Source organism: Mytilus galloprovincialis, chromosome 1 (genome assembly GCF_965363235.1).
Source record: "Mytilus galloprovincialis chromosome 1, xbMytGall1.hap1.1, whole genome shotgun sequence".
Lineage (NCBI taxonomy): Eukaryota > Metazoa > Mollusca > Bivalvia > Mytilida > Mytilidae > Mytilus > Mytilus galloprovincialis.
In genome coordinates, this window is record NC_134838.1 from 53,370,694 (window position 1) to 53,478,181 (window position 107,488).

Here is a 107,488-nt window from a genome sequence, read left to right on the forward strand (position 1 = left end):
TTTTCGGTCATTTTAACACAATTCACGATCTTTTTGACCCAACCTTTTGCCTTTAACATCTACACATTTCCGGTCATAAAAGTGACATGATGATTAATTACTATCAAAACAACCCCTACTTCAATACTTTCTAATTTTAATCAAGGCTAATTAGTTGTTGGACAGGTGATATCTACCTGTTCAGTTGACAGGTAAACTATGTTCAGTACCGGCCATCGTATAAATTGATCGGTCTATTCACAATTATTTTCTTACATTTCAGCGGTTTGTAGCTCATTAATTTAGTCCAAAAGATTAAAATTATAGGAAATTAGTTTATCTACATGATTTCAATGATTTGATAAAAAATTTTAAAAGGTTTAAATGAAAAATCGTCAGAACTACGTCAAATGAACTAGAACACGTGTGCGCATGTGCAAAGGTGGGAAATTTAATTATGCAGCCTTTATTTCTTCAAAATGCTAAAATTATCATTGATACCTGTATCTTAACGTTCATTTCAAGCATTTTGTTGAAGAAATAACGTGGAAAGAGCTTCTTCATTCAATCATGCTTTGCAAACGTACACGGATTTTACGTATCCGTTTACGGTCCATGTTTTACCATTGTCAAGTCAACATCCGGTTTTGGAAAAACGTGATTTTCAAAACGAAAATGAAGTTTTTGACATGTCATTTTTGCACAAATAAAGAGTCTATGGCAGAGATGAGCACGCTGAAGTGCACACTTTGAATGATGCACTGCCAATTTAACAGTTTACATCCAAACATCCAAAACAAAGTAAAGTTTAAAATCGTTTTTTAATCTAATGTCATCATTGGAATGGCCATCTGATTACCATAATTGTGACTTAGTCTTAAGGGATTAAAATCGGGATCAGATATAAAATGTCCGGCTGGCTCAAATGTTTTTTGGAAGCCCTGGACTAGGGATGTAATGTTTCATTTTTTTTGGTAAGAAATGAGTGCAGACTAGTATTCTTTATTGTAATATGTTCCAAAGTAAGAAGTCTATGAATCATAGGTGTCATGACTCGTTTCAAGTTTGTTATGTCTTGGTTAAGGTGGCACGGTAGTATTTGCATTCCAGAATTTAGGTTGCTCTTTTGTGTACCCTACTTAGGTAAATGTATCTAAACAGTGTGATTGGACAAAAATACAGTATCAACTGAACATACTTTCCCAAACTGAGGGATGAATCAGGTGTAGAAAAATATGAAATAATTTTACATACAGATGAAAATGAATTTTTGAGAATTTTTTTAAATTTTGTATTCACTGCACCATAAAATACCTCTTCTTCTTCTTCCAGGTAAGGAACCGGATTCATTGCTGAATGTTAATGGTTCCGCGCGAAAACTTTACGCAGTGTCGGGCAACACAGAAAGATTTCTCTTAGCTATTTACAAATTACATTTAAAACGTTCGCAAAAAAATATACAATTAAAATTATTTACAACTGGTTTTCCTACTTCCTTTCAGAGCATGCCTTCAGGGCAGCTCTGAATCCCTCAACGGTGTTGGTCGCTGTAACTGTTGTTGGTAGGTTGTTCCAGTCCCTGATTGTCCTCGGGAAGAAAGATTGGCCATAGGTGTCTGTACTTGTTCTTTCTTGGAAGAAGCGGTTTTTACCTCTGGTCCGGTTATCATTCGGGGTCAAATATTGGTGACGGTCTATATCTATAAGTTCATGCTGGATCTTGAATAGCATGCACAATCTATTTGTTTTCCTCCGTTCTTCGAGGCTTTCCCACTTTAGATTTTTAACCATATTTGTGACACAGCCAGGTGTTCGGTCTGTGTAGTTGTTATTCACAAATCGTGCTGCTCTTTTCTGCACCTGTTCAATTGCCTTGATTTTATTTTGGGCGGTTGGGTCCCATACTGTGCTTGCATATTCCACTGCAGGTCTTACCATGGACACATATGCAGCTGCTTTTACAGGTTTTGTACAGCCTTTGAGGTTTCTACGTATAAACCCCAACGTTCTGTTTCCTTTGCCTACTGTATTGTCTATGTGTTTATCCCATGTTAGGTTGTTGCTGATGGTTACTCCAAGATATTTACTTGCTTCCTCTGTGTCTAGAGTATGACCGTGAAGATGGTACGATGTTTGTATCACTGGTCTATTTTTGGGGGATATTCTAATGACAAGGCATTTTTTGGCATTAAAACTCATCTGCCATTTGTTTTCCCAGTCTTCCAATGCTGTTAAGTCCTTTTGTAGAAGTTCACTGTCAGCTTGGTTGGTGATGGTACGAAAGAGAAGGCTGTCATCCGCGAACAATTTGGTCTCTGATGTAGATGCTGTTTCTGGCATGTCATTAATGTAGGCCAGGAACAGTAATGGACCAAGGACTGTGCCTTGGGGTACACCAGAGAGTACTGGTACTTGTGAAGAGACGGCACCCTCTAATATCACGCTCTGTTTTCTGTTATGTAGGAAGGAGCGAATCCATTTATTGGTTTTGGGGTTGACGCCGTAGTATTCCAACTTGTGTAGGAGGCGGTGATGTGGTACCTTGTCAAATGCTTTTGCAAAGTCAAGCAGGATGATGTCTACTTGGCCGCTAATTTTTAATTTCGATGCAATGTCGTTGATGGTTACGATTAGTTGGGATTCGCATGATCGTCTTTTGCGGAATCCGTGTTGTGCATCAGTTAGTATTTTATTTTTGTCAAAGTGGTCCATGATGTTGCTATGTACAATATGTTCTAAGACCTTACATGTGATGGAAGTTAGAGATACTGGTCTGTAGTTAGATGCTAGGTGCCTTTCGTCTTTTTTAAAAAGTGGAACTACATTGGCATCTCTCCAATCTTGCGGGACTTCACCAGTGTTCAATGATGTTTGATATAGGTCTGTGAGTATAGGAGCAAGTTGTTCTGCTGCTGCTTTCAGTATAAAGGCTGGTATTGAATCGGGACCAGTAGCTTTATGCGGTTTCAGGTTTTTTAATAATTTGTGGACTCCGTTGGTACTAATTTTTATGTCCTTCATGGTGGAGTATGGACTTTTACCTTTATCTGGAAAGTTATTTAGGTTTTCTTTGGTAAATACTGACTGGAATTGGTCGTTTAAAATGTCAGCTTTACTCTTGTTATCACTTTGCAGAAATCCCATTTTGTTTTTTAGCGGTGCCACTCCTGTCCATTCCTGACCTTTGCTCTTGATATAAGACCAGAATTTCTTTGCATTATCTCTATAGTCTGAACTGACCTCTTCCATATACTTCTTGTTGGCTTGACGGACCTCCCACTGCACTTCTTGTTGTAGTCTTTTATACCTATCCTTGTCTCTTTTCTTTTTAGTTTTTCTCGCCTTCTTGTGTGCTTTCTGCTTTTGGTTTATTTTGCGTCTAATGGTTGTATTGATCCATGGATGAGTGTTTCTTCCAAGGGTCATTTTCGTTGGTACTCTTTTCTCTATGGTGGTTTGTACAGCTGTTTTAAATGCCTGCCATAAAGACTCAACGCTTCTATCTTTGATGTTTTTGAAGGTAGTTATAAAGTTTTGTAGATCTTCCTTTATATTATGTATTTCAGCTTTTTTCCATAGAAATATCTTTCTTCTGACTGGTTTAGGTTTAAGTGGTTTACAAGCCATATCTAGGAGGACGATGTCATGGTCGCTGTTTCCTATTGATGGTAATGGTTTGCATCTTAATTTAAATGAAGGATGAGATGTAAGCAATAAATCTAGGGTATTCTCTTTTCTTGTTGGGAAGTCCACAATTTGTTCTAGCCCGTTGTCAGCTACAAGTTCCAAGAATGCCTGGTTGGTTCTGGTAGGATACTGTCTATGGTCTATAGTTTGTTCTGCCCAGTTGATATCGGGTAAGTTGAAATCGCCACCAATAAGGAATATGTCTTTTTGATGTTTTGATCTGATGTTATTTATTTCGTCTTTCATTTTATTCAGGTAGGTGTCATCTGTTTTATCAGGTGGTCGATAAAAAGCGCCTATGAGCATTTTCTTTTTTCCTTCTAAGTTAATAGTGCCAGTCAGTAGTTCTATTTCAGTGCTTTTTATGATGTTACCCAGCTGTAATGTTTGTTTAGCTGCTATCAATACCCCTCCATGGGGGTCCTTTGGGCGATCTCGGCGTTCCGTGTCATAATGGAAGTAGTCTGGTATAATCTCGCTTGATTTGATGTTTGGATCAAGCCAGGTTTCCGTGCCTATTATTACATCTGGCTCAGTTGACTCAATGATTGCTTCGAGTAGTTTTCCTTTTTTTCTGAGACTTTGAAAATTGATGTTTAATATTCTTAACTGTTTTTTAGTGGCTGGTTTGGTTTTAGTTGGTTTTGGTGATGATGTCATGATCGGTATATCAGTGCTGAAAGATGTTGTGTTGAATGATGGTGAATTAATGCTGGAACCTGATGTTGATGGTATTGATGCTTCTGATATACTGTCCATCATTAATGGATTGGTCGATATATTTTGTGTTGAGTGCTTGCTGTCATCTCCATTTGGTATAAAATATATTTTGGTTGAAGAATTGTTTGGTTTGCAGCAAGATGGGCAAGTCCATGTGTCTTCACTTTTGCCTAGGTTGCTGTATTCTGATGTTGACATACCAATGCAGTTTCTATGTGTCCACTTATCGCAGTCGTCACAAGCTATGGATTCTATTTTACATGCTTTTTGGCATATCGTGCAAGGGAATCTTGGTCGTCTTGGTCCTGGGTTTGTCTCTATGCCACTCAGTAAGAGTAAGATGAGTCTTTGTGTACTCCTCTCTCGGACAGTTTTAAATTTTTGTTGAGTCAAATGAATATGTTTTTTACAGCTTTTTATCCAGTAGTAAGTTTGTACAGATGATGTTACTGGGCTTAGATGGTGTTCAGATAGGTATATATTTACCCCTTCTAGAGCATGGTTTTTATAGATGCAGTCCTGATGTGTTGGTTTGTATTTATGTTGTGGGGTAAGTATTACTTGGTGAACAGTAAAAGCTTGTCTTGTCCAAAGAATAAGTGTAAGCATAAATACAGTATAATAAAACATTTCGGTTGATGATAATGTATCTTATACTAACGGTACTTACAATATTATGGGTGTTCCAATCTGAGTCTTTGTGTTATTTTCAATCTGAGTCTTTGTGTTCTTTTCAATCACTTCAAGAGTCCAGTTCTGGAAGAGAAAACATTGGTTGAGTGTTTTGTGTGGTGATCCTATACAAGAGGTAAGTAGCAAAACCTGATAAGATTAACTCACCTAGAATTTTACTACTCGTCTTGTCTGTTCACTTTTGGCACCTTTGTTTTCTTGGTAGCTTGAAGATGTTGTTTAGAATAAGGAGTTCAATTCCTCTTGTTCGACTCGGATTTGAATAAATTCAGATTCTTGGTCAATTGTGAAGCATTCGGTATACGTGTCCAGCAAGATGTTTTTAGTAATCGCTAGACTCAGTAGACGTCCAGGATGTATGCCGTCCTTGTTGTTGATTGACAGGTTGACTGATTTTCGTGTTTGTCCTTTCCTTCTCTTGCGCCCTCTGAAAAAGTATTTGCTTATTTTGACTGATGTTTTGTTGAGTCTTCTGTTGAGTTCATATATTTTACCATTTAGTTCCTGTATTTGTTTTGTCGCTAGGAAATCCTCAACTTTGTATGTTTCTGGTCTTTTATGTCCTTTACTCTTGTTCCAGTTTGATATTGAAATAAGTGGGCAATCGATAAATTTTATTTCAGCATGTTGATAACTGTCAATAATACTTATAGCTCTTTTGTATTGATCTTCTATAATTTTGATTGCTCTGTTGTTATGAAATTTCAATTTTATATATTTTCCTTCCTTTGTGGTGAGATCACAGGTCCCGGACCAGAGGTAAATAATGATGTGGTGGTGTCGCTTGATGGCTTTTGCAATTCTAGTTTTTATCAGGTTAACAAGTACTTCGGTTGTTGCCCCCGATTTACACCAAGTTTCTAGTGGAAATTCTTTTTGTAAGCAATTGTTCCGTAGGGTATAGCCTTTGCTGTCGGAGACTAAGATTGCAGTTTTGTGTTGGAAGCCAGGAGGAAATTGTGGCTGGTCTGCAATGTATTTTTCTAATTTTCTGCTCATGTGGTCATTTGGTGAATTGATTTATCCCGCTAGATTGTTTACATAGAGATAAACCGGAAGTTGGATTGTCAAACAAAGAGGTACGTTCCCGCCAGTTGTCAAAATTTTTAAATCAAATTTGTGAAATAAAGATCGAAATTTGTTTAAATGTGTGTAGTGATGTGTCTTACACCCTTTAAATATACAAATGTATATAAATATTGTCTACAATGGTTGTAGATCATGAAATCTTCAAATTTTTCAGGAGCCGTCAGAGAAAACAGCTGTCTTGCCCGAGCATAGTGGCCTTAGGTTTTTAAAAATAGCAAAAAAAGTAAACGGTCATGATACATATTCAAATTCATTTCTGAATAGTAAAATGAAAGTACTTCAGTTAACTGTGAATGTAGATTTTTTTGCAGTGTTAGAAAGTGGTGAAAATTCTAAAAAGGCTATCATTATCCCTTATGGGCCAGGAAATACTACCGTGCCACCATCAGTAGCCAGCACCCCAGGCTATACAAAATTTACAGAAATGACACTTCCGGTAAATGATGGATAAAACCTAATCGACGATCCCAGGTCAATGGACAAAGCCAATTCAATGTTATGCGACTCGGGTTCGCATACATATTTTTATTTATTTTGGTAATTGATCTATTTCCGGTATCATGTATATTTATCGTCATGAACATTGATGTAATTGTTTTTACTTGCTGAACATTGGTTTCTTTTACATAAATTAAACATCTTTATGCGATTTGAAATTAATTTTATGTTTTTGTTGGATTTGAACTTTGTCTTGTATTTTGTAAATGTCGGCTGGTATCATTTCTGTATAGGAATTTACACCAATAAAATTATTTGTTTGTTTGTTTGTATATTTCTTTACTTGTCCACGGGCAACCAAGACAAAAATAATTACTTGTCCGGTTGTTCAAATGTATGAGTCGGGCGAGTCGGGCATAGCATTTCCACACCCCTGTTTATGTATCTTCCAAAATTAAGGAATCTGCATAGTTAATTTTTTTTTATCAGTATTTCAATAGTGATAAATATGGATCTATTTATTGAGATATATACTGAACATGCAAACAACTCTATTACTTCTGGTAGTTACCACTAAAGGGTTTTAAGACAGATTTCTAATATAAGATTTCTATAGAGATTCAGAGGTTTTGTAAAATGTTTGCAACCCTTTTCTTCATTTTAGACAATTTAACTCGTGTACTTGTTTTCGCTTTTATACAGAATGCAATAAATTTTTGTAAGCTGTTTCACTTAAAGAATGAACATGTACATGTATGTCATAACTTGTAGTTGCTTTTTACATTAAACTCCATATCACATCGTTGAAAAAAAGCACCTGTTCACTTAATGAAGACAAAGGTCATACTAACATCTAAGACCACAATTAAAAGTATTTTGATTTGCCCAAACCCTACCCAAAGGTTGAGACAGTGGGTAGGTAGGTAGGCATTTTCTTTTCTTTTTTCAAAAAGAGAAATTACGGTAAAGTATCGGATGTTTATTAGTCTTCATGCCTGTCTGATTAAAAAAAAACTTCTTCAAATCAGGACAATAAAAGAATTTGAGTAGGCAGCTTTTTTCTGGGTAGGAAGCATTTGGGCAAACAAACCTATTCTTTTTTATGGCCTAGATTTTTTCTGGGATATGATATCTTAAAGTATTGTGGTAGACAGTTCTTCAGTATGTACTTGTTGATATGTGCATGTACATGTATATACAATAATTAATGACATAAACAAAAAATACAACACAGTTAACAGAGTAAATTGTACTATTAAAGTGGGTGTCTTGACAGTTTCTATTGTTCATGTGTTTCGTATCACAATGGTTGCCAGCACCTAGTAAACTCTCTCATTGTCATATATTGGATTAGTACTTCCTTTGCACTTTAAGATTTAAAAAGATCTTGTTGTTTCCTAATTGTATCAATGAAAAAGATCTTTCAGATATGGATATCTCCCTTCATAAATGTTGATAGGTTATGTTCATTTTAAAAGCTTACAGTGAAAGGGAGATAACTCAATTTCTTTTAAAGTTTTTATCTTGGTTGGAATTTTCACATTTTTTTAAAATAAAAGTTGAGTAATTCAGGTTTGAGTTGGAAAAAGATGATACTCACAGATATGTCATTATTCTTGTGTAATTAAGTTTGTGCAATTGTCTTTCCTCAGATAACAAATAAAATATTAAAAGTCAACATGGGCCATAATTGTAGTTGACACACATTACTTATTCATTCGTATCTACATATGTGGCATCCTCTGAAAACTTCGACAGCTTTACAACATCTGAATTACATAAGTTGTGGTTATTTTTAATGATATAAAACATAACTATTAAGTCAAATTGAAAGTAAACAGCTGCATTCCATCAATCAACAGACTTTAAGAATTAAGGATAATTTTCAGAACTTAATTGTAGTTTAAACTTTCTTTTTTATGGCCTAAAATATTCAGTTGTGGCTCATTTTAAAGTAAAAGCATCAATCTTTGACCTTTTTTTCAAACAGTGAGAAGGTACAATTATTAACCCATGTTTCTGAAAAGGTTTACTTTGAACTATCACAAGTAATAATATCTGAAGAAGCATGCTATTGACCTTGGTACTGTATTCAGTACAAATAATTACAAGTACATGTATTTTAAAAAAATATTTTGTCTCCTCAGATGCAGATGTAGAAAAACTATGTTCATGATAAATGATTAAACATTTTATTTGTACCACTGATTATGTTTAATATGTAAGAAAAACTATTGTTGTATAAAGACTTGACCCATCTCTCAGATTCTTTTGATGAGCAATGTTTCATTCTTACATGTACTTATTAACAGCTTGGACTTGTTAACAGATGGCTTTGAAGTAATGATTGGGCCTTCATAATATATTATAACAGTTCATAGGGTGATTCAAAACATGATGGATATATCCTTCTAGAGGACCAGACATCAACCCTAGTTTTGTAAACAGTCCATTACATTCTTAATCTATGTCTAAAGTCTTTGTCTCTGTCATTCTTTCTTAGTCTGTTGTGGTTTAACAAGTCTAACTTGTGGTTTTTTGTATTTATCTATCATAACACAATTGATTTGGTACACATCTTGAACCTGACATTTTACTTCATTTTCCTTTTTCATCATCATCATCACAATTGTCTCTGTCTTTCTTTCTTAGTCTGTTGACCTAACTTGTAGTTTCTTGTATTTATCTGTCATAACACAATTGATTTGGTACACATCTTGAACCTGACATCTTACTACATTTTCCCTTTTCATCATCATCATCACAACAACAATCTTTATCTAACAAAAAAAGAAAATTCTAGTTATTGTACACAAGCAAAGAATATTGATATCAGCAAATACATGTATAGTGCCTTTCAGATGTATTGTGAATGAAACATAAATATATATTGTAATATTGTAAGAAAATCTATGCATGAATATATTCTTCATTAAAAAGTCATTTATTCTCTATTGATCTTTTACATGTGTTCACTGTATTGTGCTGGAGGGGCGATAACTCTAATTGATTTTTCGATTGATTCGCTCTGGTTGAGTGTACTTGGATAACAATGACAGACGCTTTGACGAATTAGTCACCTTTTGATAAATGTAGTTTTAAAAGTGTAAACAAAGATGACAAATTATTAATATCGTTTAAATGGATAGGTAAAATTATACAGGTTGGTTACACAGATCTTAAAGACAGAGTGTGAATATTTACGAATAATAAGATGTTTTAAAAAAGTTGACACTGAAGGAGAAAAAATATTTACACCTGGAATTAATATTTGTTTCAACAACGTTGGACAGAGAACAAAGGAAGAAAGGAAAAGGAAAGTAGAAAGAGAAAGTGAAGTAAATCACGGAAAAAGGAATAAACATATGTTTCATAAATAATCTTTAAATGAGGATTGGAATATTTACTGTACTTATTGACCAAGCTTTTTGCGAAGTGGAATAGTTAGTCAATACCACTAAGAGAAAGATTTTTACAGACCTTGGACAAAGAAGGATCACAAATATTTATTTTAATACCAAACTGTTGAAAGATCTGGTAATATGCACTTAAACATTTGCCAAAATATTCTTATATTAAAATTTTAAATGGCTATTTAAATTCTCTACTTGAAATTTAACTTATATTAAAGTGAACAATTTCAAAACTTCTAGCAGTTAATGTGTATTGAATGTAAACAAATTTGTTTCCAATGTAATTATACCTGAAATACCTTGTATATTTCATAACAACAATAAGTGTCATAGTTTAATTTGAAATGTATCACTTGTCATTTTTTTTTTTTTTTAAATTAAGGAAATAGATAAAAAAAAATACATAATTGCAATTTACTTTTATTGGATTAGAAGATAATTAGTTATGTTGACCTGAGTGAACTTTTTATCCATTGGTCATGGAAATTGATTGACACTTTTTGTTTATAATTGTTTTTGATAACTTATCAGATTTTTTGAATAATAATAAATTTTGATAATAGTAAGACTCATTTTATAGTTTTAATGTACTGAAGATTGAAGGTATTTTTCATTTTGTTTATTATTTTGTTTTTCATAAATTCCGAAGTTTCTGAATGTCTTTAAATAATTTAAGAGGGTATTAACACATTTTCAATTTTAATCTTAAATTTACTTTTGTAGTTACCATCCAATGTCCTATTCAAGTATTTTATTACAGAGAAGAATTTAAATTTGTATATTGAAATTTCACAGATTAAAATTTTACAATCATGATAGATAGTAAAGTTATGTAATGTAGATATTTCAAGTTATTCATGATGAGTTACAGATATAATTATTTTTGTAAGTCATTTAAACGAATGAGTTTTTCTAAAGAGGAAGGGCTTCAAATAAACAAGTGTAACGGAGTGAAGAGCTATCAAAAGAATAAATATAAGTTACATTTTATTTATCAGTTGAAATTTGAATAACATACTTGTATGGAAAGATAATCTCACCGCTTGAATCACCTTGATAATCTAAAACAGGTTAGGAAGATTTTTTGGTGGGTTTTTCTAATCTAGGTTTAAATAGAATTTCAAAGTAAAAACATATGACTAAATAGGGTTAAACTAACTTTGAGTACAACTTAAAACAGTGGGAATTCGTTTGTCATAAATTTTGAAAACTTTGTGTGAAAAGCTGAAATTCATTGTTATTTGAACCATAGATAATTTATGGCTTAGAAATTCAAAAGATTGGATTTGATTGTGGTCATGTTAGGACAGTAAACCATTCTAGGTCTATTATTATCAAGTCAGAATAAATAATTAGTTGTTTAGGACCATATAGTGATTTTAAGGTTAAGGTAATTATAGGGTTTCGCTTGTTCCTGTGGAGCACTTAAAAACCTATTAGTATTTTAATTATTCTCTTGTTTTGGTTGAATAGAGGCTGACCACAGGAATTAATCACTGGAGAAAATTATAACCAAACAGTCACAGTGCATTTAGGCAGAAAGAGAACCTGTTTCACTCTCTAATGGACTTTTTCAATTTCACTGAGGATTAAAAATAGATTTATATCTGGACCAGAGATAGATAATCTGACAATTGTAAACAAGGATTGTTTATATAGACAAACATTTTTGAAGTTGAACATTCAGGATATCAGGATTAATAATAAAACATCTGGATATCATTATATATTTATCAACAAAATTTTGACAGTTTAGCAAGTACATGGACTTACAAAAGCCCTGAAGGTCATTTTCTCCTTGGAGTCCTGATATTTGAGATTTAGTGTGACTCCTGCTATAAATAACACATGTTCAGTGACATAATATTTCACTTGTAGTACATGTGATGAATATTTGAATGTCTACATTTTCTGCTACTAGGTGTCAGTGAAACGTGTTGAGTGAGGTGCATTGTTTTGTTTCATTAGCGTGGAAAGGAGAAAACTAAAACACTTTACAAGTGCTTTCAATTTACGTTTAGAAATTAGGATTACATTAAAGCCGCCATTAATTAGCGCTTTGGAAATTAAACAGGTTTGAATATCAATTTTTGGGATACTATCTACGTCAGTTGCAGCAGGAAATGAAGTAATATTTAAATCTTAAGTTATATTTAGAGATAGACTGCAAGTAGGTACACTGTGGAGTAATGATGAAAGATCAAAAGTACTATCTATTGCACTGATGAAGAGTTAGAAATAGACATCTGCTACTGTGATAAAACTGTCTTGGTTGTTCATTACAGCTAAGAAATCGACATCACACAAGTTGCATTTTTTGCAGGATTTACTTTGGAGAGAAACAGACGAAGTCAGGTATTCCTTGTCTATTTTGCTGATCCCTTTATGTTGATTTCAGCAAATTGGAATTAATTACAGTGCATATTGGAAATTGACATCTGGTATTGTCTGTTGACTGATGATGCTGTTTTCTATTAGTTGTTATGCAGCATGTTATGAAAACGTTGAGGAATGGAACCTAAGCCTACATATCTGAGAGAAAATAGTAAACAGATCAAGTCGCATAGAAGAAAATTAAGCCAAGATATAGATATTCGGCCAGTGTATTATCCAGATAAACAAAGTGCTGCCAAGAAATTTTTTCATAACGATAATTTTCTGAATATCAAATTCCACGATCTTGATTCATCACAAGACTTCAGGCATTTGAAATATGGATTCCTAGGGGAAGACGACTTTGAAGAATTCAAGGAAGAATTAATTAACTTTAAGAAATTGAAAAATGAATGCTCAGTGGAGTTTTTAGACAAATCACCTAAAACAAGAAGGAAGAAATTATCTTCTATAATATCAACCAAACTGGCAAGGAAAAGTTTAAGTGCTGAAAAATCGCCTAAATCTGCGAGGAAAAGTGTTAGATTTAATGACAACATAATGGAGTTTTTAAATACAGATGAACATTTTCAAGAATTTGATCGGGTATTTGAGACTTTCAAAAGCAAAGAGATTTCTGACAATATTGACCAATTACGATGGTCTTGGAAACAGTATAGTGATGAGAATGATGCAGACAGCGATGAAGATGACAATCGAACGATTCAAGAAAACGATGAAAGTTTAGATGAATTGGATGATGAGGATTTAATGGAATCCACATTTGAAGAATCATTTGCCGATTTCTTTGACAATGACGAAGATTTTAAGGAATTTGAGGTAGAGTTACAGAAATTAAATTCCAAAAGACGCTCAAGGGTTTTATTAAATAAAATAAATAGAACCTCAGGTTGTGATATTGTGACAGAATTAAAAGCTTTCTGTGATAATGACCCAATTGAAAAATATGAGGCCATGGCGGCAGAGCCGCACTTATGGAACTCGGGCGGTGAATGGGATTATATATTTAAGAAAATCAAACGTCGTAGTTGCCTATCGTGTTCAAGTCTAGCAGCAAGCTGTGATAGTATTCAAGAGGATGTTACTATTCCCGACTGTGATTGTGTCTTCCATAATGACGTAAAAACAAAAATTGACAAATGCTCATCTTGTGGCAATCTTCAAAATATAGACAATCAAAATGGTGGTAAGTTTATGTGTACGATATTCTTTAAAGGAATTGTTTTATAATGGTAGATAATTTGCTGATTTTGGGTTGGTGCAAAGTATGGACATGGATTTTACAAAGAAATGTCATAAAATTGACAACATTTTTCTTGTAGAAATGTATGATGTCATATTCTTTGTGTTGAGACCGTTGTTGGTTTTCTTTTTGGTTTGGTTTTACATCTTGTTATTGAATTGCTTTTTAGAGGTGTCTATACCATTTATGGGTTTAAGTCATTGTGGAAGACTGCATGGTGACAAAAGTTGCTTAAATCCACATCATTTGAACAATTAGGTGGATTGTTGTCGCATTGGCAATTGATTTATCTTTGAATTTTAGCAATCACTTTCCCTATTTCTGTTCTACACAATGTATATTAATTTGTGCCTTCATGAATTTGCTTCATGGTCAATTTTTCTTTTTCAATCTATATGGCTATGCAAATATTCTGCATCCCTCCTTAGAAGTTTTGTTTATAGTAAGTCCAGACTCCATATAATATTTAATGCACTGTGACAATGACGATCTTGAGGGGGAGGGTAGTAATATTGACTTTAGCAAGCATTTCTCTGGATAATGTATATTTAATTTACAGACTTATTTTTTATGGGCAGTTTTTTGCCAGAAATGTTCTGGTAAAAGATAGCAATTACCATCTGTTACTTGTAAGTTTATTTGCTAATTACCTACATGAATAATAATGGGTATACATAATTAGGTTTACTGGTTACTTACTAAAGGGTCACCATGGCTACTATACAACCATGCATTAGTTATGACCTTAAAGATCAACATACAAAATTTTGGTTTGACTTTCAGATTTTAAAATTTAATATTATTTTTGCTGCAGTTTTGTTGTCGAGCCTGCAACTTTTGTTGCAGAAAGCTCGACATAGGGATAGTGATCCGGCGGCGGTGTTAGCTCACTTCTTAAAAGCTATATATTTTAGAAGGTGGAAGACCTGGATGCTTCATATTTTGTATATAGATGCCTCATGTTACAAAGTTTCCGTCAGTCACATGTCCAATGTCCTTGACCTCATTTTCATGGTTCAGTGACCACTTGAAAAAAAAAGTTCAGAATTTTTGTAACGTTGAATTCTCTCTTATTATAAGTAATAGGATAACTATATTTGGTATGTGCGTACCTTGCAAGGTCCTCATGCCCGTCAGACAGTTTTCACTTGACCTCGACCTCATTTCATGGATCAGTGAACAAGGTTAAGTTTTGGTGGTCAAGTCCATATCTCAGATACTATAAGCAATAGGGCTAGTATATTTGGTGTATGGAAGGACTGGAAGGTGTACATGTCCAACTGGCAGGTGTCATCTGACCTTGACCTCATTTTCATGGTTCAGTGGTTATAGTTAAGTTTTTGTGTTTTGGTCTATTTTTCTCATACTTTAAGCAGTAGGGCTACTATATTTGTTGTATGGAATGATTGTAAGGTGTACATGTCTAGCGGGCAGATGTCATCTGACCTTGACCTCATTTTCATGGTTCAGTGGTCAAAGTTAAGTTTTTAAGTTTTGATCTTTTTATCTAATATTATATGCCAAAGGTCAACTATATTTGGTGTATGGAAATATATTATGATCTATATGTCAGTCCCGCAGGTTTGATTTGACCATGACCTCAATTGCACGGTTCATTGGACAGTGTGAAGTTTTTGTGTTTTGGTCTATTTTTCTTAAACTATAAGTAATAGGTCAACTATATTTGTTGTATGGAAGCATTGTTAGCTGTACATGTCTGCCTGGCATGGTTCATCTGACCTTGACCTCATTTTCATGGTTCATTGGTCTTTGTTTAACTATCTTGTTTAATGTTAAGTTTATGTGACAGTTGTAATAACGCTTTATACTTAGGACTATCAACATAATATCAATGATTAGTAAAGAAGGCGAGACATTTCAGTGTGTGCACTCTTGTTGTAAAGAAGATATATTTAACTTGAAATAGTTATCAAATAACTGATACAGTTTGACTAAAAACCATTTAATAAGCTAAATTGTGAATATTTTCCTTTGTTATATGGATACCGGACAGCATATTTTTTACTGAAAATTAACTCTACACCTTCATTTTACTTTTCGAAAAGTGAACATAAACATGGCAAACAAAACACAATGCGGATGTGCAGACTTTAGGACTAGCAATTTTTGCAATATGTGATGTTGAGTGATTTGATTTCACAAGCAAAAGTTACATGTCAATAGCAGTCTGAAATGCCAGTGAAATTGAATCACAAATGTCATGTTGAAGTTGATTTACTAGCTATCGACAACATGTATCAAACTGGCTTCCAAATAATTTATTCATGAACCACTCCACTAATGAATATTTCTTTATAAAAGTCTTCATTTTAGAAGGCATAGTAGGTTCTGTTAAAAGATACTATCTTGAAAATTGACTTTTGTAGATATAATATTAAGATAAAAGTTGACAGAAATGAATTTGACCTGTCACCAACTTTAATCACATAATCAATCTCGATCAGGTTACAAATTTGTCTACTTTTCTGATTACTAAATCAGATATGTAACAAATTCACAACAATAAGTGTTCTGTTAATGTTAATTTCCTTTGGGGACATTAGTGACAGTCGATGGAAAGGTCTCCAGGTCCGTATCAGCTGATTTTTTAATGATGTAAATCTCAATGGTCCATTTCATTACACAGATTGTTGGTTTCGTTACAGATTGTTCATTTCAAAAGATAATCTTGTCATTTGATTGGTGTCTGGCTTTTGTACAATGGTGACACTGTCCGGTCAAGTGGTCAGTTCATTTTTAGCTATTCCTTGTTTGATTTGAATATCTATCTATAAAAGGGTATATTTATGTGTAGTATATCTTTATATGTCAAGGATGAAATTTGATTGATACTCTTTTGAACCTTGAACAAATATCAACATTGCTATGAAGTGATAGTCCTTGTAACATTTCATGTTTACCTAGCTGCTTCTTGCAGTGTAGTGATGTTTGGAATACTGCGATATGTTTATTGACCAAAATATGTAATGCAGTTTGTGGTTCCCCTTATAGTTTATTTGACTGTACATTACACGGTAACACCATATCTTTTAAGATACTTGACAAGATCCTGAAGTGTGTCATATATATGTAGTGATTGAGGAAGCTTGTAAAAAAAATATGCTTGATGGTTTAAAGAACTCCCCAATTGTTTATTGTTTTTCACTAAAGATAATCCACCATTTGACATTTGCTAAATGATAAAAGTTTCAGAAGTCCATAGCACCAGAAATATGTGTATTCTCTTAGCGTTTGACAGGCTACTTCTTTTTTCTCACCCTTTGTGTGTCACAAGATACATGTGGTTTTCCTTTTTTCACATCCTTCATAAATATATTTTGTCAGAATCCCACATTTTTTTATTCCTCCTGATAGGTACTTTGATTTACAAATGCACTGGTGCATACACACAATGTTTTTTTTTCTTAGATTGACAAAAGGGGGGGGGGGTGTCATTAATTTTGAAGAATGGGGTCTCAAATTTACAATTTTGGGTCATCAATGCTCTTCAATGCTAAGATTATAGAATAATATGGAAATGTAAATTTTAGAGGATAAGGCATAAATTTATGCATTAGGGCACTGCAGACAGCCATCCATAAATTGTCTACAGATGTTTATTACCTTTGAAATAGATCTTGTTGAAATTTTAAATACAGACCCTCCGTGTAAATAGACAAGACTAACTTTTACATAGGGTGTAATTACTGTAATTGACCAAATGATTCCCTTGTGTTACATGTAAATGACATAAGAAATCAATTAGTTCCAGACATTACAATCAATCAGTTCACCTGAAGGGTTAGGGTATTACATAACATTAAACAAATTGATGGTTTATTTGTAGAATTGATGTTTGAGAGAGGTTATTGATGGAAATTGGATGTTGGATGTTAATTTCCAGGGAAAAGAAGGATTGAAATTGATTCTGATTACATAACAGAATATAAAAATTGTCATCATTTATAGTGTCTGGGTGTCTAAATTTACTCCAGACTGTGCAAATCAGCATTTTTATCCTTTGTCCCATAATATTTAATCAATGAAAGCCAATTTTATTAACAGAAATCTGATCATGCTAATACTTCTAACTTCTAATGATTTTTATACCTCTATTTGATTTCTAATTTTACAAAATAATCTGTGCACATGTTGATTTTCTTGCAAGATGTCAATTTCAGTTTATTTTCCAAAAATTTCTAAAGGCTGAAATTAGATTTGTTCAGGTAAAATTATGATATCTTAATCTTCATCAAGGTCAAATTATTCCTACAGCAAGCTGTTTGGCCTCAACAAAATTGATTTCAGTACCTAACAGTTGTTTAATAAATGAATAGATCCTGATAAAATAAAACTGCAAGAATATTGGTTCTATATTTTGGGTTTAAAATTTTCATAATTCACACAACTTGCAAGTAATCTTGTAAAATTGATTGCTTTCAGTTGAAACATCATTATTAATAAATAGTGGGAAAAAATAATGTGGATTTTAATTATTTTGTAAATAAAACAATAATTATTTTATTAGAGCAATCATATAAATGTACATAATAAATCATTTATGAAAAAAATAGTAAGCAAAAATTAATTGATGTTTCTTGTATTGTTAATTGATTTTGCAATCTTTCAATTAAGATCTGGCTATTATGGTCCACACCCATTGAAAATATGTAAACTTTTTTCCTGTGTTTTATAATGAATTTGTTTACGAATATATATCCGCCTCTTTTTTATTCAAATTTAATTATGTTTGTCTGGCTAATAAACCTTGAAGTATAAAATTGATGACTACTTTTATAAGAAACAGGTAAAAATCTTTCAATTTAATGGCTTAAATATTAAATTTAGCTAAGATTTAAACAGATCTGACATAACACAAGAGAAGTTTTTTTATGAGTGACGTCAAAAAAGTAACCTGCTTATTTACATATAGGTATACTTGCAGGAAAAAGAAAAAACATTTTTCTGTGTATAAAAAACATAAAAAAAAAAGTAACCTGCTTATTTACATATAGGTATACTTGCAGGAAAAAGAAAAAACATTTTTCTGTGTATAAAAAACATAAAAAAAACCCCGTAATTTTAGTGATAAGATCTTTAGGATGAGTCAGTGTTATCTGTTGAAACACCATTAAAACAGAAATTGCCTCACTTTCCATCTGTTTTCCTCGTTCAAGTGATTGATAAATAATCAAAGAAACATGAAGAATTGTTGCTTTTTATAAGTATTTATAAGTATTTAGAGGAAAGAATTCACAGTTGGGATGACATTTATATTAAACTTAGCACTCCGTTATCAAAAGCATCAAAATGAATTGTTGTTAGTTGTTAATTACTTGATCTTGATCAGCATATAAAGACTCAACTATTATTAAAAAACAAAACAAACAAGAAACTACATGTTACAGGCATTTCTTGAAACAGTAACTGTCATTTGCATGTTATAACTGACAGAATGCAAGTTTCCTAAAAAATAAAAATTTGAAGGTTCAAGATTTTCTTAATGTTAAGGCATTAATGTGCGTACACACTTTAATAAACTTTGTGATGAATTACTGACTTTGCTGTATATAATTTATTCATGTCAGATGACATGTACACCTACTGCATGTTCTGCATGCTATGGTGTCAGAATAAGTGTGCAATTGTGATACATGTTATGTACTGCCTATGTAGGCTTTTTCAACAGATTTTGCTATTCACTGGTACCAGAAGTAAAATTGTGAGCAGGACATTATGTTCATCTAAGTAATCTACAATCACATCTTTTATTAATGCACTGTTTACACCAGTGGTAAAAAGTTTGTTACATTTGACAAATTGAAAATTAATAGTTTATGCAATTTACTTTACTTCACATTAAAGCAATATACTGGATTCTTGCACTCTAATGTATGCATGTATGAGGATGGGCTGTGGTATAAATTATATTCATCTAGATTCCACTCGCGTCTACTTTTCAATATTATATTCATAACTGGAAAAATCTTGCTCAAATGGATCAGATGTAAAAGCAATAGTTTATGTATTCATTGAAAACTAGGTCAATGTGATCAAATTGTATGGTAAATGGAAATACTAATTAGTTACATGCATGAAAATTTTACATTATAAGGGAAAATTGACCATTCATAAATCTGTAATGATTGATTTAATCATCTCTTGGCATCTAGTTTCTCCTTCCCACCATTTTCTGATAGGAAATATAGATTTATCTACACTGAAATGTTAATCATTGATGGGGGATCTATTTTGGTAGTCAGTTTTCTGAAGTGATCTAGGATCATCCAAGATAAGATTGGTACATCATGCTGTACATTTTAGATATCAGATAAAATGTGTAATGATAAAGAGGATGGATCTGCTGGGTAGTTTTATCTTGATGTTAGTGGTATGCATTGCTGCATCTCCTGTGTACGTGTGGGCCTTTGTTTATTTGTAGGAAAGATACTTTTCTTTGTGTTGATTCAAACAAAGGAAAAGTTAATTTTCTGAGTAGGACATTGAATCAGTTTATTCCACTATTTATTGTTTTTAGATCAATGTTTACATCAGGGTTGGCAAAGTATTACCCGCCCGGGATAACCCAGGCGGGAATTCCCGGGTTTTCCCGGGCTGGGCAATACTCCTAGAAATGTGTAATACTGGGTAATACTGGGCAATAAGACTTTTTAAGCTTATTTTAACACAAAATAGTAAAGTCTTGTTGTAGTTTCAAAGTACAAATGTATTATAGCTAAATATATACATTTAATACAGATAACCATTGAGAGTCATGTTTCTAGAAGATTGAAAATTCAATTTCATTCTTTTCTCCACTACTTCTATGTAGGCAGAATACAAAATTTGAATATTTTAGGATTATTAATACCTTGTTAATTTCCATGTATTGTTTCAACTTTCCAAACTTTAAAAAAAAATGTGTTTATAGCAGTGTTTATGTGAATTATAAATTTAAATGTCTATGCAAACATATTGCTAAATAAACACCCTACAGGGTCAAGTCATTAACCTTAATAGAAATGAAAAGGCTGAATATTGTTATATAAACATATCTATGTCCTAATCTGAATAATTACTTATTAATTAGTGATGTACATATAAATTATACAAAAGTGATTTTTCTTACATTTTCTTGTTAATTCTTGCATTGAAGTAAGATATATACATTTGAAAAATGAATTCTTTGAATTTATGTTAACAGTTTGACCAATCTAGACGAGAGGGTGATTTAATAGACTTTCAGAAGAGAATTATTGATAAAGGCCTTTTACATTAATATTTGTGTAATGTGTGCCTACATGTTTACTTGTCTCATAGTTGCAAGAATAGTATTTTTTCAAATGTATATACATGTACACTTGTATTATCATTCACTCTCAAAAAAGTAAACTATAATTTATAAATCAAAATGTGTTTATAAATATCTTAAATGTATTGCAATTGAGTTTGATCACTGAATCCTCTTTAAAAATCAGGCCAGTATTTTATATTACCCAGTATTGCCCAGTATTACCCATTAAAACCCAGTAAAACCCGGGTTTTCCCAGTATTTCCCACTGGGCTGGGCAATACTCATAAAACCCGGGTTTTTGCCAACCCTGGTTTACATAAACAAATGATAAACATGATAAACATTTGGCTATACAAATTGAAGGGACAAGTCTTGGGCATTTAAGCTGTTATAACAGTGTTCTAGCTTTGGTGTCTTAAGTTGAAAAAAATAACATTTACAACATTCATAAATAAACTGTGAAATGTTTTTTTTCCTGTGCACCTGTAAAGTTTTAACACTCACTCACGGATTGCCTATTTTATGTGTTTATGTATAGGTTACTCTTTTGACATTTTAATGTATATGTTACACTAATATTGATACAGATCATATAAATAAAGTCTTTGATCTCTTCAAGCTTCCTATGTTTATGTAACAGTGAATGTCATGTTAGTTACAAGCTTCTGGAAGTTGAATTTTATGCAAAAGAAATGGCTTCATCTCACTTTTGGGGGTGAACATTTGCACTTGTTGCTATGCATGATTTTCTGTTCTTCTGACTTTTCATCATACGAAAATTTATTGCAAGATTCAAATGACTTGATATTATTGAATTCTCAATTGTATTGGTATGTTTGAAAAGGTGTCCTCTAACTAGATTCCACTAGGCTAAAACTTTAATGTCATTACATTAAATGTCCATTAGGAACCACATTAATCTTCACTGGATTACTTCAAGGTGGTTAATATCCTATACTTATCACAGTATTGCTTTTTAATTTGATCAGTGTTTTAGCAGTGTAAGGTCTTAACCCTGTCTGATATATACTCTCCAGCTTATACTATTGTGTCAACCTGACAGGAAAAATCACTAATTTAAGAGATCTACTACCTGTGTATTCTTTCAAAACTATTATTAAGCTGAATTTGAAGGTTTTTTTCTTCCGTTTGATCGAAAGGAGCTTTTACAATTCATATACTCCTGCAATAAAAATTTTGATAGATACAAAAATTTTCTTTTCCACAATAAATCTTAAAAAGTCAGCTAAAATTATTTCATTCTATTTCTTCAATGGACATTTTTTTTTTTTTAAATTTTAAGATGAATGTGAGTAACAAATTGTGCAGTTATAAATTCCTAATTGCAATACATGTATTAATACATGTTTTTAGCCTCTTAGTAATGAGGTTAATATATATATGTAAGTGTTAGGAACAGTAAGTTTAATGAGCTTTACTTATAAAACCACAAGTATTTTTCATTGAAGAAAGATTAAGATGTATAATACATGTATTAAATGACGCATGTGATATGTACTTAACCTCATTTACATATTTTTATTTGCATTTTAACATAAAACATATTGTTTTATTTTCAGACTGTCATTTTACCTGTCACCAAAATTGTGGTGCATTGGTACGGCTCGGTTGTAAATCTAAATCGTCACCTGACCTAGCGGGTCAAACGGAACCGCCCTTACTAGAGCCTACAGACACCTTACAGACAGTTTCTTCAGATGGCAGCTCAGAACCAACCAATGTAAGGCAAAAAGGCATTGTATAATAAATTTTTTATCTCAAACAAAAATAACATAGTCTCCAACTAAAAAAGAACAACAAAAATAGAATAGTCTCTAAAAAAAAAAAAAAAAAAAAAAATAGTCTCTAACTAAAAAAAAACAACCAACAACAACAAAAAATGTCAGACTTAGGCAATAAGTTGGTATATGTTAGAATGTGAATCAAACTATTCAAACTTCACAATGTTTCAAGAGAACAGATGGTAGGAAAATTTATTTCTGAGAGACAACTTTCTTTATCTGACAAAATTAGAATACTGTCTCAAGTTGCATTTCTAAAAGTAAAAACACAGTTTTTGCCATCATATACTCATTTGAGACATATGTTATTTCTTGATATGCATGTGCAATGAAAGTTTTGTTGTCAAGATATGATAAAAATACACTGAAAATCTCTGGTATAATAGAGCTGTATAGAAAAGAGGGTGAGGACAGGGGATACCCTTCTCCCTTCTCCCACCCCTCTTCTCCTTTCTCCTACCCCCGTTCTCCTTTCTCCCATTAGAATAAAACATCTCCTTTTGAGATAAATTAAAAAAAATTCTCCTTTCTCTCAGCCTTCCTCTCCTTTCTCCTACCCCCTTTCTCCCTGTCTCCCTTACCCCTGTCCTCCCCTCAGAAAACTAAAGAGTTTGTATTTTCTATAGCAGTGAAAACTCCCTAGAAATTTTTTTACACATTGCTTTCATCAAACAAAAATTTAACTTCCTTCATAATATCATTAAAGCTAACACTATTTCAATATGCACATGTATTTTGATCTTTCTTGGATGTATATATTTAGTTGTGTGGTCATGCATCCTATATAGGGTATATATGCACATGATGCAATTTGGATGCAGCAGCTTAAATTAATAGGTACTCACGCACATTTTGAATATACAATGTATATCAATACACTTGTTCATGTATCAGAAATTACTAAACTATGAAAATAAGAAGATGTGACAAGATTTCCAATGAGACTACCATCCACCAGAGACCAATGGCATTGAAGTTAACAACTATAGTTCACCATAGGGCCTGATTTATGTAAAAAAAAAAAACAATAAATGAAAAACAATATGATATACAGAAGCAAATGACAATCACTGATTTAAGGCTACTGACTTGGGACAAGCACATACAGAATGTGATGGAGTTGATTTTAACATCAACAAAAAAGTTTACATGAAAAGATCATGAAAGAAAAATTCTATAAAGTTTAATCCATTTGAAGCATGTTAAATGTATAAAATAGCTACTATTTTTATGATGATATGGGAGTAGGCAGTGTAAACTTTTAATTAATTTGTTGAGAATCATTTGAGAGTTTTCCTCACAGAATCTGTAAAAAAAAATCACTGATTGATCGCATGACAAATGAATTTTTCTTTGTGTACATTGGAGCAATTAAATGCAGCAACTAGAAGTCATTTGAAAATGTTCTCTATGCCTAGATGTGATGAGAAATTCTGGGGAGAACATATCCTTTACATGTGTCTGATTAATTAGGTGAACTGGTACAAGACAACAGACATTATCATAATTATTCTTTCTTGTACCGATAGAAGGTTTAGCCCTTAAAATTGAAATTGTGAAATTTTAAACAGTTCATTGAAATTATGACTTTTGTATATATATTGTAGGAGAAGGACGAGACTGATAGTGGGTACAGATCAGGGACGATACCTGAAGAAAAATTACCCAGAAAGCCAAGTCAGGCTACACTTAATAGAGAGGAACTCAAACTGAAAATAGAGGAATATAACCTGCTAGTCCCAGGAGCTGAGTTCTCTCTGGTAAGCTCACTATAGAAAGTGAAACATAAGTAGTGACCAACTTGATAGGCTTCTAAAAAAAACTGTTAAAAACAAGGTAGTAAATTGTTTGGAATAGATATATACATCTGACTGTGCAAGAACCTCATTGGTAGTTAAAGTTGTTAAAAAAACAACTCTTGTGCTTGGAATAGGATACATATCTAGTTCATTTGAGTGTCGTAAGAGGATACCTTAAAATACAATAATACCCATTGCCAAAAAGATTATAAGTATTGATAGATAATTTCGTAAACCGGATATTAATATAAGTGGTTTTTTCTGATCATTATCTTGCATATCAACAAGCATATATAAAACACATCAGCCATACCATGGTTATCATTTGAACATCAAATTACATTTACAAATGTTATGTTATGTTTTTATAATTTAACAAAAAGTTACGTCTGAATGAAATTTCAGAGAGGCAAATTGACAGTCGAATTCTGTACCTATTATGTAATTTAACATTATATTCGTGAAATGTTAAGTGGTTGGGAAATTTGTTACAACTTTCTTTTTTAAAACAAATCTAGAGGATTTCAAAGATAGTTCAAAGGACTCGTATATGTATGAAATATTAAGTGTACATGAATAGCACTGGCGGATACTGAAGCAAAATACCCAGAATTTTGTAGGTAACAGAAAAAAAGAATATAGATTGCCACTAAATAAGTCAAGATAGCATCCTTTGAAATTTTCTTAAAAAAGAAATATAAACATTATATAAGTTTTAATGTTAAATTCCTTAAACTTTCTGAATATCCCCCTTTACTAAAAAAATACTTTATCCTTCTATGAAATTAAAGGTCACTCGTATTCATGTGGTATACTATTTTGACACATAAATTAGATGAATATCAATTTTAATAAATGTTAACATATCTTAATTTGAAAAAAATAAAACATATGAACTACAGAAATTTAAGAGAGAATCTATTTTGCTTCCTGTTCGTTTCAATATTGCTTATTATTCATTCAAGATGTACAGAATCATCTGAAGAAGGATAAATTGCAATTGTCTTTCACGATTTGTCATCACTTGAAATTATGTTGCTTTCTGTTCCATTCATTATAAAACAGTCATTTGCACTAAGGAGGATGGACTCCACATCTGAAAATTGTATCGAAAATTGATTTTGTATTGTATAATGATATTTATTTTATAATTTAATACTTTTGTGATAAATGTTTTGTTATGTAGCAAACAACCATTAAGGGTCATGATAGATTTTTGACTGTAAGATTATTGAACTCTATCAATTTATACCGATACAAATTAGAACAAAGAACATTATTTCTATTAATCTGATTCATCATTAAATAAGTCTCTGTATGTATCAGTTCCGGTAACTATTTTTGTATGAGAAATAAAGATGAAAACAATTGAACAAAAAATGAAAGAATTTCATTTCCTGTTAAGAGTTACCAATTCTAATGTGAAAAAGGAAGTATATTTAATAGTATTTCAAAATTAGTTTTTAACAAATACATGAATATAGCAATTATTTTCCTGCTTCAGCTAGTTTCCCTGTACATGTTCACTTTTTGCTAGTTCAGAAATTTGAGGACAGAGTCTTTGTGAATTTAGGGAGATGTAACACGACGTGAGAAGATAGAGTAAAATAATTGATAATGAACTTAATGAACTTCCCTTATTAGGCAATAACAGTTTTACAAACTTTTAGACATGAGGAAAATATTTTTTTTATATTGGTCACCCTTCATGCCCTTGTTGCCATTGCTTAATGTGTTAACCATATTTCCAGTGACTTAATTGAGAAATTAGTAACTGGAAGGCAGTCTGTTTCTCGAGAGACATTTGCAAAAACAGAACATGCAACTTTGCTGGTTTATAATGTCATTGCATATAGCATAGCATGGGTCACATTTCTAGCATATGTTTCTACCAAATTTTTATAATTTTTCTGATTATATTGTTAGTTTTTTGGTAGAATTTATAAATGCAGATGTTGTTTGAATGATGTTTTAAGATAGAGAATGTGATATACCAGTTGGTTCTTGTTCATAAAACATCAGGTGAAATACCATGGAGGCCTAGGAAGGAGGAGTATGATCATTTGAGAAATGAGAAAATAATAAAAATAAAAAAACGTTTTTAAAACTGTAGAATTTAAGAGAAAAGTATTACAATGGCGGATCCAGCCATTTTAAAAAGGGGGGGTTCCAACTCTATGCTCCTATTCAAATGCATTGATCGGCCAAAAAAAGATGGGGGGGGGGGGGGTTCCAACCCCCGGAACCCCACCCCCCTGGATCCGCCACTGTATTAAGTGATGTATTATTCTGACTAAGCCAACCAGTCTTTGCTCTTACTTCCTAATGTGAAATGATACATGGAGAAGCAGCACATACACATTTTGCCATTGAAGGATGCATACAGCCATGAGTCCACAAAGGCAGTATATTATAATTAAGGCTTTATATATTTCATACATACGAAACTTAAAATAGGACTAAAAATTCTTCACAAATTTTTCTCCTGGTAACTTACTTCAGACATACTCTGTTGTATCATTTATCATCCTCTATATTGTCTTATAATGGCAGGAGATGTGACCATCTGATATATTGTCTATTTACATTTATTTTGATTTCAGAAGGAAGACAAGGGCCAAGCATTCCAAGGATTTTTAAGGGTGACGTTAAACTTGTCTCGTCCAATATGCATGTCTCTCGGTGTGCGACCTCCATCCATTTACGAAGCTCTCACCAAAGAACACATCATTGAGCAGAACACGATGACGATGTCCTTTTATATGCCCAGAGATACTATGAAATCCATACACGTTCCAAGGTAAATAAATATTTTGGGAAAAAGATTAGAATTGAGAATGGAATGGGGAATGTGTCAAAGAGACAACAACCTGACCAAAGAGCAAATAACAGCCGAAGGCCACCAATGGGTCTTCAATACAGCGAGAAATCCCACACCTAGAGGCGTACTTCAGTGGGCCCCTAAACAAAAATGTATACTAGTTCAGTAATAATTGAACACTTATAACATGTTATTTGCACACTGGCTTTAAAGCAATGTTGAATTTACCACACAGCAAACAGGGAAGTAAAAAAAGATTTAAAAAACCCAGTTTTGGAAAAGTCATTTAATAAAATCCAACTTATAGTTCTTAAGTCAGCAATTTCTTTTGTTCAGTGAGAAATAGTCCATTATCTATCTCTTTACTTTAAAGTTAAACCCATAAGTAGTGTAAACGATTACATGCAATTTTCCTACATGTAAATGTCAAATTTTACAATTAATTGGTACTTTATGGTAAACTCTTGTATTATATAACTTTAAGGGAAAGGTGAAGTTGATATTCCATATTAATTTGTTTTGAAAGATGGTAAACTAAAAATGTAATAACTTCAGATCTTAAGAATTGATAAATTGCTATTATATTTACATATCTGTAAAAGCATTATGTCATTCTGAAATTAGGATACATGATTTCTTAACATTTAAATGCATTAAAGACATCAAAAGAAATGACAAGTTCAACTTCTGGCACTGAGAATTGATAACCCTTTTAATTTGTCAGGTTTAGATCATTTCTTTTTGTGTTCATTTTGGTTTTGTTATTCATCATGAAAATATATTTCATTGACTAAATATAATTCACTATCTCGATAACAGATCACTTCACTTTGATTTAGATTTATTTTAAGAAAAAAAGACCGATCGTCAATTGATCAAAGATAGGACTTTCTTAAAGAAGATGTGTAATCAACCCATTATCTTATATTCTGTAAATATTTGAAATTGAAATAGAATAGACGATTTATGAGATAAAGGGCATGTTCCGTTGTTTGGTATGCAATTTTATGACATCTTTGTAATTCACAAATTGCAGTTTAAAAGATTTTGAAAGCCATTTTAAACATGGAAGTTAAAATGAGGTATTGAACTTTAAAATTTTGTTGTTCAAAGTCAGAAAAAAACGTTGATTTTATTTTTAATAATACATAAATTTCATTTTCAAATAACATCAACATGAGTAAAGCAAAAACAGTATAACAACAAAAACATAATAAAACATCAAAATTGGTAATTTATGTACACTTAAAATCCTAAAGTGGCACTAGTAAAACAGGTTATATATCAGGTATATTGTAATAACTGGAAAGGCTTGTACCTGTATTTGACATTGTGTCAACTTGAAGTGTATTGAATTCTATATTTGGAAATCTAAATTTAATGCATATGAAATTTAGGTTATCTAAATAATGCACCTGGAGTTTTAGTTTATTATTATATTCAAATCAGAGATAATATTTTATCAAGTTGATGATTAAAGATTACTATTTTACGTATCATCTTTCCAAGAAAACTTTTTTTTCAAGTAAGATATACCGGGTACATGTATTTCACCAAGTATTTTGGAATGTTTTAAAAGTAAAAGAACCATTATTTGATACTTGAAATTCTCCAAATAAAAAGTCGTCAATCTAAAAAAAAACCTTTAATTTTCATAGTTAAGACAAAAATGCCTGTTACAGATGAAACCATAAATTTATAGACAACTTAAAAAAGATTAACTCTTCACCCCAGAACCAAATTATGTAAAAGTTAACACTTATAGGTCACTGTACAACCTTCAACATTGAGCATAAAACTACCGGTTATACCACATAGTAAGCTATAAAAGGCCATGAACAACTGCCTTTTCTGATGTTTATTTATTGACCAACATTCAAAAATTGAATAAGATAGTTACATTTCATATATAACAGGCTATTATTTGAACTTGGAATTATTTTTAATTATGGAATTTGCTTAATTTCTTGTTATTGAAATTTTTAATAAATACCATATTTATTCTGTATTATAATGTTCTGTGCTGTGCACTACACTTTTTAGTACAAAGAAAATAGTATCTTTTCAATAGAATGTACTGTGCTGCGCACAACACTGTCTAACCAAAATACATTGTATGGAAAGTGTTATGAACCACTCAAAACATCATAATACCAAATAAACATAGAATTCATTAAGAATTTTAAACACAAGAAATTATGCAAATTCCATAGTTAAAAATAATTCCAAGTTCAAATAATAGCCTGTTATATATAGTTTTGTTCTGATTGAAGGTTATATATGTATTTACACATTTCTAACGTTTTTTTAGTGTATCATCCTCAAAAGAAGTAATAGCCTTACTTCTGAAGAAATTCCACATCTTGGATAATCCAAGAAAGTTTGCTCTGTATGAGCAGGAACTCAGCAGCAGGGGTAAGATAGGTAAGTCAAACATAATGTCTTCATTTACTCGTCCATTGTTGGGGCCTCAATGGTGGAGTGGTTTGAGTAGTTAAACTACTGTTAACACTAAAGTTGTAAGTTGGAGCCCTGATTGTGTGGTTGCACTTGACTCATCTTAATTGATTAGGATTGTCAGTTTTCTTACAGAAGATCAGTGATCAGAGACTCCTGTTTGCTCCTCAAATAAAATACTGACCACCATGAAATAGCACAAGAATGTTGAAAGTTTCAATTTGTCAATCGTCCCATGTTAAGTTTAAAAAAAAAAGAAAAAGAGGCATCTTTTTGTGCTAGAATTTAAAAAAAAAGACAATTTCTTAGGTATGTGCTGTGCCAAATTACTTCCTGGTGTCAGAAATTCTTGTATAGACACTTGTTTAAAACTGCATATATATCTCTATGTTTTAATGACTCTATGGTTGCTTTTTCATTACCCAATATTTCCTTTTAAACATATTGTAATAGCGGTATTAATGCTGCAGTGTTATGATTTAAAAAATGAAACAAGATTGATGTCCAAAGTACTCTTTGCTAAAAGTAACTCCCTGTGTTTGATTCAAGAACTTATAATGAAGATTTTTTTTTCGAATATGATATCAAGTTGATAACACACTGATTCTCTGTAAATGTATGCCAATTTTTATTCACAGTTTTCTTTGAAAAATTTCCTTTCTGAACATTATTTTGCCTTGATGTATAAAAAGATATTGTTTTAATGAATTTAATAAAACTATATCTTATGGTATCATAGGAATCCTTGTATGAATCATTTGAATACTTTGCATGCATACATTTATTTCGTGGTTAATTAAAGAATTATACAGTTATCTCGTACATTTCCTTTCCACTTACTATGCAGAAAATATTGTCTGCAAGACATGCTACACATAGTATATTGTATAACAATCAGCTTGAAGATATATACCATGTAATATACAAACCTGTGGAAAGCATATCTGATAGGTAATACCTGTCAAGGGAATACATATAATTAATGTTTTGTTGAAAAAGTGCATGTTGCTACTCAGCTGTGTGCATTAATTACAAACCATAGATAATGTATAAAGCTGCTTGACTGTATATTTAGCTGTAGGGGAACATGTTTTGTATGATTGGTTTATAGTATCATTATTAGACCTTTGAAACTGCTCCGAATTTATTAGCAGCAAAGGAAAGTCAAGGAAGGGGTCAATTTGATGATAATGGAAAAATAGGCTATATTTTATTGACAAATTTATTGAATCAGGGAAACTTTTTTAATGATGAATAAGTTTTTTAAAAAAATATTCTTCATACATTTAATATTAACAGTGCCATTTTGTTGTATTTGACAGCATGAAAAGCATATAGTATAAATGTGTACTTCAGTCATCATCTTTGATGCAGCTGGTCTTTTCGTTTGGCTTTTCAGTCGCTTTTTGTATGGTCATGAGATCATGGTGATGGGGCTTACCGGATAGTCTGAAATTGAATGAATGAAGCAGAAGTCTTTCTTATCAATTGTAATTCAACTGCAAACCACTGAAAATGTTTTAAGGTATAATGATATACATATATAGTTCAGTATTGACGCCTTGTGTTTTATTTTCTGTTAATAGTAAAGCTGCGAAGGGTTCCTGATGTAGAATGTCCTCTACTGACCTGACTAGAATGGGACCCAGACAAATTGTCTTATTATTATAGTTAGGTCTTGATGCCTTATGTTTTATTTTCTGTTTACAGTAAAGCTGCGGAGGGTTCCTGATGTAGAATGTCCTCTACTAACCTCACTTGAATGGGACCCAGACAAGTTGTCTTATATCAGATTGGTCCTTCAGGAAAATGAAACGGGAGATATTATGGTAGGTTTATTTCTAAAAAGATTGCATCAAATTTTCTAAACACATTAGGGAAAAAGTCCTAATAAATACAGGTGCAAAGAAAATGGGATTGATTTACATGCGAAAAACTTGTTTTAAACCATCATGGCTAGAGTAAGAGAGTATTCATGTATACTTGTAGAAACAAGAAGGTATTTAGAACAGATGTATGCAAGAAAAACATTTCTTCCCCTTGAAAGGATGTATAGAGCAAGTCTAGAGAGTTAATTGAACGCAGAAACATTTTTTAAAGAAGAAGTCGCTTTTATTTTTGATCCAATTTCATAATTTATCATTTGAAGCAATGTTGATGATTAGACAATTGATCATTTGTAAATTCATTGAAAACTTGACTCACGAACAAAGATTATCAGATACCCAGTATATTTTGTTATGTCCTACTGACTAAATAAAAATACATGTAAGCTTTCATACTTCCAGTAATTCTGTTCTTAGAAACCTTGATTCAGGTTGTTGCTTTAGTAAAATAGATCGAAATCAAGGAAAACAGATTTGATAGCAGACATTATAAATATTTATATTGAAAAATAGATCTGATAAAAATATTCTTGGAACCTGATCAAGTTTTTTAATCATAATATTCTAGAACAAGTTAATAATGAAAATTTATCAGATAATTTGTTTAGATTGGTGTCTAAATCTATGCCTAGAGACGACTTAGTTTTACTAGGTGAAGAATGTAGTTTGTTAGCTAGCTTTTTATCACTTTTTAGTAATTGATGAATTAAATGAGCAAAAATAGACTTGGCAGATGCTAAAAAAATGTGATTAAAACAAAAGAAACCAATAAAAATATTAATAATAATATTGTACATTCAGAAATAATGGCCTGCATTTTATTGTTATTGCTATTGTTCGACAATCAACAAAAATGTAAGATTTCAGGAAATGCTGCATAATGATCAATTAATGCTATCAAAATGCAAAATTATATTTTTAAACATCTATCTCATCTCAATAATTTCTGAATTTCAGTAAGAAATAAATATGTTTAAGTATCATAATCTATCAGTAAGTACAGATTTATAAGTGCACCAATATAATAATTTTTTAGGTTTTTTTTTTCAATGGTGGATAAAGCCAGAAAAAAAAAATCAGATAACCAATTTTAAACATAAATCTAATTGATTGCACTTTTTACTGATTACTGGTGATAGGATAAAATGTTTGTTCTGACAGATTTATAATTTGTCTTAAGTTTTTCTGTTCTGTGAATAATTTTGGAAGATTTTCTGTCAAGATTACTCTACCTTGGTTTCTAGAGATCATCTGATTTTGGCACAGTCCAATCGTCATAATTATCATTAGAAGAAAATGTGTTTATAATTGCCAAATAATTTGTGATTTACAAGGTGTACAGATAAGTAGGTGAACATTGTTTATTTATTCCTGTCAATCTTTGATCATAAAATTCATCTTTCTCCCAACCATTATTGTGCTAGGGCTTTTTACTTTGATGAGCAAGATTGTCGCTGTATCAAGTATCCCCTAAGATTTAGAAATCTGATGTTAAAGAAACATGATTTAAAAAAAGTTTTGGTATTTATTGGGAATTTTTATGTATCTGGAAAATTGAGAAATGAATCCACCCAATATTTCATGACGTAAAACATGATTTTAAGACTCTTTTAATCATATTTTATGTTGTCAGAATCACCAAACTTATCATTTATTTCCATATAACATTAATTTTTTTCTATGTAATCTTGCACATGTTGTTATCCTTCTAGCTCTCATTCAGTATATATATCTGAAAAAAATTCAAACAGCTTTTACAACCCTTTAATATGAGGCATTAGATGCCAGTTTTGTGTGGCATACACATTGTAATGTTCATTTAGTTGCAATTAATGAAAAAGTCAAATTGAGGAGAAAATTGTTAATGTGTTTAACAGTTCAATTTGGGTCTTTTTCTATAAAGTATCTGTGGAAGTTCCTACAAAAATCTCTTCCCTACAAATGTGAATAAATCCGTAAAAAAATCACATTCATCATTTTTTCCAACATCAAAATAGACACAAATTAGAACACACCTAATGTAAGGTCAAGCAAGGTCAAGGTAACAATATTACTGATGTTTGGCAGTACTTTCATGTAATAACTATTGTTTTGTGCTAATCATCTAGTGAGTTATGATTATGATGATATAAGAACTGGTAACAACATCTTTTGTGGTAATTAGTCGAATTCTTCATCAGTCACCAGTTGGCGTCTTTCAGAGAGGAGACCACATCAAAAAGAAATTATACATATTCTTTGCATATGTCCGTCTGCCATCTGTTGAAATAATGTACTTCAAAGTCAAACAACGACAACGATAAAATAATAATAAAATAACCACTCATCGAAAAATAAAACTAACTACAAACTTATGATGAAAAACATAAACATTTCAATTTATCTCCTTGCAAAGATTACAAATGAAAAAAAATATATATAATTATAATTGACACTATTCATTTACAAATGTCATTTGTGACAAATCTGTACTTCAGCATTCAAAGAATGTTGAACAACTTTCAATTATATGCCAGCGTGCTCGACATGAACTTAATGACATATTGGTTTATGTGACATGTTTCAGACAAATTTATGAGGAATTAAATATTGTTTGCAGTTCATACATGTACCATTGCTTATTCTGTATGATGTTTTCATAAATTAGAGTAACACACACTTTGCCAAGGATATAAAGTCAAACATGTGTATAAAGGTCACCCTCTGGACCATTGACAAATAGACTTATAAAAGAGGTGACTTTTAAATTACGGGTAAAAATGAATAGGTTTATTACAAAAGTAAAAGAAAGGGTGAACAACTGAAAAAGTTTTTGCTAAATAGAGTTGACCAATCCATAAAAGAAAACAAAAGCAAATGTGGTATCCATGACACATAACCAGTACATGCCCAATAAAACCAACACATAACCATAGTCGATTTTGAATTTTGATTCTGCTTATAATATAAAAAAGAAGATGTGGTATGATTGCCAGTGAGACAACTATTCACAAAAGACCAAAATGACACAGACATTATAAACTATAGGTCACCGTACGGCCTTCAACAATGAGCAAAGCCCATACCGCATAGTCAGCTATAAAAGGCCCCGATAAGACAATGTAAAACAATTCAAACGAGAAAACTAACGGCCTTATTTATGTAAAAAAATGAACAAAAAACAAATATATAACACATAAACAAACGACAACCACTGAATTACAGGCTCCTGACTTGGGACAGGCACATACCTGAATAATGTGGCGGGGTTAAACATGTTAGCAGGATCCCAACCCTTCCCCTAACCTGGGACAGTGGTATAACATTACAACATAAGAACGAACTATAAAAATCAGTTGAAAAAGGCTTAACTCATCAGATGGACAAAAATACAAATAAATCTTGTTAATGTTTCAGAAAATAAAAAAAAAATTACAATTATTTTTAACTTTTTATTGTATTCAACTGTATAATTTATTATATTCAACTTTTTAATCACATTCAACTTTATAATTTCAGTGGGATGCGTTTAGCCTACCAGAATTATCAAACTTTCTTATCGTTCTTGACAGAGAAGAAAAAGAATATTGTTCCCAGCTAGAATACAAATACAAAGTGATGAGAAAAATCATTCAATCAAGACTAAAGGAACTGCGAAAAGAAAAACTTGCTGAGAAAAGGAAATCCTTAGGTCTCGTGTCCTGATAAAGTCATTGTTAATCGTTTACTCATTCACAAAATAGTGCTTAATGTCACATGGCTAGGGAATAGTTTTCATCATCCAATCGGGAATCATTTCTGAAGTCATGTGATCATTGAAGCTACTACTGCACTAGGTGCTAGCTTCCAATCGCAGGTCCTCATTGATTTAACATGTTGAAACTGTTTCGCACTTGTCGGCATAGACATGACCCTGTACATACAAGGATGACGTTGAAAAATATAAAACATGACGATTTCAGCAATGAGGAATCCTATTTCGTTATTGGAACCAGAATTATTGATACAAATTGTGATATATTATTTATCAGTGCTAAATATTTGTTAAGTTTGACTAGAGGAGCATGATCCCTCCTCAGAACTGTTTTATTTGACGGATTGTTGATAGGAGATATTGGCGAGGAAGTAGAGAGATTCATTCCTGGGCATAGACTATACTTGTTGGAAAGATTAGCGACTTTCTATTTTTAGTCTTGAGTTGTACAATTCTTTGTACATTTATTGTAAAGCTAGTCCATATATTAATATAATTATAACCAAGTAGGATTTGAAATAATATTGGTTTGCATCGATTTTCTTGATTTTGTGGTCGTTTTTTTTGTTATGTATCGGAGATTAAGATATTACATTAATTTTAAAGATGTATATAATTATTTTTTATAGTCATTCATTTTTAGTCATAAACGGAAGATATGTCTCAAAGTAATTACATGCTAATATGGTGGTTTATAGAAAAGTGTTGTGTGTTTGTATCAAAACAACGTTTTTAGAGTTTGTAATGATTTTCATTAACTTGTAACCACATCAAGTCAGCTTAGCTTGACATTTAGGCTTAAAAGTCTGTCATCAGAAAATACCACATCAAATTCAAAATCATGTCCTGACTTTTGATTAATTTTGGTCCCCAATATGCATTTAGAAACATGAACACACAGCACGTTTTCAAAATACAAATTGATAACTAAAGAATCAAGCTTGTCAAATTGGGAAAGCCTTGATATCCTTTTGGAGCAGTAGCAAATATTTCAAATATGTATCAAATTGTTTGTTAGTTGATTTATTTGTTCAGATCATATGCTTCAAGGTTAATTTCGGTTAATGATATTTTTCTCCATTTTACTGACATAGGTTTGGCTCGATTTAACCTGTAATTGATGATAACAATGATGGATTGGTGTTCAAGTAATCTTGTAATTGTAAAAAAAACTGAAGAATGTTTTGGCTTATATTGACAAAATTGAAAATGTTATAATCAAACTTTTTTTCATCATTTTTGGACAAAAAATTTGTTACTGCTCAAGTTTCAAGAAATTAACAATTGACCTAATTTTAGAAGTGTGTTCACAAAAATTAAGCATAATATATTTGGTTTGAAGATAGTTGCGGATTAGAATGTTAGTTTTGTATTACAATGATATTATGTTGTGTTATAAAATTAATAATTTTTTCAGTATGTTAAATTTAAAATCCAGGGATCAAAATAGTGCCTTTCATTCGTTTGCAAATATTAAAATTCAGTGGTAGATTTTTTATTCAGTCGAAAACACAGAAACAAACTTGAGGTCCCTTTTGAGGATTTTCCGTCAGGATTTGATATGAATTTCGTTTCAAATGCACAGAAACAAGAACAAGAGACTTTGATGAAGAACAAAAATTTTAACTCTTTGATTCATTCATCTAACAAATTGCTGTAAATAAATAATTCGGTAAATACTGTTTGCCAAGTATGCCGTTATAAAATGATAATCTTTTGCTTTTTGGCCTTGATACTAAGTCAGCAGGTTTAATTACTAATGATGTATAAAGTACATTGTTAGTAAAACACTGTAGTTGCTGAGTCAGCGGTAATTAACATCTGATCTCACCTGGTACAGATGTAAAATAGCACTGTCAATTACAGATGTCGATTTCAGCAATCTAATTATACTAAGGTTTTTTGATGTCGTCATTCATCACTTAATCTCTATTCTCTGTAAACTATAGAAGATTCTTTGAATTTTATGAATAATTTGGTAATATTTAATTTCTAGTCTAAATTGTGTTAAAAATTAATGGGAAGTTTGTCTGTACATGTATATTTGAAAGGGAAGAAACAGTATTTTGAAATTAAAAATATTTTATAGGTAAACAATGATAAATTGCTAAAATGGTGCCACCCTTAAGTTTTTAACTGCTTTAAATGCTTAATCATATTTATTTTTATAATTTTTTATTTGACAACCGCTTTGCATGGCTTATTTTTTATTTTGACGTGAACATGGTTCTCGATGGTAAAATTGAATGTGCTGAACTGCACTTCACTCGTCACAAAAATATTGTGAATGTATATAATCTGCTTTTAATAGTTTGAGGTTCTAAAAGGGGGTAAACAGAAAGTTGAGAAACTTGGCAGAAAGCACTTCTGTTTTCCACCGAAAAGGTGAATATCAATCAGAGTGGGAGAGTGAAATCTGTCAAAAGCTATGTTCTATTTAAAGTGGTACCCAACACTTTCACTAAAATTAATTTGGCTCATTTAAATTTCTTAAAGTTTTGACAAAGTATATACTTTGTCCCTTTGACAAAAATATAAAAATTTCAAATAATTTGAATCAACCGTTTTTTTCAGAAAAATTACACTGGTTATATAGCAGTTTGAAAAATACTAATTTTGATCATTTAGAAGCTTAATATTCCCTTAACAACATAACGTAATTAAAACGTTTAGCTGATTTTACAGAGTTATCACCCTGTAGTGTTAGGAACCACCTTAAAGTAGCAGTATTAGACAAATTTCACTCTTGAGGTTGCAATGTTGTGTGCAGCCATTTATTTTTTAAAGCTTTTGCAATCAATTTCCCTCCCCAAGTTATGTCAAACCCTTCAAACCCCAACCCTGTGCTTAGCAGTATATATATTCATGCCAAAGATATTATTTTTTCATCAGGTCTTGATACTCACTTCCACAAAATGGCTGGCACCATTATAGGATAATTATGAATGTATTTTTTTTCTTCAGAATATAAAATCCACCACTGAATTATACAAAAGTTATGTATGAGTATATTGAAATATATTTATTAGGACAAAATGTATAAAAATACATGAATTATAAAAAAAAAAAGCATTGATTTCAGCATGTAATCAGATTAAATGTCCAAGACATGAACCTTTTGATCTCAGAATAATTTCATCTATTAATAAACAGAAATAATTAATCTCCCCATAACCTCTGTAAGACCCAAAGTATTGTAAATAAATCTAGGCTGGAGTTATCACCATTTTGTAGGTGATTTAATGTATACTAAATATAACTCAGCACTTATAATGATCAGTAAAGTGGGTGCCTTGTTTGTATGTATAGCAATGGTCTAAGGGAGATAACCCTAGAATGAATTTGATGAAAGGGCATTTTGACAATCATCAAAACATTTTACTAATACCTCATTTTAAACATCAATGTGTCATGATTTTATGTTGTTTTAATATTTTTTTTAGTTTGTACAAAATTTTCTATGACATGGAAATGAGAATGAGTATTGAAAAAACATGCTATTTTGTAAGGAAAAAATAGAAATAAATAAAAAAGTGGAAAAACCAGGCACCCACAAATGTAAAATGTTCAAAGTATAAAAATATAGCACCTCCATATTAGAATATTCATGTTATGTAAATAAACATATTTACAACTTTATTTTGAATATTCTTTACCTATATCGTGCTGTAAATATGGAGCGAGAAAAATGGAAAAGAAGGGGAAAAAATCTTGAAAAAAATATAGGGTTGGATAAGGGTGGTTGGTTGTAAGATATGTAGGGAGTGAAAAATGAAAAAAAAATCATAAAATTATGATGCACAACTGTAACAACTTATCTTCTTAATCCTTCGTGAGCTTTAATTGAACAGAGATTAAAATGTTAACAAAATAATGATATGAAAAAGTGTTCTTATGATCTTGAATTTAGGAAGGATGGAATTGTGGGTAAAATTATATTTTGCATACCAAATTTGATTGGTTACAATCACTTTGACAGTGATTGGTAACAAATAATATTATAATATTGTAAGATCAAATTTGGTATGTAAAATCTGAAAATTTGTACCAGAATTTTATCGTTTCTGAAAATTATATAAAATTGTATTTTTGTACAATGCCTATGCTCAATGATATTGATCAGCAACAGTGTAGGCAGACATTGATATCTTGTTGTTTATGACTATTTATCTGTTTTCTGATATGAAATATCTCAACATGTGAAATTGAAAAAAAAATAACAAAAAAAAATTAAAATAAATTAAAAATATATTCGTCTTGTTTTATATTATGCAATGTTCCGTAGAAAAATCTCAAATGATTTTTTTGATGAATTACGAGTCCATCATTACTTGTAGTTTTGTTTGATATACTGAAATAGAAAAAGGTATACAGTGAAGATATTTATAGCAGCCCAAAAAAGACCTGACAAAACTCAAATGTAAAGAACTGCTTGTAGGCTGTTCTTCATTTCATGGGTTCCTCCACCAATAAAAACTGACCGCAATGAAATAGCACAAGTGTTGAAAGTGGCTTTGTGATCATTCAATCTTCATCTCATGGTCTTAGAATGCCTTCCAACATAAAGCAAAAGCTCATACCTAATTGTAAGTTCAAGACAGTATCTGGAAACTGTTTAAGCTTTATTTTTTGCACAAAGAAAAAAAGATCTCATTGTATGTGACAAAAATAAAACCTACATCAGTTTAATGAACATTTACAATATGTTCAACTCAAAATGCTTGGATGCTACAACTATACTTGGACAACCACTGACTTGGCTGTAGGCATTGGACAAACATCTAAAAAAGTGCCTATTTGAACTATTTGTATTGCACTCAAATTTCTCTTCGTATTCTTGATCAGTGGAAGGACAGAACAAGGTACATAGAAACAAATCAAAACTCTACAATACTGGTAAAGCAGACTACAAACGACCAAAAAACAAAAATTGTCAATCACAGACCATGTCATGCTCACACTCTTCTTTTTTTTTCTATTTTGTTAAAAAAAACAAACCTTTATTTGGTTTGATTACATTAAGATGAACACATGTACTATGTTTCTTATTAATGTGACCATAACCATAAGTTTATGGCAAACTACATCAACCTGATGCAGGACAAAACTAAGTATAAAATTGAGAATGGAAATGGGGAATGTGCCAAAGAGACAACAACCCGACCATAGAGCAGACAACAGCAGAAGGTCACCAACAGGTCTTCAATGCAACGAGAAATTCTCGCACCCGGAGGCGTCCTTCAGCTGGCACATTCCAATAACAACATGCTTACTACTATTTTTGACAGAACAAAAAAATAATTAGTCTTCCAAGGTCGCCATTCATTGAATGTAGCCTCCAAATAATATTAGAAGATCTAGAAATGATGAAGTCCATGTTTTGGCATCAGAAATTCCCAAAATCATAAAGATAAAAAATGTGTTGCATATGTATATTTGAGAACAGCTACACCAATCATCTCAATTTATTTACATAGTTTATGACTTACTGCCAGCAAACATCCTCAGCCAGGTCAAACCGTAGACTTGAAAATTATTATTATTTATATACTATTTCATTCATGAACAAGGAGTATTTAGGAGAAAGAGCAGAGTTGGATCTGCCTGGAATTAGAATACTGTGTCCAGATTGATGACATGTCCAGCAGATATGTTGTCTTGTGATTTAGCATATTTAAAATATAGCTAATTTTGTAGGTCTATAGTACCAAGCAGGAGTCATTTTCACATTACATTGACATGTTCTAATCCTAAATATGCATTTAAATTGTAGTCCGGTCAAACTAAGTTCGAACCTCAAACTAATTGCAACAGAAAATGTTTTAGTTCTTATCTATAACTTTAAGCCCCAAATATACACAGAAATGGGACTTTTTTCTGTGTATATTTGGGGTATTATGTTAAAGATGAAAACTTCTGTTTCAATTACTTCAAGGTTGGGGTCAAATTTATGCTAGATTTACTGGACCAAGTGTTTGCCGCTGGACATTAAGCAATTATTCATCATCATCATCTGATCATCGTCATTATTTTCATCAGATGTACACTGACAAAGTTACATTCTTCTACAATTTTCCTGTTAGCATATACTGGAATAAACCAACCAACCAACTGACAGACAATATACAATGTCCCCTCTAATACTACACTAAGCAAAACATGCAACAAATCTTTGCAGACCCAGTATTAATTCATTTTCACAATTTTACTTATGTTTTTTGTAACTGAAAACAAGAAGGTGTCCATAGTACACAGATGCCCCACTCACACTATCATTTCCTATGTTCATTGGACCATGAAAATTGTAGTAAAAACGGTAATTTGGCATTAAAATTCAAAAGATCATATCATAGAAAACATCTGTACTAAGTTTCAAGTTGAATAACTACTTTGACCAAAATTGTTTAACCTGAAGCAGGACAGACGGACAAACGGACTCACAGACCAGGTTACATAATGCCCATAAATGGGGCATAAAAATAAACTTCAACAAGGAATCAAGCAAAATTGACTGAGCAAATTTCCTTTAAAACAAAAGAGAAGCAAAGTTACTAATTAAAAAATCAAAACATTTCAAGATTTGTAATTTTTTTTTTGAAAAATCTCGACTTATAATATTTAACTGGAAAATTGATTTCTAGAAATATTTCAAACTGAAAAACTGTTTTTGGCAAAAAGATTATAACATTTGTAAAACTGTCTGACACACCCAACCATTAGTTCAAATGACAAAACTATTTTAATTTTACCTATGAAGATATTTTCATTATGATGTGCTTCCATTGTTGTTCATTATGTAACAGATAAAGAAAAACAAACAATTACATAAATATTTTAGTCCAGAAAATGTTTTAGATCATACAATGAGTTCATACTAGTCCAATGAATTTCTGTGAAAAACTGGTTGATCCTTTTCAATTGCTGCAAAACACTATTGTTAACTCTGTCTATCATATATTTAGATACAGGAAGATGTGGTATGAGTGCCAATGAGACAGCTCTCCATCAAAGTCACAATTTTTAAAAAGTAAACCATTATAGGTCAAAGTACGATCTTCAACATGGAGCCTTGGCTCACAGCAATCAGCAAGCTATAAAGGGCCCCAAAAATGGATAGTGTAAACCCACCAAACAGGAAAGCAACAGTCTAAATGAGAAACGAGAAAAATTTGTGAACCACATTAACAAGTTACAAGCAACAACAATTGAACACCAGATTTAGGACTTGAAACAGGTGCCAACAAATGTTGTTGAATAAATGATTCATATGTACATTTTTGGTTTACCAATACTTGTATTGTTGGATTGTTCTCTCAATCCTGTTTATTTTCAGCACAAATTACAGCAGATTTCATTGAGTGTGTAGCCATAGGTGATATTTTTGGTTAGCTTGCTTGTTAGCTGAACTGTGAAGTCATTGTTAGGTTAAGTAAACTACCCTACTTTAAGAATAGACTAGTCTGACAGAAAACCAATCGATCTATCTGTTGGACTATGCTACTTCGAAAGGAGGGTAGTATACCTGACCTAATAATGTTCAGCTAACAAGCAAGCTAACCAAATATATTACCTTTCGCTACACACTCAATGGAATCTGCTGTAATATAGTAAGATCATTAATTTCCAAGGCTAATGACAAATGTGTTATCTTATTAAGTGAGTTAATCAGCAGATTCATTTATTATAAATTCGAAAACAATATTCATTCATCTTTTTATGTAAGATACTAAGAATAAAACCAGAAAGCATTATAAATATATATTTTAATCATTATTCAGGTTTTCTAATTTCAGTTTGCCTATAAAAGGTATTTTAAAGTTTCCAATATATAATACATTGTCATGTTCAAATCCTTCCCCAGCAGCTGGTATCACTTGAGCTGTGGGGTCATGTAAACTAGATACTAAGTTACCATTGTTGTCATATTCTAGTATCATGGAATGTTTGGGAATGAAAACATCAAACAAAGCCAATGGTGTCACCTGTAAAATAAATAAAACATAACACATAATAAATATCTCAGGGTTTTGTATGGCTGATTCGTTAATCATCATGAAATACATATCTCTCTAAATTTCAAGTTAAGGGGGAGACAAAAAATAGGAATCCTCGCAAATAATGTTTTAACTTAATTCCATAGGAGCAAATAATGAAATGAGTTTTAATTATTTTACATTTGACATTTTATGGTCTTCTATAGCTGACTATGCAGTATTGGTTTTGCTCATTGTTAAAGGTCATATGGTGACCTATAGCTGTTAATTTCTGTATCAATTGATCACTTGTCGAGAGTTGTCTCATTTAGCAATCATACCACATTTTCTTATTTTTTTACAATATTAGGAGTCCTCAAACTTTTCTCTGAAGCCACACTTTAATTGATAATAATCAAAATAAATAAATCGAGTGTATGTGTTGAAAAAAAAAATCTCATATCGTTGTTGTGAATTTCTGTACATAGATAGATCTACTTCTTGTTTGATAAATTTCAAAACATTCTATATATACTAGAAGATGCCCTGGAAATCGCAGTACAGTGTTGAAACAAATGTGTTTAAAATTTCGCAGGCTGTACATTGACTAAGCATGCATCAAATCATAAAAGACACAGATCAATAACAGTCTCACTGGGGTAAAGCTGATGACCGTAACTGCATTCACGGTCATCCCAAGATGTCGGATGAAAAATTAGGTCAGTTTCTGTATTGTCTGTTAAAGTGTTTCTATATCATTTTCTTTACAAATCATACATTGAAACGATGTAAATTTATAAAAGAATCACTCGGAAATCACTTATTACTTCTGAGAAATGTGCATGAAACGGGAAATTCGATTTGAAAAAATCGCCAAGATGACCGTAAATCACAAACGAAATGACCGTAACAGAATCAGAGATTCATAACAAGGCTGACCGTAACTGCTTTTAAGATGACCGTAATTTGTAAATGATGACAGTAACTTTTAAAGGATGACCCTCAATTCTAAGAAATATCCGTAATTATATAACTATCTTTTTGTATCAAATGATTGCCAAAAGACATGCAAATGAACAGGAAGGGAAAACATGCCACAAAAGCGCGATAAAATGACACCTTACAAGCATAATAAAAAAAAATGGGGTGCATAGCCTTCAACTGCTCGACAAAAGATTTTTGTTTGTTTCTGGGATTCCTTTTAATGACATATAATAAATACACATTTTTAAAAATGCCAAAAAATTGCATGTACACCCATTGATATTATATCGTCTTTCATCTTGTCGTGCAAATAAAATAACAGAAATATTTTGAAAATATCATTCGAATAAACTAGTGAAGGTGAGCTCCAGCAAAGTAGATCCTTAAAATAGTATTGTACGAAAAGCGTATCACAAGGCGGAACGTTGTCAATTTGTATATATACAGAAATGTTATTCATACAGTCAGGATTCTACTTCTTCAAAATTATCTCCCCATTACGCCAGTTCATGCTCACAATCGTAGAAATGGGAGCCATTGTAGGGATGACGTTCTGCCAATTTTGAAAACTGATAAATTTATCCACATAGCACCATTACGATCGATCGTTATATGCCAGTTATATTTTAAAAGACAAATGTATCTACTAGCTAATGAGCATTAGTTAATGATCTTGTCTGCATTGATTCAACTTAAAAATATTGTCTGTTCGGATGTCAGATGGAATTTTTGAAAATTCTTAAGCATTAAAAAAAATTTTAATTAAATATTTCATGGAAGGGCAGACTAAACATTTTCAGTGGTTGAAGATTATAAACCCTAGTTATCACACACAAGAAAATCATATTTTTTCGAAGATATCCATTTTCATCATCCAAATTAAAAGACTGTCGTCAAGTACTTTTAGAAAAAAAAATAGCTATTCGAACACACCTACTCTGTTTTTGTGATTCATTAGATAGGTATTTCACTTGACCCATATATTTCATCTTTTCGTACTGTCATTTTTTTACGTTATAAAGTCAACCTGTAGCTTAAATAATAATGATAGAATCTGAAGCGAGATGCTATATAAAATACTCTTGCTTTGTACGTTTTAAAGACAAAATATACACCCCAAACATGCCCTAACATAAAAAGGTGCACTCGATTTTTCTCTTGTCGATACAATCGTTACCTGTTTTGGGGCATTTTTTCTTGATCCACATAATGGAAGGGCAGACACGAAAATTTCTGAACTAAAAGATTGATATGTTCTCCGTCCGTGATAAAAAAAAATCGGAGGTTATGCATTTTCTACATCCAACTTTAGATACTATAATAAAAAAGAAGATGTGGTATTATTGCCAATGAGACAACTATCCAGAAAAGACCAAAATGACACAAACAACTTTGGTTTAATTGGTTAATGAGAAAATGCACGGACAAGAATGGAAACACCATTTTTCAATCTTTCAAGAACCATAACTCCTGAACGGTAAAAGTCAAAATCGCCATTATTGAACTTGACCTCCATTTTGTCATCAGTAACAACATATTAAAATTTGGGAAGCTTAGGTAGAACAGTACATGCGTAAATGCACGGACACGACTGGAAACTCCATTTTTCAATCTTTCAAGAACCATAACTCCTGAACGGTAAAAGTCAAAATCGCAATTATTGAACTTGACCTTCATTTAGTTGTTAGTTATCAACATATTAAAATTTTAAAAGCTTTGGTTGAACGGTTCATGAGGTAATGCACGGACAACATTTGATTGCCGCCCGCCCGCCCGCTGTACATCCCCAAATCAATAACCGACATTTTTGTCACAAAAATCCGGTTAAAAAGAAATTTATGAAACATATTTATATCCGCTAACTGAGCCCTTATTGAGATCGACAAACTCAACAACAAAGCTTTGAATACAATACGGATATTTCTAAGAATTGATGGTCATCCTATAAAAGTTACGGTCGTCCTATATAAATTACAGTCAGTCTTTACAAATTACGGTCATCCTTTACAAGTTACGGTCATCTTTTTACCAATCACGGTCATCCTTGTTTTATGTTACGGTCATCTTGAAAATATTTTGATTATGATTTACGGTCATCTTAACGATTTTTTCAAATCGAATTTCCCGTTTCATGCACATTTCTCGGAAGTAATTAGTGATTTCCGAGTGATTCTTTTATAAATTTACATCGTTTCAATGTATGATTTGTAAAGAAAATGATATAGAAACACTTTAACAGACAATACAGAAACTGTAAAAAAAATTGGCAGTTTCAATGGAAAAAATATTGTTTCAAGGAAGTTACTTACAAAATAAAAATTGAGAATGGAAATGGGGAATATGTCAAAGAGAGAACCAGACCAAAGAGGATCAAAGAGCAGAAAACAGATGAAGGCCACCTACATTTATATGTCATATCACAAATATTTGGGACTTTTTATGGTATCAGTGGAGTAACATCTTAATGAAATCAGTCTCTTCCTGTAATTGTAAAGATTCTTAAGAATTAAGCTAATATTAACAGAGGTTTACTTTTTATGACTTCTACTCCTTTGATCAGACTCCCTGCAAAAACTAACACAGATTCTTTTATATAACCACTTTTGAACGATAAACATAAGCAAGGCGATAGTTAGTATCCTATCTAATATTAATAGTTAATCTTCTCTTTTCATCTTTTATTATATAACAACCTAAAAGTTTGGTAAAAATACATTTAAATGCACCCTGTAACTAGTTCTGATTTTATATTCATACAGACTACAGTTACCATTATTATATCTTTTTTGAATAATGCATGTACTTCAATGATTACAAAAATGAGTAGGTATTGAATCAATACATTTGAATGTTAAAGACATGTAAATTGCTAAAGTGTCAAGAATTCATTTACAGATAGAAGTTGTCTCATAGGCACTCATACTACATCTTCTTATATCTATCATATAATATAAGACATAACTCACCTTTGCTATAAACTTTTTCAAATTTGGATATGGTCCGACTAAATCTAAGAATGGACCTAATCGACTGATGCCTTCATATCTCACTGCTCCTAGGCCAACATAAAAATTACCACGGCTATTCAGTTTAATATTGTCTGCATATCCAGGTAAATTCTCTGCAAAGATGTCAGACTGTCCAGCTTTTGGTCCTTTCAGATAATATCTAAAAAATAAATTCACAGGACAGGATTAAACTTATCGTGGTCCCGTTTTTCAGTTGAATTCCAAAATCACTTTATCCAAATGAATCTGCCAACTGAATGAAACAACGCAAAAATGATAATGTAGAGACATTGCTTAAATCTAGCTGGGTATAACTGTAAACCATCTCATTTTTGCCACTGATTTATTTATGCAACTCGTGTAGGTAGGAAATTAATGAAAATATAAATAGTATAAATCATATCAAATTTGAATTTTTGTTATAGAAATAAATCAACAAAGTTGTAAAACTGCAAAAAATAAATTGCTGTAAAGTAACTAGAAAGGGTTAAAAGCAAATAAAGTATTGGCATATTTAAGTTGTTTGATAGTATTTAAGTCATTAAGTTCATAAGACAAGTAAGTGTTTGTAAAGAATTTTGATTTTAACTACCAATTCATCTTGTAAAATTCAATGTATAAACTTATTAAACCCTTATAAAGGTTTAGACAGTAAATAGAATGTTTTTTTACTTGGAAAAGTAGGCTCATGACATTCATATAAAAAACAGTAAATAAATATATATGTAAAAATATTAAAATCTAAAGTATACTTTCAATTTACATTGGATTTTTTTCAGGGACATGGGTTAGCAAAATACAAAATAAAATTGAAACCCAAGATAACTCTGCAAAGCTTATTAGGAAAACGACTTCGTATTTATTTGATTGTTCGGGGGTTAGCGCGAACGCAGTCCCCCACACTAAAAAATTGCGTACCCGAGATGCCCACATTTGGGGCATTCGCAAGCTTCAGCCTATCCGAAGTGCAATGGAAAGGCCTCGACCTGGGGAGACCGCCTTTTTGATCACGGTGCTCCCTGTACCAGGTAAGTATGCTTTGGTGTAAAAATTTTAATCTTTTCAATAAGGAAATTATTACAATACACAAGGTGTCAGATACAAATTTAATGATTGCACCTATTTTTAATAGAACAATAATTACATGAAATTATAGACATTAGTTTAAAGGTTATATGTTAATACTATAAAAGATAAGTGGATTTTTATCAAAAGCACTTCTATTAAGCTGAATTATTGATTTTAGCCAGAATTGTACAAACAGCTAGATCTCAATAACGACAACTCTGTACAGGAAAATTGTGTATACTAATCTACTACATGTATAAGTGGTATTTAATTCTATTGAGTGTTGTTGTCTAAAAATAAACACAAGCAACTACTTGGTTCAAATTAATGTCAGTAGTCACAATATTTTGTTGAATGAACCTCAACAGTTCATCAAAATATAAAAACAGACAGATCTTAAAGTACATTTAAAAAATAAATGGCTTGAAAATGTACTAATAAAAGTAATATGAACGAAAAGAAATACCTCTTAAAACTGTAAATAATTCATTTAAATTAAAATGCTTATAATGTGTGATTGAATTGTTGTGTGAAAATACATATTCTACCAAATATAAAATTTATTTTGAAACAGAAGGAGGAGTTGATAATACAAATTTAACAAAAATTGACTATCTCAGACTATATATATTAAAGTTCGTATGACCAAACAATTTGGATAATAAAACTATTCTGATCTGAACACCTTCTGTATGTGAAAAGATTGTCTAATCAACAAATTTTGAGCTGGAGAACTAATATACCTGATTAGCAACTTTTTTACAAACATTTTAAATTTAATATACATATATTTTACATTGCTCATATAAAAATCTTTTCTATAACTTTCATTAAATTTTAACAAGAAATTTAGATAAGAGAGTACTTGCAATGTAAATTTTCAATAGGTTGGATACATTGCTGAATATAAATTTCATTAAAATTCCTACAGAAATACATTTGTAATAAGAGTGATAATGCTAAAAACTTTTCCAAGAGGCACAACTCTTTTAACTCAATTAATGGGAACTTATGTTTTTATTATACTAGACATTGCTGATATAAACCTTTGATCTAAATTTTCTCTAATTTTAGAAGAAAAATTGACCTCTTAAAAGACTGGCTTAACATAAAGATGCACAGGTATTTCTATGACCCCAGTCAGTGCAGAATCTGTTCACAATATTAATCCCTTGTTTCTTTCTAACAGTGACTTTTTACCACATTTACCTACGTAATAGACAGATGTTCATTTCTGATATCACAACAAAACTACCATCAGCTGAGATGGCCACACCATTAGGTAAATACATGTTATCAAGGAGAAGTCTTAATTCACCTGTGTCAGGATTGTATCGTAGAAACCTGCCAGTGTTTCTCAACTCCATTACCTAAAAATAATATAAAAGTTTTATTACCAAAAGCTCAAACTTTTTTCTTAAATTATTCATCAATTTTTAGCTCATCCACATTGTTGGCCTTAAAACAATCTATCAATTACAAGAAACACAGATTTCAAGAAATGTGTAGATCAGATGTTTGAGATGATCATAATACTGGTATATCTTAAAAACTTCTAAAGAATCAATAAAATTTATAAAAATGTACCGGTAGATATATTTTCATTTTCTTATCTACATTCAGAGGTGGATTTAGGGGGTGGCCCAGGGCCCCCCTCCTATTTTGGGGAAAAATTTGGTTGCTTATTAGGGAATTACTAAAACATGTCCAAAGCGAGCCCCCTCTTAGGCAGTCAGTGGGCCCGTACTTTTGAAAAATTCTAGATCCGCCACTGACATTTACCTCATATCTGTAATTCCTTCTATCCCATTTAGTACTGGAATCTGTGAAGTATATCAATCCCTCACTGTCAATATCTAAACCATTTAAGAATTTGAATGGGACATTACCAAAGCCTGAAAATAAATTATACAGAATTTTATTTGTTACAGCCTTCATGAAAATATTTGGGAAGAGTTGATTTTGTCAAAGAATAAAAATATTTCTTCAGACAACTGACGTATAGAGAAATGTTGCATACATTTTATGTTGCTAATCAGTAACAAATATACACTGAATATATTTTTTTTTGCTTATTGTTGAGGGTGTTGAAGAGTGACATATAGTTGCTTACTTCATCATCAAGTGGTCTCTGGTGAATAGTTGTCTCATTGGCAATCATACCATATCTTATTTTTTCAGCAAGATTTAAAGCCCTTGAAATATAACACATGATTTAGCACTTTAACCTTGCATGCTCTTGTGGTCCAGATGTGGATCTGAAATATCTAATTAAAGAGTTCGAGAAGAAGGTAGGCAAGCATTGGGAGGAATCGGATTTGAAGAAAAACAAATATTTCTGGAGTAAAATTGTTAACAACAGCCTACCCCCTCCTTCTGTATTTGCCAATGTGGTCTTTTGGGCGTATTTCAGGCCATTACACTTTTCTTATTTTAATTTGATACAATTCTATCCACATTTACAAACCATTGCTTACAGATACAACTAAGAAATGTACATTCTTGAAAGTTACCACTATACTATATGTATAGCAAGACTATATACACACCTTTTGCACTAGATACCAGTAACTCCTTCTCCCCTGTTTGTACATTTACTTTATACAGTCCTGTATACGAGTCAAGGACCAGTAAATCACCATTCTTGTCTATTTTCATTCCCTTAGGTCTACCACATATTGGTTCCAATTGGAATGATCCTAGAAAAGAGCAAAATATTATTTTTAATAATCAGTTTTAAGTATATGTTAAGGACTTTTTAGTGTCTGTAATATTTTGTTAGCAGTAGGATTTTACAATACTGGTACATCTTCTTTATTATTTTTTTTATTTTTTTTTATCTTGCAACGAAACTAGCACAGATGAAGTTGGCCCTATCTTTTTCATTATTAAATCTTCTCAATTAAGTGTGCAATGAGCAATTTCAAATAAAGTTTTTTTCTTTTCTTAAATTTGTATTTTGTTCTTTTCTTAAATTTGTATTTTGTTCTTTTCTTAAATTTGTATTTTGTTCTTTTCTTATTTTTGTATTTCGTTCTTTCAAGAACTGCCACATGTTACATTCTTTATAAGGCTCAACATTTTTTAGTTGAATTCAATTATTTCTCAAATAATTTTCTTTGGTTCTATATAACAAATGGTTGGAGAATGGTTTTATGAATATTCATGGTCAATCTGACACAAACAAAGATCCTGTGGTCAAGCTTCTCTTACAACTATCCTCTAAAAGCACTGTGAGTCCATTCCAATTTCTGTTTCAACGATCTTTCATGATCATGAGGTTTAGTCATAATGATACACACTTTCAAAACTTTGAAAACAAATATTTATTGGCTGATATAAAATAAATCTGAAGATACTTGTATAAAGTCAATGTATTATTGTCAATAAAATTGATACATTTCTGTGGAGGAAAATAAAGATTTAAAAATAGATTACCACATTCAGGCAAACTCTTTCCAAATCTGGTAATCTCCCAAATGTCATTTCCTTTAAAGCCAACAACTCTACCATCAGCAAGTCCTGTGAATATTGTACCTGTAAAAAAAGGCAAGATTGAATTACAAATATAACCTGCTGTCTGTGATTTGTTATTCAATACAAGTTTATTTTTCTTTCTAAGATGAATGGAAACTTTGACACAATAAACTCCTATTGTCACATGCTGCATTCACACATAATTTGAATTCAAATCGCATATCAACTAATTGGAATTAGTTTAATTTGCATTAGAAAAGTTTGACTTTTAAACTTCTTTTTAATATGAATTGCAATTCACTTCAAATTTGTTTTCTGTCTGAACAACGTTAACTTTTAATTGGCATTATCAATTAATTGATTTTAATTTAATTCAAATTACAATTTAGAAAGTGTCCACATCACATTTTAATTTTAATTAAAGCCAATTATCTAATTCTTATTAACGAAAACACATTTCTTATGCGAATTTGATAATGCGGATTAGCCAATTCGGATTTTATTTGAAATTAAACCAAGAAGAGAGTGTAAACGCAATTATTGAATTCGTTTCGTATTCAATTTCAATTTGAATTAAATGTGAACAAGGCATGAAAAAAAAACCAGTTATACAAAAAAGCACAAAGCATAAGCAAAGAAAGGAGTAGGTCCAGTAAGGGCCGATTTTGGCCTAAATTTCAGGTTCATCTAATCAAAAGATTTTGAACACTTTTTAAACACTTAAGTGTCTATTTCAGTTGATTCAAAAAGTTTATGTGATAGATTTTAACAGATTAAGTGATTAAAAATGCTCCGACTCAAGCTTAAATATGAAAATTCTATCAAATATACCAGAAAATGTAACTTTTCAGATGGTTTTTGTCAACAATGAAAGTGGCCACATCCGTGTTCATTCTCAACCTTTATATATGTTTTGTAGTATCATCAAATACAACTAACATTTCAATATTAAGAATGAACATGAATGCGGCCACTTTCATTTAAAACGGAAACCGTCTAAAATTAAACTAAAATGCTAAAATTGTGAAAATTTCAGTAATTTAGCAAGACTTAATGATGCTAGTTCCCAATATATGTGCATTGTATTGTCAAAAACAGCCAATATATATGTGGCAGAAGTGTTCTTCTTTCCAAAAAATAACTAAAAGTTTACATTTTAACAATTTTGTAAAACTGCTATATTTTGGGGCCAAAAAGGGGTCTAACTGGACCTACTCCTTAGTACATGCTTCAAGGTTTTTTTTATCAGAAATCTTACAAATGTGGATAAAATACTCTGTTTTTCTATGGCTTTTAAGAAGGTTCACATGACATTTTACATGCCTTAATAGAATCCCTTAATACTCATTTGGTTTTTCTAAAACAATTGATTGGGAATTCATATCAACATTAATCCTCAAAAACAGCATTTCATTTACTAGTTTTTAAAATACAAATAAAATACTTTGAACACAACATAATTTAGCAAGCTATATTAGGAAAGGACTGCATTATTGATTATTTCGGGGGTTAGCGCGAACGCAGTCCCCCACACTAAAAAATTGCGTACCCGAGATGCCCACATTTGGGGCATTCGCAAGCTTCAGCCTATCCGAAGTGCAATGGAAAGGCCTCGACCTGGGGAGACCGCCTTTTTGATCACGGTGCTCCCTGTACCAGGTAAGTATGCTTCAATATAAAAATTTTAATCTGATGAATAATCAAATTATTTTCTCACACAAGGTGACAGATGAAAATAAAAAATCTTCAATAATTATTTATTGACTTATAAGTTAAAGTATATAAAACTATATAAATTATCAATATAAATTTTATGATATAATGAATAAATTAATTCTTGAAAAACAATCTTTGTTTACTCTGTAGTATTGATTTTAGCAGGAAAATGTTTAAGATTAGTAACGACAACTCCACAGGTAAATTGTAAATGTTTATCTCGGCCATTTATCTCATGAATGGTTTAGCCATGGGGTATACTTATTTAATAAATAACTTGTTATGAAAAATAACAAAAACTGTTACAATTTGAAAAGAGATTTATATAAAAGTAATTAAAACATTTCAAATTTATCAAAAAACTTTTCTGTTTGAACACTTTCCCTGAGGTCACATCTGAAATAACAGTGCATCAATAGCCATCAGCATCAGTATTCATCACTTACAGTAGTCTTACACATTTTTGCTTGAAATTTCACATAAAACTGACCTTTTCAGAAAAATATTGTTGGGTCAATTTTGGTCAGATTTTAATCAATTGACACCACTCAAAGCAAAATTATCACTGTCAGACATGTACATTTGGTTATGTTTTTCTAAGTGACACATTACAATTTTCTGTTCAGAAATTCATATTTCATCCAAATTGTAAAACAAGAATGTGTCCATAGTAAACGGATACCCCACTGGCATTATCATTTTCTATGTTCAGTGGACCGTGAAATTGAGGTAAAAATTCTAATTTGGCATTAAAATTAGAAAGATCATATCATTGGGAACTAAGGTTCAAGTTGGTTGGACTTCAACTTCATCAAAAACGACCTTGACCAAAAAATGTATTTTTAACCTGAAGCAGGACAAAGCAAAAAAAAAACTCTTGACAAAATTATTACCAAAAAAAAACAAAACAGTTATTACAATTCTGCATCTTTTAACATCTGGTTTAGAAAATTTAACCATAAATGCCTTCAAATTAATGTATTCCAAAAAATGTAATTTTTTATGAAATATACAGGAAAAATTTGTATGTAAAGAATACATATGACCATGCACAGTTGCATTTCAAACATAGTTCAAGCACACAATTTCAAATATATTTAAGGGAGCTACCATTTGATTTTTATGGGGGGGCTAGGATGAAATTTGAAAACTAGAGGCTCTAAAGAGCCTGTGTCGCTCACCTTGGTCTAGGTGAATATTAAACAAAGGAAGCAGATGGATTCATGACAAAATTGTATTTTGGTGATGGTGATGTGTTTGTACATCTTACTTTACTGAACATCCTTGCTGCTTACAATTATCTCTATCTATAATGAACTTGGCTCAGTAGTTTCAGTGGAAAATGTTAGTAAAAATTTTCAAATTTTATAAAAATTGTTGAAAATTGACTATAAAGGACAATAACTCCTTAGGGGGTCAATTGACCATTTCGGTCATGTTGACTTATTTGTAAATCTTACTTTGCTGAACATTATTGCTGTTTACAGTTTATCTCTATCTATAATAATATTCAAGATAATAACCAAAATCTGCAAAATTTCCGTAAAATAACTAATTTGGGGGCAGCAACCCAACAACAGGTTGTCTGATTTGTCTGAAAATTTCAGGGCAGATAGATCTTGACCTGATAAACAATTTTACCTAGTCAGATTTGCTCTAAATGCTTTGGTGTCAGAGATATAAGCCAAAATCTACATTTCCCCTCTATGTTCTATTTTTAGCCATGGTGGCCATCTTGGTTGGTTGGACGGGTCACCCCACACAATTTTTAAACTAAATACCCCAATTATGATTGTGGCCAAGTTTGGTTAAATTTGGCCCAGGAGTTTCAGAGGAGGAGATTTTTGTAAAAGATTACAAAAATTTACGAAAAATTGGTCAAAATGGACTATAAAGGGCAATACCTCCTTAAGGGGTCAACTGATAATTTTGGTCATGTTGACTTATTTGTAGATCTTACTTTGCTGAACATTATTGCTGTTTACAGTTTATCTCTTTCTATAATAATATTCAAGATAATAACCAAAATCTGCAAAATTTCCTTCAAATTACTTTTTCGGGGCAGCAACCCAATAACCGGTTGTCCTATTCATTTGAAAGTTTCAGGGCTGATAGATTTTTACTTGATGAACAATTTTACCCCATGTCAGATTTGCTCTAAATGCTTTGGTTTCAGAGTTATAAGCCAAAATCTACATTTCACCCCTATGTTCTATTTTTAGCCATGGCGGCCATCTTGGTTGGTTGGCCGGGTCACACCACACATTTTTTAAACTAGATACCCCAAAGATGATTGTGGCCAAGTTTGGATTAATTTGGCCATGTAGTTTCAGAGGAGAAGATTTTTGTAATAGATTACTAAGATTTACGAAAAATGGTTAAAAATTGACTATAAAGGGCAATAACTCCTAAAGGGGTCAACTGACCATTTAGGTCATGTTGACTTATTTGTAAATCTTACTTTGCTGAACATTATTGCTGTTTACAGTTTATCTTTATCTATAATAATATTCAAGATAATAACCAAAAACAGCAAAATTTCCTTAAAATTACATATTCAGGGGCAGCAACCCAACAACGGGTTGTCTGATTCATCTGAAAATTTCAGGGCAGATAGATCTTGACCTGATAAACAATTTTACCCCATGTCAGATTTGCTCTAAATGCTTTGTTTTTTGAGTTATAAGCCAAAAACTGCATTTTACCCCTATGTTCTATTTTTAGCCATGGCGGCCATCTTGGTTGGCTGGCGGGGTCACGCCACACATTTTTTAAACTAGATACCCCAATGATGATTGTGAACAAGTTTGGTTTAATTTGGTCCAGCAGTTTCAGAGGAGAAGATTTTTGTAAAAGTTAACGACGACAGACGCCGACGCCGGACGCCGGACGCAAAGTGATGGGAAAAGCTCACTTGGCCCTTCGGGCCAGGTGAGCTAAAAATAGGCAGGACAGGAGTTTTGAGTAAAAAAATAGGCAGGATGAGACACTTGCAAAAAAAAAAAGTCAGGATGACAATTTATGTAAAAAAAAGTCAGGATAAACTAAAAAAAAAAAGCAGGACCGAATAGAGTGAAAAATAAAAAGGCAGGACAGAGATTACAACTAAAAAAAATGCAGGACAAAATTTTTCATCCTAGCCCCTCCATAAAAATCAAATGGTAGCTCCCTAACTGTACATTAATATCTTGTATTTCACAAAAAATTATACATTTTTCTGAAAAGAAACATAGAAAAGTACAAATTTAGTACACATCTTTGTGTTATAATAATATTCATGTAAACCAATTAATTTCTGTTTTGTTGGCTAATTTTCAAGTAGTAACACAGTGTCAGCTTGTATAAAAAGTGACACCACACCATATCATGTGAACAAACTAACAAATAATAATACTCATTTCCACTGTTTTGTTTACAAAGATGACATATTATATTTATCTTTGAGTTATTCATCCTACCTTCCGATATTAATTGGGAATTCAACATTATCAGATGTCTAATTTATTCTAACTTTCAGTCTGTCCCTTTATAATTAGATTAGATTTTAATAGGATATTATTTTCAAAAGTACCAATCCCCCCTCTCCCACTCTTTTTCCCCTTGGAAGTATTATTCTATATCTGCAGAAACAAACAATCGAAATAAATCTGAATCTTCCAATTGCTCCTGCTGTATCATTACATCAGTTTATCTAATAAAAAGAATATCATTTATAAAAACAATCCTTTGTATTCTAACAGTATAATGATATTATTTGTATAGCATTTTTTTTTTTTAAACCTTTAAGTTATTTATACATCATATAAATTATATAGTTTATATCATTTCATCATTATACAATTTAGTTTTTACTTTTTTTATATTTTTCATATGTACAAAATTAATGTTACTATAAAAAATCCATTAGTAAATTGAGAAAGTAAAATATATTTTCAATCATGAATATCTTAAATATACACAAGACCAGTATACATGTTCAAGAAAGATTTCATAAACCTTTTGAATGTGTTATAATCACTCTCATAATACAAACAAATGTTTCCCAGAAATAATTGCAGGGAATTTTTTTTAAAAAGGTCTTAAAATAAGCAAATCAATTATGCAACTAACAATAGACTTTTGAATCAACACTAATCTTTAAATATGTAAATCATTTACTTAAGAAATAATTCCTTCATGTCATGCTCTATGCTCATTTTAACATGGGTAGGCATTATAATTGTCAATATTTTACACTGAGCGTTAGCGATGACAAATATAATGCCTATACCCATGTTAAAATGAGCATAGAGCATGACATGAAGGAATTATTTCGATTCTCATAGGACAAATACAGTAATTTTATAGGTCGAAGCGTGCGAAATTACCGTAAAAATGTTTAGCTGTTCCCGTTTCCTCCTCAAGGAGTCTGTGCATTGCAATTCATATTTGATAAGTTTAAAAACTACGAGCAGGCTAAATATATGTTGTTTCATAAAAATATATAATAAGAGTTTATGTTAGCTGCTTAAATGTATATATTCTAAAGGATAACGATGGAAATAAAGTAAATACAAACAGTAAGTTCGTGCGCATGTGTTAAACATATTTTGTGCTCATTAGAACACAGCTTTGTTTACAAAGCGTAATAAGGACGTCATATTAGAATGGTTTAAAAATTCATAAAAAAAATTAAGAATTTAGCAAAGCTTTTAAGGAAGGGTCTTGATTTTGTTTATTTCGGGGGTTAGCGCGAACGCAGTCCCCCACACTAAAAAATTGCGTACCCGAGATGCCCACATTTGGGGCATTCGCAAGCTTCAGCCTATCCGAAGTGCAATGGAAAGGCCTCGACCTGGGGAGACCGCCTTTTTGATCACGGTGCTCCCTGTACCAGGTAAGTATGCTTCAGTGTAAAAATTTTAATCTTATGAATAATCAAATTATTTCATCACACAAGGTAACAGAAGAAAATTTAAAATCTGCAATAATTATTCAAGGACTCAGAAATCTTAGTATATAGAATTATGTATGCATACATTATAAAGTTCATGATATAATGGTTTATTTATCTTTTTTTTAATACTGTTTGTTAATGTAGATATATTGATTTTAGCAGGAAAATGTAAAAGTTTAGTAACGACAACTCCACAGGTAAATTGTGTACGTTTACAATATAATGGGGCTTATATAGCTTAACAATGGGGGATATTTGATACATGACCTGATAAAAAGTTTTATCCTGCAATTGGGTGTCCTACTATACAGATACAGCCCTACAAATATCGCTATGCTGTATCTGTATACTATACAGATATCGCTTTAAAGCTCCGCCCACTGCCGGACTGAGTATTCTTTGAACCTGTGTGACCTCAGAATGTGTATTCCAGTTGCATTCCAATGACGATGACACTTGTCGATTTCAAAACTTGAATGTGTATGATTGTGTTACAAAATCAACCATGTCAATTTCAGCATGCATGTTTAGTGAATTTCAAGTCTGAAGCGTAGGACAACTCGTACACTTCTGTTTCAAATTTGACAATGTTTTGTTATTTGTTTTTACTGTTGAAATTAGTTGTTATGTTAAAATAGATAATTATACACCTTGAGCGATGTATTATTGTTGACCATTCGAGATTCTTTTTTTGCGAACCCGTCTTCAGCGTAATGTGTGATTTTGATATTACTACGCGGGCCTCAAGGGATTACAAATTAAATATTAATTAAATTAATTAATTAAATATGTTAGTTTTTGTGTCTTTCAAAACACAAACAATAAACAGAATTAATTGCAGGATAAAGACAATAACTGTTTAGTGTCTTTAAATATCAGCTGTATTTGTACTCGGCTCGAAACAGGTGTAGTAGCTCGCTAAAAGCTCGCATACACCTTGTTTCCTAGCCTCGTACAAATACAGCTGATATTTAAAGACACTAAACAGTTATTGTCTATGTAAATGTTATGTGGAATAAAGATGTCATTTGCTCAATATTTAACAATTATTTTTAAATGCTATAATTTTATTGACTGTTTTAGTACTTTTTGAAGCAATTTTCTCTGAACATAATCAAATATTTTTTGTTTTATACTTTGAATATTACTAGACAAATAACTTATACTTATTTTTAACTTCAAGCACTATGTATTTTGCTGAATTTTCAAACTTTACCTACGTTAATTGCTGGTCCCTTTCTAGGTAAAAATGGAGAAGTAAAGTATTATTTTGTTGAAATTTATTACAAAATGATTCTAAGAGTATTCTAAGTATTTTCTAAACTAGTAATGTAATAGTATCACTGCCGTACAAATGAGTTGTGGCACAAAATGATGCAATTTTGAGACAACATATTTCTCTCAGTCAATTTAGTTGAATTGGTAACAAAATATATATTTCTCAAAAATTTTAAATTGTAAACACAAAATTGTTTCCAAATTTTACCAAAAATCAAATGCTTGCCAAGGGAACCATTTTAGAAAATTATGTACCATTTTATATAAATACACTTTTTTAGTTGTTGAAAATTTAGCACAAAAAGATGTATAAAAACATGTTGCTTATTGCTTATACATGGACAATTTAGCATGTGTTATTGTTGAAATTCTTCATCTTGCCCAAAATATGTTTCTCAAAATTTGTATTTACAGCATTACAGTTTTGCAAAAATACATAGTGGTAAATTGCATGTAAAGTTTATTGGGATAAATCTTCTATTTTATTTATTGTTCAGGGGTTAGCGCGAACGCAGTCCCCCACACTAAAAAATTGCGTACCCGAGATGCCCACATTTGGGGCATTCGCAAGCTTCAGCCTATCCGAAGTGCAATGGAAAGGCCTCGACCTGGGGAGACCGCCTTTTTGATCACGGTGCTCCCTGTACCAGGTAAGTATGCTTCAGTGTAAAAATTTTAATCTTATGAATAATCAAATTATTTCATCACACAAGGTGACAGAAGAAAATTTAAAATCTGCAATAATTATTCAGGGACTCTCAAATCAAAGTATATAGAATTATGTATGCATTCATTATAAAGTTCATGATATAATGGTTTATTTATCTTTTTTTTAATACTGTTTGTTAATGTAGATATATTGATTTTAGCAGGAAAATGTAAAAGTTTAGTAACGACAACTCCACAGGTAAATTGTGTACGTTTACCATATAATGGGGCTTAAACAGCTTAACAATGGAGGATATTTGATACATGACCAGATAAAAAGTTGTAAATGTTATGTGGAATAAAGATGTAATTTGCTCAATATTTAACAATTATTTTTAAATGCTATAATTTTATTGACTGTTTTAGTTCTTTTTGAAGCAATATTTTCTCTGAACAGATTCAAATATTTTTGTTTTATACTGGCTTTTAATATTACAAGACAATTTAACTAATACTTTTTTAACTTCAAGCACTATGCATTTTGCTGACATTTAAAACTTTGCATATGTAAATTGCTTGTCCCTTTCAAGCTTAAAATGGAGAAGTAAAGTATTGTTTTGTTGAAATTTATTACAAAATGATTCTAAGAGTATTCTAAGTATTTTCTAAAGTATCACTGCCGTACAAATGAGTTGTGGCGCAAAATGATGCAATTTTGAAACAGCATATTTCTCCCAGTGAATTAAGTTGAATTGCTAATTCTTTCTGCCACACTAAATAACTGAATAACAGGTTAAAATATGGTTTTCAAGAAGAACTGTAAGATATTTTGGATGTGTTACAAATCCTCTTAAAGTAAAAGTTATGTTTTTCTCATTATAGTAATTGTGGTAAAATTTGAAGGGTTAATTTGTATCAATATTTATAAGTCAATTTTGTTTAGGGGCCAGATGAAGCAGCATAGCTTTTTTAAAGACCTATTGGTGGCCTTTGGCTGTTTTCTGCTCTAAGATTTGGTCAGGTTGTTGTCTCTAACAATCATTACCCATTTCCATTTTCAAGTTTAATATCAAATAGATCTCCTTTGCAAGAAAAAAAGCAGCATTACAACTTCATGCAAATAGAGTTTTAAATTCAAGTATTGCTAACAGAGCAAAGTTCTTTATTTTATTTTGATTATTCGGGGGTTAGCGCGAACGCAGTCCCCCACACTAAAAAATTGCGTACCCGAGATGCCCACATTTGGGGCATTCGCAAGCTTCAGCCTATCCGAAGTGCAATGGAAAGGCCTCGACCTGGGGAGACCGCCTTTTTGATCACGGTGCTCCCTGTACCAGGTAAGTATGCTTCAATGTAAAAATTTTAATCTTATGAATGATCAAATTATATCATCACACAAGGTGACAGATGAAAATTGAAAATCTGCAATGATTAGTCAATGACTCACAAATTACAGAATTAAGACATGTGTATACCTTCAATATAAAATTTATGATATAATGGTTACTTCAATTATTTTTTAAAACTGATTGTTAATGTAGTTATATTGATTTTAGCTTGAAAATGTAAAGGATTAGTAACGACAACTCCACAGGTAAATTGTGTACGTTTATCATACCTATTTGGCTTAACCATAGGAATATTTTGATAATTGACTGGTCATTTATGTGATAACTGTTACATTGAAGTACACCATATAATATTTTTCATTTTCAAGGGTTTTTTGTTTTACAGTTTCCCTGTGCAAATTATAAACATGTATATGTAACCTTTTAAAATAGTTTCAAGCATAAAATAAATGAAGAATCTTAAAAATATCTGTAAATCACCATGCAAATTTTCATTTTTATCTATAACTGTTTCTCCAAAATTAACTTAATGAAAATAGATTCATAGTTAAAAAATTTACAAATCTTGAAACATAAGTAAAAAAATTTATTGTAGATCATATTTTAAACAACAAAGAATATAATCTTATCATCGTGTAATGTGTTTTTTTCGTACTAATAACAATTTTCACTTCTTACGGTTTTTACTGTTGAGTTTTTATTTAGGTGTTTACTCAGATTTAAAAAGCATGTCCTGTAGATTGATTTTAGGTATCTAGTTTTTTTGTCAATGATTTCTACGATTTTTTACTGTTTCCGATTACTTTGCGATTTTTGTATGTCAAAAAGACGGGGTCATATGTTTTCGTATGAAATAAAAATTGGATCAGTACACGGACAGGAAATGACTACAAAATCCAGAAATAAATTTTTTCTAAAGTCGTGGTTCTGGTGATCGCTTGAATCATAAAAAAAGTTATTAAATACTTTTCAGTACTAAAAATTACTAGTAAATAGTGTAAGGTTGGTGTTTCGTGTGATGAAATTTTTAGATTTTGATTAATTTTCAGATTGGCACCTGGTTTGTACAAAATACATTATTTTTTCTAAAATAAAATGCAGTTTTCAAAATTTATGATTAAATATAAAAAGTTAAGACTGTTTTCATCTTCATGTATCAAGGATGTATAAAAAAAAATTGTCAATGAAATATTGAATAGTTGGATTTTGAACAACCATTTTATATAAGAACCCTGCTAATTTTAACTCGGTGGTTTGTAATTAAAACGGCCAAAAAAACACATGACAGTCATATGTCTTGAAGATCCGGTGTCTGACTTGCAAAAAACATATCTGGACTTTATTTTAACCCTTCAGAATTTTTTTCCACAACTATTCTAGTGATGCATATTTTTGACATTAAATAAAAATGGCTAAATAGGTCAGTTTTATTTAATTTGTTCTAACGTCTTTAAAAAGCGACGTTGAATATGTTTTAAATATATCAAGTTGTAGTGGTGTTGTTGTTCTAAATATAGAAACAGAAAAACATGCCACAATGTACGCGTATGCAGTCGAAACCGACGAAATGTGGTTGATACGAAAACATATGACATACGAAAACATATGACACGACGATAAATTAATACCATTCTTATTTGCTGCAAATGATTCTGGACCAACAACTTGTCCTTTAAATAACTGTTCAGCTTTGTGAAGAAAAGAATTCTTCTTGAGAGGTCCTTTCAAACTTGGAGGTTTTGGATACCTGAAATGTATAAACAATATGAATATTATTTGACACAAGAAGACTAAGGGAGAAACAATATGCAGAAATGTTACTACATGTAATAATAATGAAAATCTTACTTGCAACAATTTTAAACATTGATGAAAAATTCCATGCATATAATGGGTATAAAAGATATCAAAGTAAAGTTAAACAGGAAAATCAAGATCTGAAAATAATTTACAATGTTTAATTCATTATACTAAAAATATAGATAGACCAACAAGTGAAACTGCGAGCTACTGCTCACTGATGATACCCCCGCCGCAGGTGTATAATATTAATAGTGTAAAAATATGGAAGTGTTCGGTAAACAGGAAGTTGTTGAGTGATGAATCTGAAAACGCATCACACGGTATAGCTGACTTATAAAAATCCTGAAACCAAATTTCAGAAATCCTTGTATTGTAGTTCCTGAGAAAAATGTGACAAAAATTGTCAACTTGGCTATCATGTGTAAAATCATACAAGTGTTTGGTAAACAGGAAGTTGTCGAGTGATGAATCTGAAAACGCATCACACAGTATAGCTGACTTATATAAACCCTGAAACCAAATTTCAGAAATCCTTGTATTGTAGTTCCTGAGAAAATGCGACGAAATATATGAATGGGATGGACGGACTGACGGAAGGATGGATGGATGGACAGACAGACAGACAGAGGTAAAACAGTATATCCCCCCTTTTTAAAGCGAGGGCATTTAAAGCAGGGGTATAAACATCAAAAGTCCCTTAATAGCTGAGAAATATCCCATGCCCAATAAGTAACATAAATATTTAAAGTGTGATCAAACAGAAAATTGACTGCACAACAGATCTGAAAATCAGTTAACACAGTACAACTCATCATTATAAAGTTTAGACCAAATATCAAACCAACACATGCAATACAGTAATATGTAATGATTTAGGAAGTTCCAGATCCATTAGCTGCGGAACCGTAGCTCTTAGGTCCTTATGTTATTTTTTGACTATTTGCGGACCATAGTCTATGGTCCGCAAATAGTCAAAAAATAACATAAGGACCTATTTAGAGCTACGGTTCCGCAGCTACAGATCCATAGGCACAATAGACAAGGTGATGACTAGAATACCATCAGTTCTGTGTATGCATTTTCTATACTCCAAAATGCTAGTCTCTAAACTTTTTCAAAATAATAGACAAACCGAGAAAAAAAAAATGAGTAAAATTAACCTATGTTGCAGAAGTTGATTGACAATTGAAATCATTTCACTTATTTCAAGGTTAAAGTTGTGTTGCTGATCATTTTTGCTGTTCAAAGTTTGAATCTATCTATTCTATTAGTTTTTCAGGTATCAAAACATTAAAGTTGTTAAACAATATAAGGAGTTATAGACTAACAGTTTCAGTCATTTATATTATTTTAAGACTTGTTTTGATGTTTACATTTCTTCTTTATCTACTACATACTAACTATATAGTTCACCTATCACTTATAGTATCTAGGAAAGAAAACCTAAATATGAAAACTTAACACTGATCAAAAAACCATGATAACTTTATAATGACTAATAAACCATGAATATTGGTTAAAGGGCAGATGAAACTACCAGACAGACATGTACACATCACAACCATCCTTAGCAACACAACTAGTTGACCTAATGCTTATATATATGTAGTATTTGAGAAACAGAGTAAACTAGGAAACTTTACATTAACCAATGAACCTTGAAAATGAGGTCAAGGTCAGGTGAACACCTGTTACAGTGTACACCTTATAATCATTCCATACCGAACACCAAATAAAGTTGACCTATTGCGTACATATATCTTAGAAGAAAACATATCATTGCTCAATGAACTATGAAAATGATGTCCATGACAGATAATTTTTGCCAGATAGACAAGTCTCGACCTTACAATCGTTCCATACACCAAATACAGTTCTTGTATTTGAAAAACAGTACTGTCCAAAAACTTAACATGCACCAATCTAAATGAACCATGAAAATTATGTCCCAGTCAGACAAAACCTCATGTATCCGAGAAGAGGACCAAACTTATAGAAACATAACATTGATCAAAGAACAATGAAATAGAGGTCCAAAGATGATTCCTACCAGACAGAAAAGGACCAAACTTATGACACATAACATTGATCAAAGAACAATGAAACTGAGGTCCAAGACAGATGATTCCTACCAGACAGAAAAGGACCAAACTTATAGAAACATAACATTGATCAAAGAACAATGAAACTGAGGTCCAAGACAGATGATTCCTACCAGACAGAAAAGGACCAAACTTATGACACATAACATTGATCAAAGAACAATGAAACTGAGGTCCAAGACAGATGATTCCTACCAGACAGAAAAGGACCAAACTTATGACACATAACTTGATCAAAGAACAATGAAACTGAGGTCCAAGACCAAGGGTCCGGAAACGGTCATATTTGCCAGTCATGTCCTAAACTGAAACTATAATGTCCTAAACTTTTAATTGGGATTTAGGTCAAATTTTATTTTTCAACCGTAATAATTTCGGTCATTTCGTTGAGATCGACTTTCAAAATCGCCATTTTGAACATATTTTTGTTTTGTTATCGACTTCCTGTAATTAAACTGCCACTTCATTAAAGTGTTATAATCCTGAGGGCCCTCCTAATAACTATATTAATGCCTCGGGGAGCTATTGGCTAATGATTGCTAATCTCTTTACCTGTGTTTTTAATTCACACCTGGCAATTAATCACAAGCTCCAAACTATTATCATAAAGAAATAAAAATTCCATACCAACTGGCTTCATTATTTAATTACTCAACAGGTCAGACAATTGTCAATTATGATTTAAAATTAAATTAAAACTTGGTTTAATTTACGTAGAAAAAAATATTTTTTTACTTCTAACACACGTGCTTTGTTTACTATGTAATACGCATGTTTGAAATTCTCTTCCACAGATTTAGACAATTAATTGTAAATATAAAATAATTTCATCCTAAATAAAGCTAGTGCAACTATTTTAATTAATATTCTTACACTATTAAAGGTAAAATATTAAAAAGCCGATGATTTCCTGTGATTTGGATAAACAAAACTAATCCCGGAAATGAGTCCGGAATTGTTCATTTTAGTATTGTCGCAGTACATCCGGTTTGAATTTTGACTTCAGAATCAAAGGAAACGTAAGCAATAACTGAGAATATTATCGTTTTGAGTCATTAAAATCATTTTATTTATAAACTGTTGCCTTCCCTTAATTGCTCTTAAACGATTTTTGGAAAATGGTAGGACAAATCATGAAGTAAATGCGATGCAACAGTGAAACAAGTTTGTTGATGCTACGAACATGACGATCGAGTATGAGCATACTCATAATGAGTCTCATGCAGTAATGTGATTTTGACAATCATTTTTTGAAAAGGGGCATCAACTTTTAAGTTGTATGAAAATGACCGAAATTAGGTGAAAAAATTTCCGGATCCTTGTCCAAGACAGATGATTCCTACCAGACAGAAAAGGACCAAACCTATGACACATAACTTGATCAAATAACAATAAAAATGAGGTCCAGGACAGAGGATTTCTGCATTTTTTTAGCCTGTCCTATGTCAGGAGCCAGTGACCTCTGTCAATCTTGTACGATTTTTTTATTTTAGTTTTGGAGTTTAGTACGACATGCATTTTCACTTTACTAGTACACATTTTTGTTTAGGGGCCAGTTGAAGCCTGCCTCCAAGTATGGGATTTTCTTGTTGTGTTGAAGACCCATAAGGCCAACTAAAATTAATTAGTAGATTTTCATCCAAATTTTTGAAAAACATGGGGCGGGTGGGAGGATTTTATTTTTTAAATTTTATTTCATATGAAACCCTTGTCAAAAGTTCTTCATACCGCGGGGTATATGCTAGTGGAAAACAAGCTTGTATAATGTATATGCATGTTGTATAAGGAATCTGACACTATTTTTTAAACTTTTAAATAAAAATCCCTGATTGGCAACCACTGTTATACATGTAATTGCCGCTTTAGAAACCTATTTATAGTATACATCAAAGGGAAGAGAAATGCTCTCTTCAGTTGGACTAGACCTACACCAAATTTATTTAGCTTTCTAAGCAATGGTTTGTAGTCCACATAAAATCAATAAAATGTATTGGTACAATTGTATGCAACACAAGTATTATGAGTACAAAATAAAATGTAAACTCAGTGTGGAAAGTAATTATGTGATGTAAAACATGAACTTAACCAAAAAGTAGTTTTTTAATGTCAGACTAAATTGAGGGTATTGGGACAGTCACAGAGGGTGTTTGCTGTTTGTCAACAAAAACAACAGCCATGGGTAAATATAAGGGAATTAAAATGCGTGTTTGTCGACTTTTTTTTCTCAATATACGGTCATAAATCAAACAAATTCGTGCTTGTGTCAATTTCTTTAATCCAGTCATGTTTTTTGTAATAATTTGTTCTACGATTGTTGCGCTTTGGATATCATTCACAGTCCAAATTTCCTGACACAAAGTCATCGTATAAATAAAGAAAAAACACGGTTTTCGATTCTCTTGTGACTACCGCAATTTGCGTTAAATGACAAGGCGTTTTACTCGTTACTCGAATATTGCATGCCCTTCTCGTTATCAAATCTCTATTCTCGGTAGATGTTGTCATAATAGAGCAGCAGAATATGTCGACTCAATCATATCGTTATTAGATTACTCGGAGAAATACAAAAACGAAATTTGAAACAGGAAGTGTTGAATGAAACGAAATTTTCGATGGTTCCCGGTATTAAACGGACATGATAAAATCCGGAAATAGTATTTTTGTTAAATAAAAAAAATCGGGGCGGGACGATTTCAGAGGGGCGGGCGGGGATGAAAATCTAGCAATTAATTTTAATTGGCCTAAATTGCCTTGGGCTGTTTTATGCTTTTTGTCGGGTTGTCGTCTCTTTGACACATTCCACATTTCCATTCTAAATTTTGAGTACACCTTGAAATCATTTCATACTTGACCAAAAACTTTAACCTTATCCTGGACCGATTTATTGACAGACACATAGACTGAAAAAAACACCCATAATTTCCCTAAGTGGGGCATAAAAACAAAAAGTTAACATTGACCAATGAATAATGAAAATGAGCTCAAGGTCATATAAGAACTGCCAGACTGACTGACACCTTACAGTTATTCCATACACCAAATATAGTTGACTTTTCACTTAAAGTATTTGAGAAACAGATCTAATCAAGTAACTTTTACTTTCAGAGATCCATGAAATGAGGTCGACAAACTTGTAGACTTGCAACGAATCCATATATCAAATATAGTTATCCTACATGTACAAATGATTATACTCATTATGAAGTATGGAAGTGAGAAATTCCAATCACCAAAAAAAAAATATCATTTTTAAAGCAATAGCTTAACCATGAAAGCCATGTTAGTGACAATGGACATATGACAGACAAGAAACTTTTTTATATAAGGTATCTTTTAACTAGGTATGAAACATCCAGGTTTTTACACTCTGAGATATAAAGCATTATACAAATAATTTATGCAGCTGCAACCAGATAGTAATTCCGATGACTTGTATTATGCAAACTTCCAATACCTACAAAGATAGTAACAAAAAAGTACAATTTCCATATATTTCTAAACATAATAATCCAACTTAGCCATAATTGGGATACTGAACTGAATAAGATTTAAATGGACTTTAGCAAACTCTTGCCAATTTTTAAAAGACATGACAAGTAACAAGTACTGGGAGTAACTAGGTTTGCTTCAAATGTGTTGTTAACCTGAGTAACTTACCTGTATGCAGGTGGGTCTATTGGTGATGGCAACATGTACAAATAAGCTACAAACACTGCTAGAACTGTCAAGATTTTCCATGATTTAGATACACTGCAAAATAAAGTAAAAATTAATATTTTTTTTATTTCAAATACCTAACACTAGTAACTAATATATAAATAACACTAAATAATGAATGACATATATTAATGTTTCTCTATACAACTATTTGTGTTACTCATTATTCACAACTCAATACATTGTCCAGCGGTCTTTGTGAAATGTGTGATTTCTTATACACTTAATTTCTAGTTAAAATACACTCACTTTATTTTCGTTTATAAAGAAGCTCTTTAAATATTATATTTACCAACTTTTAATTTTCTTTTTTAGATTTAAGTTTCATAAAAGATAAAACTGCTATATTTTCTTAAAACGTTTATCATAACTTACATCAGACCAGAACTAAACAAAAATGATGAAGATGTCATGTTCTATTCACAATGACATTTTAGTAAAACACTAACGATGCAGACTGACCCCCAAAGTCAAGGGCTTATAAACAGTTCATTTTATTGATGAACTCTGAATGAACCCAAAGTTGTAAATATCACACTTAAGTGTGCAGTTATTTAAAATCATAAGATTTAAAAAGTCACATAACTTTTTAAGGTTCTTCAACATATAGAAAGATGCATTTGATACATGTCATAAATCAATAACTTACAAGAAATTAAAAACCTGTGTGTTTATATCTACTTTGTTCCTAAGGATTCAATCACAACTTCATATTTGTTTCCACCAGTATTTTTACATTTGTGAAATTATTTCATTAAAATATTTTTTGAAGAGATACATGAATTATTGTCTCATATTATATTTTATGTTCTATAAAAAGACCCTATAAAGATTGATATATTTAATGACACTAACATATTGTCTGAGCCCTAGTTTATCCTTTTTTAAAATAAATCAACGTTCCAACTTCAATGTACAAGCTAGTACATTAATGTACCTGTATTCATAGCTACATTGTATATTACAATGTACAATTAACCAGGATTTCTTTACTTTTACATCTAATAACATAATAAATTAAAGTTTTATATTAAATATTCACTAAGTAAACAATATCATATGCCAAGTATAATTTTACAGAAATTGAGTACAGGTTAACTTTACAATTTTTCTAACATTAACATCTTCCACTATAAAAATGTACATGTCATAAGGTTACATCACCCTTCAATGAACAATAAGTTTAACTGACCTTTTCTGAAGAGGTAAAATCACCTGTGATCAATTTCATAATTTAATGCCTTACCTGTTTAATTGATTAAATAAGTAATTCATTTCATTTCATTATTCCCTGTAGATATTTAATTCATAATAAATTTCATCCTATCATTAATTTCATAACTTGTCAAATATCATGTAAAATGACCACTTGTGCAGGACGTATACATTGTATATATTTAGTAACATAACAAAAGGAATGACCCTGAAGAATTTAGGCCGTTGACCACTGGCTACCTGTCTAGACTACATGTCCAGTTTTATGTCAGTGGAACACCATATTAATGATTATGACATCTTTTTCAATACACTCAACATATATTTAGTGAATTTAGTAGGTTATAGGTCATTTAAATTATGGCTAATTATGAAACTAAAATAAGAGAATAAATCAGCCAGTTTTTCAATTTAAAAGATAATTATTCTTGTAATGAATTTGAAGTCTGTAACAAATATCAGTCTGGTAGTCATTATCAAATGGAGAAAAGTTATTGTAACAAGATGACCTCTATTATGAATTCATCATTTACAAAACATAGCTAAATTGGTTTATAAATCTTTTACATCTGTATATGAATAGTTTAGGATTAGATTCAATTACAGTCATACTTTTGTTTTTTTTCTCCTAAAGTAAAAATTTACCAAACCTGCCATAAGTGTTAATTTTAGTATTTTTGTTTAAATTATACATATGAAAAGGGGTCAACATTAAAAAAAAAAAAAATGTCACAGAAGTTCCTAAAACAAAATTTAACAGACTTCATTTTTGTTTTCCTATCGAAAAAATCTTCTAGATAAAAAGAATTCTAACAATCATCATTAGAACATAAAGACACTTTGCACAATTTTGTTAATGCTGACCTACATGTATAACATTATCGTTAGTAACCTTACATTTAGTAAAAACATTTTATGTTAAATTGTCCATGCTATGACAAACTTAGACAAAGGTTTCTACCTATGGCCGCATTAGACAATTTTAGTGACAACAGCGAAAAACTTATCCATTTATTGAAATACTATCAAATTCAAACTGCAAAATTTGTAAATTCAGCTTTCATTCATAGAAAAAAAAAACTTTACGTCTAATTCTGTATTTTTATTTTGTAAACTTTTACGTTTTCGGATATGATATTATATTGCTAAAGTGACATATAGGTCTAATGGGCCGGGTGTAAATATCAAATTGCTATGTATATAATTGTATAAATGTATGTTCTGATACACATGTCATTATAATAAATAATTACTTACTTACTTACTAGTATATGTTTTAAATTGATACATGTTTTTGATGTTGTAATCATGTCATGGAAAAAATAACTTTTGACATTTAAAAAAATTAGAACATGAAAACCAGTAAACAGAACACTAGCTAGTTAATACAAAGTAGGATGAAATTCACTACAGCAAATTCGGTCAATAAAATTCAAGTGAAGTAAAGGAATCTGTCTAACTACTTTTCTCATATAGATTTCATTCAAAATATAATGCTTTCAAAAGACTAAAAATTACCTGATTTTATTTAATCTTTTCTTGATCAAACTAAGTTAAAAGAATTCTGATGGAGATAATTTGTTGACAAAATTTCAAACTTTCAATTTACGGTAATAAAGTAAAAATTATAAAATATAAAGACCAAACTGTTTGTAAATAATAATAAAAAAAAAAATCTTCGAAATATTTGATGAATTGCCTCACCATATCAAAATATTCATATTTTCACATCTGATAAATAATAATTCAATTCTGATTTTTTTATTTAAAAATAATGCGCAATACATGCAGTGGACAAGTACATGGTGTAAATAATACTAAATTACCCAAATCCATCAATCTTGAATTCTTTTTGTATTTTGTATTATTTTTTTTTTAATTTCAAGACAAGAAATTTTCTGCTTAACAATTATACCACCATTGATTTTCCCCTATTAGTCTTTGTTAATTTAATTTTTAATTGTCATTTAAGAAAAAAAGATGTAGAATTAATCTGTAGATTTCATCAATAAAGAAATACTAGTCATCATATAAATTAAAGTTTTATCCTCTGACTGTACACAGTAGTAACAGTGAAAATTTGACATTCATTGCAACTAAAAATGTATAAGATAATAACAATAACTGCAAGTAAACCAATCACGTTTTAAACCATTTTTCCTGTTAACCATTTTCTTTTATATTAACAGCAAATAAAATAAAAATTGTGCTTTGAAACACTCAAGATATATGTTTAAAACGCAGAACTTTAACTTTTGCAGTGAAATGCAGGGTAAATTTCCTACATCTGTCAAGTTCAAAGGATTCATTTTTGTTTTCTTCACTTTTTCATTGAAACAGGATTATATGCAAGTTGAAAGTGCATCCAATAATTACTAAAGGGGGACAATTTACAGGTAGACTAAGCTATTGTCTTCTCATAATTTCCCAATCAGTTTGATAATAAAAAACATTATTTCACAATAATTGTTCTCTCGACTGCTTGGGTGTCAAACATATTGTGGCTGAACATTCATTACCTTATGCCTTATTAATTAGGTTAAAAATAATCTGTGTATCTCTTTCCTGATTTGCAGAAATTTTGAGTTATTTCCCTTAATTGACTTTTATAACATTTTTAAATTGCATTCCTTCAAATAATGTATATTGGTATGAATATAAATTGAAAGCAAACTAAATGCAAAGTTATATAAAACTGTTCCTTAACTGAAATCAACTATCTAATGACAAACAAAAATGTCCAGTATTAGAATGTATGCATCATCTTCCAGCTAAGAGTAAAAAAAATAACTCTTGAAAGAAAGTATATATGATTTTGTAACCTGAAAGTCTATATTGTACCTCTAAAATTATTGGAACTATAATACATGTACCTAGCAAAAACAAAAAATATACTCAACAACAATAGAAATGCACCAACTTCATTAATTTCTATGTAAATGTAGTAAAAAATTTCTATTTACAGTTATAAAAACAGAAAATTTGAACAAGATGTTTCAGAAAGCATAAAAACCAAAATGAGAAGTTTCATGCATAATTTTTTATTTTTTGGCATTTATAGATCTTTATTGGCGTTTTGAAAAAAAAGTTGCCAAATTTGTAAAAACTATAAAATTTGTAAAAACTATATAGTGTAGTGTTTTTTTACATAAAACAACATAAATTACTTTGATTCTCAGCTTGTTTAATGACCAATTTGAAATTGACTTATCACAGACTATCGTGGTTGAAATCTCCATCATTGTCCATTGTACCCACTTTTATGAGGGTTTTTTTCTGAGGGCTCCGCACTAATATAGAGGATAGGCTAAAAATATCTTTACTAAATGTATATTTCAACAAAGTACATGTAGCTAAAATAAGATATATTTGTGAACTGCCATATATATTTAGATGTGGTGCCTTATTTGTGTATACAATTTATTCCAGTTCCAAACCATGTCTAGATACAATTCCCGCTCTCATGCATTACCTCATGAAAATTCTTAGAATTTACTAAAGGTATCGACTGTCTGGTGATAGTTGAAACTCTTAGATAACATTCTGCATCAGTGATATAAACTGTGAATTTTAGTGTCAATTATTCACTTGAGGGAATACTGCTGCATCCTGTGATGAATTATGAGACCTCAAGTTGTAACATTCCATCTGTGTACTGGATTAAAAACACCTTCTGAAAAATATCCAATCATAATGTTTTTGGAACAAAAAAAAATATATCAGCATAAAATAAAACATGAATTTAAGCATAACCAGAATAATCTAGTCGTTATATTATGCGCACTATAAATTACTACATCGAAAGGAGGAGATAATCAGAGACGTTACAAGGTCAAGGGCTTGAATTATTTAAGTTAGAATAAGCATTGCTACTAGGGCAGATTTAGGGGTTGGGGCTGACCAGCCCCACCTTTTCTGTGAAAAAAATGGTTATTTGTACAGAGAATCACTCAACATGACTGGAGCGTTGAATAACAGTTAACAGCTTTAATTGATCTCATATAACAGTTAACACCTTGAAAAGGGCTATAACAGGTTAACACAAAAAGGTATTGCCCCCCTCATTAATCAGTAGGTGAGTTTTCATACAATATATCTCTATAAAAGTTTCAGAAAAAATATAATATACATGTATAAATTACACAAAATCAATGAATCATCTCTATGGTTTTAAGTTATGGGTTTAAACATTGATGAAAAAAATATCTTGGATTCTTATGTCACAATACAAAGTTCCATATTCATAATAAATACTGTTAAATTTTATAAACTTTTCAGAGAAAATCTATACAAGAGTTGTCCCTCAGCTTCCCGCCATTCTGCAAAATTATTATTCGGAAAGTCATTCGGAAGAATCTAGACCGGAAGTTTACAAACAAGCGGCTGCACGCTTTTTGTTACACATTGTTTTTATCATATTTTGTCCAAATAGAAAGCATTTTATAACGAAGATGACTTCGGAAAATGCTCAGGTTTTGTTACCAGTAGAGGCAGAGTCGTATGTGGAACATTTACATACATTTAAAGTAGCAGAAATAGGAAATTATGAGTAAGTAAATTGTGTTGCTATGATAAACAACCATCATTTACAGCTTTTTAAGTGGGTCTCATTGGGGTCTAAGCGTGACGCGGGATTGCCGATTTTTTGTCAGCGTGACACGTGAAAGTCAAATTATTGTGGCGTGAAAACGGGAAATTAGGTCCTGCGGGACCCGGGAAATGACAAAAAATGAGAATTGCTTATGGAGTTATGTACATAGTGTAAGCGGGATACGGGAAACTGACAAAACAGTAAGCGGGATCCGGGATCGGAACCCCCCAATGAGACCCCCTTTTAAGGATGGAATTTTCCAGAAACCTGCATTAAATACTATAGCCATAATACGTGAGAGGTCATAGTTTTGTATATTTAAAGATATCACAACTTCAGATTGATTTTTAACTTGTAGGAGTCACTATAATAGTCTATAAAAAGCCATGTTCCCTGGTTATTTTTTTCTTGTAAAATTGCTACCTCTTTTGCCAGGTGTGAGATGATTGCTATTTCTGCCAAATGAAAAAAAACAAAACATCAAAGATAAAGGATAACATTAAGCCTGCATGTGCCACTCTCTCATAACTGTTAGGATAAACATGATAAAGTCCCATCACTCGCAATAGAGCTAAAATTCTTTTGTCATTTAACATGTTTAAGACATAAGTAGAAAAAGACTTCTGTCTTTTGATGTTTCTGTTCACACTTAAATAGATGTGTCCTGTTTGCATCATCAATTTAATTTTTGTTAAATTACATGACTTAAAACATGTTTCCCAAAATATAAAATGTACATGAACTATCCCAAGAATACATGTATAACGGTCTTAATTTTTTTACTTTAACAGGTTGGGCTCAAGTCAGGAACTGTCAGAAATAATAGGTTATAAATTAATTTATAAAACCACAAAATACAGTATTTATTATTTAAACAAGGATTTTTAATGATGAGAAATTTATGATAAAAAGTAACCCAACTAAAGGGGGTTAGTTAGTAAATACTGGAATGATAGTGAAAGTAAAATTAACCTTAGCCATGACCTTAGCCATGCATGCATGGCTAACCCTGTTTAGTTGGGTTAGTTTTCATTATACATAATACTAATCAATTTCCAGAATTCAAAATTATTCCAGATTCAAATAATTCCTTGTTTTTAGGATAGTTTGCTTTCATTCAAATTCATTGACTGAAATTTAATGTTCATGAACTGTCAAAGTGTGTTTATTTTACTTTTTCAGCTGGGGAAGACAGCATGAAATGATAGAAAAGATAAATATGCAGGCTGTACTAAATGCCTCTGTACAAGAAGATGAGTTTATTAAAGACTTTCTCATATCATATGGAAAGGTAATCGTATATATGTAATGTTTATTTTAAAATTGTTTTATTTTGTGAAGTTAGTAAATTTCATGGTTTTACTTTTTTTAATCATAAAAAAGACATTGTTTTTATATAAGGATATTACTGTGCATAGCACAGGGTTTGAAAGAATGTACAATTAAATCATTTAGAAACTACAAATGTATGTAAAATGTATAAAAGTTCAAAATCATTGCATAGTAATCAACAATGAAGCTAAAGTCATAACAAAAAATGTATCCAGGGAAGCATTGATAATATAAAAGTGCCATTACAGTACAGTTATTAGAGTAATATAAAAATAAAAATTGTATTCATTTCAAATCATTTGTATCCAGAGGCATTTTATATTTCTTTTCAGACTGATGTTTTGATTAAAGACCTGCTCACAACAGAGATCTGGAAAGAGAAGATATTTACTGAACTAATTGAAATGGAATTTGAACCAAAAACAACATTTCCAATATACATGGTTGTAAGTATAAATGAAAGGCACAAAATTATGAACAGACATTTTCTAAAGGTATTGTCTATTTAAAATATATTGATGATTGTATTTACTATTAGTAATATTGACATAAACTTTTGGTTTATGCTAACAAACACACGCTTAAATGATTTGAAAGAAAATTGGGAATGACATGTTCTAGTCTGCTTCAAGATGTATCCTAAAATAAGATATGTCTGTATGTACTGACCTCTTTTAGGAAAGAAAGTATCTTTTAAAGGATCCTCTGTGGAAAAATTGCTGATGGGCTTTTAGTTTTGGAATAGACAATCTGAAATGAAATGGTTTAGTTAAAAAAACTGGGTTTAGAGTGAACCAAATCTAGTTATTTCAGTTTTGTTTTGGTATTAATTGTAAAGATTATGTCCCAATCAAAAGTAAAGAAACAAAGTTGATCTATAAATAGATATAAGAAGATGTGGTATGAGTGCCAATAAGACAACTCTCCATCCAAGTCGAAATTTGTAAAAGAAAAACAATTATAGGTCAAAGTATGGTCTTCAACACGGTGCCTTGGCTCACACCGAACTGTAATCTATAAAGGGCCCCCCAAAATGACTTGTTTAAAACCATTCAAACTGGAAAACCAACAGTCTTATCTATATAAAAAAAGCAAGAAATGAGAAACAATTATGAACTACATCAACAAACGATAACTACTGAACATCATGTTCCTGACTTAGGACAGGTGCAAACAAATGAAGTGGTTTTAAATATTTTAATAGGTACCAACCTTCACCCTTAACCGAAACAATCTTGTAACAGCACAACATTGAAAGACACACTATATATAGATAAATATCAATTGAAATGGCTTAACTCAATCAACAGACACATCTTATATCCATGTAAATGTAACTCTAATTATTATTTTTTAGTTATTTCATGAGGCTACACTGGTGAATCTGCTAGAGACTACAATGTATTTTAAAGAGATGTGTGAGAGTGCAGAGAATTGTATACCTGATTTATTAGACTACTGCTACAGAAAACTAACACAACTCACAGCAAGGTAATAAAAAATATCTGCTTTTACAGCTACATATGTAACTAGTCTTAAACTTTCATCTTTTACTGTGTATAATATTTAAAATGTGTTTTTTCACTAAAGTAAAAAAAAATTGTGGGGAGAAAAATGTGTTATATATACCTTCAAATATTTGTTTGCTTCTTAACAGTGTAAAATCGAAAACTTTGAAATTTGAATTTGCTGCTTCTACACAAAGGCATTGACTTTGAAAGCAAAAACAGAGCTGTTTGTAGTTTAAATAATTTTTTGGAGTAGAATGATATGTCTTCCTGCTACTTTAACTAGTGAAATATTGTCGTAAAATTAAGAATTAGCACATCTATCTAGAGTGAAGAAAATTGTTTATGTTATATTAAAATATTATATACTGTCCAGATTGTGATTTTTCATAAAGTATATGGCAATTTATAGCTTTTATCAGTATTTATTTTATCCTTATAGGACAGTAGAAGATTTTGATGATGAAGAAATTGATACTAATGATGCCTTAAATAGTATGTCCTCAGCATCAAATATGGAGGTATGTATAAACCTTTTCCTATAAATATGTAAAAAAGGTTAATATGGTAACATCAGAAATATGACATTAAAAAGACAGAAGTAACATCAGACATTTTAGATTAGAAAAGAGTAACTATTCCAGATAACAGAATGTAAAAAAAAGTACATACAATCAATGGAGTGAGATTTTTTAAGTCACAAGTTTATAAAATTACATACAATTAATAATATATTACTGTTTTAATTATTTTAAGTGAAATTTGTTGTTGTTTTATTCACACAATAGAACATAACAACTGAACTAAGTTATGGAATTCAAATGTTCAAAAATATAACAAAATCATAACAATCTTAGAAAACAAGAATGGTTAAATTGGGATATGGCAGTCACATATTAAAAAAAGAAGATGTGATATGATTGCCAATGAGACAACTCTCCTCCACAAGAGACCAACATGACACAGAAATTAACAACTATATGTCACCGTATTGTCTTCAACAATAAGCAAAGCCCATACGGCATACTCAGCTATAAAAGGCCCCGAAATGACAATGTAAAACAATTCAAACAAGAAAACTAACAGCCTTATTTATGTACAAACAAGATGTGTCCCAAGTACACGGATGCCCCACTCGCACTATCATTTTCTATGTTCAGTGGACCGTGAAATTGGGGTCAAAACTTAAAATTAGAAAGATCATATCATAGGGAACATGTTTACTAAGTTTCAAGTTGATTAGACTTCAACTTCTTCAAAAACTACCTTGACCAAAAACTTTAACCTGAAGCGAACGGACACACAGATGGACAGACGAACGGAGGCACAGACCAGAAAACATAATGCCCCTCTACTATGGTAGGTGGGGCATAAAAATGAACAAAAAACAAATATGTAACACATAAACAAATGACAACCACTGAATTACAGGCTCCTGACTTGGGACAGGCACATACATACATAATGTGGCGGGGTAAAACCTGGGACAGTGGTATAACATAAGAACGAACTATAAAAATCAGTTGAAAAAGGCTAAACTCATCAGATGGACAAAACTACAAGTGAACATGGCCGGGTACTTGTACAACAAAAAAACACCAGGTACATACATGTACCTCACTTGTTACTGTTATTTTTACATTCAAAAGAAACTATTTAGCTCTACTGTTTCCTTGGCTTATAGGAGTAAAATATATACAAATTGATATAGAACAGTTGAAAAGTAAATGATTCGCATGACCAATTTAAATTAAAAAAAACATAGTTTCCCGGATAGCAAAATACAATTTTGTATTGCTTGTGTCACAGGGTATTTAACAAATCTTTATAATACTCTTATTTTTATTTTGCAGGAATTAGAAAAACAAGAAAAGAAGTTGAATTTTGAAATTTGTATTAAATCCTTGTCCTTGTTGAGATATATAACTGATTGTATAGATAAGTAAGTCCATGTAGAAAGTACAATATGTTAATATACTGTGAAGAGGTTTATTTATAATATTTTTCACAGAATTTAATTCCGTGACTTCGAGCTTAGTGATAATCCACTAAAACTGTTGAAAGATTCCTTATTGTTTTTATTGTTCATTTATTGATGTGTTTTTTTTAATGAATTTTGATATAATCTAGAAATCCGTGTTGCTCAGAAGAGAAACTAACAACAGAAAAATCAATGAACAAGCAAATTTAAGTCTACAAATAATTTCATTGGTTTTATTTTTTATGAAGACTGTGCTTGTTAGAGAGAAATATAAGACAATGTTCAAGTAATTGTTCATATTTTAGGGAACTACTTATTTGCTGTTGATATAGTTGAATGAATTAAAAAATAGAATGCTTCTAGTCTCTCAGTTTATGAATATTTTTTTTTATATTTCAGTTCACCTTTAAGCGTTACAACTAGAATATTGAATACATTAGATATACCAATACTGTTGGTACATTTAGTAGAAAATCCACCATGGACAAGACAGAAAGATGGTCAGTTTTTGTTTTCTATGTTTAGTGTAAATTTTTATTTATGATCGGTCCTTTGCCACTCCTTACTTTGTCTATTTGGTAGAGGAAAACAAGGGACTTTGTAACTCACGAAAAGTTATTTCCCTTTGTATATTCAGCTTGTAGATACTTCTATGAAAAATTGAAGCAGCACTGGTAAAATGTGAGGTTTCAAATCAAATATGTCTGATTGACTTTTTTGTATCTGACATGTGACATTTTGTAGACTGTGTTTAAAGCATATCTATGGTCAGAAAAAAGTGTAGATTTTACAGATTTTGTTAAAAGAAACGCTATTGCTCAAATGACAGGTAAAAGATGCACAGCCAATTAAGCATTTCACTAGGTGAAATATTGTTTATACTTTTTAGAAGTTAAAAGGTCTATGGGAGATAACTCTTTACTTATTTAAAAAAAATATATTTTCAGGTAAAACATTTAAATATATAGATAGTAAATGGCAGGAAATAAGCAGAGAAGATAGTTTAAAACTCACTAAAATAGAAGGCCAGGTAAGTGGAATAAATCAATAATTTATTGAAGAGAGACTGTGTAGTTATGACAGGAAAAATGTTGGACAAATGTGTGTTAGACAGTAAATAATAACAACACAAATTATTGAAAAACAGAAATGTGCATTAGTTGCACATCAAAAGAAACAATGAAAACTCATTACTTGCTTCCAGAAAAAAGTTTATTTTGGACATATATTATGCAGAAGATAAACAAAAACAGGTGACAGTTTTTAATAAGTTTCCTAAACAAATTAGTAATACAAAAAACTTACTTTAAAAGTAAAAATATGTCATATACCAATCACTTTTATTGTTGTTCTACTGTGTAACATTTACTCCAAAGAAGAGGATCGTGCGGTGAAGTTTAATGGGTCTATGTTTTTAAAGACTCATATATATAAATTTTCTAAATTTTTTTTTTAGGTGTGGTTATCCATATTTAAGCTTCTGATGGACCCACAATGTCAACAGAAATATGAACTAGATTCATACAGAAAAAATGTTATAATTAAGGTAAATTTAACTTAATAGTTGAGATTGACTACAAGTTTTAGAACCTATTTCAAAATTAATTTGAATACTAATCAAAGCTGTTAAAACGGGTATTGTTTTCATATAAGATAGATAATTCAGAGACATATTAAAGTATGCAGGGGTCTTAAATGTTTAAAGTAGGCAGCTTAGTTGTTTATAAGTTTTGTGACACATCTTCTACCAATATTTTGAGAACCCTGCAGAAGAAGATTTTCAAAGTAATTGTGTCTCACAATATATAAGTTGTATAGTAGCCTTTTTTGAAATTTGCTTTAATGTATCCAAACCATACTGAAAATTATGGTTATATAAGAGAATATATGGAAACTTGGACATTGCTTTAATATAACGAGTCAGATGCATATGATGTGTATATTAATGAAATATACTAAATAAGTTATTTATGATACAGATTTCTTAATAAAATCCATATATATTTACAGCTCAGAGCATACCTAACAGAGATCATGTTAGATCAGATTCCTGTGCTAGGAGAATTACTCCGATATTTGGAGCACCTGTCTATGATGGAACCACCAGCTGTTAAGAAAGAACTTATTCTAGAACAGGTTGGTTTATTATTGCTGTGTTTTTCATTGTGGACATTTAAATCCATGTCTTGTATTTGTTTTATACTTCACACTAAGGGTTAGTAATTATGTAGATATTAAAGGATCCTCCTGTCCAGCTGTTTGGATAGTAAGTAAGGAAAAGGGTAGGAGAGTTAGCAACAACATAACTTATAATTTCTAAATAATTGCAAGCAAAGGATCAGCCCATACTAGTTTAATTAATACATGCAGTTGTTATTTATTTAGATTTTTTAACAAAAAATATTCACATAACATATTCTACATACACATTAGTTTTTACTCATGATAGCTTTTGATTTGTAAAACTTTATTTTGTGATAATGAGCAATTGTATGCCCCTGCTAAACAAAGGACATGGTATATAAAGTTATCTATGCCTGCAACTCCCTACAGTTTTCTAAACTCTTTTGTTCTGCCTATAGATATTGAACGATGTTTGGATCATTTGTTTATAATGGTGAAGTAAGTTTGCGTTTTTTTTCTCTCCAAATGACATACTTTTTATGGAATTGGGAAATCTTTCATAATTATTATATCGTATTCATAGCTGTCAAAAGAAGAAAGACTATACGGTTGTAGATTTAAGTCATGCTTTAACTTCCATGTTTTTTTGTTAGGATCAATGTAATATTTTTCTTTTTAGTTACCAGAAATGAGAGATAACATTCTGCAAGCAAATGAAGGAAGATGGAAGAAGATTGCTAAGAAACAATCTAAAACAGTATTCACTCCATCTGAGAGTGATATGAGAGCACAAGCCAAACGGTAAAGTTTTACTTTACATTCTTTTACAACACAATATATTCATTTGATATTTGTTATTTCACTTTAATCTGTTAATTTTAACCTGTTGCAAAGCAAAATTTGTGCTCCCCTATCAACTTGAATAAAGAGGTGGAAGAATACAAGAAGACATTTTAAACACATTTGAAACTGACAGGGTCATGACAAAATATGAATAACAACATAAAGTCAAACAAGCGTACAGAACAATATATAGAAAACTAAAGAGGAAGCAGCACAAACCCCAACAAAATTGTAAGAAATATTTTCCATGCAATTCAACATTCATTCTAAATAAATTATCTAATTTTCTTTATATTAATTGTAAAAAGAAAAAAATTGTTTAAAACATTTGTATTTTAATACTTTTTAATTCTATCTGCAGATGGGCAGAAACATACAATTTTGATGCAGTAGAGAGTTTGATAGCAGAACCACCAAAGTGTGCAATGTGTGGAGAAGAGGCTAGTAAAAGGTGTTCTAGATGTCAAAATGAATGGTATTGCAGACGGTAAGTTTACATTGGGATTCTTTGCTGAATAAGATTTCATAGCTTGTTATGTTTTTTTGAGTAATAGTGAATCCTTCGTTTTATTCATATTGATTTTGTGTTCAAATAAGAACTAAAAATTTGATACTTCAGAAACTAAAGTTGTCAAATAACATTTTGTGATTGGTTCTATTGAAAGTATCTACTTTTTCTTCAATGAAAGAAATATTAGATTACAAAATATTTTGGCCTATTTGGTTATTATTTTAATTGTCACAAGTTGTTCTAGTTTGATGCATGCTCTATTGAAGTGGCCAATCTTGATTTTCTGCAATTCCAGCGTCAAATATTTCATATATATATAATTGAAGAAAAAAAAAATCATAAAAAATATTTAGATTTACAAAATATTTTGGCCTTTTAAAATATTAAACTTGAAATAAGCGTTGCATATTCATAATAAACTTTCTGTTACAGTGAATGCCAAGTAAACCATTGGCCAAAACACAAAACAGCTTGTAACCTGTTGCAGGAATCACTACAGAAACTGAAATTACAAGAGAAGAGCAGCTGACCAGAGTTGCACATCTAATTAAAATATTATGACAAGGTCCTCTAATTATTCAAAGGAATATTTGTTACTTCAATCCATGAAAGGTCAACGTTTTGTATATGGTTTTTGGATGATACCATAACATATGCATAATGCCTTGTGATAATCTACATTTGTTAAAGGGACATAACTTTAAGAAATTTATTACTTCTCTAGCCATGAAATTTTTTTTTCATTGAGATTAATTTATTTTGTGACAAATTTAAAACTTTAAACTTCATTCACATTAACCAATATATATATTTTTTTAAATGTAAAACAATGTGTGATTACATCAATAAACAGGCTTTCACATAGAGAGAAGAGTTGTTTATCATGTTTGTTTTGTTCTATGCATTGAGAAATTGTTGTACTTTTTTTAAATGTGTTCTGTTATGTTCAAGAGGTTAGTGTTCATTATAGAAATGATTTATTTTTTTATACTATTGTTTTATTTTTGTAATGTTTTATTTGCTAAGGGCTATTTCAGATAAAAATATATTTGTAATTGGATAAAAAAAAATTATAATCCACAACCAGTACCGGTACAAATTTCACAAGAAATCTAGTATTTCATTTCCATCAACTATTATTATTGTTTCATCTCCCCTCTCTGTTATAACTTTTTTGTCTGAAATAGGCCTAATGTATATATATGTTGGAATTTATTATCAAATCATAAAAAAAAAAAACATTTGTTTTTTTTACCTTGAACAGTACTAATTAAAGTCATCACCCATATTTATTGGGACCATAAATAACAGGATTTTGAAAGGCATATTTTGGTACATGTATACGATAAATATGAGTAAAATGAAATGTGACAGTATTCAGACAGCAACCCAACAGCACAAATAGCTAAAAGACCTGTAGACTTCAACATTGGTCTTCAACAAGTTCTATACAATACTTCAAGCTAAAGAACTCCGGCTTTACAGAGAGAAAAATACTTCTGTAGTTTTGTGGTAGCATGCTCACCACAAGGATGGGTTCCTGTATTTGAGCCCTTGTTTGATCAAACTTAAGACTTGAAAATTAGTATTTGCTGCTTGACCACTAAGCACAAAACATTTGAGAGGGACTTAAAAGACGACAGAATTATGTATTCCCTCTTGAAATAGAAGTATCAGAATCCAGCTTAGCATGTCATTCTAGTACTTCAGTATAAAGTCAGATGCATTTTCATATAACTTTAATGACATTGTCCATATATGCATGAAATACTTGCCACTGGACATTAAACATGATGTCAAAATTTTTTAGAATCATCATCATTTATATACATAGAATTACAAAGAAGATATTTCTTTTTCATCATTGATGTCAATTTCATGTGTTATAAAATCAGTCTTCAGTTGGTGCAAATTTCATGTATACAAATCTACATTCCATCAATATTTTTAGATATGTAAATATTCTGAAATGTTTATCTTAATTTATCAATAAATCTAAATTAATACAATTTATTTGTCTTAAAAAAATGTTTGTTAAAATTGTGGTAACTAAAAATAAATCAAAAATTCATTGTTATTTATTGGAAACAGGAAAGTGATCTGTATGGTAAGACTATATAAAAAAGAAGATGTGGTATGATTGTCAATGAGACAACTATCCACAAAAGACCAAAATGACACAGACATTGACAACTATAGGTCACTGTACGGTCTTCAACAATGAGCAAAGGCCATACCGCATAGTCAGCTATAAAAGGCCCCGATAAGACAATGTAAAACAATTCAAACGAGAAAACTTAACGGTCTTATTTATGTTTATATAAAAATGAACGAAAAACAAATATGTATCACATAAAACCAAGGACAACCACTGAATTACAGGCTCCTGACTTGGGACAGGCACATACATAAATAATGTGGCGGGGTTAAACATGTAAGCGGGATCCCAACCCTCCCCCTAACCTGGGATAGTGGTATTACAGTACAACATAAGAACGAACTATAAAAATCAGTTGAAAAAGGCTTAACTCATCAGATGGACAAAAATACAAGTGGACGTGGCCGGGTACTTATACATCCCTACACAAAAAGACACAATATTAGGCATCTTTATTGGGTTGCATTTATTGGTATTGCGGTCTCACAACATAAATTATTCTCCGATCTTTTTGATTGCACCAACCATCAATAGCCAATTCACACAAAAAAGCAGACAGCAATGAAAAATATAACTTAGACAAATCTGATAAACCAATACAGCCGCAATTTTTGGAGGGGTTAAAATAGAGTATTTTGTGTTGAAGAAATTTACAAATTTACAGTATAACCTTAACCAAAAGACCTTTACTTCCCAGTCCAAGTTGATATGATATTCCACAGCTTGCATTTTCTATCAGGATTACAATGATAGACAGTCATTGCTTACAAGGAAGCTATTGAACAAAGTTTTCCAATTGGTGAAGTTTGTACAAACACAATATTTGTTTCTCCGATACAACTGTTCAGATCCCAACATACTATACGCTACCTTTATCTCTACATTCAAGACTAGTACCTCCAATTATTTCATGAAAACCAATATTATAATTAGATTTCTCTTTTGGGATATACATTAGAAACAAATAAAATGTACAAAAAAAATGGTGTTTTGAATCAATAGGTCATGTATCTAACTTGACAAGGTAAAACCAAAGACTTTGAGATATATTTTTTCTATTTCTTAGAGCAGCGATGTAGCATATGGAAGTAGAAAATAACATTTTGTGGATAAGGGATATATTTACACAGACAGCAGCAATTGCAGGCAAGAACCCATTTCAAGGTTTGTTGTTGGTTGAATAAATCATCGAAATGTTTTTCATCTTTTTTTTTTTAAAGCTAAACATGCAGATCACAAGCATAGCCCATCTCTACTGAAGGTTCAAGTTATAGGTTAGGTGAAAATAGATTCAATTGAGATTGAATTATTGGAATGCAAGCCAATGATACATTAACCTGGTTTTCAAGGTATTTTTTGCTGATTTTCACAAAATTGACTGCAAATTGTTAGATATAATTTCTATGATCAGCTTTAATAAAATTATGCATCCTTTGTCTAAATTGTAGCTAAAGTCCCTGCACTGTATATATGCTAACCCCTGACACAAAGGGTCCAAATATCAGTCCTAAAATTTGGTATTCTGTGTCTACAATAGTATCAGGTTGTAATGGTTAGTCGTCCAAAGAAACCAACCTGTGAAAAACTACCCATTGTTGGGCGGACTATGATACAAATAGATCCAATTTTAAGTTCTCTGACGTGCCAGACATTTAAAGTGAGTTTCTACTAAAATACCAGGTTTGATAACCTTATATTAATAGTTATTTGAGGTGTCTGTCATGAGTTAAGACAACACAATAGTGACAGGATTTTATAATAAGTACTCAGAAGATAGCAATCTGTAAATCCTGTTGGTGTTTGTTCTAAATGGGTTCAATTGTTAGTCTGCTAAAGTATTCTCTGTCTTCAATCGTTCTAGGTTATATTTACATGTAAAGGGAAATTCCTGTCTAAAAATAGAAAGGACTAACTCAATACCGAGTCGCTTCTTTAAAGGGATAATAAACAACCACAACCTCTTATCTAAACCACAAACTCAGCCGACTCTCTTCCAACTGTAAAAAGTTTTAAAGAAATCCGATTTAGATATACTGGGATACTTCTAACGGATAATAGCCACAATAAAACAAACTGAATATTTTGCCATTACGATGTAAGGTAACGTGGTATGATCTTTTAGCTCTTTGGGGATCAGTGGTATCATCTTTGTTTCTCGGTGATACAGGAAGTGTGATATAAACCTGGTCTACACAAAATGGCTTTCGGTAAATTTTTATTTTTATTTTTGTTAAGTTATTTCTTTGGACAAATTATCAAGAGTTAAACTTATACTGATTATTTAACGTTGTTGATAAATACATGAAAGCATTGTTATTGGTGTCAGGTCTTGAATGTCACAATGTCAATAACTTTAGTATGAGATCTGATTTCGCGGAATATTTCACATGTTTTCAATGTTTACATTTTGATCATGTTGATGTTATAATAATTTTATTTAATTGTCATTTAACATTACAATGTCTGTGGCAATACATGTTTAAAAACAATAATAATAAAAACAAAAAATAATAAAAAAAAAGCAGTATACAAAATTACAATATTCAATATTAATGTTACAATATAAGACCTCTGTCCTCAGTTCTAATGACCTTTCTATAAAGAAGGTAATAATTCTAACATGTCTAAAGGAAGTGGGCTTTAATATATAAAATCATTATGCGATGAAGATAATATAACCTCTGTTCCTGTTTAAAGGATAAAATCTTAAAATTGAGAATGGAAATGGGGAATGTGCCAAAGAGACAACAACCCGACCATAGAGCAGACAACAGCAGAAGGTCACCAACAGGTCTTCAATGCAACGAGAAATTCTCACACCCGGAGGCGTCCTTCAGCTGGCCCTAAACAAATATATACTGGTTCAGTGATAATGAATACCATACTAAACTCCAAATTGTACACAAGAAACTAAAAGTTAAAATGATACAAGACTAACAAAGGCCAGAGGCTCCTGACTTGGGACAGGCGCAAAAATGCGGCGGGGTTCAACATGTTTGTGAGATCTCAACCCTCCCCCTATACCTCTAGCCAATGCAGAAAAGTAGACGCATAACAATACGCACATTAAAATTCAGTTCAAGAGAAGTCTGAGTCTGATGTCAGAAGATGTAACCAAAGAAAATAAACAAAATGACAATTATACATAAATAACATCAGACTACTAGCAGTTAACTGACATGCCAGCTCTGGACCTCAATTAAACTGATTGAAAAATTATGTCTTCATCATATGAATATCAGGCACAATCCTCCCCGTGAGGGATTTAGTATCATACCATCATAACATATATGAGAAGAACATAACCCGTGTCATGCCAACAACTGGTTTATTAAGAATAAATGTGTTTAGTTCCAATGCAAAGACCCTAAATACTTTGAGTAGAAATGGTCTGACTCATGCTTTAAAATCTATCTACTTTGTCTTTGAACAGGTTGGGCACAAGTCAGGAAATGTGATCAATAATGCATGATCTACTTATATTCCAATATCACACTCACAGAAACAATAATATGACTCCTTCATTTTGTTCTTATAGGATTTATTGCCATTTTAATGACTATTAGGCAATTTTTGAATTTATGACGGTAGGAAGATATTAAAGTATGTTTGTCAATCGATACACTAGTGTGATAGAAAATTAAGAATTCTAATATGACACCTTAATTATCGTCAACCAGTATAATTGCAATATATCTACTTTTATATTGTATTTGAATCTTGGCCTACATAAACAGGGGGTTTTGATGTCGAAAATTGAGAATATTTGGCAGTATAAATAAGTTTATCAAAACAGAGAACAGCCGTTTTTGTGAATTACTGCGTTAGTGCTAAAGGTAGATATATTGTGATTATACTGGTTAACAATAATAGGTGTCATTTAAGAATTGAATGCTTCTTTTTGTAACTTCATTGGGGTGTAAAAGCGTTGACCGAAGTACATTTTGTATGAAGCGCGTTTCATAACACAGTTTTGTGTAGAATATTTAATTTTATGTGGTCATTTTGTCTTTTTTTCTTACAGTTTCACAAGTAACCGAAAATCGTGACACCAGTATAGTACTTAAAGTTAGGGAGTTGATAACATTATTAACAGGTAATTTTGAAGCTGCCAATATCAATCACAGAACTTAATTCTTCACATTTGACATTATAATCTTAGCTTTATCTCACTAGTTAAAGTACCAACTTTGAATAGATGCTCACCATTTGCTCACTGAAAAGACATAATTAAAATTGATGCAAAATTACATTGCAAAATGTTTTTTAAACGAGATATAATTGTATCTCAATCTCCTTGTTTCTGCTGTATTTACATGTATAAACATAATATAAACAGTTCTGAAACATGTTTAAAAAATGTTCTATGTCTGCTATTGGAGATTTTCAATCATAATTTGAAAATATGTTCATTGCCTGCTATTGGAGATATTCAATAAGAAAATAATAAAGTAATTTCATTTCGACCATTCTCATTGTCAGCTAATTCTATGCTTGATATAGGGTTAATTCATAATATCTCATTTCATAAAACACAGGAAGACCCCCAAGAAATGCTGCACATATTGAAGAGCTGAAGTTTATGTTAGAAAACTTTCCCCATCCTAACGTGGATGGAGTGGTTTACCTTCAAGATTATGAAGATAGAAGTGGAACATGTCCTATGGATAGTGATTTCTGGGGAAAACTTGCAGGTAATTACATAAATCTTTCGTGTTGCTTATTCTTTAGTTTTCTATGTTGTGTCATGTTGTCTGTTTGTCTTTTTTCATTTTTAGCCATGGCGTTGTCAGTTTATTTTCGATTTATGAGTTTGACTGTCCCTCTGGTAACCAGGTATCTTTCATCCCTCTTTTTTAATTAAGGATTAGTGCAACATTAGTATTCAAATTAGTGAAAAAAAGAATTGTCTATTCTATTATGTCACATTTATGTTATATATTGGTAATAAAGAGAAACTCCTGCACCCTGAGGCGTCCTTCAGCTGGCCCCTAAACAAATATGTATACTAGTTCAGTGATAATGGATGTTATACTAAACTCTGAATTATACACAAGAAACTAAAATTAAAAATCATACAAGACTAACAAAGGCCAGAGGCTCCTGACTTGGGCCTTCAAATTATCTAACATGCATAGGTTAGATAATTTGAATATTGTATAAAATAACAGGAACCATGAAATATACATTCAATATGGTTTATTAATTTGATCACAGCTTTATCATGTTTATAGAGTTGTGTATTTTAAAAAGAGGTGGTTCCAAAATCAACTCTTTTTTTAGGTTTACTTTATATTGACACAAAATTCTTGTTCTTTTTATACGACAGCAAAAATTGAAAATGTTTTGGTCGTATATTGGTATGATGTTGGCGTCGTCGTCTGTGTCGTCATCTTCGTCGTCGTCCGAATACTTTTAGTTTTCGCACTCTTACTTTAGTAAAAGTGAATAGAAATCTATGAAATTTTAACACAAGGTTTATGACCACAAAAGGAAGGTTGGGATTGATTTTGGGAGTTTTGATCCCAACATTTTAGGAATTGGGGGCCAAAAAGGGCCTAAATAAGCATTTTCTTGGTTTTCGCACTATGACTTTAGTTTAAGTAAATAGAAATCTATAAAATTTTAACACAAGGTTTATGACCACAACAGGAAGGTTGGGATTGATTTTGGGATGTTTGGTTCCAACAGTTTAGGAATTAGGGGCCAGAAAAGGGCCCAAATAAGCATTATTCTTGGTTTTCGCACAATAACTTTAGTATAAGGAAATAGAAATCAATGAAATGTAAACACAAGGTTTATGACCACAAAAGGAAGATTGGGATTGATTTTGGGAGTTGAGGTCCCAACAGTTTAGGAATTAGGGGCCAAAAAGGGGCCCAAATAAGCATTATTCTTGGTTTTCGCACCATAACTTTAGTTTAAGTAAATAGAAATCTATGAAATTTTAACACAAGGTTTATGACCTTAAAAGGCAGGTTGGGTTTGATTTTGGGAGTTTTGGTCCCAACAGTTTAGGAATAAGGGGCCCAAAGGGTCCAAAATTGAACTTTGTTTGATTTCATCAAAAATTGAATAATTGGGGTTCTTTGATATACCGAATCTAACTGTGTATGTAGATTCTTAAGTTTTGGTCCTGTTTTCAAATTGGTCTACATTAAGGTCCAAAGGGTCCAAAATTAAACTTAGTTTGATTTTAACAAAACTTGAATCCTTGGGGTTCTTTGATATGCTGAATATAAAAATGTACCTAGATTTTTGATTATTGGTCCAGTTTTCAAGTTGGTCCAAATCGGGGTCCAAAATTAAACTTTGTTTGATTTCATCAAAAATTGAATAATTGGGGTTCTTTGATATGCCAAATCTAACTGTGTATGTAGATTCTTAATTTTTGGTCCCGTTTTCAAATTGGTCTACATTAAAGTCCAAAGGGTCCAAAATTAAACTAAGTTTGATTTTAACAAAAAAATGAATTCTTGGGCTTTTTTGATATGCTGAATCTAAACATGTACTTAGATTTTTGATTATGGACCCAGTTTTCAAGTTGGTTCAAATCAGGATCCAAAATTATCATATTAAGTATTGTGCAATAGCAAGAAATTTTCAATTGCACAGTATTCAGCAATAGCAAGAAATCTTCAATTGCACAGTATTGTGCAATAGCAAGAAATTTTCAATTGCACAGTATTGCACAATAGCAAGAAATCTTCAATTGCACAGTATTGTGCAATAGCAAATATTTTCAATTGCACAGTATTGCGCAATAGCAAGAAATATCTAATTGCACAATATTGTGCAATAGCAAGAAATTTTCAATTGGAGTTATCTTTCTTTGTTCAGAATAGTAGTTGAATCAACTTAAATCATTGTTTTAAACAATATACAATGTATATTCACTTTTACTACCAACCAATCTTTACCATTCAGTGATAACAAGCACTTTATTTTACATTTTTATATTTTATGATGTATTTAAGAGTAGTTATTGTTGCAAACTCCATTAGAAATTTGAATTGATATCAGTTTTGGAAAAAGGGAAAGGGGGATGTGAAAAAAATGGGGGGGGGGGGGGGGGGTTAAATTTTTCTCATTTCAGATTTCATAAATAAAAAGAAAATTTCTTCAAACATTTTTTTGAGAGGATTAATATTCAACAGCATAGTGAATTGCTCAAAGGCAAAAAAAAAATTTTAAGTTCATTAGACCACATTCATTCTGTGTCAGAAACCTATGCTGTGTCAACTATTTAATTTTAGATTTAAATAAGTTTGAAGAAGAAATCTTTAATTGATTTGTCAAATCTTGACATTTGTTTTGTGTAAAAAACCCATATAATGTCAAAAATTTGATCACAATCCAAATTCAGAGCTGTATCACGCTTGAATGTTTTGTCCATACTTGCCCCAACTGTTCAGGATTCGACCTCTGCGGTCGTATAAAGCTGCGCCCTGCGGAGCACCTGGTTAAACAATACTGTGATATAGATTTGTTAATCACAATTTTCAATATTATTACCCCCCCCCTCCCCCCCACACACACACTCTAGGCTTTGTTGCATTTACATTTGTCCATCACACTTTTCTCCAGTACTTCTCAACAGAAAGTTTTCATATATATTTAGTCAGAAACTTAAGGTGATGATTTATAATGTATCAGACACCTAAATCTGTTTTTTTCTGGTACTTTCAATTATGAAAGGGGTCAACTCAGCATGACTTCGTCTGCCACTATTTGTTTGATCAAAAGTGTTTCATATACATAAAATGGATTCGGTTTATCTATTCTTTTGATACGACCCCAAAATTTTTTGGGGTTCATATAATGATATGACATGTATGATGTCGTCGTCTGCGTCTTCCAAAGACACATTGGTTTCCGGATAATAACTTTAGTTTCAGTTAATAGATCTTTATGAAATTTTTTCAGAAGGTACAATACCACAAAAGGAATGTTGGGATCGATTTTGGGGATGATGGTCCTAATCGTTTAGGAATTAAGGGCCAAAAAGGAGCCCAAAATAAGCATTTTTCTAGTTTCAGGATAACTTGTGTACAAGTATTTCATTTGCTCTGAAATTATACTACAATGTTTAAAACTACAAGTAGAAGGTTTGGATTCATTTTAGGGGTTACTGGGCCAAAGTTTAGGGATTAAGGGCCAAAAAGGGGCCAAAACAAGCATTTTTCTAGTTTCCAGAGAATAACTTGTGTGTAATTGTATGGATCTCTCTGAAATTTTACCACAATGTACCATATAATAAAGGGGGGCTGGTATTAAGTTTTGGGTTAATTGCCCAAAATATGTAGGAATTAGGGGCCAAAAAAGGGCCAAAAAGAAGCATGTTTCTAGTTTCCAAACAATCATGACAATAGCTTGTGTTTTAAGTGTATGGATCTCTCTGAAATTGTACTACACAGTTCAATACTACAAAGGAAAGTATAGGATTGAGTTTAAGGGTTATTGTTCCAAGGGGGTTTCAAAAAGATGGGGGGGGGATTTTTTGTTTACTTTTTTTTAAGGGATTCCTTTTTTTTCAAAAAATTTCAAATTTATCATATGTTTTTTACATAATAGGTTATACGTTGCAAATAAGTTTTTGGTTTATGGAATACAATTTTTAAAAGTTGCTTCGCTCTCAAAGGACTTTTTCTACTGGCAGTTGTCAAATGAAAAATATAAGGAGATACATTTAATAGATGGCAATTAAGAATTCGTTTAATGTAATTTTCTCTATTTTTGCTCTGCTTTTTTTCAGATTGGAGACTTTTAACACAGGCACAGCAAACAGAAACCAAAGAATTTCTGTTAATGAAATTCAGCTTAGATGATTTAAAGCTAGCTTTGGACCAATATATTACACAGAATGGTAAATGCAATTTGAATTCAATAATGTTAAATTTTAAAGTTTCATTTACACAATGGAGATCGAATTCAAGTTTTTGACTGCTGTATCAAATATAAAGTTGTTCATAAATGTGGACTAAAGTGCATGCCAGGTCAATGTCATGCAGTTCATTAATGAACTGATATACCAAGATATTATCGGTACAGTTATGAATCTGTTATTAGGTCCGAGTACACAGTGAGTTATCGTCCTTTTGTTTTTGTTATCCACGAATAAAGTCCTTAGTGTGGACAGTGTGTTGCTTGCCAATTTTTTTTAATACCCTTTCAAATGTATTTCTTTATTTTTTATACCTTAAATAGCAATAAGAGGGATGAAATTACACTGTAAAAAAATTGGGTCATGAATTTTATAGTTAAGTAGTGATTTGGTCCAGCTGAAAAATGTTAAAAATTAGCACTTCGGAATATGTCAAAAGATTTGAGTTAGAGCCAATGAAGTTTTCTATAATTTTGATATAATTTGTCCCAAAAGTAGTACAACACACTGTAAAAATATTATCGAGAAAGTGCAGGTAGTAGTTATTTTTATTTTCATTTATTGTCTAAAAGAAATACACTATTAAATAAATGTGTACTCACAACCATTTTAATAGGTTCAACTACAAATGTACAATAATAAACAAAGGAAGATAACTCCAATTCAAAATTTTCAAAGATCTGGCTGAATGGAAAATTTTTAGTTCACATTGCAATATTAAAGCAACTTTTACCATTCAGTGCTCACAAGCACTTTGATTTTAAATAGATTATGAAACCTTTAACCTATGCTTTTCAAATTTTGATATGTTGTTTCCAAAGACAAAATACCAGAGGTCTTGTTTTGCCATTTTCTCTTTTACTGTTCAACAGTTAAATATTGGAAAAAAGCACTTAAAAGGCATTACTGCTTGCTAGTATACAAATATGACACAAAAAGAAAACACACATTTAGAAATAATCTATAAATTATGATGCTGCTGCATACATCTCCTAAATTTGCACTAAATTTAATTTGTTTACCGGTCAATTTAATGCATTTATTTTGTGTAATTTTTAGAAGGAGACATACCAACCACTTTAGAGTACAGGATCTTTGTTAATAACTGGAGAGGTAATAAAACTAAAAGAAGGACTCAGTCGCTAGGTATAGTAAATGTTTGGATTGTTCAACCAAACTCTGATAGCACATTGAAATCAAACATTTATATTCTTGCTACTGGTATTAAATTCGGTATCAAAAACAAAAATGCCATTCTTCTATATGTTTGGTGTAAGTATTTTTCAGACCTATCTGCTGTCATGTTCATTTAAATGAAACTTGAATTTTTATAGTTCTATTATACTAGAAATTCTATGCTTGGATGTTTATCAAAAACTTATATTCGATGTGACTGTCTAATAAAGAAAAGGTTTACTCTGCAGGATAGATAGATAGTGTTTATTATCATAAAACCATGCAAGAACAAAGGTTACATTCTGTGCAACCCCTTTTTTTGTGTATTTATCAGTATTAAGGTGTTAAAATATATATTTCAAAGTACCAATAAACTTTTTATTGCAGTATATTTATGTTTCAGCAGTTTTCCAATGATTGCATGGTTACTGTAAATCCAGAAATTATTGTGAAGTTTTATTATTGTTAAAAATGCTACAGGTTAAAATTGCAATAATTTAAACTCACATTTTGATTTTTTTAAATGAATTTAAACAAGATGTTTTTAAATATCGCAAAAATTGAAATAAGCATTTAAGTCTAAATTGACAAAATCACAATAATTTCTGATTTTACAGTATTACAAGTTTAATTTGCTATTTCTGATATGTTTCTCCAGATAGTGAGTTAAAATAAACTAGTAAGCACAAATAACTAAATTGCATTTGCATATAGTTGTTCTTATTTACTCCAATTAAATCTAATAAGAACCAGAATAAGGGCAATCCTTTGAATTTAATAAATGAAATATTGTTAAAAAAGAAAGGCGAAAGATACCAAAACTGAAAGTGATATTGAACCTTATGTCAAAAGCTAACAATGTCATGGCAAAAAACAGAAAACAATAAAAAGAAAAATAACAGTACGCAAAACATATCATAGTTAAGTGCCAGTCTTTGCAAGAATCAGGCAAAATTGAAAAATTTCAAAACATGGCCGAAAAAAACCCACCGACCTAACCATCCTATTTTGAAGTTACCCTTATCCTGATTTAGAAATGGCAGATCTTTTGTTTCTGCGTGTCTGGTAATTCGAGAAATCTCCAGATAACTTTTGGTTAGAATGATAGCAAATAATGGAGTTAGCTCCCCTTAATTTTTATTTTCTAGTGCATTTCAACCAAATTATATCTTGAATTACCAGAACAAGAAAAGGAAACGAATGTTATATTCGTGCACCATTATACAATTTGAACATAAATTAATGTCAACTTGAGTGGGTTTTTGTTTGTCATGTTTTCACCACTGCCTGATACTTAGGCAGATTGGCACGTTAAAAATATAAAGACTGAGGAACACTATGCCACCAAAAACCATAGTTGATCCAAGGTCGACCAGAATGGCAAGTAAATCCTGCTCCACATATGGCATCTATTGTGTGCTCCTTTTAGTTCAAATCTGGTGGTGTCCGTAAATCTTTTAAGCAGCAACCCTTTATCAAAAGAATCATGATTGGGAATAAAAGCTTAGGAATACTGTATCAACTGAGAGATGCATGTTGATTTTGCATGTAAATACAGAGTTCTCATATATTATGTATATAAAGAATATAGTCAATTTCTATCCATAAAAGAGAGGGTTGGGATCCCGCTAACATGTCTAACCCCGCCACATTATTTATGTATGTGCCTGTTCCAAGTCAGGAGCCTGTAATTCGGTGGTTGTTGTTTGTATATGTGTTACATATTTGTTTTTCGTTCATTTCTTTATATAAATTAATAAAGGTCTTTAGTTTTATCGTTTAAATTGTTTTACATTGTCATTTCCGGTTTTATAGTGGTATGGGCTTTGCTCATTGTTGAAGGCCATACTGTGACCTATAGTTGTTAATTTCTGTGTCATTTTGGTCTCTTGTGGAGAGTTGTCTCATTGGCAATCATACCTCATCTTCTTTTTTATAATTAGTTTGAAATAAAAGTTTTGGAATCTATTTCACAGGTCAAATGATGATGGAGCTAGAACAAAAAGAAGATGACATTAACCAAGAAAGGGATTATAATTCTGTTTTACTTTCCCAAATTGGGTTTGTCACACATCTCAATGGTGGACAGTCACAGAATCTTCAGAATCTAGAACAAACAAATCAGACTTTAGAACAAACAAATCAGACTTTAGAACAAACAAATCAGACTTTAGAACAAACAAATCAGACCTTAGAACAAGAGAAGGAAACCCAGTTTAGGCATATTCAGAATCTAGAACAAGAAAAGGAAACCCAGAAGGCAATTATTGAGGAGCAGAATGAGAGATTAAGGAAGTATAAGATAGATGATAGATATTTAAGAAAGCAGTTGGCTAAAAAAGACAGAATAAACCAGGATCTGCATGATCAGTTGAAAGATGTTAATATGTTGTGCAAGTAAGTACTTGAAATTATAGCCCATTATCAGAGTATGAATGAATCGATCAAGTAGATGGTTAACTTTATCATTTTTTTGTCAGTCAATTTGCACTTTCAAAATTCGTCTTTTTGTCTTTTAATTCATTAGTAACTTTCACTATCTTCAATCAGCTTCTGGAATGATATGATATTTGGTTTGAAAACCAAAACATTTAATAACAAGTTGTGTTGTGTAGTTCTACACAAATTCAGAGATGATAGGCAGTAGCTTCCTGTTAGATAATATCTAACAGTCCCTTTGTTAGGGCAGTTGTGTAAGTTTCAGCCCTTAAAAGAATTTTTGAAGGCAATATAATTAATCACATCATTAATAAATTTGACACATTGGTGGCCTTCGGCTGTTGTCTCCTCTTTGGTTGGGTTGTTGTCTCTTTGACACATCAGTGTTTTCCTTTTTTCACTAAGGGAAGGTGGGTGTTTTAAAAAAATCACTTGCAACCGGGTGTTTTTTTTTTTAAATGTCCACCCGTTTTTTTTTAATTTACTGTCGGTGCACGTGGGGGTCACAAAAATAAAGATTTGTATAATATTCACATTTAATGGAGTTGAACAAACATAAATAGACGTAGTCATATTAATTGTCAAATATTCTTTGATTTGATTTTTTTCAACAATTTATCTCTTTTCTCTCTTCTTTCATTTACAATTTTATGTCCTGTTTCTTGCTTTTGTGCCGTATTTTTGGCCCATAGAACAGTAGTATCCTTCCTCTGTGACTATAAGCCATTTGAAGTCTTCCTCATATTTGTCTTCACTTGCGTGTCTTTTCCGTTGTTTGGTTGATTTTTGTTCAATTTCCACAACTTCAACATTACTATCAATTTTATTTAACTTATTTGGTCTAGTATTTTCTTTATCACCATCGTCATCTGCCTTTCTTGTACCCCGATTGATAAATGAAAACATTGAAATTTGACGATTGGACGCCATCTTTGTCAATGAAAACAAATCAGCGAGGCGCGATTAGTAGGGTTACACTAATGTCCTGACAATGTCCTGACAATGTCCTGACAGTGTCCTGACAGAAATGAAAATGCCTAATACTCTTTTATTATTGGATGGATTTACTTGAAATTTGGAATCAAGCAAGATGAGAACTTATATTTATTAAATAAAATTTAAAAAAAATAAAAAAATATTTATAAGAGTTAGAAAACTTGACCTGACCAACTTGACTTTGAAACTGCTAATGTCCTGACCGATATGAAACAGCTAAAAAATGTTTTATTATTGACAGGATAGACTTCAAATTCGATATCAAGGAAGATAAAAACATTTTATACAAAAATATAAGAAAAAAAAAGAAAACAAATATTTTCAAGAGTTAGAAAACTTGACCTGACCAACTACGTCCTCCCGTGACTAATGTCCTGACCGATGTAAATTGCTAATAACTTTTTTGTTCTTTGAAGGATCGACTTCAACTTTGATGTCAAGGAAGATTCTAACATTGCATACAGAGATATAATAAAAATTATTCAAAAAACTAATTTTAAGTGTTATAAAACTTGACCTGACCAACGTCGACTCTGCCCTGACTAATGTCCAGACCTGATTGATGTAGAAATTGTTAATAACTTTTTTGTTATTGAAAGAATTGACATAATTAAAGTCCCTTACCAAGGATATTCAAAATAAGAATTTTCAAAATAAGAATTTATGAAAAAAAAATTGTTTGTAAATTTTTGAAATGTTAGAAAACTTGACCTGACCAAATTGATCTTTATCATGATGAATCAATGTCCTGACCGTTATAAAATTGCTTTGCCAATAAATTTTTTCTTATTGAAAGGGATATAACCACACAGTTTTATATCACTGAGAAAAGTATGTATTAGAGATGCTGTAGATACTAAGTAAATGCACCTATAGATATACATTTAATATGAGAGGATTATAAAGATGTACAGAATGCAATTAAGTCCAAAGACAGTGACATGAATAATTAAAATTTAATCACACCTACATTAATTAAAATTAACACAAATTGGAGTGTTTACTTACCTATATTTTACTTATTTATTTCACTCATTTTTTGTTGTTAAGTTAATGAGGGATTAAACATGTCAAATAACATGAATAAGGACAGGAAATGGGCTTCTTTTGATTTCAATATATTGTTTTTACAAGCATTCAAAGTAGAATTATGTTAGAATCACACAGAAATATAAAAACTTATAATAAACATAATTTCATTATGTCACTGTCTTTTGGCTTTCTTATACACATATATTACGAATAATAAAAAGTGCATCCAAGTTAATTCTTTCTGAACTATGTTTAAAAAAAAGGAAATATCAATATAATTTAAAGAATTAAGTCTATTCTGTCTTTAGAGAGAGAGAGAGAAAAAAAAACAGTTATATATAATATTTGTCTTTTCTTCATCAATCAGGACATTGCAGGACAAGGTAAACATTGATCAGGTCAAGTTTAAATAAAATATTTTTATTTTACATGCTTATACTAAGTGTTGTAATCTTCCCTCATAATAAACTTGGTAATATCCCAACAAATAACAAAAAGGTTATTGGCATTTTTATAACGGTCAGGACACTCATCATGACAAAGATCAAGTTGGTCAGGTCAAGTTTTTTAAAATTTCAAAAATTAAAAAACATTTTTTCTCTCATAAAGTCCTATATTTAATGCTATCATCTTCCTTGGTAAGGAACTTAAGTCATTTTTTTTTCAATAATAAAAAGTTATTAACATTTTCTGCATCGGTCATGACATTAGTTAGAGCAGAGTCGACGTGGGTCAGGTCAAGTTTTTAACTCATTAAATTATTTTTTTTTAAATCGTTTTCTTGTATCTATATATTTAGTATTATAATCTTCATTGACATCAAATTTGAAACCGGTCCTTTTAAGAATAAAAAAGTTATAGGCATTTTACATCGGTCAGGACATTAGTCACGGGAGGACGTAGTTGGTCAGGTCAAGTTTTCTAACTCTTGAAAATATTTGTTTTCTTTTTTTTTCTTATATTTTTGTATAAATGTTTTTATCTTCCTTGATATCGAATTTGAAGTCTATCCTGTCAATAATAAAACATTTTTTAGCTGTTTCATATCGGTCAGGACATTAGCAGTTTCAAAGTCAAGTTGGTCAGGTCAAGTTTTCTAACTCTTATAAATATTTTTTTATTTTTTTTAAATTTTATTTATTAAATATAAGTTCTCATCTTGCTTGATTTCAAATTTCAAGTAAATCCATCCAATAATAAAAAAGTATTTAGTGTTTTCATTTCTGTCAGGACATTGTCAGGACATTGTCAGGACATTAGTGTAACCCCGATTAGTATTCAAATTTTAACGGTACGGAACCGAAAAAAATCCGAAATTTGAAAAAAAAAGCCGACCATCTCCTAAAATCGAAAGGTGGTCGGCTTTCAAAAGAAGGTGGTCGGCACACCCGGCTTAAATGCCGAATGGAAAACACTGCACATTCCCCATTTTCATTCACAAATCATTTTTATTTTCAGTAAGATGAAAAAGCAATTACAAACCTTGTTACAGAAGAAGTAGAAGTTGTTGTAGATGATTCAGCAAACTTTTGGTGCAGCTAATTTATTATTTACAGTGTAAATATTTACTTTGTTCAATCTATTTTATTGTTATTGTATAAAGTTATTATTTGAATAGTTGTTGGATTGTAGGCTAGTGTCTTATAGACTCTCAGGAAACTGTGCTATGTATTCTAAATTTAGAATTTGTATTTGTCTTTTTGTTCATTTGTTAAAAATGGCACAGTTGATTTAAAATTTTAATTGTCATTTCATTTGCATTTTTATCACTGGACAATACAATAGCTCAGTCTACTGATATTATTTCTTTTAGATTTTGACTATTTCATTCAAATATATAAACCATATTTTATATATGCAACAGTTTACATTTGCACCAATTAGCATTTAATTTGCACCAAAATGAATTTTTCATTTGCACTAATATTGTTTTCTATTTGGAGTAATACGAATGCCTCTTTTTAAAATATTGCACCAAATGACACCGATGTAAAACTATATAGCTAGGGGAAAACATAATTTGTATAAATAACTATTAGGCATATTGACAACATCGTTGCCCTCTACCATTACAACCTAGTCACTACTGGGCAGTATTTGTAGGTCAGGGTTTCATGCAGGATAATTTTTTTAATAAGTTTCTAAATACCCAGTAATTATATTAACATCAAAGCATAAAAATATACTTAATTTATTTGTTATATACAAAAAAGAAAAACATACATGTCATGCATTTATGTATATGTTTGTACTTTGACATATTCTGGCAGCTTTTTATGTTACACATCTAATGTACTGATACAATGAAATTCACTTCCCTACATTTGGTAGTTTGAAAAAAATGGTTCCTTTTTTCATTGCCAATATGAATGTTTATCAAAGAATGAATCATTTCCTCTGTTTTGTTTTGCATCAAAATGAGCTCTCCCAGTATGTGAAGACGTTGAACACCTCTTACTGCTATCTTTGAATTAACATATTGGACGATTAATTATCTGAACAAAGGTTACTAAAAATAGAGTGCAAATGAAATATTAGTTATATTAAAGCAAATGAAAACTACATATGAAATATTAGTTATATTAAAGCAAATGAAAACTACATATGAAATATTAGTTATATTAAAGCAAATGAAAACTACATATGAAATATTAGATTCTTATAAAATTTATGCAAATGCATAATTCCATATATATTTTTGCCAAAAAAGTAGCATTATAGAATATTTTTATGTAAACAATTATACTTAATACAAAAAATTATTTTTCTGGTTCAGTAATTTGAATTTATAGCGATATTTAGATACTAGAGTTCACTAACTCACATCATATCATATAGGGCATCTGTTGTTTGAATTATTGACACATGTATATATGTGGGCTTTGTATATTGGCAGTTACATGTACATACTAGTGAAACATTTAATATTGCAACACATATTGATATTTTCTAATAAGGCTGAATACCAAATGAATTCATTTTTTTCATATCAAACTTCTGCTTTATCCAAAGAATATAATGCTGTAAATGGTCTAATAACCTGGATAATCCTTCAATTTGACCTGTTACCTTGACAGGGTATATGAAATATTTCTGATCATCAACTCTGTTGTGAAGAAGCTACATTAATTTCTTGAAACTATCTAAATGTTTATGATATTTCGTTAAAGAATATATATGTAAAAGCTTATAACTTTTAACATGTTTAAGTGCTATTTTCTTTTTGTTATAATACTTCTGTTATGTTAATGTAATGTATATTATATTTGTTGGTTTTATTTATTATTATTGTTAAAGAGGTGTTTTGTATTTCTGTCTTCATATTAGATCTTTTATAGTGTATTATACATGGTTTAAATGGAAATTTAATCAATATAGGTTCATTAAATCAAAATTAGATCATAGCTTAATTAAATCAAATTAAATATGGCTTCAATTTAACCAAAAATATGGAATCACTGCCACATAAACATTTCAGGGCAGCAAATCTTACAACCTTACAGTTGTTTCCAGTTGACGTGTTCAGACTTATTTAACTAACAGATAAGATTGTATTTCTGATATATAGTCAATGATATTTTCATAGATCCATTTATACTTTTATATCCATATAACATTGTTCATAAGAAGGACACAATTGTTGGTATGTAAGAGTATGCCATTTGTTGTGTCTTTATTTTGATCATCCATAAAATATGCAGCGGCAAGTAAACCTGCCTGGTGACAATTTGGCAGCTGTCAATCAAATAATAATTTTTTTTGTGAATCCAATTATAAATATTATTTTGTCTACATAAGATTTTTCTGAGGAAGATGTTGTTTCATTATTTTTTTAGTCAAAAAAGTGGTAATTACAATGTATATTCAATAAACATCATGCAATCGTTAAAAAAAAATCTGCTGCAATGCAATTAGATAAACCTGGTGTTGAACATAAAACAGGTATTTTTTAAAGATTTTTATGCAATGCTTTGAGAGCAAAGAAAAATTTACAATGAAGCAGTATATTTTATTAGTTATCTGTTGATATTAGAATTTTAAATAAAACTACATATTATAATGGATCAGGTAAAGGAATTACAGTTTATAGAATTAACTCTTATAAAGTGCTAAATGTAAAAACTGTGACATACTGCTGTACAAAGTCCCAAATCCCTCATTTGTATTATTGTATTTCAACCTTTAACCTTAATTTCTATCTCTTTTCTATCTAGTCTGTTTCATTATTGTTTTTCCAATCTTTTATTGTGTAAAATTGGTATTTTATTTTAATGATCTTTCCGGAGATAAAAATTCAGATTTATAGATTTTTAATTTGTAGAAATTTTTTTTTGTATGTACGAATTTATGCAGATCCATAATCAATGGAATCAGCATGTTCATATTTTAGGTAAAAATATATTTACCAAATGTCTTTTACTTCATATTTATTTTGTACAAAAGCTTTTATAATCGTCTTATATGATGAAATTTTATTGTGCATTTATTTTTTGTGATATTTAACACATGTTGTATGTATTATATTTAATTATCTTAACTTGTTTCTGAGAAACAATAAAAAATGAAATAATTTATCAATGAATTATGATGAAATTCAAAGAGACGCTAACATGCTGATATAAAAAAAGAAGATGTGGTATGATTGCCTATGAGACAACTTTCCATGAAAGACCAAAAGGCACAGAAATTAACAACCATAGGTGCTCTTACAGCCATAATAATGAACAAAGTCCATACTGCATAGTCAGCTATAAAAGGCCCCCAAATGAAAAAACAATTCAAACGTGAAAACTAACGGCCTTATGATTTATGTACAAAAAATGAACAAAAAACAAATATGTAACACATAAACAAACAACAAGCACTGAATTACAGGCTCATGACTTGGGACAGGCACATACATACAGAATGTGGTGGTGTTAAACATGTTATTGGGATCCCAATCCTCCCCCTATCCTGGGACAGTGTTGTAAAAGTACAACTGTATAAGAATTAATTATAAAAATCAGTTGAAAAAGGCTTAACTCATCAGATAGATAAAAAATACAAATACTACAAATACAATTTTTGTTGAAGCTAAGCTGTCTTAGAACAATACAATAATTAAACAAACAAGTTCTGTAAGGGATCGACATTTTCATATTCGAGGGGAATGGTAGAGGCACAGTAAGAATTTGAACATTTTGTTGTAGGGAACATTTTGTGTAAAAAAAAATAAAAGAAATGTTCACATGGTGAGACCACAGAGAAATGGGCATCCAGATCAACAGATGAAAATAAAATGTCAATCGGCAAAAATCCTCCTCTCCCAACGAATATCAAGTGGTGTTCCATTTAGATACACATGAATAGAAGGTGAGATAGCATAAGGTGTAAAAAAATGTTTTTAAAGAAAAACATGTTTCCCCATGTTCCTCATGCAGCCTGCTTTTAAAAACCACAGTTGTAACAAGATTGCTTCATCGAAGTAAAATATCCCCCACCACAGTGTACAAAAAGAAAAACAATGTTTGTATTTCATGTGTCTGGAACCGTTTTCTTGGTACCTTTAATCAGGATCGTTCAGAGCCGAATATTTGAAAGCTAAAGATATATTGGAATTGATCTGAAAAGGACAAAATCTATCTAGGGTCAACTTTGCTTGAAAGAGATGAAACCTTAGTTTCTTTATTAATTCAAAATTTATAAACAGAATATATACATATATTATAGAAAAGAAAAGTTTGTTAAAACTGACATGTCGTGCAAAGATACTCATCACTAATATTGATACCCTCTGCCCACATGTAGAGGTTTGACCCATGCAATGCTGTTAAAAATTAAAACAACATGTTATAATTTCATGCATTAGAAGCACATTTCTTGATTCACCTTCATCAGGAAACGTAAAAGTTAAACATTTGGAAGGCAAGGATATATAAGAACCGAAACAGTTGAAGGGCTATAGGAATAAAAGTACCTAAAAATAGCCTAATCCTACGAGGTCAACTTTACCTGAAGGAGTTGAAACCCTATTTTCTCTATAATTTCAATTCATAAACGGAATTTTCTACAAAGTTTGTTCTAGTCGCCATGTGAGGAGACTTGATTCTAAAATACTGACTACCAGTACTACGCTTATAACACATACGAGGGACTGATAGTTTAGTAAGTTTACCAGTAAAGGTATCGACCCACTGTTTTAAAAATGAAAAAAAATATGTTAAAAATGTCTTGCGTCCGAGGTGGTCATGTGGAGTACCTTCAAAGCTCAAAGCAAAATATTTTAAAGTTGAGGAACCGAAACAGCTGAAGATCTATTGGTGCAAAATGGACCTGAAAAATAGCAAACTACACCCAAGGACAACTTTGTCTTTGAGAGCTGATACCTAATTTTCTTAACATTTTCAAAATAATTGAATGTAATTTTTTAGAAGGCATTATTGATAATCATGTTTGTACTTAAATATTAACTACTGAGCTGATGATACCATCAGGGGCTTATAGTCCCACATCCAGAGGTATTAACCCATGCAGTGCTGTAAAAAAATAAATGAAATCTGAACATGTTATAAATTTCAAGTTTCTGAAGCGTTTCTGACACCTTAAGATATTTTGCTAGGATATCTGCCTATTCCAATTGCTCGTGTACTAGTATGTGACTTGTATTCATATTTTACATGAAAGTCTTTAAGCTGTTCCATTTTTTAGCTCACCTGGCCATAAAGGGCAAAGTGAGCTTTGCTCTTCACTTGGCGTCCGTTACCTTTAACAAAATCCTTGCCTCTGAAACTAATTAGCCAAATTTAACAAAACTTGGCCACAATCAGCACTGGGGTATGTTGTTTCAAAAATGTGTCCAATGACCCTTCCTGCTAACCAAGATGGCTGCCAGGGCTAAAAATAGAACATAGGGGTCAAATTCAATTTTGGGTAATATCTCTAAAACAAAAGCATTAAGAGCAAATCTAACATAGGGGTAAAACTGTTAATCAGGTTGAGATCTATCTGCCCTAAGATTTTAAGATGAATCAGACAACCTATTGTTGGGTTGCTGCCCCTGAAGTGGTAATTTTAAGGAAATTTAAAGGAACCGTTTTAGGTTATTATCTTGAATATTATTATAGATAGAGATAAACTGTAAACAGCAATAATATACAGCAAAGTAAGATCTACAAATAAGTCAAAATATCCAGAATGGTCAATTGACCC

General features: G+C 31.2%; 5 protein-coding genes and 5 non-coding genes across 14 annotated transcripts; 4 read left to right on the plus strand and 6 right to left on the minus strand.

Annotated features, from left to right (window-relative positions):
* The first annotated feature begins 11,351 nt into the window (after positions 1-11,351).
* LOC143078606 (uncharacterized) lies at positions 11,352-39,697 on the plus strand. Of its 2 annotated transcripts, XM_076253464.1 has the most exons (7): positions 11,368-13,599; positions 22,531-22,691; positions 24,360-24,512; positions 27,155-27,351; positions 29,684-29,796; positions 31,540-31,658; positions 35,214-39,697. In XM_076253464.1, the coding sequence occupies exons 1-7, from the start codon at positions 12,531-12,533 to the stop codon at positions 35,397-35,399; spliced, it is 1,998 nt and encodes a 665-aa protein (XP_076109579.1). In that variant the 5' UTR covers positions 11,368-12,530; the 3' UTR covers positions 35,400-39,697. The 2 variants fall into 2 exon arrangements, with proteins under 2 accessions (XP_076109585.1, XP_076109579.1); XM_076253470.1 differs by lacking the exons at positions 31,540-31,658; positions 35,214-39,697 and adding an exon at positions 31,416-31,510 and having other exon boundaries at positions 11,352-13,599.
* A 3,495-nt stretch (positions 39,698-43,192) lies between these two features.
* Positions 43,193-74,385, minus strand: LOC143078576 (adipocyte plasma membrane-associated protein-like). Of its 4 annotated transcripts, none has more exons than XM_076253449.1 (9): positions 74,195-74,385; positions 69,448-69,540; positions 63,514-63,632; positions 51,920-52,018; positions 51,031-51,180; positions 50,264-50,376; positions 49,691-49,851; positions 47,372-47,573; positions 43,193-43,430 (listed from the first exon to the last, which is right to left on the minus strand). In XM_076253449.1, the coding sequence occupies exons 1-9, from the start codon at positions 74,197-74,199 to the stop codon at positions 43,212-43,214; spliced, it is 1,161 nt and encodes a 386-aa protein (XP_076109564.1). In that variant the 5' UTR covers positions 74,200-74,385; the 3' UTR covers positions 43,193-43,211. The 4 variants fall into 4 exon arrangements, with proteins under 4 accessions (XP_076109564.1, XP_076109558.1, XP_076109551.1 ...); XM_076253443.1 differs by lacking the exon at positions 74,195-74,385 and adding an exon at positions 70,754-70,929; XM_076253436.1 differs by lacking the exon at positions 74,195-74,385 and adding an exon at positions 69,883-69,990.
* LOC143061556 (U1 spliceosomal RNA) lies at positions 48,286-48,449 on the minus strand. Its single transcript, XR_012974463.1, has one exon. It is a non-coding gene; the product is annotated as a U1 spliceosomal RNA (small nuclear RNA).
* LOC143061557 (U1 spliceosomal RNA) lies at positions 53,462-53,625 on the minus strand. Its single transcript, XR_012974464.1, has one exon. It is a non-coding gene; the product is annotated as a U1 spliceosomal RNA (small nuclear RNA).
* LOC143061558 (U1 spliceosomal RNA) lies at positions 58,395-58,558 on the minus strand. Its single transcript, XR_012974465.1, has one exon. It is a non-coding gene; the product is annotated as a U1 spliceosomal RNA (small nuclear RNA).
* On the minus strand, positions 60,383-60,546 carry LOC143061562 (U1 spliceosomal RNA). Its single transcript, XR_012974469.1, has one exon. It is a non-coding gene; the product is annotated as a U1 spliceosomal RNA (small nuclear RNA).
* Positions 61,718-61,881, minus strand: LOC143061559 (U1 spliceosomal RNA). The gene has a single exon (XR_012974466.1). It is a non-coding gene; the product is annotated as a U1 spliceosomal RNA (small nuclear RNA).
* A 681-nt stretch (positions 74,386-75,066) lies between the features above and the next one.
* LOC143078567 (zinc finger MYND domain-containing protein 10-like) lies at positions 75,067-84,302 on the plus strand. The gene is made up of 13 exons (XM_076253427.1): positions 75,067-75,271; positions 76,496-76,604; positions 76,978-77,091; positions 78,003-78,136; positions 78,596-78,674; positions 80,007-80,095; positions 80,534-80,634; positions 81,082-81,164; positions 81,591-81,680; positions 82,145-82,270; positions 82,938-83,059; positions 83,463-83,588; positions 84,045-84,302. Exons 1-13 carry the CDS (start codon positions 75,174-75,176, stop codon positions 84,139-84,141), a joined length of 1,368 nt encoding a protein of 455 aa, XP_076109542.1. The 5' UTR covers positions 75,067-75,173; the 3' UTR covers positions 84,142-84,302.
* Positions 84,303-86,852: 2,550 nt separating this feature from the next.
* On the plus strand, positions 86,853-96,505 carry LOC143061390 (uncharacterized). Its single transcript, XM_076233734.1, has 6 exons — positions 86,853-86,934; positions 89,795-89,866; positions 90,309-90,464; positions 94,526-94,636; positions 95,714-95,800; positions 96,489-96,505. The coding sequence occupies exons 1-6, from the start codon at positions 86,853-86,855 to the stop codon at positions 96,503-96,505; spliced, it is 525 nt and encodes a 174-aa protein (XP_076089849.1).
* Positions 96,506-97,815: 1,310 nt separating this feature from the next.
* LOC143078624 (uncharacterized) lies at positions 97,816-102,294 on the plus strand. Its single transcript, XM_076253477.1, has 2 exons — positions 97,816-98,227; positions 101,756-102,294. Exons 1-2 carry the CDS (start codon positions 97,818-97,820, stop codon positions 101,796-101,798), a joined length of 453 nt encoding a protein of 150 aa, XP_076109592.1. The 5' UTR covers positions 97,816-97,817; the 3' UTR covers positions 101,799-102,294.
* Positions 102,295-107,488: the final 5,194 nt, after the last annotated feature.

Excerpts from the sequence above, each read along its gene's own strand:
- LOC143078606 (XM_076253464.1), top strand. The coding sequence starts at position 12,531 with ATGGAACCTAAGCCTACATATCTGAGAGAAAATAGTAAACAGATCAAG. Across the intron at positions 13,600-22,530 it reads TATAGACAATCAAAATGGTG|ACTGTCATTTTACCTGTCAC; the intron begins GTAAGTTTATGT and ends TTTTATTTTCAG. Across the intron at positions 27,352-29,683 it reads AAATCCATACACGTTCCAAG|TGTATCATCCTCAAAAGAAG; the intron begins GTAAATAAATAT and ends ACGTTTTTTTAG.
- LOC143078576 (XM_076253436.1), bottom strand. The coding sequence starts at position 69,920 with ATGACATCTTCATCATTTTTGTTTAGTTCTGGTCTGAT. Across the intron at positions 52,019-63,513 it reads ATTTGCAGCAAATAAGAATG|GTACAATATTCACAGGACTT; the intron begins GTATTAATTTAT and ends CTTTTTTTACAG. Across the intron at positions 51,181-51,919 it reads AAAGAGTTTGCCTGAATGTG|GATCATTCCAATTGGAACCA; the intron begins GTAATCTATTTT and ends GCTCTTTTCTAG.
- LOC143078567 (XM_076253427.1), top strand. The coding sequence starts at position 75,174 with ATGACTTCGGAAAATGCTCAGGTTTTGTTACCAGTAGAGGCAGAGTCG. Across the intron at positions 80,635-81,081 it reads ATGGACAAGACAGAAAGATG|GTAAAACATTTAAATATATA; the intron begins GTCAGTTTTTGT and ends ATATATTTTCAG. Across the intron at positions 82,271-82,937 it reads AAGAACTTATTCTAGAACAG|TTACCAGAAATGAGAGATAA; the intron begins GTTGGTTTATTA and ends TTTTCTTTTTAG.
- LOC143061390 (XM_076233734.1), top strand. The coding sequence starts at position 86,853 with ATGGAAGTAGAAAATAACATTTTGTGGATAAGGGATATATTTACACAG. Across the intron at positions 89,867-90,308 it reads GTTGATAACATTATTAACAG|GAAGACCCCCAAGAAATGCT; the intron begins GTAATTTTGAAG and ends CATAAAACACAG. Across the intron at positions 90,465-94,525 it reads TTTCTGGGGAAAACTTGCAG|ATTGGAGACTTTTAACACAG; the intron begins GTAATTACATAA and ends GCTTTTTTTCAG.
- LOC143078624 (XM_076253477.1), top strand. The coding sequence starts at position 97,818 with ATGGAGCTAGAACAAAAAGAAGATGACATTAACCAAGAAAGGGATTAT. Across the intron at positions 98,228-101,755 it reads GATGTTAATATGTTGTGCAA|TAAGATGAAAAAGCAATTAC; the intron begins GTAAGTACTTGA and ends TTTTATTTTCAG.